General features: G+C 38.9%; 3 protein-coding genes across 4 annotated transcripts; 1 reads left to right on the top strand and 2 right to left on the bottom strand.

The window, feature by feature from the left end:
- Nucleotides 1-9,970: 9,970 nt before the first annotated feature.
- RIPPLY1 (ripply transcriptional repressor 1) lies at nt 9,971-13,795 on the bottom strand. 2 transcript variants are annotated; one of them, XM_081277921.1, is made up of 5 exons: nt 13,331-13,795; nt 12,713-12,853; nt 11,973-12,048; nt 11,300-11,364; nt 9,971-10,740 (listed from the first exon to the last, which is right to left on the bottom strand). In XM_081277921.1, the coding sequence occupies exons 2-5, from the start codon at nt 12,850-12,852 to the stop codon at nt 10,389-10,391; spliced, it is 633 nt and encodes a 210-aa protein (XP_081134047.1). In that variant the 5' UTR covers nt 12,853; nt 13,331-13,795; the 3' UTR covers nt 9,971-10,388. The 2 variants fall into 2 exon arrangements, with proteins under 2 accessions (XP_081134047.1, XP_081134048.1); XM_081277922.1 differs by having other exon boundaries at nt 11,994-12,048; nt 13,331-13,793.
- Nucleotides 13,796-37,603: 23,808 nt separating this feature from the next.
- CLDN2 (claudin 2) lies at nt 37,604-38,296 on the top strand (the record flags this gene model as incomplete). The annotated part of the gene is made up of 1 exon (XM_081277955.1): nt 37,604-38,296. The coding sequence occupies one exon, from the start codon at nt 37,604-37,606 to the stop codon at nt 38,294-38,296; it is 693 nt and encodes a 230-aa protein (XP_081134081.1).
- A 10,460-nt stretch (nt 38,297-48,756) lies between these two features.
- Nucleotides 48,757-110,281, bottom strand: MORC4 (MORC family CW-type zinc finger 4). The gene is made up of 17 exons (XM_081277856.1): nt 109,877-110,281; nt 109,686-109,758; nt 102,819-102,951; nt 90,526-90,744; nt 89,495-89,641; nt 86,888-87,014; nt 86,445-86,573; nt 82,934-83,047; nt 81,721-81,821; nt 72,761-72,850; nt 69,473-69,601; nt 67,907-67,975; nt 67,353-67,404; nt 65,804-65,979; nt 53,065-53,761; nt 52,471-52,754; nt 48,757-52,160 (listed from the first exon to the last, which is right to left on the bottom strand). Exons 1-17 carry the CDS (start codon nt 109,976-109,978, stop codon nt 52,007-52,009), a joined length of 2,796 nt encoding a protein of 931 aa, XP_081133982.1. The 5' UTR covers nt 109,979-110,281; the 3' UTR covers nt 48,757-52,006.
- Between the last annotated feature and the right edge of the window lie 33,898 nt (nt 110,282-144,179).

The following is a 144,179-nucleotide window of genomic DNA, read 5'->3' on the forward strand; positions in this document are numbered from 1 at the left end:
TCTCTCTCTCTCTCTCTCTCTCTCTCTCTTGTTCTGTTATTGTTGTTGGTAGGGGGATTAAACCCCTAAAGTTCCTTTCATAGTCCCTATTAAAATACAACTTTATATAACCTTTTACAGTTTTCAGATTGGTTTCATCATATAAGCGGCAACACAAACCTCATTCCCAAGGAACTTATGAGGTTGGTAGATTAAAGATTATCCCCATTTTAGAGATGAGTATACTAGATCACTTATCTAAGATATTATATAGATAATAAATGACAACTTGAAAAAGTTCCTAAGTCTTGTCTCCTGATAATCTGGCCTCTTTCCTTCCCACCACATAGCCCTCAACTCATAAAATATTAAATATCCATTAGTAAAACCTACTAAATTTACAAAGAATAACTTTTAATTTTAAGCCTTTCTTACATATGGAAATTGTCAACGGTTTTCCAAGAATGTTTTAGTAATGAAGAAGGTTTCCATGGTTATGTTTGAGCTGGGGGAATTTTCACTGTCAGCCCATGGCAAAGACTCTAATCCCAGCCTAATAATTTCCCAACATGGGTGTGTCAATGCAAGTGCTACACACAACTGGAAGTGAAATATAGCAGTTGAATTTAATAATAAGTCAGGCATAGGAAGGCAAATACCACATATTCTCACCTAACTGTGGAAGCTAAAAAGTTGATCTCATAGACATATTGAAAGTAATTGTAGTTACTATAGGCTGATGAGGATGTGTATGGGCAAGGGAGTGCAGCTGGATAAGAGGAATCATTTCTAACAGCAGGGGGGTAACTGTAATTGACAACAATTAATTGATTCTTTTAACATAGCAATCAGGATTTTGAATATTCCTAGCACAAGGATATATGTCTGAGGCTACAGAAATGCCAATTACACCGATCTGATTGTTACACATTGTATACATGTATTGCAGTGTCACTCTGTACCCCATACATGGATAATTACTTTGTGTCAATTTTTAAAATATTATTTTTTTACGTTTGAATTTAAATTGAATGTACTCCCCAGGTCCTCAGAAGTCAGTGGATGATGAGGACATTGAGCATGTGTCCCCTTTCTGTGCAGTGTAGACAGGCTGGGATGAAACTCTGAATCTGGGCAAATCTTCCTAGGTATTGTGGGTTCAAGATGGAATTTTCATACTGGAATCACATCACTCACTCTTCTTCCCTAGGTTTCCCACTAAAGAAGCTAAATTCAAAAGGAACCATAGGAGATCAGTGAGCAAAATATTTATAAAGATTGATCTGAGAATTCAGCATAGACCTGGTAACCTTGTGCCTCCTCTTTCTTTCTGTTAGAAAGTCCTCTGGTTTTTTAAAAAAGGGGGTTGTGAAATGCAGTTTAAGAGTACTACCTTCCTTTGAATCTGAGAAGCTGAAGTTTTCAGAACAAATTTCACCTGACCTAATAATCCAACAGCAAGTGGGACAGACTGTAGAGTCACAGATATGTATTATTTTTCACTGTTATGATCCTAGGGACATGTGGCCCAATGACTGATCTCAGACCAGTCAGATTAGTAACTCCCATGTAGAAAGATTGAAGAAAGGGGCACATTAACTGCCTGAAATTACAGGTGAAAAGTATTAACTTTCTGTAGTGAACAAGGTTGAAGCACACAGAGTGGGTTAAAAATGTTCAGCTCACCTAATATTAGAGAGGACCTACACTTGCTGTTCCACAAATACTTGTTGGGGAGGGGTTGGTTTCAATGCTGGCTTCCACTCCTGGGTTGCTATGGTGATGACAGAGCAAAGAACAAGTGACAGCAGAAAGAGAAATTTTGTGCCACCCAGAGTTCCAGCACTCCAGGAGGAAGTAATAAGATTTCCCTCTTGAGCAGAGCCAAGCTTGCCAGTGCTTTGGTGTCACCTAGGAGATAGGTAGGGGGTCTTTGGACTCAATGATTTGTTATCTCTGCAGTGCTTGTGTTGTTGCTAGTGTGTTAGGATGAAAGCAGACAGTCCCTGGTACTGGCAGTTAAGCCTGCATTCTCTGCCCCCAGAGTCATGTCAAGTGACACTGAGAGCTTTGAGTTATTATCATACTGCTTCCCTCACTGCCTGAAAACAGCTGCTACCATTAGGACCCATGCTGATGACACACATCATCACTTCCCAGTCTTTGTAGTGACTAGAGACGGAGTTGCCCTTCAGAGACCCTGACGGTTATGTCCATCATGAGATGAGTGGCTAAATCAAGCTGGCTGTGAAGGCAGCTAATTTCTTAGCAGTACACATGGCTTGGCTGAAGAGATAATGTTCACATCTCCCCAAACCTGTCATCTAATCTTTGATTGTATTCTTAGCAAGTTTTGGAGATGTAGCTATTTGGGGTCACCAGTCTTACCAACATGCTGCCATTTCTTTTATGTGAAGAATCATAATTTGATAATGTACTGGGGATATTTAGGAGAAGCAGGAAATGGGTCGTCAGAGTGCAGTGAGATGGTCTTCAAGAATAAGCCATGTCTAGGGTTACAGATGCTTCTCGTTTAGCCAGAGCATTGGGCTTTGTGTGATTACAAGGGCTGGTGGAAAGCACTAGATTCAACATTAAGATTTTGGGATCCAACTTAAGAACCAGAGGCAGGAGGGTTGCAAGTTGCAGGCCAGCCTGAGCAATTCAGTGACGCCCTTTGCAAAACAAACAAACAAACAAAAAAAAAACATGAAAAGAACTGGGGGTATAGCTCAGCAACCTAGGTTTAATCCCCAGTACAAAAGCAAATTCTGGGCTCTAACCTTGATTCCTGTACTGACTTGCTGTGCAACCTTGAGGAAATCAGTTCCCTTCTCATCATACTTGATTTCCTCACTAAGTATTAAGAAAATCATGGCTGGACACAGTAGCTTGTGTTTGTAATCCCATCAAGTCAAGAGGCTGAGACAGAAAGATCACAAATTTTAGGTCAGTCCCAGCAACTTGGCAAGGCCCTAAACAACTTAGTGAGACCATCTCAAAAAAAAAAAAAAGAAAAGGAAAAAGAAAAAGAAAGAAAGAAAAAGGACTGGGATGTGGATCAGTAGTTAAGCACTCCTGTATTAGATTCCTGTACAAAAAAATTATGGATCATTAATGAGAACATGGATATGGATGTAAAGTTGCTCTAAAACGTAGAAAGAACCCAACACCTGTATAAAGCAGACATATTAATATTCACAGGATATTGAAGACAAAGATGTGCGGTCTAAGTTTTTTAAAGTATACATGAAAAAAGCAAATATCTTAGCCTATGTCTGGTTTACAAGTCTTAAGAAAAGTGTTGGCATTGCATTCCCTGAGGTGGGACAGTGGGTTTGAGGTTCACTAGAGATTGAGTTGCCCTTCTGAGATCCTGATGGTTTTGTCCCACGTGAGATGAGTGGCTAAATCAAGATCACCTAATAGAGCTAAATGGGGAAGGCAAAGGAAGTAAAAGATGTGACTATTAATATGATAGCATGTGTAAAAAAACAGAACAATTATTTTATATATGTGCTTATATTGCATATATTTATATATGAAAATGTGCATATAATGTGTGTATATATATGCCATATATAGATATTACAATCATAATGTGTAATCTGCTAAGCCTTTACATGTATTATCTAACATAATCCTTACAATAACTCTATTGAATTGGTATTATTATCCTTCCTAAGGCTAAGAGTCTAATGTTTTCATGATCACTTAGATATAAAGGAGTAAAACCAGTATTTCAACCGAGATTTAGTTTGATTCCAGAGCCTTTTTCTGCAACTACCAAGGACTAAAAATTGTTGGCCATAGAATCCTCTGGGTGAATGGGCCTCTTGCTCCAGTGCATAGTGCTGTAAATTGACATTTTGGTCACTAGAGGGCGCAGCCTCTCCAGTTGTTAATATACACGTTACAGTTGTTAATATACACCGTGGAGCTTGTTCTCAAGTGGAAGACATCTGGAAGAACCCAGAGCCTGATTCCAGCTGATTCCTGTGTTGCCTCTCAACCTCAAAATTTGCACTTGACCTCAAGCCTCAGGTATCACTCATGATGGGTATAGAAGTGCCTTTGTGTGACATTTTACACTCTTCTTTTTCCTGTATATTGTAGGAGGCCAGAGACAGCTGCTAGCCTTCAAGGCTCACAAGGTTTGTCTGGGGACATGAGGAGAAGAAGAGAAGGAAACTAGTAATTAAAAGCTAGGACTTTGTAGTTACACTGTCCCAGTTCTGCCTAGACTGTCCCACTGTGTAATTGCTGACAAGTCACTTTACCTGGGTCCCTATCGTATAAGCATGAGGATAATCTTACACACCCTGCTGAGGTTTGGTGAGGCTAATTCTGGATGAAGTGTATGGGGCACCAAGCACAGTGTCTGGCACACCACAGGAGAGCTCAGCTGTTGATAGTTCTTCTAGGCCTGGACTTTTCAACCAGAACGAGGCATGGGCAGCAAAGTCCTGTTCCACTCTGAGGCAGAACAGCACTGAGAGGCAGGAACAAAATTCCCTCATCAACCCCTTGCCTCTGGTAACCCTGTACTCAAAGCCCAGGTTCCATGAGAGCCTGCCATTGCCTAGCAGGAGGCTGCCAAACATCCCTCCTCAGTGACACCTTTCACTGGCCTTCAGCTTTTCCTGGCCCCTGGCCCAAAGTTCTTCATATCCTCTGACTCACTTCCCTCCAGGCAGAACTGAAACCTTTTTTTTTCTTTTCCCTCCCACAGATTTAATCCTTCACCTAACCCTGTTGATTCCATCTCCTGAAGGCTTGGGGCTCTAGTCAGAGGAATGTAAATCCTACTTCTGCATCATCAGTGTACTTATAGGCAAGTGCTGCCATCTCTCAAATTTTGGCTCAATCATTAACTACGTGAACTTGAGCAGATTCCTTAACCTCTTTGTACCCAAGTTTCCTCATCTATTATATCAGGACAATAATAGTACTTACTTTTTAGGGTTGTTGTAAGGTAATACATGTCAAGAATCTGGCACTTAGAAAATGCCACAGATTACCAACTGTGTGATTTGGAATAATTCTTTTTTTAAAAAAAGTTTTTAGTTATATTGGACACAATATCTTTATTTTATTTATTGTTATGTGGTGCTGAGGATCAAACTCAGCACCTTGCACAGGCTAGACAAATGCTCTACCACTCAGCCACAACCCCAGTCCCTGGAATAATTCTTTTTTAAAAACCACTCTATGCCTCAGTTTCCCTAACTTTACCTACCCCTTGGGGATATTGTATTAAAGGAGTTAATCCATGTAAAGTTCCTAGAAGAGTTCAAAATCAGCTGTTGTCTTATCCTCCTGTTCACCCTGTTACCTGCTCTCTGGACAGGAAAGCCCCTCTTCCACCTGAGTGGGTGTTACTACCTCCTGCTCACCCACCCCAATTGTGTCTTTGGGGCTATCTAGTGGACAGACAGTTCGCCTGCTTACCTCCCTAGTCCCCTGTTGTAAAATAGTGGCCTTCATTCTTTTGATCTGTCGGGGTCCTGGTTGGTTACTGGGTTTGGATTTACCCCCAGCTGGTAAGCCCCATGCAAGCCATAACCCCATGCAATCTCCATGCAAGCACAAACTCAGGAGAAAAAAAAAGAAAAGAAAGAATTATTCATAAATGAAGGTTACTGATTATGCCTGTCACCTGATTGTTGTGATTATAGTATCATACAAGATTAAGGGCATACCATCTATGGTAAATGCCTGGCAGAGTGAGTGCTATAACTCTCACTCACTGAGCATTTATTTACTCTTTGCTTAAGTTTTTGTTAGGGTGTGTGTGTGTGTGTGTGTGTGTGTGTGTGTGTGTGTGTGTTTGGCAGTACTTGGGATTGAACCCAGGATTTCATGCCTGCCAGGCAAGAGCTTTACCACTGAGCCGTACTCCCAGCCTTCCTTATTGGATATTTTTGTACCTGGGTTTGCACATTTGCATGGAGGCTGCTACAAGCCATGCCAACTGGGGGTAAAACAAAAACACAGTAACCAACACCAGGCTCCTAACAGGTCAAAACAGTCAACTCAAGCCACATAACAACCTGTTTGGGAAAAAGATCGGCCACCATTTTACAACATAGGACTGGCAAAGAAAGGAGATAACATATCTACCTGATACACAACCACACAGGTACAGTTGTGGGGAAGGGGTGAGAAGCGGAGTTGGTAACAGAAGTATGAGTAGGGGACATTCTGTGCACAGAGGCAGAGAATAGGCAACTATTTTAATGAACTTGTGTGGGGTGAGGTGGCGGTAGATATAATAAAGAACTACAGAGATTGCAGTGAGATTAAGAGCAGAAAGCTGAACTTAACACTCCAGGGGCATAGGCTAATGATTAGAATCAACGGGTAAGAAATATGGAATTTGAAACCAGGTACATCTGCTTCCAAAGATCATGCTCTTAATCACTACAGTATTAACACTGGGCATATAGTAGTGCTTAGTAAATGAAGAGGTACTCCTTTTCCTGGAAAGTTTTCTCTCTCCATCTATATCCATGTCCATCCTTCAAGGTCCGGTTCAAATGCAACTTCACTCTCAACAGATATGCCCTCTCTGTTGCTATGTGGTTGGGGAAAGGAGGCAATCAGTGGTTGGGTGGAAAGGTATTGTGTGGCACTGGGATGGGACAGCTGAGCAGAGTTGGAGGAAGGACTCTGGGACTCTGGGTTTTGAACAAGATTTTTTTTCCCTACAGTTGTGCATGGGAGTTGAATACACTGATACCAAAGTGACTCACACTGGGCTCTGATTAGTCCAAATGGTGAGTTCCAATCACTTAGCAACCATGTGGAGGGGAGGAGGATTGGAAGCCATTTCAGAACATGGTACTGGAAGGAAAGTGAGACAAAATGTCTACTCAGTAAACAACAGCACGTGCACAGTAAGAGGGAGGTGTGGGGGAATGAGAATAGCTCATTCTGAGTTAAGAATTACTGTTCCAAGGGTTTTAGGGTCTTTAAACCTCTGGGGATTTTGGGATTTGTAATTCTATGCTATATAATACTTTAAAACCAAGGATATTGGGATTCCAAGGATTTTAAATCCCTATAACCTATGGTATAAGGACTCAAGCAATTTTTGAGATATGAAAATAGAACCCAAAACAAAGGATTTTAACAAAATAGGACCTAAAAAATAGGACCCAAAACAAGGATTTTAAACGGAACACTGGTCATGTTAAAATACTAATTAATCCCCCCTCAGCTTCATATCATTCTTGATTTTAACCCTTATGACAGTGGTTTCATGACACTGTCTTCCCCACAATCTGGGGATTCCTAATAGTGCTTCACAAAAGAGGGTGGAGATTCCAGTGAATCTGGAGGCTAAGGCAGGATGATGGCAAGTTTCAGGTCAGCCTCAGGAATTTTGTGAGACTATCAGCAACTTAGCCAAGACCCTGTCTTAAAATTAAAACATAAAATGTACTTGCAAGTATAGGTAGTATGCTACATGAGGGGCAAGGTTTTTGCTAATACTCCATTCTGACCCAATGAGTGGAGTTTGATAGTAATCCTTGCTACAAGTAAAATGTAAAAAAAAAAAAAAATTAAAACAAAAAACATTAAAGGACTGGAAATGCAGCTTAGTGGTAGAGTGTCCCTGGGTTCAATCCCTAGTACTACAAAAATAAATAAATAAGTGGGAGTAGAGAGAGTTTAAAGGAGAGTGGAGGACACTAGGGCAGGGATTCTGGCTTCCCCAGGGCAGCTCCATTTTATCTGACTTATATATTAGGCTTCTGCACTTGATTCAAAACACAATTCCAAAGAAAGGTTTTCCTGTGAAAGCATGAAAATAGGTTTGAAAACCGCTGTCTTAGGACAGGATCCCAAAACCTGTGGGCTGCCATTTGAATGTCAAGAGTGGTCCAGGAAACAGTACTTGACCTCTGTCATTTAACTTTTGGGGTTTTTTTTGTTTGTTTGTTTTTAATGGAGATGAACACTGCAGAGATGTTTTGACTGGTTAGACAATCAAATGGTACTTAATAAATCAGTCATTAGTTGACTCAACCCTATAATCTCATTTCTTTTATAAAATTAATAATATCAGCTACCACAACTACTATTATTATGACTAGTATCACCTACTGGATGGTTTTCCTATGTGCCAGGACCCAGACTAAATACTTTTTACATACTATCTTGTTGAATCCTCACAATGACTCTGAGAGGAAGTAACATTATTTTCCTCATTATACTGATGAAGAGAGGGCTCAGAGTGGATAAGTAACTTGCCCAAGGTCATACAACAAGCACATGGTAGTTTCTATTTTACTTAAAAGCAGAAACAGAATGGAATAAAAGGATTAAAGTGGTCAAAGATCAACTAGCAGCTTTAATTAAAGAACAAGGTTAAATTTTGACCAATAGATGGCACCAGTGTGTGAGTTTGTTGGCCGGCTCAAGGCTCTATCTGAATTTGCAAAGTCCCAACTGTAGCTCAGAACTGAAGCTGATTATCTCAGTTTGAAAAAGGAGGGGAAAGAAAAGTAGCCATCGTTCTGCCTCTCAATAAGATGTTATCCTGTCCTCTTTGTAGCTAAGATATAGGGAAACAGGCAAGTAAATGGAAGTTGGTTCTACCAAGAGCTGCTTTAAGAAGACTTGAGAATTTTGACTTTCAGCATTTCCTAAGCAACTCCTTTGTGCCTGTCACTTGCTGTGCTATGAAGCCATATGGGGATATCAAACCCTGCTATATCTTACGCATAGGATAGGAAAGGAGGCAGGTGCTATGGTAGGAGAGGCACTGAGTGGCAGAGGTCAGTCTGCTTGGAGTGGCTTCTCATAGGAGTGGTCGGTGGACTAGTCATATAGCAGGGATGGGAGTACAAGATATGCAAAAGTGAAAAGGCATTGCAGACAGAAGTTTAAAGCCATAGAGATGTTAGAAAGTATGCCATATTCAAGGACACAGTATAAATTGCAAGAGTTGAGGGATGAATCTAAAGAGACAGAAATCTGGGCTTGGGATATAGTTCAGTGGTAGAACATTTTCCTAGCATATGTGAAGCCCCGAGTTCAATCCCCAGTTCTGAAAAACAAGTAAATAAGCAAGAGAGGCAAATCCAGATAATTGAAAACCTTAGAATATTACATTAAGGACTTGATTTGGAAATACATAGCATTGTATGTGTGTATACACATGTATTTTTTTCTAGGTAGGGAAGCCCTAGATTTCCAAGGGATTCTGTGGTCAAAAACAAACAGAAAACCTAAACCAAACAGAACAACCATAAGCCTAGCTATTGGTGAAGTAAGGACATGACCTAGCCTGGTTCGATAGCCAGTTCAGAAAACAAATTGCAAAGGACATGCTAGAGGCAACAAAATTAGCTGAAGAGGAACTGGGGCAAGGTCAACAACAAGGCCTGAGCTGTGGGGGACACAAAGGGAACTAAGGACAGAAAATTGACAGGATAGGCTAGGCATGGTGACACACACCTGTAATCCCAGTGGCTTGGGAGGCTGAAGCAGGAGAATTGTGAGTTCAAAACCAACCTCAGAAATTTAGCGAGGCCCTAAGCAACTCAGTGAGACCCTGTCTCTAAATGAAATAGAAAAAGGACTGGGGTTGTCATTCAGTGGTTAGTGCCTCTGGGTTCAATCCTTGGTGCCAAAAAAATTGACAGGACTTAGTAGCACCCCAAATACCCCTCCTCACACATGCACAGCCATTTCCAACACTCCCTCCTTCCCCTGAAGCCCATCCCCTACTCCCAACTTTCAAGCTACCCTTTGAGGGCTTTCTAAACTATCCTAGAAATTTAAACAAGCCTGATTTCACAAATTGAGAAGCCTTGGCACCATGCTGGGTCCCTAGCCCTACATCCCAAAGGAGAAAAATCTGTCAACTGACCTCAGGCACAACAATGAATTGGCCTTGAGCTGGTCTCTGACCCTCCACTCATGGCTTCACAACATGGGCAGAGTTCAGTTAAGAAATCAGCACGGTTCCAAGAAAAAGGCAAACATCATGTAGTTTATTTTTCTCCTGATTCATCTCATGCCAACACTCAGATTTCAATGGAGAGCAAGCAAAATGGGGGAAGGAGTCCCCAGAGCAAGCTGATTCTCTAGATGCCTCCTTGTCTTCCTACAAGACTCATCAGAAAGGTGCCCCAAATTTGCTTGGATTTGGTATTGGTGTCCCTGGAGGTAAAGTCAGAAGTCAGGCTTCCCATGGGAGAGACTGGACTTATGTGGCCACCTGGGAAGGCTTGGTTGTCAAAGGCCCTGAGAAGTGGCTGTTCTCCTCCACAAGGGCATGCCCCGCCCTGCTCTGTTTCCTGGGGGCTTCAGAAACAGGTTTTCCTTTCCCTAGAGCTCCTAGGAATCCTGTCAGAAGCCCAGACAATGAGATGCCAGGGGCCTGAGTTCACCAGCTAGTTGGGTAAGCCAGGATGAGCTGGGCAGCTTGAGGACCCAGTTTTTAGTCCAGAAAGCTGTCCCTTGGAAAGGCCCTTGGAAACTTGCCAATCAGTGACTGCTTCAGTTTGGACAGGAGGAGCTGTGGCCCTGTGTGGTACAGGCCCTGGTACTCTCACACACCCTTCTGGCCCCTTTTTATCAGCCTCCTCTTTCTCCTCTTCATACTCTTCCTCCTCCTCTTCTTCTTCATCTTCACTGTTAGAATCCTCATAAAGGTTGATAGTGGCCTGGACAGGGAAATTCTGCAGTAAAATTTCCCCAGCACTATACAGGTAGTCAAAGGAGCGTGATTTCGGCCAGAAGAGCCTGTGGGCAGAGAAGAAACACGGCCTCAAATGTAGACTAGTTGAGTATACAGAGGCACCAGTAGGGCCAAGAAGGAAGCCAGCCCCTAAACCCCTTCTCTTAACTGGATTAATGGGGTGAGAGGGAAAGGTTGAAAGAGAGCTTTGTAATAGAAGTTTTTGAACTGTTACAAAATGACCCTGGCAAGAAGGTCACCTTTGGTGGACCTACAGCTGTGGGAGGACCTAGCCCCAAATCTATCAGTTCTAGCCCTTACCCTACTCCCCTTCCCAGGAGATTTCTAGCCAAGAAATCTCTATTGCTGGGCTTCCCATCTTTTTTATTATAGATTCCTTCACTGCTGTGTGTACAGGGGCTCATCCTTAGGGAAGAGTGACAATGCCTTCTGGGAAAGCAACCTTGGCCAAGAAAGTCCCTTAACCTCTCTGGGCTTAGTTTCCTTGACTGTGAAACAATGATCATACAAATGCCTCCTTCCTCCTGCTTCTCAGGACTTTTGTGAGGATTTAGACAGCTAATGTATCTATATAAAGTTCTAAGCTTGGTGCCAGAAGCTTACCTGACGGGGTGATGGAATTCAGAGTCAGCCTTGGTGGCCTCAGCGGCCGTTACCCCACCAGCAGCCTGTCCAAAGTAAAAGCTAGCATGTGGCTCAAAGTGCATGGCCAGATAACTGCCTCCCCCACATCAGAGGTCAGAAATCTGCAGGTAGGACGATCTGGAAGAGATCTTAAGATGTTTCCAGGGTCTACTTCCCCAGCCCCCTGTCCTACAACAAGTGGGTCTGTCCTGGTTCTGGTTGAAAAACAAATGGACAGAGTCCTGGGGTTGTTTGCTTTCCCGCCCCTGTTCTAACACCTGTTTGGAGGCTGTCCAGGGGACAGAGTTCTACTGGAGCAGCCAAGATTCAGGGAGGTAGGGTGGGAGAATACAAAGGCATTGTGCCAAGGGACTGGAATTTGGGCACCAGCTCTGCTGAACACTGGCTATGGGGCCTTCCCAAACATTTTTCCCACTCTGAGCCTAAGTCTCTTCATTTTTCCATTGGACATGGAAATCTTGGGCCTCCCAGAGCTTCTGTGGAATTCAAATGTTATCAAAGCCATAAGGATGAGCTCTCAGATTTGCAGCCTTGGACTGAGGTCAGGAGCTCTCTGGGAAGGGACTTGGCCAGTGTGAATGAATGTGGCTGCATGTGCCTATAAAGGTATATCACAAGGACCCAAACTCACCCAATCCACCAACTTCCTCACCTGCCTTGGGGGGTCATTTGTGGAGGACAGCCAGGGCCTCCAAAGACAAGCTCCTCTAGGAGAAAAAAAGAGATCAGTTGATGCTGAGTTTCTTAGGCTCAATGAGATGTTTGATCATATCTAAATTCTCAACACCTAGCACAATGCCTGGGACATAACAGGTGCTTTAGTAAATGTTTGTTGAATGTGAAATATTTGGAGGAGTAAATGAGGGTTGGGAGGAAACTATTTTGCCTCCTACCTTCTGCTCCAAGAAGTAGAGCTCAGAACCCTACCATCTTCCTGGGCTGGGGGAAGGAACCAGAAATATTCCCAGGCCCATTGTTTCCCCACTGGACTTACAGAGGTAGGAAAAAAAGCAGATGAGAGTCATTTGGTATGAAGTCAAAGGCTTCTTTAGATGTTAGCTCTTTCCCTACATCCTCAGCCACAGTCTAGGCATGTTAGGCCCAGTGCCACTCAGTGGACTCTACACCTGGCCTACAAGGACCTGGCTGCTTGACAATGCCCACTGTCCCCCAATCCCCTCCTGCCACCTGGAAGCATTAGTGAAGTGAAAAGCCAAATGAAATATTCCAGGCCAGAGATGTGAAGCAGGGGTTGTGAGGCCATTGCCTCTCCCCTTTACAGAGCAGAGGTGCTCCAATAGCTCATCTCCCCTCTCTCCTAGAAACCCCCTAAGCCTGAGTTCAGGTTGCCAAATGCCAAGTTCCACTTACCTTTCACTCCCAGGTATTTCTTGTCCAGAAGAGAGAAGGGATGATGGGTGTAATAGGCCAGGGAGTTCCTGGGAAACTGGTGGTAGGGCCAAAGCCAGGTCTGGGACAGGCACCAAAGCAGCAGGAGCAGCAGGGTCCATCCTTAGGACACCAAGGTCAGGCAGACAGTGGGCTCTCCTACTTCTCAAAACTTTCTACACACTATTGGTCTTTCTCTAGAGACCCTTTTATAAGCCCTGCCTAGACTTATAAATTATTCAGGGAGTGCAGGGCTGGGGGCTTGGGAGGGGGATAAAGATTTGGGAAAGGAGCTCAGAGAGGGGAGCTGGGTTCCTGGGTGTTAAATCTCTCCCAGTTGAATAAACAAGATGTCAGTGGGGGTTGAGGGGTTTGCTTTAGCTCCAAGTCAGAAAGGAAAACCCAGAAGGGACAAATTGCACACCATTTGTGTGAATTCCCCAGCCCATAGCAAGGCCCAAGCAGGGAGGGAGGAGAGCTCATTAGCACCCAAAACCACAGAGAGCTGTTGGGGACAGAGGGCAGGATAGACAGGCCTTGTTAGCAAAGCTGGTTCCCAGTATAAACAGCTGACCCCTTTAAAGAAAGGGAGGGACTCACCTGCTATTTCAGCTTAAACCCCAAATAGATTTGCCAGATGGACCTTACATAGGATGACTGCCACTAAGCCTATCACCTGGGTTAGGGAAAAAAAGTGGGGATTCTGGGTGGAGCAGGCCCAGTTGCCTGTGGGGTAGCCCTCCAATCTTCTTTCAACACCCTCCACCCCCTTGCTGCTCAGTTCATTTGCAAAAGTGCCTGAGTCCTCTCTCTCCAGCCTTAGCAGTAAATGGTCCAGTGAAGGACAGCAGGCAGGAGTTCCTGGGGCCTCTGGGGCGGATTCCAAATCTGAAAGCAGATCCCAGCTTTCTATTCAGGAGCCAGAGGCTGGGGTGAAGCAGAGTTCTGCCCAGTGCTAAGCTGTCGAAGGACCAGCCCAGGCCTCCGTTCTCTCACGTGTGAGATAAGGCTGCCAGCCCAGTGGTCCCCAAGGTCCCTGCCAACATGAACACTATGTGATGGGAGCTGGGTAATGGGTACTGACCTCAGGCAAGCCCAGAGGCTTGACCATAGTCCTTGGCCTTAGCCAGCCTTCTGGGTCTTTGCCAAAAAGCTTCCAGTTACAACTACTGGCAGGCACCTTATTCTTTAGAGGTCTTGAAAATATCCCTACTGACCTCAGTGTCCAGCACCAGCACAGATTTAGCTTCTTGGATATTCATCACAGCCTGGTTTGTAATTATCAAAAATTAGAAACTGTCTCAGTGTCCAATAATAGGAAACCAGTTATATTAATTTGGGTAAACCTTTGCAACCAAATACTAAGCAGGCATTCATGGTCGTGTTCTAGGAAGTATAATTATAAACATTGAAAACGGAAAAAAATCAGATGCTAAAGTCATATGACTAATTGATTCAAGGGCTCGTCTTTCTGCATTCACCTACTCCCTACCCCATCCCACTTCAAATTCCAGTGTTCTTTGTAGTAAAGAAAAATTGAAAACAACCTAAGTGTCTTGCCTGACAAAGTAAGTTAAATCAATTATTAAACAGTTAAAGAATTTCATATGAAAATTAGCCTAGTAGAAGAATGAGGGAAAAGTTAATACCTTCAAGAGTGAAAAATATAATCTTCTAAAATATTATGTAGAAAAGGATTCCATTTTGGTTGGAAAACAGTGTAGAATGCACAGTATGCAGAGGAAAAAAGACTGGTTACAAGAAAGAATGTTACAGTTGTTGGTTCTGAGAGGAAGAATATGGCAGATTGCTACTTCCTTCTATATGAATTCCTGGATTTTCAAGAAAGATACACAACCAAACTGCTGTTAAAAGTAAAGACAGATGGGCACAGTAGTGTATACCTATAATCCCAGTAGCTCAGAAAGCCTAGGCAGGAGGATTGCAAGTTCAAAGCCACCCTCAGCCTAAGCAACTTAGGGAGACCCTGTCTCAAAATTAAAAAAAAAAAAAGGAAGGGGGGATGTGGCTCAGTGGTTAGGCTTCCCTGGGTTCAGTCCCTGGTATCAAAAAAATAATGACAAAAAAACAATTGAAAGAAAAAAATGCTTATCTGTGGCAGAAAGAATATTCTTAGGGGAAACAACAGCCATTTTCAAATATTTGAATGAGTTTACACGTGTTCTATGTGAATTAAAAGGACAAGGCTGAGGCCCAAGGATAGAAGCTACAGGGAGACACATTTTGGCTCAATTGAAGGGAAACTTTCTAACAGCTCAGTCACTACATAACCCAAGGCCCTGGCACTGTACCAGCCCTCAACAGTTTTATTCTATGAGATGAAATGAGTGCGCTGCCTAGGGCTGGGGGGAGAGCTCTCTATTCCTGAAAGTGTATGCTAGACCCTGGATTCTGAAGAGGGGAATCCTGGAGGGGAAGGAAGGGTTACTGGGGAGCTCCAGCTTCTACCAGTCTCTGAAAATTCTGTTTGAATTACCTTCCAAGAGATAGAAATTTGCTTGTACTGCATCACTGGCTGAAACGAGAAGTGAGGCCAAGAGAAGTGACGCTAAAGAGACTGGGCGCCGTGCAGATAGCATGTGCAGGAGAAAGAAGCTCAAGAAATATTGTAACACCCTGGAATTTTTTTGACCTCTAGGTGGCCTCTGACAACAGGCGGGAGGAACACATAAACATTTCTCCTGAGCCCTGTAATACTGATGAACTAGACTTAGTTGTGCAACACATGCCACCTTCCACCTTGAACTTGTGCTCCTTCGGCCACTCCTTTCACTTCCCTGAGCAGGAGGCCTCAGGGTTCCCCTTCCGTCTTACTCCCAGCATGCTCTCCCAGAGTCCAGGGAACCTTCAGTCCTGTTTTCATGGCTGTTTATTCTCCTTACACAACCGCTATGTCTCGCTGCCTCCTAAGAATTGCCATAGTCTCATTCAGGTGTGGGACATGAAGCCACTGAACCCTCTTATTGGCTTCTCCCCAGCCTGTAGGATTAAAGGTCTGTTGCTAGTCAAAAATGGGAGCCAGGCCATTCTCTTTCACATTTAGCAGAGAACAAAATTAAGGTGGTCAGCAGGGTAGCAGAAAATGCCTAGATCAACTAAAATGGAGAACTTCCTATCAGGGCAATTAAGATCTTGCTTCTTGTTTTCTCTAACAGCCTTATAGTTATTCTGGGCTTTGTCAGACCTTTCTGAGAGGACTGGGTGCCTCCTTGGGGCCACTTTGCTGGATATTGCTTAACAAGGGGATAGACTAGAAAGAGGAAGGTGCTGTGGACCCTGCCTCACAGCCTAGAGAGGTAGACCAATGCTGCTTGGGGAAGACAAAACTTGGCCTGCCTATGCATGGCTGATATCTCTCAGCCAATCCTCAAGCATGTTCCCTTGTCAACTCCCCTGCTCCACCCTCCATGTTTCCCTGTGCCACATTCCAAACTTTTTCAGTTCCCTACCATGTTCTTACCCCACACCTCTCCCTGCTAGGAACAACCTCTGCTCATACTTCCCTGAGAAAACAGAGCCCTTCAAGCATGAATTACCTCAGTGCCCTGCCCCCCGCCACCTGCAATTGGCCTGTCTCTCCAACTTCCTTCCCCTCCAGCCCTCTCTTCTTAGAGGACAAGGTGCCCCTTTCGTTAAAGGCTAATCCCTTCACCTGGGCCTTGGCTCATCCACCCTCCTTTTCTGGGCCCTTCCTCAGACATTATGCTCTTTCCCTTCAGGAAAGTTCAGCTGCCCTATAACACCACTTTCTCTTCTGAGTATAAAATACCTGACTCTCTTACCTCCAAAATCAAGCGCCCTCCCCTCCCCACATGTGTTCTCTTGCTTCCCTAAATTTCTTTTTCTCTCAAACGTTTTTTTCTCTCCCTCCTGCCTTCTCTCTCTTACCTTTCCTTCACCCTCAAGTTTGTTTAAAGTAGACTCTACAGCCTAGACTTCAACATTCTCCAGCTTCCCATTCACACTTCAACCAGTTTGGCCCCAGTCCCATCATCCCAGTGAAAGAGCACTGCCAAAGGTCACCAATAACCTCCTAATTGCCAAATCCAATGACCTTTTTGAACTCTGGATAGCAAAGGACATTGTTGGTCGAGCACTCTCATTTCTGAAACTCTCCTTCCTCTTTTGACTTCCATGATCACACTCTGCTTGTTTTCCTCCTATCTCTGGAACCATTCCTTGAACTAAATATTCTTTCATTCTCAGTCATATTCTCTCTCTCTCCCTGTCTCTCTCCTCTCTTCTCTCTCTCTCTCTCTCTCTCTCTCTCTCTCTCTCTCTCTCTTTCTCTCTCTCTCTCCCTCCCTCCCTCCCCCTCCTCCTCCCCTCCTCCTCTCTCTCCCCCTTTCTCTCCCTCCCACCCCTCTTCCCCCTTCCCTCCCCTGCTTTTGGTGCTGGAGATTGAACCTTACAGTCTTGACCTCTCTTTCTCTGCTCATTTCTCAAATCAGTGGTTCTGAAATGGCTGTTTCCAGATCAGATTGAAACACAGTGACACTTTAAATGGGTCATAGTGAAATGAGAAAAGCTTGCCTAAGAGGGTGTTTCAACAATCTAAATCTATTCAATTATAAACAACTGTCCTTCATTCTGAGATTATGCCCTTCCTATTTTTCTTTCATCCATCTCTCTCTCTCTCTCTCTCTCTCTCTCTCTCTCTCTCTCTCTCTCTCTCTCTCTGTTTTTGGTACTGGGGGTTGAACCCAGGCGTGTTCTGCCACTGAGCTATATCCCTAACCACCACCCTCACTTTTTGGTAATGAGGATTAAACCCAAGCATGCTTAACCAGTGAGCCACATCCCCAGCCCTTTTTATATTTCAATTAGAGACAGGGTTTCCCTAAGTTGCTTAGGGCCTCACTAAATTGCCCCCTACACCATCCCCAATACTTGTTATTTGTTTTTAAATTTTAAAACAGGGCCTTGCTGAGTTGCCCAGGCTAGTCTCAAACTTGCCATCCTCTTGCCTCAGACTCCTGAGTAACTGGGATTACAGGCATGCACCACTACACCTAGCTGCCCTTTCAACTTTTGGTGATAAAATTTATCTTTTTCAAAATTTTGGTGATAGTGAATGTTAGTTTATTTCTCTAATGTTTCCATTTGGTGAAATGTTTCTCTATGTCAGTCTCACAAATATTTATTGAATAAATGAAAGAATGATAGTTACATTTCCAGCCTGAAATTTTCCACATAGCCATCTCAAATTCATTCCAAAGGTGAACAATTTTTCCCCAACAAACCTCTTCTGTACTTACCTCGGTAAGCAGCATCATATTGACCTAGTCACTTGAGCTAACAACCTGAGCCTGTGAGTCCTATTGATTTATTCTTCAATGTTCCTTGTGTTTGTCTTCTCTATGCCTCCTACTCTCCTGGTTATTTCTTTAATGATGGCTTCCTTTATCGTCTCTCACCCAGTATGCCCCAAACAGCTTCCTGATTCTCCCTAACTTAGCGTTGTTGCCTATGTATTCTCACTGGTGCCCCAGATATCTTTATAAAACACCACTGAGTGTGCTCTTCCTCATCTTAAAAACATCCAGTGAGCTGGGTGAGGTGATACACACCTATAATCCAAGACTCAGAAGGCTGAGGCAAGAGGATTTCAAGTTTGAGGTCATCCTCAGCAACTTAGCAAGACTTTGTCTCAAAATTAAAAATAAAAGGGCTGTGGTTGTAGCTCAGTGATAAGGTGCCCCTGGGTTCAATTCCCTTGCCCAAACACACACAAAAAAACCACATTCCAGTGATTCTGGATGCCTATAAGAATAATCCAACTCCTCTGTGTGGCAGCCCTCCATCATTTCAACCCATCCTGCTTCTCCAGGCTTCTGCTTCCCCTGGTCCTTCACACACTGTCCACAGCAGCTTCCTATTGACTCTATTTCCATTCTGTAAGCAGGCCATTTATCTGTTATCTTTTCAGGGTTTAAGGTCTCTGAACATCTTAATCCCACCCTGAATAGAGTTTATCACAGAGGAGGGGAGATTCAGGGTCAATATTGAGGCAGTGTTTTACAAACTGTGTCACAATCAATCTAGTGGTTGAAACCAGAATTTAACAAAATGAATAGAAAATATAAGAGTGAATCACATGTGGTAATGGTATATATTATTCTGTGAAACTTTTGTTTCGCTCCTGAATATATCTCTATGTATAGATATGCCAATACACTGGATCTTGCTGTAAAATATATTTCTTAACTCTGGGTCATAGTAAAAAAAAAACCGACAGCACTAAAGGGCTTCATGTGATTATTATTCTGTGATTCATTTGTTGGTGGCTTTCATGTCATAGTCTTTCACTTCCATAAAGGTCCTGGTCTCCTTGGGAAGTATAACAGACTTCAGGAGAATGGATGAGGGAGAAATTGAGTTGAGCTGGGTTTAAGGAGGCAGAAAGAAGGGAGAAATGTAATCTTGGCAGAGAGAACTGGCACAGAAGCAGATAGTAAGAGTAGAGAACATTTGTTAAACATTTATGTGCAGGCATTGTTCTCAGCACTTTGCATGGGTTAATTTTAGCCACACAAACAACCTTATGAGAAAGATACTACTAAAATCTTCATTCTACAGATTAGATTAAGGAACTTGCCCAAGGTCACCGAACTTAACTGACAAAACTGGGATTTGGGTTGAGCTAGTGGCTGTGCTCTTAATCACTGCACCACACTGCTGTCACTGGAGATCACTGAGGAGAGTGAACTGCCCGGGGAACAGGGAGAGCTTAGGCCCGCGGACACTGGTGAAGTAGAATCTTGCAGGCTGGGCAGAAAGTACCAGAAACAGGCTCTTTTCTCCCTTCAGAAGATCTTTCTCTTTCCCTCTAACCTCTGCCTTTTGAGCCAGGGCCCTGGGTTGGTGGCAGAAGGCCTAAACACCAATGAGGGTGCCAACTGGAGACAAGGCATGAGGCAGCAGCTGCTCAGAGCAAGAAGGAAAGGAGAAAGTCCTCTCTCCCAAACCAAAAATAGCAAATGGTGCCTGGGGCCTCTGTCCTCAAGTCCAAATGTCCCAAATGTGCCAAGTTTTGAAACCAGCCTCTCGGGTCCTGGGATAGGCAGTCCCCTCTGGAGAGCAGTTTGTTGCTAGATCAGCTCTCTGTCTGCACCCTCTGCCTCTTGTCCCGCCATTTGAGTCTAGGGCTGGGCCATGTGGTGTGGGCTCTCTTGGCAGAGTCTCTCGCAGCTCCCCATTTGCTCCTCATTTGGAGTGCAGAGGCTTAGAAAAACAAAATTCTGAGGAAGGAGGAGGGAGGGAGGGAGGGTGCTCAGAAAGGTCACTCCCAACTTAGCTCTTTCCCTTCACCATTCAGTCACCCAGAGCCAGCCCTGGGTCCTCCCACCAACCTCTCCAACCCCTCTTCTCTGAGACTGCCTCCTTTCCCAGTCTCACATTAGCTTTGAGAAGATAGAGAAATACTGAATTCTCAGCAGTGTAGTCCTTTGTCTTTACTGTTGGTGTCTTTATAATCTTGGCTAAAAGCAAAAGGTGGCAGATACTTTCCTGGGAGGTAGACCCTGACTAGCAATAATGACAACAATAACATTAAAATAGCTAACAATTATTGGGCACTTACTATGTGCCAGGTACTGTGTTGAGTACTTTATTGCTTTACTTCATTTATTCCTTACAAAAATCCTATAAGGTGTTATTTCTTCCATTTAAAGATGAACAGAATCCGGGCACGGTGGCTCACACCTATATTCCCAGCAGCTTGGGAGGCTGAGGCAGGAGAATCACAAGTTCAAACCCAGCCTCACCAAAAGTGAGGCACTAAACAACTCAGTGAGACCATGTCTCTAAATAAAATAAAACATAAAGCTGGGGATGTGGCTCAGTGGTCAAGTGCCTCTGGGTTCAATTCCCAGTACCCCTCCCCAAGAAAAAAGATGAGCAGAAAAGTGAGACACAGAGAGATTATATGGTTTAGGAAGAATCAAATTGCTATAAAGTGGTATGGCTGCCACTCTACCTCAAGCCCTTATTATCTAATGCCTGTGTTTCTGCAGAAGCCCTTAAAGTTGAAAATCCTGGACTCTAGACTGGACTTTGTGGAATAATAATGGGTTTTACCTAAGAGGGTTGTAGTGAAGATTGGAATGAAATAGTTTTTAGATTTTGATTAAAGCCTAACATATATTTAGCACTCAGTATATGTTGGCTTTTATCATTATTATAGTTATCCCCCTGACTATTGAGTATATTGTGCTTATTCAGGGCATAAACTTTGGAAGCAGGCCTAAGTTGAAATCCCTCCTCAGTAGTCATCTACCATCCAGGTGAACTTGAGTATAAGTTCATATAAGTCTCAAATACTTCAGAATGAAAATAATAGTACCTATCGTGCAGGGCTGAAGTGAGGATGAAATAAAACTTTGAAGGTAAATTGGTGTTAGTCCTTTTGTCATCTATAGTAATGGGTTTAAATTTTTTTAGTTGTAGTTGGACAGAATACCTTTTTTTATTTATTTTCATGTGGTGCTGAGGATCAAACCCAGTGCCTCACACATGCTAGGCAAGTGCTCTACCACTGAGCCACATCCCCAGCCTCCTAATGGGTATTTTCTGCATATTGGACCAGATTCGGCTTCCTAAACAGTTTCCATCCTTCTCAAATCCCTGCATTGGCAACCCATGATTGATGGAAATCAATCAGACATTCACCTATTTTCCTTATATTTTCAGCCTCACCTCCAACTCCACCCAGTTCTCCTGTCACTTGCAGCAGGCTTGTTACTACACTATGCCTACATGTGACTGTCTTCACCCGCTGCTCTAGATTGCTTTCTGTCTCTCTTATAGAACACGAATTCTACCCCTCCTTTTATGTCCTCTTTGAACCCAAACTAATTCCACGGAACCTCCAAACAGTGCTAACATTTGCCTCCTACTGAACTCCCCTTCCATGAAGAGATGCTAGCCTTTTTTTTTTTTACAGTTACCTTTTCAGATGCCAAACAAGCCTCACCATTGAAGTGATCCAGGAAGGGGTTGTGGTTTTGTCATGTCTCCTTCCTCCCATTAGCACCTGGCACAGGACTGGGTACACAGCAGGTGTTCATTTCATGAATAGAATGAATAGAATTTGACAATTTGACATAGGGTGCTAGGAAGAAGACAAAGAGATTTAGTCTAGCAGGGTAGGGTGTGGGTCTCCAGTGTAGAGTGACAAACAGCCATGACAGGTACCTGGGCCAGGAGGGGATTGTTGATATTTTGGCCTTTTAAGAAAAAAACATCCTCCAAGATCTCAGAATGAGGGCAGTTTCAGAGGGTAGCTCAGTGACAAGGCAGATCAGGAGCCAGATGGGGCATAGCACAGGTCCTTGGGAAAGAATCCTCCACCTTCTCTCCCTTTCTTCATTCCCAGCTGCCACCACTGCTGACAGGACGTATCTAAGCACGATTAAAATTTCATCTCCAGCAGGGCGCGGTGGTCCACACCTGTAATCCCAGGGCCTCAGGAGGCTGAGGCAGGAGGATTGCAAGTTCAAAACCAGCCTCAGAACTTAGCAAGGCCTTAAGCAATATAATGAGACAATGTCTGAAAGTAAAATATAAAACGGGCTGGGGATAGAGCTCAGTGGGTTCCGTCCCTGATACCAAAAAAAATAAAAATAAATAAATAAATAAATAAAATTAAAAAATCTACACCCTCTTTAAGCCTCTTTCCTACCCTTCCTTAAAAGTGTGGCCCAGAGAATTCAGGAGGCCTCTAAGATTCAGGGGGGTTCTATCTATTTTCATAATTTTTTTTGAAAACTTTATTTGCCACTGTGAGCTTTAGAGATTCCCAAACACTTAATGGCCTTCTGATAAGATTAGTAATGGTATAAATGAACATGATTTTTAAATATTGTATAATCAGGAAATGAGTCAATAATTGGAAGATCTGCATAACTGGATGGATTGATATTTTACACATGACTAATTCATGATGTTTCAAAATCATTTATGGATAATGGATCTATTCAAAGTGCAAGGTAAACTGATGGATTTTAATATAACAGAGTACAAAAGGTTCATTGATATGGTGTACTTTCAACACTGCAAATAAATATTAAGAAACTACCACTGTTGAGTTTAGGTGTAGTTATCAAGAAGAGTCACACAGTTTATTAGTCTTCTATTGCTGCCATAACAAATTACTGCAAACTTAACAACTTAATCCAATACTCACTATCTTACACTTGTGTAGGTCAGAAGTCCAGGTGGGTTCACCTGTGTTCTTTGTGTAGGGGCCCACAAGGGTGAAGTAAAGTTGTCAGCTGGGCTGGGTTGTTATCTGGAGGCTCTGAGGAAAAATCCCTTTCTGAGCCTACTCAAGTTATTAGCAGAATCTAGTTCCTTCTGGTTCTGGGTCCGAGGTCCCCGTTTTCTTTCTTCCTCTCTGCTCTGAGGGACTGACCATATTCCTTCTCACATGGTATCCTCAATTTCCAAACCATTAGTAGCATATCAAGTATTTCTCACTGGGGGGAAAAAAGTATTTCTCCCATCCGATTCTGACTTCTACCACTAGAAACCTTCTTTTGAAAGGCTCATGATTATATTAGGCCCACCTGGATAATTTCTAAATAACATAATCATATCTCATTATAAACACTCATTCTCAAAGGGTGGATTTATATACAAGTGAGACTTACTTGGGGGTCAATCTTAGATTTCTGTCCACAAAGGCTATTAAATGCCCCTTTTCTCCAACTATCTTTGTGAGGCTGCAGTTTCTTTATATACTTCAAAATAACATATAGCAACAGCTTACATGCAAGAGTTAATATAAGAATCCAGCTGCCTTTTATTCAGCCAGATATTAAAGATATTTTTTTTAAATGCAGCAATGCCACTTTTCTCGTCATTTTTTCTTTGTTTTGGAAACTTTAGTCATTTTAAAAATACATATTATTTATTTTTATTATGTAATAGATTTATGATTATGATTTCAAATTAATAAGGTATTAGTTTTATATGCATTTATTTTAATTTCTACTATGTGAAGTATGATATATGCCATACAAATGAAAGCCCTTTGGAGTCATCAATAATTTTTTACTAATGTCTTTTATTTTTTTCTTTGTAAATGTACATATGTTTTTATATTTGTGTGACAAAATATAGAAAGGTGAGGGATGAGGTTGTAGCTCAGTGGTAGAGTGCTTGCCTAGCATGTATGAGGCCCTGGGTTCAATCCTTAAAACTGCATAAAAATAAATAAAATAAAGGTAAACATAAAGGTAACATAGGAGGTTATCTCTTCCTCTGGAGATAGCCTGCATTCTAAAAACCAAAAGAACTGTGCAAGAATTTCACTCTTTTTGTTGTGCAGCTCTATGAAGTTGGACAAATGCATAATGATTGACCAATGCTAAAAATAATCATTATGGGCAACCACTTCCCCTACTCCAGCCCCATGCAACCACTAATCTAGTCTCCTTCCTTACAGTTTGTCATTTTGACAATGTCATATAAATGCAATCATATTATAAGTAGCCTTTTAAGTCTGGCTTCTTTTGGCTTCTTTCACCCAGCATAATACATTCATTTCACTCATATAGTTTTGAATATGGTTAGTACTTTCCTTTCCATTGCCAACCAGTATTCCATTGTACAGATGTAGCACAGCTTGTTTACCCATTCGGGAGCTGAAAAGAGATTTGGGTCATTTCCTAATTTTGTTTTGTTTGTTTGTTTTTGGTACTAGGAATTTATTTCAGAGGCACTTTACCATTGCGCTATATCCCCAGATTTTTTTTTTTAATTTTAATTTTGAGCAGGGTCTCACTAAAGTTGCCCAGGCCAGCCTCAAACTTGCTCTCCTCCTGCCTCAGCCTCTTGAGTCACTGGGATACAGGCATTTGTCATAATGCCTGGCCATTTTCTAAATGACTTTTTCTTTTGGTACTGGGAATTGAACTCAGGGGGCACTTAACCACTGAGCCACATCCCGAGTCCTGTTATATTTTGAGACAGGACCTTGCTGAATTGCTTAGGGCCTCACTAAGTTGCTGAGGCTGGCTTTGAACTCTTGATCCTCCTGCCTCAGCCTTCTGAGTCAATGGGATTACAGGCATATACTATTGCACCTGGCCTAAATGATTTTAAGATTGCACAGTGGTCCTGAGACCAAAAATTTTGAGACCCATTGACAGAATGTTTTCCTCCCAGAATTTTCCCCTCTTTGGGATTTCATGGATAGGTACAATCTCAAAATTTTAGAAATGAGGGGGAATTAACAGGTAGTTGCCAACATTCTGATTTTCTAGTTGGGGGCATTATAAAATACTACTACTACTTTGGGGCTGGGGATGTGGCTCAAGCGGTAGCGCGCTCGCCTGGCATGCGTGTGGCCCGGGTTCGATCCTCAGCACCACATACAAAGATGTTGTGTCCGCCAAAAGCTAAAAAAATAAATAAATGGATATTGAAGAAATTCTCTCTCTCTCTCTCTCTCTCTCTCTCTCTCTCTCTCTCTCTCTCTCCTTAAAATAAAGTGCTACTACTAACTACTTTTTAATTTCAAAAGAAACTTTTAAAATGCCAGCTATTCGAAGAATAAGCATGGAATTACAACTAGTTTTTTAAATTGAATAAGCTTTATATAATTTAAAATCTCTCTGCACTGGCCTTTGTTTTCACCTATTGGTGATTCCTTCACTGCTCTCCTCCTTATTTTTTTTTTTTTTATTTAACCCAATGGGCTTTTTTTTTTTAAACCACTCAGCCACATTCCCAGCCCTTTTAAAATATTTTATTTAGAGACAGGGTCTTGCTGAGTTGCTTAGGGCCTTTAAGTTACTGAGTCTGGCTGTGAACTTGTGATCTTCCTGCCTCAGTCTCCCGAATCACTGGGATTACAGGGGCACACCACCATGCCCAGCTCTTCCTTAGTTCTTAAAAAGTCTGTGCATCAGGGCTTAGGAACCACTTACTCTTTACCTTTCCTCCTACTAGATCTTTGCATGTATTTATTTTCTCTTTCTTTCTTTCTTTCTTTCTTTCTTTCTTTCTTTCTTTCTTTCTTTCTTTCTTTCTTTCTTTTTTTTCTTGGTACCAGGGATTGAACTCAGGGACACTTGACCACTGAACCACATCCCTAGCCCTATAGTGAATTTTATTTAAACAGGGCCTCTCTGAACTGCTTAGCATCTCGCTTTTGCTGAGTCTGGCCTTGAACTTGCAAGCCTTCCCAGCTGCTGGGATTTACAGGCATAAGCCATTGCACCCCGCTTGTATCCATTTCTTCTCAAACCATTAGTCTCTGTCCTCATAGTCTTCATCTTCGAGGTTTCTTCTCTGACCTTCCCTACCAGAACTCCTCTTCTTCACCTACCTTTCCCATATAGAACTATTTTGACTCTCCTTTCTATTCCCCCAGAATCTTCCCTTCTCTAGCTGATCTACTATTTCTCTTCTCATCACATGCTCTTCTCAGTCCATTTCCATCAATCCTCTGGCGCACCTACCATATGCTAATCACTGTAGTTGCCTAGAATAGAGTGATGGAAATGACAAATGAAAACCAAGCTCTCCAGGCATTCACAGTACAGTGGGGGAAAAGAAACATCAATGACAATCCAGGAGGATTGGTGAGGGGGGGCATAACAAAGATAACAAGGTGTTTGGAGATCACAGAGGAGAGATATTCATCTAAGGCTTATCAGGAATCAAGGAAGCAATGCTTAAGCAGAGAGCTGAGTGATAAGGAGGTTTCTAGCAGAAGGTGGGGCCTTGATGCATAAAGAGTTCAAGGCAAAATGAATCTGACATGTAAAGGTCCAAGGGTGAAGGGATGCATGACAAGGTTAAGAAACAGGAAGCCAATGAGGAGTGTGGATGAGGAGGAGAGTAGTATAAAATCAGTTTGGAAGGGTATGTAGGGGTCAGATCATACATGGCTACTATGTGGAGAATAAACTACAGAAACCAAGAATAAATGGAAGCAGAGAAATCAGAAGGCAGTTAACGGTGTCTAAGAGATGATGGTAATGGAGGTAGAAGTTGAAACCAGTGGAGGGATGAGAAAGCTTTATTTTGGAGGTAGAATTGGATAGACTTATAGGTCAGAGAAAGTGGGATATAGAGGGTCATAGAATGAGGAAAGGGTGGAATTGAGATTTCTGGCTCACACAATTGGTTTTTGCAAAAAGAGAAAACTGATGGAGGGTTGGTTTGGGTTCAAAATGAAGATCAAAGAGACAATTTTGGACATGTTGCATTTGAGATACCTTTGAGCTATCTAATTGGAGATGTCCAGTACATACAGCCCTGAAGCTCAGAGAAGTCTAGGCTGAAAATGACATCTGGAAAGTGATCAGATTATAGGTAGCAATTGAAACCATGTTGCATACAGGTAAGCAAAGTTAAGGACTGGAGAGTGGCCATTGAATTTGGTGATATGGGGTCATTAGTGACCAAGACAAGAACTTCTTTTTTTAAAAAAAAAATTGTGGTTGTAGATGGACAGAATGCCTTTATTTTATTTATTTTTATGTGGTGCTAAGAATCTAACCCAGTGCCTCACACATGCTAGGCAAGTGCTCTGCCACTGAGCTACAGCCACAACCCCAAGAACTTCTTCATTTGGTAGAATAGTCAGGCTGAAATCTCCCTCTATCCTAGACCCTAACTCCTTCTTCCAGAGTCCTTTCATCTCTACTCTTTTTTCCCTTCAAATTGCTCTTGTTTCTCTATCTAGACTTTTTTCATAGCACCAACTTATCTCTATCCTTCAAAACTTTACTTCATACAGACCCCTTAGATTTTCTTCCTTAAAGAACCCTCTTCCCATCTCTTCTGCTCTATTCCTTAAACTGTCAGTTCCCAGACCCTTATCCCCCTTTTCTCTCCCACTATTCACTTCTTTTTTTAACCAGATACTGCTTTTCTGAGACTACTATCCTTTCCCCTCTTCTTCCAGATCCCTCTCCATCCTCCACCTTTCTAGGCTCCCTCCATCTCAGCAGGGGGTCTTAGTAGAATGATTACCCAGGCTCCACACTAAGGACTCATATACTTTGGCATGATTCCACAAGGATCTGACAGTGCCGACCTGTATAAAACAGTGTTAGAACCTAGTCCTTGAGTGCTTGCCAATATGATAACCACATCCTGCCAGCACTGTGCCCTCATCCGCCCTGGCACCTGACCCTGAGATTCTGCATTTTCCTAACCTCAATTACATAGAATCACTGCAGACCAATAAAGAGCCCCTCAACTACAAATTCTAATATTTTGCATTTAACCATCAATTTCTACTGTCAAAATACTTTCAGATTCATTATTCCAAACCTCAGGAAGTCTCCTGGGCAAACACTGGATAAAGAAGATGGAAAGACTTGCCTAAGGTCACAAAGCTGGTTACAGGATTAGCCTGGTATTCCTCTAGCCCCTTCAGCCTAGCTTGTTTTCATGCCCAGACACTCCCTGTGCCTAAGTTCAGTCCTGGCTGTCCTTTAGGCTGTTCCAGACTGCCAAGGGGGAACATGCCAGAGAGACCCCTGTTCTGGAGCACTGCCGAGGGATCAGTGCCCTATTCATACCTGCAAGACAGGGATGGGCCACCTTAGGAAGGAAAATGATTTCTGATTTGCTTCACTGAATTCACCCTAGGCAACAAATCTGTTTGTTTTAATATTACTTGAGGAAGGGAAATTCAGCATAATGATTCAAACTTCAGAGTTGGCCAGGTTTAGTGCTCATGTCTGCCTCTGCTCTGCCCTAGCTCAGTGAGACGATATATGTGAAACTCTCCACACAGTGCTTGGCACCACAAAGTGTTCAATGATTAGCGTCCACTAGCCTTATGATTTTTACATGAGATCCTGTGAAAAGATTCATTGTGGTTCACTGGAAAGTTTACTGACCTAGACATGTGGATTCCAGGTCTAAATATTTTTTGGGGGGATACCGGGGATTAAACTCAGGAGCACTCAACCATTGACCAGCCCTATTTTATATTTTATTTAGAGACAGGGTCTCACTGAGTTGCTTAGGGCCTCACTTTTGCTGAGGTTGGATTTGAACTTGCTATCTTCCTGCCTCAGCCTCCCAAGCTGCTGGGATTACAAGCATGTGCCACCTCTCCTGGCCAGATCTAAATATTAATGCTCAACTTGAGATGTTTGGTAATGTATTCTTTCATCTAATTGGGATTTAGATTTCTCACCTGGGAATACTAAAAACTGCCTAATTTTTATAATGTATTGTATTAACCTTTAAAGAATGCATACTTTCAGACCTAGCAATTGTATGCCTAGGAATTTGGCAGTATTATGTGTAAAGATGTGAGGTTTTAATGGTAAAAAATGGAAATAACAAAAATGTCTGTTGATGGTTAAAGAAATCATGTTTTTATATAAAATGCAATGAAGCCATAAAAGAATGATGTAGCTCTATTTTTTATTGGCATGGGAACAGGTCCATGATACAAGTTTTAGAAACTATAGAAAGTTACAGAATTGTAGTTACAGCATGACAAAATTTCGTAAAAAGTAATTCTATTAATATTTTGTATAGTACATCAAAATGTTAGCAATGATGATCTCTGGCTCATGGCATTATGAGGACCTCTATTTCTTCTTTCTCTTCTGAATTCCTTTCAATACCATCTAGTAATTTCCTATTCAGAAAAAAAAGGAAAACATTTTTTCCACTTGGAAAAGAAACCCAATGTGCACTACGCAGAACTTTTGAGTAGCTTAAATGGCATAGTGTATGGTATTGGTGTGAGTGGTGAAAAATGGTAAGCCTGCCATTATGATAGCCACCTCAGTCCTCACTTGGTAGGTCCTGCTCTTTAAACTTGCAGAGACTGAATCTACAGCACATGTTTGACCTTGAGCCTTGGGGTCAACCTTAGGGGTAGAGTAGAGCTGGGGGCTTGCTGAAGAACCAAAATGGGTAGAAGAATCCATGGAGCTATAGGCAACACAGGGCCACAGTGCAGGGCTGCCTGGGCACTAGCTCTCCAGGGCTGTGTTTATGAGGCTTACTTCCTGCTGGGCCTCAGGGCTGCTAGCCAGGGACACCTAATGGGCAACAGAGCCCCCTTTTCTCCCCCCAAAGCTGGAATGTTCTAAATTCTTCCTTGGGCCAAACCCCCCTCCCCACAAGGTTTCTTCTGGGCTCACAGAGGTCACCACACAAAGGCCCAGCTGGAGTTTTTGACAGAAAAAACACAAAACCCACCAAACCTTTTTTTTTTTTTTAAGTACCTCAATCCTTCCCAGTCTCCAGGGGTTTAATTCTCATCTGTAATAAGGCTCAGATTTGCAGATGGATTTTGAAAAGCTGTGGTTAACAATTAGAAATCCTTTATCACCTCAGCCTGTGGCCCCTTGGACCTTGTTCCCCTTTCTCAGGACCCCTTCCTTCCTCTCCTGGGGTATCTCCTCCTCTGTGGCTCTACAAAAGAATTGTTCTGTAAGTATCTCAATCCTGATTTAGTCACTGCCTTTGCTAATCACCTAAGTGCGTGTTTTTCCTTCCTGGTTGTTGTTAGTTTAGCTCCTGGTAGAGTCAGGCTGGGCTACCTTGACTTTCTGAATGAAGGATATGGGAGGAAAAATTCCTCTGGTACTTGGGTTGGTGGGTTTTTTTTCTTCAAAGATGTCTCAAAGGTTCCAGTCTTTAACGGTACAGAACCAGAAGAAGAACTCTACAAATCAGATAATTTCTAACTGGAGCTTTGGGGATAAAAGGAGCATGGTAAATACAAGAGGAGAGGAGCTGCGTTTAACCTCTCTGCCTATTTGTGGGGGTGCTGAGGAGGGTTGGAATCTCGGGAGTCCTCCTTAGCATAAAGGCTCAGGGAGGCAGCAGAAGGTAGATTCCTGAGAGAAGTCATAAAGCCTTCCCCTTAAGCCCTTAAATAACTCTCCTAGTGGTCTGCATGTCTACCATTAGAAATTCCTTATTTAGAATGAAGCATTATTCTTTTCAAGTATCTTCCATGAAAATGAAGTTGTAGCCAAAACATTCACAGCACTTCTAGTTAGGGGATTTTAGGTAGTTTTTGTTTTCTAAATTCTGCCTTTCTGTGTTTTCCAGCATGCTTTGCTTCAATAATAAGGACAAAACTGAGCTTATTTTTAAAGCAATTAGAAAGTTTCTCAATCTGTTTGCAGTTCCTTCCTGAACTGTCATCAATCAACTGATGCAGAAGGAAAGATTAACTGATCCAAGGACAAACTTTCCAAAAATATGGCCTTAAGGAATGGCTTTAACACCTACTAGAGCCATTGGAAGCTAGAAGTGAGGTGCAGAGGAGGGAGCAAGTGTCTGCAATTCCTCCGAGGGGCTGTGTGATTAATGGATAGAAAAGTGAGGCTGATTTACAGATGAAGGTGGTGGTGGCTTCTGTCAGATACCAAAGGCTGCTTCAGATCATTTCTTAAGCCCAAGGACACCATGTCACACTCAGTCTTTTGAAAGCACCTTAAAAAGAGGAGTACTGTGCACTAGATGCTTGGAGCAAAAGATGGGAAAAATATCAGGGCAAGTACCCAGGTGAGAAAGGGTTAAGGCAGGAGCTGCTGTCAGTCTTGACCCTCCTAATCCTCTCCTGCAGTTCCAATCCCTCCCCTAAGGAAGATTAGGTAAGGATCCTAAGTGAAACTTTCTTCCACAGCCCTTGGGCCATGGAGTATGTTGGCCTCCTGCCCAGAAGACAAATTCTGCTGGCAGGGCCTATATTTCTCTGTACCTCCAGAGTAGATGGTGCTTGGCCTCTAGGAGGATCGCTCAAAGGGAGGTATCTTTTAAAGGTACTTGCTTCTAATAGCAGCTCTTCAGTCTTTTGTATTTGTTAAAATGGACTCCCTGTCCCCATTACCTTATTTGAGATGCAAAACCTTAGAGATGAGCAAATAGGGCCTAGAGAAGATAGGGAACTTCCTGGACAGGTTTCAGGCAGAACTGAGGAAAAAAAAAAACAACTAGATCTTTTGACACTCAGGTCAAGACCCTTTATCTAAATCCTATCTGCCCTCACTTTCTACTGCTCATCAAACAAATAAAAGCAGACTGTAGCCTGGATCACCGCCCAACCATTTGTAATTTTTCTACCTTGTCTTCCTGACCCTGACCGAAAAGTGAATCCCCATGGGGCCATTGTGGAATAAGCTCTAATGACTTGTTCTTCCTCTTGCCCAGCTATGCCAAATGGACTCTTTGGAGATTCTAAACCTCAGTGATGACATTTTCTTTACTTTTCCCCCCAAATACTTTCTTACTTTAACTGAGTCAGGCAGGACTGGCTCTGATGAAAAGCACTCCTCATGGGAAATGCTGTCGATTCTCATGGGAAACCCAAGCATGGCTGCTCTTCTGGTGCCATCTCAGGAAGGCTGAGGTGAAAACTACTTCTCTGGGAGGTAGAAGGTCTTCTCCAGCAAAGCATCAAGTTTGTTCACTAACTTTGACTGAAAGCACAGATGTAGATAGAAGGAAGGGGGGAAAAGGATTTAACTCATCCTAGGTGGGAAAGGGAAGAGGAGCCAGGGACAGTTTCAAGGAGAGGATGAGTCCTGGAGGTTGACTAGCAACTAGCCATACAAGTAGTAGAAGGTAGAACAGCAGGCTTAAGGGTTTGGAGACAAAATAAATGTAAATTATGAGAAATATAAGTGTTCAAGCATGATTGGCTCATGTGTGTGTGTGCGCATGTGCATGCATGGGAGCATAAACCATGGTATTGGAGGTTAATGGTGAGATATGAAGTTGGGAAGAAAAGCAGGGGCCAGACAATGAAGGTGTTTTCTGATTTCCTGCAATAAGGAGACTGAACTTCATCCTGAATGGAATTAAAGACTTCTGGAGTTTTTTTTTTGTTGTTGTTGTTGTTGTTTTTTGTTTTTGTTTTTTTTTTAAACATGGCAAAGGGTGAGGTGACAGTCCTTATTTCATTTCCACTTCAGAAAGGTTTTGACTACTGGATAGATAATTGATTGCAGGGGCAGTTGAGAGTGGAATTAGACCAATTTGAGGTACCTGTGTGATTTCCAAATGAATAAAAGATGATGGTTGCAAGGCCTAAACTAAGGTTTCAGTAGTAGAGATGGAGAGAAGAGAATGGATTCATGATTTATTTGGAAGTAGATCTGATAGGACTTCATAATGATTATATATCAAGGAAAGGTGAGGAAACAAGAGTGACTGGCTTGGATTATTTGATGGCCGATGACTCCATTGAGATAGGAACTGAGATAGGAAAAACTCTATGAGGAATAGTTTGAGGGTATGGAGAGAAAAGGGCAAATGATTTCAGATTTGCAGAAGTTGAATCTGAGGTACTGTTAACACATTCAGGTGGGGCCATTCCAAATGCAGTTGACAACACAAAGAACTCAAGAGAGAGATCTAGGGATGGGGTTGTAGCTCAGTGGGTAGAATGCTTGGCTAGCACATGTGAGGCACTGGGTTTGATCCTCAGCATCACATAAAAATATATAAAATAAATAAAATAAAGGTATTGTGTCCATCAGCAACTGATAAAAAAAATAGTGTAACTACAGAAACTACAACCTAAGAGAGAGAGAGAGAGAGAGAGAGAGAGAGAGATGGTAGTTAGTCATTGGCACAGAGAGAGAGAGTAAATGAGATCACCCGTGGAGAATGTGAAGAATAAACAGACCATAGGAAATCTAGGGGAATAGTTAGATTTAAATAGTGGGCAACGGAAGAGGAATTTTTTGTTATACTTGGGATTGAACCCAGGCCCTCATGCATGACAGTCAAGTGTTCTACCACTGAGTACATCCCCAGCCACAAAGAAGAACTTATGAAGAAGACATAGGAGAATCTTTCTTCCTCTTCTCCATACTAGAGATCAAACCTAGGAGTGATTTACCACAGAGCTGTATCCTCAGCCTTTTTATTTTTTATTTTTTTGTTTGTTTTGAGACAGAGTCTCACTAAATTGCCCAGGTTGGCCTCAAACTTGGAAGACTCCCACTTTGGCCTCTTCAGTAGCCAGGATATAGGTATTTACTACCATGCCTAGAAGAATCATTTTGAGGGGTGGGGAGATCTGGGAATGGTGCTATAGATGACAAGGGAGAAGGCATTTTATGAAGGAGATGGAGAAGGAAAGATGATAGAAAGAACCATTGGATATTGGAACAAGGAAGTAATTGTTAACCTTGGTGAGAACATAGTCAGTGGATGACTAATGGCAAAAAATCAGACTGCAGAGAACTGAGAAGTGATTGGGAGGGTGAAGAAGTAGAGACATCAGTATTAAATGGCTTGTTCAGGGATCTGGACTGCAAAGAGATTGATCAAGAAAGAAGGTAATAGCTTCATGGGGAGAAGGCAGAGTAGGGAGCTTTAAAAAGAGTGGTAAATATTTGAAGTAGAATGCATACCAGGGAAAATTAGGATCACCAAGCAGCACTGAAAGCCTCACTGTTATGCTCATCATGATTGGGATAAATGCAACTCAATGCAAGTTAACAATAACCATGCCAGAGCGCTGGGGATATAGTTCAGTGGTAGAGTACTTGTCCAGCAAGTACAAGGTCCTGGGTTCAATCCCCAGTACAACAAAACAAAACAAAACAAAAACCACTAATGTCTTCAAGAAAATAAGTGCCAGGAAAGAAATTGCTCAGTGTCACAACCGAAAGTGACAAAGTTCATCAAATTATTGGTTCCTGTTCTGCACTGCTTTGTATCAACACTGGCAACATCATATCGGACACTGATGAATTGTATTGACTATCAACTATGTGGCCAATGCTGCAGAGGCACAAGAGAAGTTTTTTTTTCACCCTCAAATTGTTTATAATTTAATTTAAATGTTTTTGAGAGAGAGAGAGAGAGAGAGAGAGAGAGAGAGAGAGAGAATTTTTTAATATTTATTTTTTAGTTCTCGGCGGACACAACATCTTTGTTGGTATGTGGTGCTGAGGATCGAACCCGGGCCACATGCATGCCAGGCGAGCGCGCTACCGCTTGAGCCACATCCCCAGCCCCTGTTTATAATTGAATTTAAAAGATAAGATATTCAACAAATGAGTCTGCACATATACATACATTCATGCATATGTATATAGGTGTGTGTGCATGTGTATATGAAACTGTTTTTTGCCCGTTTCCCCATCTCCCCCTATTGTATTTACTCCTTTCTTCCTTTGATATCCTTCATCTAAATCTTTTTTCCCAACATTGGGGAGCACTTTGTAACCATTATAGTTCAATGTCATTGACTCATTTTGAAAATCTGTCTTTTATAGTCATATGGACCTCCTCAAACCTCTTTACCACTCTTATTCTTTCATTAAGAAGATATTTTTGGGCCTGGGCTTGTAGCTTAGTGGTAGAGCATTTGCCTAGCATGCATGAGGCTGTGGATTTGATTCTCAGCACCACATATAACTAAATAAATAAAATAAAGGTCTATCAACAACTAAAACAAAATTAAAAAGAAGATATTTTTGAATATCTGCATTAAGTTAAGCACTGTGTAAGATATTTGAGATAGAGATACATCAAATGTAGTCTCTGCTGTCAAGTTGCTTGCAGACTAACAAAGAGAATAAGAGTTTAAATACGAAATTACAATATAGTGTGCAAAGTACTATCCTTATTTTGGTTTCCTCAGTAGGTATTATTGGTACCTACCACAAAAAGATTGTGATGATTAAGTGAGCTAACACATGTAAAATGTTTATTAATCATTACATGAGAAACACTAAAGTATTATTATTATTGCTATGAGGATGGTGATAATTGAAGTAAAGAAATACAGGATAATATAAGAATATAGAGAAGGAGTACTTGACCAAGCATAGAATAAGAGACATCTGAGCTAATTCCTAAAGGATGAGAAAGTACTAAACAGAGAAGGAAAATGCATAACATTCTACATACAACAGCCTGTACTAAAACTTTTAAGCTAAAGATCATTTGACATGATTGAGGAGCTGAGAAAAAATTAGTTTAACAAGGTAATGGCAAGAGGTGAAGTTTGGGAGGTCATGGAATACAAACGACTTTGGACTTCATCTTTTAACCAGTAGGGAGCCATTGGAATGTCTTATATAGAGTAGTGAGTTGATCATATTAATGTGTTGAAAGATCACCTTGGCAACAATGTGGGGAATGAATTGGAAGAGGCAAGATTGTAAGTAAGACCAGTTAGGAAGCTGTTGCTTCCAGGTGAGATAGAATGATGAAACCCTATACTAGGAAGTAGCAGTGAAAATGAAAATAAAGGTGGTGGGGGGAGTCATGGATTCAAGAGATATTCAAGAGATAGAATTGGTGGACATAGTAACTATTAGATGCAGAGGATAAGAATAAGAAAGGTATCAAGGATCACTTCTAGGATTTTGTTCTGGTATAAGGAGATGGAAAGAGGTATTATTCAATGACCACAGGAGATCCAGATAACTGTTTGAAGAAACATGCAACAGGGGAAGTAATGCGTTTTCTTTTGGACATGCCAGATTTGAGGTGCCTATGAAATTCTCCTGTGGAAATTTTGAATAGAGGATTCCTCTGCTAGTTTTGCAGGTCAAGAGTGTCTGTATTAGAAAATCAGATTTGGGAGTCCCAATGGATAGGTAATAGATTGTCATAGGGGTAGATGTGTTTGCTCAGTGGTAGAATGTTGACTGAGAAAAGAATGAACTTCGCAGAAATACACTTAAGAAATGAGTAGGGAAGGAGAAAATTTGAAGAAGGCTAAAATGGAATAGCCAGATTGTAGTGAGTTGAAGAATTAGTGCGCTGAAGGATCTTGTAGAGGATAGAAAAGGATGTACCCTTCATCCTTAGTGTCCTGAACCTTGGAAAGAGTGGAGACTCCCTGAACACTGCAAAATCCTGTGCAGCTCTGAGGGTCCAAAGGATTGGTTCAGATGCCTGCCTCTTATAAAGCCCTCTATTTTAAAGCAGCTTCCCTTTCCTCTATCCTATAGCCCCTAACAGATAGTTCATGGAACTTTAGGGATCCACCTAGGATCTGGAACAATCTTTCTCTAGAGTCCTCCCACATCATCTGAGAGACTGATGATGGGGGCATCTAATAGGAGAACAGACAGGCTATATCTGGTGTGTTATACTTGCAGGAGCTTAAGGCCAGCCTCACAGACAGGACTTTGGGAAAAGCTGGGAAGACCTGAACTCTCAGAGTATAGGCAAAAGTTCTGTTTCCTGTCCCAATCTGCCCTGGAGTAGATTTTTGCTGTGGGCAGGATGATTCAGGCCACTACTCTCTAAGTCTTTAGAGATTCAAGCAACCTCTAACAAGCTGGAGTCCAAGGCTACATTTCTAGGACCTCTTCGTCCTGATCCAGTCCCCTGGAATTTGGCCTCAGTCTGCAATTGTGGGGCCCTTTGGCACTGTTGCTTGGCAATGCATTAAACAGCAGTCCTTGGAGACTAGCAGTGGAGTTAATGCAACCACCATAACCGCCACTGCCATCACTACCTTCTCGGAAATAGCCACCTGTCTGGCCCCTGCCTTTGTCCAACTGCCAACCTAAGGCATGTGCCTACGCAGGAGGTGATGACATTTTGGCTCCAGTTTCAAAGTTTTTTTTTTTCCTTTCTCATGTGTTATTTCTAAAGATAACAAAGGTCAAAAGGCATTCAGCATTTTCTGGTTTCTCATAAGCTTCTGGTCAATATTTAATCTGGTTTATGGATTTTTTTTTAGGTTTTCTAGATGCCTTCTTGAGCCTGCTTGTGGCCGCCCACAGACACTTGTAAGGAGGAGAGAAGTCAGCCTGAGAAAGACACCTTGAAATGAAGGATTAGAGGCCAGGATTCAAGGATCGAGTTCTGCAGCCAGAAGACAAAGGAATAGGCCCTGAAGACATTTCTGCTGAGAGGTCTGCCATGCCCTCTCTTAGCGTCCAACTTGTGGGCTACGTCCTAGGCCTTCTGGGGCTGCTGGGCACATTGATTGCCATGCTGCTTCCTAGCTGGCGAACAAGTTCTTATGTTGGTGCCAGCATTGTGACAGCAGTCGGCTTCTCCAAGGGTCTCTGGATGGAGTGTGCCACACACAGCACAGGCATTACCCAGTGTGACATCTACAGCACTCTTCTAGGCCTGCCCGCTGACATCCAGGCTGCCCAGGCCATGATGGTGACATCTAGTGCAATCTCTTCACTGGCCTGCATTATCTCTGTGGTGGGCATGAGATGCACAGTCTTCTGCCAGGAATCCCGAGCTAAAGACAGAGTGGCAGTAGTGGGTGGAGTCTTCTTCATTCTTGGAGGCCTCCTGGGCTTCATCCCTGTTGCCTGGAATCTTCATGGGATCCTGCGGGACTTCTACTCACCACTGGTGCCTGACAGCATGAAATTTGAGATTGGAGAGGCTCTTTACTTGGGCATTATTTCCTCCCTGTTCTCCCTGATAGCTGGAATCATCCTCTGCTTTTCCTGCTCATCCCAGGGAAATCATGCCAACTACTATGATGGCTACCAGGCCCAGCCTCTTGCCACAAGGAGCTCTCCAAGGCCTAATCAACCGCCCAAAGCCAAGAGTGAGTTCAACTCCTACAGCCTGACAGGGTATGTCTGAAGAACCTGGGGCCAGGGGGTGGCTGGGTCTGTGAAACCAGGGGACAGTGCCCCCAGGGGCACAGGAGAGGGACATTGCCACTGGATCATGTGAGAAGGTGCTGCTGAGGATAGACTGACTTTGGCTATTCGATGGAGCAAAAGGCAGACATGGGAGCTGGTATGGCAGCATGCAGGTTGAATTGCCAAGTATACTCGCCAAGCCAGCCTATATCCTTCACCTTTTCCCCCACCCCAAGTCCTCAACCTCAAACTCCAAATCCCACTCCCTACCTTTGACCAGGCCCCAGAGGCTCCTTCCTATATTTTGGTTTATGTGGAAATCCATCCCCAAACCTACTAATCACATCCCACTGACTGACCCTCTCTGTGATCAAAGATGTCTCTCTGGCTGGCTTTTAGCTCATTGCTGGGGGATAGAGGGAAGAAGGAATGGTGGCTTATATGGGCATCGCTCTAACCTCCTTCTCAAACCACCTTCCAAAGAAACTGATTGGTCAGCAATGAGCCCTGGAGCCTCCAACCCACTCCTGTTATAACTCCAGAGTGTCCAGGCTGGTTTGTGCATGAACTGAAAGAAGGCCATCCTATGGTGTCCAGGGAATGGAAAGCAACTGGGTGCAGGATGGGAGGAAAGGAAAGCAGCCTGGAACCAAAAGCCAGAACCATTTTCCCAGGGCACTTCCCAGAATTCCTTCACATATGTGTGTTAAGGATCAAGCCCATAGCTAGAGGGAAGGACAAGGAAAAAAGATATGGTGGAAAGTTCAAGGCAGCTGCTAACTTTGACTCCACTGAGGAACTGCTTCAGAAACTGCAGTTTCAAATTTCACCAAAGACTCTGCCTCCCTCTGGGGCACCTGACCTGGCTTCCTGTCTAAACCACAAGGCTAAGGGCCATAGACAATGGTTTCCTGAGGAACAATAAACCAGTTTTTCAAGAACTGGTCCTTGGCTGGGAGATGACAACAGGAAAGCTGTGGGAGACTGAGCAAGACACTACTTCTTGACCCTGGCCAAAAAAGAATAAGAATTTTGGTATCTAAGAAATTGGTTGGACATGTGTGGTAACTCCACTGGGTATTTCTACTGTGCCAAAAAGAGGCAGCCTCCCAGAAAGTCTTCAGACCTAACAGAAAATCAGCCCAAAGGGCTGAGACCAGCCCCCTGCATGGGGTCTGCTCACAGAGCACTATAGAGCCTCTGAAAGAACCCAACACCAGGTGGGTCCTTTGTCACCCTTCCTATCCTCCTCACCATCCATCAGAAGATAATCCCAAAGAAACTCAAATGCTGCAGTGTGGAACATATATGCCCAAGGTGTTGTGACCATGATCTGAATGAGAACTGGGATTGCAGTTGAGGCACAAGTGTATAAAATGGTTCCCAGGCAGACAGTTCCACATCCAAGCTTCTGAGAATGCTCCAATTCTCCTGGAGTTGGAGTTGGTGGGGGGTCATAAACTGGAGACATTTTTCCTCACCAGTTTGCTATGACCACCTTTGGAAGAAATCCAGTACACCTCCCCAAATCTCAGTGCCAGCAAAAGGAGCCCATTAATGGTCTGTAACATGCTTTCATGTTTTCACCTTCTTACTATGTTCAAGTTGTTCACTGACCTGGAAGTCCTCTTCTGATAGCCAAGTCCTCCCCATGCTTGGAGAACTTGCTCAGCACCACCTCTTTCATTGAGCCTTCTCTGACCACTCCATCCCTCTCTTTCCCCTCCTTCCTTCAACCCCCAATGTACAAATTGCTTCTTGATGCTCATCATTCACAATTTCTGGTTGTTAGTTTTGTGTGTGTGTGTGTGTGTGTGTGTGTGTTTGTGTGTTTATGTGTGTGTGTATCTGATCTCAAAAGCACATTGTAAACACTTGTAGCTATATCTTAGACCTCTTTGTACACCCCAGACTATGTGTAACAGTGCTGGGCACACAATAGGTGATCAATAAACACTTTTTGATTGAGTAACTGTTTTATTGATTAAAAGGGATCCAAACTGGGTACATGTGACTAGAAGAAATTGGGGCAAGGGGTGGGGAGGGTGGAAGCTGGACTTTGTCCCTGAGGTTAGATAGAAAATTCCATATTTTTACTGGAAATAATTAGAAAATATGACAATGCCCCTCACCAAGGAAACTAACCATCTTGGCCAGAGCTGCTGCCTTTTTGGAACAGTTATTTCATTTAAGTTATCTACTAAATGGCTATGTACTTATTCCTTTCATTCTTTTAAAAAATATTTATTTAGTTTTTTTTGTTGTTTTTAAAGAGAGAGAGAGGAGAGAGAGAGAGAGAGAGAGAGAGAGAGAGAGAGAGAGAGAGAGAGAGAGAGAATTTTTTAATATTTATTTTTTTAGTTTTCGGCAGACACAACATCTTTGTTTGTATGTGGTGCTGAGGATTGAACCCGGGCCACACGCATGCCAGGTGAGCACGCTACCACTTGAGCCACATCCCCAGCCCTATTTATTTAGTTTTTGATGGACTTTTATCTTATTCATTTATTTATATGCAGTGTTGAGAATCGAACCCAGTGTGTCACACACGTGAGGCACGCACTCTACCATTGAGCCATAACCCCAGCCCCTTCCTTTCATTCTTTTAACCACCATTATGAAGAGGATGAAATAGATCTCACAATCTCCATTTGGCAGAGGGGAAAAATAAGGCCGACACAGGTATAAAAATTTTCCCAGGTCCACACAGCTAGTGTTAGTGCCCCAGTCTCCTAATTCCCAAAATAAGACCCTGCTGATCCAACAGTATTCAGGGCCAATAGAAAGAGCCTAACAACTGTCTCCAAGGAGCCTGAAGAAAATAACTTAAAGCTAGCAAGGTAACAATGGGGGTATGAATACTCTCTTAGTCTCCCATGAGGGTGATCTTGAAAAGCAGGACTTCATCAGGTATGGAAATTCCCCTCCTGCCATGCTGGCCAACTGGCCAAGCTGGGCTCAACTAATTGTCCCACCAAGGAAATGCCAGATTTATGTTTCAATAAGACACAGCATCTCAGTTCCAATTACCCTAAATATGGGAAGTATGGGAATCTAGGAGGCCATTCAGCCTCTTTGGGAATTAACCAAGCCTAATTCATAAGGGTGTTGTTAACTAGGACAGCATTGATAATAATGGGGCTCTTGAGATTTAGCTTAACTAGACCCTGAACCTAGGGGTCCTCAGCTCATAGGAGCCTATTATGGCACTACCCTTGCACTTCTTAAGTGGGACTTTTTGTTGCAAAGGCTAGAACCACAACATTCAAGCCTATTTAGAGGGAATGGAAGCAGGTGGGAATACGGGGAGAGGGAGAGATCTTTGGAGAAAAGCTTAAGAAGTCATGTTTTTGGTCTGGCACCAGGAATCCCAAAGTACATGATTAGGGTTCATAAGAGGTTGAAAGAAGGGGTTGCCTTATTGACTCTGCTGAGCTGTGTGGGCAGCAGTCTGGTAAGGGGCTCTAATGACCCTTCACTGGCAACCAAAGCACCTTCAGAGCTACCAACTTCACTGCATCCTTCAAATACCTCAGCAAAGTAGATCTCTCACAGGAGACAAAATGGAGGTCTAGAGAGTGAATAAAATCGCTCAAGCTACAGAATGGTGTTAGTGCCCCATCTGAATATAAGCTTGGAAACTCCTTCCATGGCATTAGGATCTGAGATTCCAGTCTCAGAAGGTGTTTGAGAGCCTTTTGCTCTTCAAATTCTTGCAGATTCCCTATACCTGTCCACTTCTGGAATAGAAGGGTTTGTGAGGGAAAAAGGGCATAGAGCTTCCCTTTGTCTTAGTGTGGGGTTGGACTGGGGGTTCCTGCGACCTTTCTTAATCTGGGAAATTTTGGGCTGGGGATGTGGCTCAAGTGGTAGCGCGCTCGCCTGGCATGCATGCGGCCCGGGTTCGATCCTCAGCACCACATACCAACAAAGATGTTGTGTCCGCCGAGAACTAAAAAACAAATATTAAAAAAAAAAATCTCTCTCTCAAAAAAAAGATCACATTCTTAAAAAAAAAATCTGGGAAATTTCAATAGAAGAAAATAGAATTTCATCATCAACTAGAAAAACCAGGGCAGACCTGACAGAGCCACTGATCCCCTTGGCTGGTTGAATAAGAAAAGCCTTGCTCTAAATAGTTTCCTAGAAATCTTCCCAAGTCTGGGCCCAAGTTGACCAGCTATCAGCTAACACCATTACCTTCCATTATAAAGTAATTTAGATAAACCATAGACCTGGAGGTATAGTGAAGGTCATTGTGTTTATTCCCCTACCTCATGGCTCAACCCTTGCACAAGGACAGATGTTTCTGACTTCCATTCTTCTGATAATAGTGTGACTCATTTTTTCTCTCCCTTGGGGCCCTAGTGACCCATGGCTACGTGATCATTAATGGAGCTCGGGAGACTGAAACTGGATTCCTAGTGGAAAGGCAAGCTCCAACTTTTTGAGAGACCTTCGGCCGGCCAAATAGCCACTCAGTCAGCCCTTTAGCCAGACAGTCAGCCAGCCCACACAAACTGAACTCTTCCTTTGTGTTAGGCAATGTGCTAAGAGCTGTGAGGGTGATAAACGATGTAAATTCTGCCTTCTGTACATGTACAAACATATAACAAAAAATCTCACCATTATGTATAATTATAGTGCACCAATACATAATATGGTAAAAAAAAAAAGTCTGCCTTAGATGATTTGACAGCTGATCTAGGGGAGAAAAGTCATGCACATCTGACTACTAAAGGCAGAATTAACATACCAATCTGATTTTTGTTGGTGTGTGTGTGTGTGTGTGTGTGTGTGTGTGTGTGTGTATTTTGTGGTGTTGGAGATTGAACCCAGGGCCTCAAGCTTGCTAGGCAAGTGTTGTACCACTGAGTTACATCCCCAGTACTACAAGGCTGGATATAGATGCTCTTAGGAGAGATAGGAACAAAGTGATTCAAAATAGAGGTGTCAGGGGCTAAGAAAAATATTTACGTATGTTTCCTTAAATTCCAATCCATATGAAATGAGTGCCTGGCATTAATTGAGGTTTGGGGGGAAGGCTGATTAGAAGAAACTGCTTCCTGCAGCTGAAGAACTATGGGAAATTGACAAATAGGGTGAATAGGAGTGCTAAGGAGCTAACAGGGATATATCACACAAATAAGCTGTTAATTGCCCTTTGGGAGTTATAAGACCCCTAAAGGACTTTAAGAAAGGGAGTGATTCTGAGGCTCAGCTTCACCTTCCTCATATCCTTTCCTTGGGAAGTTCTGTGAAAATTGGTGGGGCAGCAGAAGCAGTGCCCAACCAAGTAGCTTGGGGCCTTTTGGCTCTGAACCAGAGGAGAAACATGGGTATAGGAGGAGGAGAGGAGAGAGTAGGGGCCCAGTGCTAAAGGCAGGCTAACGAGGTCTAACAGGGTCAAATGTTCCCTCCCACTCAGCCCTGGGCCTATGCACAGGGGAGTCTTTCATGCCTGTAGCTGCCCACTCCAGGACACAGAGGCCCCAGGCTGGGAAGTACATGTGCTCCTCCTCAGGTGGCTGAAGCCTGGCCTTGGCCCAGCCTGATCTCCCTGCCTAAGCGGCTACTGGCTTTGATGAGACATTCTGTTATCTCAACAGCGAAAGGAACCACAAACAGGAAATCCAGCAGTTATCACTCTCTTCTTCCCTATGTTGAGGCTCACTGTATGTGATATGATCAGTGATAAAAGATTAACAAGCTGTTATCAGGTACGGTGATATAGAGACTGTAATCCGACTACCCACCTCCTACCCACAACCCACCACTTTCCTGGGAATTGTACTTAGGAATTCCTAGCTAACTCTCACCTATAATTCTATTCTATAGACTTCATTGCTCCAGAAGACAAGCAACAGTGTCTTAGGGCTTGACAAAACTGGAGGTCAACATGTAAGGGCACATCATAAGGTCCCTTTTAGGAGAAAGCTACTGATTTCCTGTCATTCCTTAAGTCTCATTCCTCCAGAAAGACACCCATTTCACAAGTCATGTCCTAGGAGGGCTTTGAAAACTTTCAGTTTGCAAACACTCATGACTGTGTGGAGATAACACTGAGAATACTCACATGCTTTAAAAAAGATAATAAGGAGTATGATGTGATGTGAAATTAGATGTCAGATGAGTACTGGTATTATGGTAAGCAATCCAGCATTTCAGTGGTAGCTCCTGTTGTCCAATAGCACTTTCAGACTTTTTCCAGACTTTTTGGTGGTTGTTTGGGAGAAAGGATAGTCACACAAAAAGAACAAAGAGAAGATGCTCATTGCAGCTTCCTCTAAGCCTGTTTATTCTGGAATTACCCAGTGGGATGCAAGAGAATTGATCTGTATCCCCCACATGGGATGATACTGTGAAGACTTCCTTGGTTTAAAAGCAGTAAAGGACTCAGTTTAAAACTCAAGTGTATTTACTGGGAAAAGAAAAACCTTCAGCCACATACCTGAATTTATATTAGTTTATCATTTTAGCCTTAAAAGAAATCAGAAAAGATGAGTCTAGTGAGTTTAAAAACTAGAACAGCAATTCAGCTACAACACACACTGGAATTTGGAGAAGGAGGGGATTTTTCTAAGTTACATATGCATCCTTCAACTAAATAATTCAACAGTTTCAAAGATGGGGAAGTAAAAATCAAGAAAAAGTCAGACAGGATGAGAAGATGGTGACATCCTCCTATTTGCAATTCTAGAGGCATCTCATGGTTAATTTTACTCCTCTGTGTGTAATAATAAACCAATATGTTCTCAAGTGTCACTTTCTCACTCCCCAAGAGACTTGCCCAACTCAGCACTGTCTGGGGAGGGGGGTTCAAAGGAGCCAGTGAGAACACCCACGGGCAGAGGCCAACAAGTCCAAGACCTCCTGGAGTGTAAGAATAGGATCTTGATGACTGTTTTGATATCAGGAAAGCTGCCAAGCAACAGCCCAGAGTGAAAAACCCAGTCAAGAGGAAATGAATTTCCACGTTGTTGTTTGGAGGGATATTCGTTACATAAGTGAACAATTTCCTGATCATGAGGGCAGTTAAACATTGTGTGGGATTATGGAATGCTCTTCCTTGGAAATTCCTATCAGTGTGGGCTGGCTTTAGCATTTTCCTATCAAAAAGAATACTCATTGTATGGTGTAATTGGCAAAGAGCTTGGACTCTGGAATCAGACAAACCTGGATTTTACCTTAACACTATAGGAAAGCTACTTCAATTCTCTACACTTCAGTTTCCTCATCTGTAAAATAGGAATAATACCTGCCTCTTGATATGGTAATGGGAAATGGTTAACTGTTTTTATCTAAGCATACTGGGAACCTAAAGGGGATGGTGCCAATCATATCAAATTGTGTTTATCTTGGATGTGGGGGCAGATGGTAAAGTGTATTTTTTACCATGGTTCTGAATCTACATTTAGTATGGAAAGTCTTTCCCAGGCCAAAATGTCTCAAGATTCTTCTCTGAAGTCTGAATACCCTAAAGACCTTGGATAGGCTTCTACTGTTAAGATTCTATTAACAGAAGCCAGGGGGAAAAGCAGACTTGAGAAGTTGGAGGGAAAACAGCCTGTGATGGCTCTTTTACCCTCATCAAAATCTATTAAGAATCTGGGGTGGAACAGAATCATGATTCACCATACCCCAGAGCTAGAGAAAACTTCAGTTCAAAGGAACTGCAGAGTGGGGTTAATTTTCTAAACTTAAGGACAACTGGAGAGATTCCAACAGTCACTTTCTTAATTTTTAGCCTCCAAAACATCCATTGTTAGGCAGATTCAGCCTACCCTACCTCTTGCCAGCATTTCCAAGTCCTTGGTTCATTCCGTTACTTATCCTCTAAATTGGATAATTCACTTTCTCAACTACTTATGAGTGCTCCCTGTGTTTATCTGTCATCTCGTGACTTTGTTTATACTTTTCTTATTCCTTATGGGGATAACTGGGAAACCCTCACCCAACGCCACTACCTTCCCAATTCTTCTGGATTTTCTGGGCCCATCTTGAAGACCAAACCTTTAGAGAACACTTTCCTCAGTTCCTGCCTAAAGTTATCTTGTCTGCCCCCAAGAACACAATGGGCAGATGTATGGAAGGCATTTGGCATGTAGAAAGCATCCAAAATATGTCCTATTTTATCTTAAAGTAGTTTGGGAATTTCTGGTGATTCACATAAAAACTTTGGGTTTATGGATGGAGGCAAGGAACAAAACAAATTTCATCTGCAGATTTTATTTTCCATTATAAAATGGGGTTGGGGTCAGGCACGGTGGTGCATGCCTGTAATCCCAGTGACTCAGGAGGCTGATACAGGAGGATTGCAAATTCAAGGCCAGTCTCAGCAACTTAGTGAGGCCCTGAGCAACTTAGTGAGACCCTTTCTCAAAATAAAAAATAAAAGGTGCTAGGGATGTAGCTTGGTGGCAATGCACCCTTGGGTTCAATCACCAGTGCCAAAAAAAAAAAAAAAAAATGGGGCTGGAGGCATAGCTCAGTGGTACCACATGTATTTAGCATTTACAAGGCCTGTTCAATCTCTGGCACTGAAAAAGAAAATGAATAATATTTATGTCTTACTTAATGACTGAAGTTTTCCTATGCCTAAGACTATCTCAGTTCTTCTTTCAATTACTTTGTTTATTATCCAAGCATGTGCTCTCACTTTTGATTCAGAATGTATGGTTCTCAAGTATCCTGTCAGCCTAATATAAATCATGATTTAGGGATGTCCTTTGTCATGAAACATAAGTCGTTTTTTGAGGCAATCACTTTTGGCTTAGCCTGAGCTCATATCCAGCATTCCTGAGCAGATCTCCATGCTTCACTCCTAATAGAGTATTACAGAAAGGGGTTTTAATTCATAGTATGGAATCCTGAAAGACATTTTGTCTTGAGATTGCCCTTGGGACTAAGAACCTGCCAATTATGCCTCAGCCTCTAAATTGTTAGCCCAGATAATTTACAATTACTGACCACAGGCAGCAAATCTTGCTGCCTCCTTGTGCCACAAAGTCTCTGGTCTAGGTCCCTTTCATCCAACCAATATATACTGACCTCTTAACATGTCCCTGGAACTTGTTTCCTTGAGACCTCTTCTGTCTGTTCTTTGCTTTTGTATAGCTCTTCTTTCTTCACTTGAAATAAACTAAGACAACTCTTGAAAATACTGAAGCCTCAGAATTTTTTTTCTCCTTTTAGTTCTTAGTCTCAAGATCTGGTCTCTATAGCCTTCTCCAGGGTTTATTCTATAGTCCTTAGCATTTAAAAATTGCCCAATAGAGAACGTCTTTTAGATAATATTCAGAAATGTTTGTAGTAAAGAACACCCATATTCCTTTCCTCCTTTGGCAGCCTTTCTAATTATTCACATCATAGATTAGCTAAAGAGAAACACTAGGCCACTCTGATCACTGCCCGCCCCCAATAACCTGAGCAATGCATTGTCTCAGTCTTTCAGAGTTTATTGCCCAGGATTGTTATCTACCTCACTCATGCTGTATTTATCCAACCCTGTCTATGAATGGGACACTGTTTTACATCCTTGGGGGACAGGGAGATATGAACAAAACACAGTTCCAATCAAACACTCATTTGTTAGCAATCATTTATTGATTACTATATCCCAGGTACTAAGATAAGAAGTAGAATACAGTGGTTGACAAAAACAGGCATAGCCCTGCCCATCATGCAACTTATCATTGAGGGAGTCATACAGGGATCATGTGTGTTGTGTTCACCACTGCATATCTTGCAGCACACAGTAGGTACTCAATAAATATTTGTTGAATCAAGGTATGTGACCAGATATATAATTATAAATTGCGAGCAATGATATGAGTTTGGGGAAAAAACAGGAAAAAATGAGAGAATAATAGAGAAAAAGAAAGGCCTGTCTGAGGAAGTGACATATCAAGACCCGAAGGATAAGGAATAGATAGCCTTGCCATGAATGGAGATACAAGTATTCTAGAAGGAACTGTTGGGGTAAAACATGTCTCAGGAGATGGAACAGTAAAGGTACAAGCTCTGAGGTATGCAAGAGCTTGACGTGCTTCAGTGGAAAGACCACAGTGAGCCAGGGTAAAAGTGGTGTAGGATAAAAGGATTCATGAAACAAAGTAAAAGAAGTAGACAGTGGTCTTAAAGGATGTTGTAAGGGGTTTGGATTTTATTCTAAGTGCAATGAGAAGTTGTTTAATGGCTTTAAACAGAGAAGTCATAAGATTTAATTTGCATTTTTTTAAAAGAGAGAGTGAGAGAGGAGAGAGAGAGAGAGAGAGAGAGAGAGAGAGAGAGAGAGAGAGAGCAAGCGAGCATTTTTTAATATTTATTTTTTAGTTCTCGGCGGACACAACATCTTTGTTGGTATGTGGTGCTGAGGATCGAACCCGGGCCGCACGCATGCCAGGCGAGTGCGCTACCGCTTGAGCCACATCCCCAGCCCTTAATTTGCATTTTTTAAAATCACATCTCTAGTGAAAATACAATTGTGGGAATAAGAGTGGACATAAGAACTCCTGTTATGAGCTGTTATAATCCATTGGAGATGGACTAAGTTAGCTATGATAAAATGAACAGTCAATATATACTTTGGAATAGAACTGACAGACTTGACAGACTGGATGTAGAGGATGAGAGAAGAAGAAAACTAAGGATGACTTCCAGTTTTCCAGTTTAAGCAACTGGGTGGGAGGAGGTGCCATTTTCTAAGACAAGGAAAACTGTGGAGGAAAGAACAGTCCTGGGGTATATCACTGTTCATTTTTAACATGTTTTATTTGAAGTATCTATGAGATATGTAAGTGTAAATGTCAAATAGGCAGTTTAATATTTGAATCTGGAGCTATCTAATATGAAGACTAGACAAGGAAATTTGAGGTAAGAGCCTAATAAGTGACATAAAACTTAAATATTCAAAGGGAAATGTCATGTCTAACTTGGTTAATCAAAGCAATTTTTAGAAAAAAAAATGGCATTTGAGCCAAAATAAAGATGATGAGGAAGAACACTCTAGGTAAAAGGGAATGGAATAGCAAAGGTAGAACAGGAGAGAATCTTAAGGCATGTTTAGAAACTGAAAGAGTTCACTTTGGATGGAATATATTGTGTGTTCGGAATGTTGGAAAATAAGTCTAGAGAGAGTGGTTGAAGCCAGGTCACAAATGGTTTTGAGCACCATGCTAAGGAACTGGTATTGCATTCAGTGGGCAACTGTCAGCACTAGCAAATCTTTGAACAGAGGCATGACATGATAAAATTGTTAAAAGCCATTTAATATATTGAATAGGGTGGACTAAGTGAGAACAGGAAGCAAGGTAGGCCAGTTAAGAATCTATTTAAATTATCAAGGCATGAGATAATAAAGGCCTAAATGTTAACATGGAAATGGAAAGTTCAAAGGCAAATGTGAGAGATATTTGAAAGAAAGATTATGATCATGTTAACCTAACCTTTTCAATGTCTTTGCTTCCACACTAGATAACGGACTCTAGAGTAAGGTTGTAAAACAAGTTCCAATTTCTCCACGGTGGTATTTAGAACTCATACTGGTATGGTTTCATAGTAAACAGGTAACACTTCATATTGTTGAAGTGAATGGACTCACACAGATAACTGTTGCCAGGGGGGGGAAAAAAAACAACGTGGTGGGGTCAAGACCATGGGCTTTCAGGGAATGGGCCAGGGAGTAAACTGAAAGCAAGTACTAGTAAAGATGAGTTAAATTTTCCATCATTTTCCTTTTAAAGTTCAATTGCCGGTCCTCCTTCCTACTCGGCCCCTCACTTGTACAATGAACACAAAGTTTGAACCTTCAACAATCTGAACTTTTCCTTCTACCAGATTCCCATTCATATTATTCATAACTGTACGAAGTCTTATGCCCTCTCAGCCCCCAAATGACAAGCAAATATCACTGAAAAAATGGCTTAATATGCTCCCTATCCCTCAGTAATATTTACACTTAGATAAAATGAGACCTTGACTATCATGATCCAAATATCCAACATAAAAACTAATCATGTGGCAAGCTAAGGTGAGGTGAGGTGATATGGCAGTGGCCAGGGATATCTTTAAGTACTTGTTCTAATGGTGAAGCCTGGTTCTGGCCTCCTCCTTTCTCCTGCAATCTCGCAGGACTATCTTTAATGGGCTTCCTTTCAAATGAGGTAAAATATGTTTGTAAGTCTTCTGAAGTAACTCTGCAGAAGAGAAACAGAAAGAGTATCCAAAGTATTTTGTCTAGCTAATACTTTTTGCCACTGCTTGAGCCTACCTTGCTTTTATATTTCTATACGTCCTATTTTTCACTGTTGATATATATTTTTTGATGCTGGGGATCAAACCCAGGGCCTCATGCATGCTAGGCAAGCACTCTACCACTGAGCCACAACCCTACTCCTTGATGTTTTTATATGTTCTTTGTTCAATGTCTTTTGATGAGCACCTGGAACTCTTTGGAGACTATGCACTATATAAATATAATAAAGCAATGAATGAATAAAACATTTCAATTTACATGAGTATAAGCTTTACTATTTCTAATACTATGAGGTCTATCCCTCACTCAGGATACCCTGAAGGATATATAGGTATATTCTGAGAGACATCAGATAGATCTCCCTACTGTAAAATACTTCTCCCTATAACTGAAAATCTTCAAGTTGGTGATTTATACATTTAAAATTGATGAATGTTGAAGATCTGTTTTTTAATATTCCTAATTAAAAAGCAAATACCATAGTGGATGGGAAAGTGGGTAGGTAGATGGGTCATGATTTAATCTCAGTTCCCTTTACATTAACCTACCACTCCTACCTAAAACAATTTTCCCATTCTGAATTTTCTGTGTCTTTGTTCATGCGTGCTGTTCTTCCAGAGGTAATGCTAAATTTAACCTAAGTAATAAATGGAATATTACATATAGCTTCACAGTCTCTCATTTGATACCCAAATCCAAGTCTAATTGTTCTTTAAAAAATAATTCATTTTTTCAAATGTAAGAATATCAAGTTTATTATAGAAAATTTGAAAAAGGCAGGAAGATAGGAAGAAGAAAAAATTATCAACCATAATCCTACCACCTAAAGAACAACACATGTTAACAGTATGGCCATGCTCATTCTTTAAACCTTAGTTTAGGTCCCATTTCTGGTGTGATGCTTTTCTTGAGCTCCCTTCCCCTATTTCTATGTTGTGTTTTTACCACTAACTTGTATAAACCATATAATTCTGTGGATAATTAGGTAACTTGGTGTCTTGTTAGAACCTTAGTAGGCTGAAACCATGAGTACTTCATAATTCATCAAGAAGCACCAGGTATGTCGGACCTAGTATTTACTGACTGACCAAAACAAGTATGAACCATTTCAGAAAGGATATAAAATAGGCCAAGTAAAAAAGCTTTCTGATCACCTAGCTTGGTGACTCTTGCTTTTCTGTTCCTGGAACCTTGAAAGTCTATTTAATTGGTTTCTCTGTCTACACCATAACTGAGTAAGCAGCAGACTGATTAAGATCCAGGATTTACTCAAAGATTCTCTACATATGGCATAAAGGAGACAGAGAGAGAGAGAAAGAAGTTTTTTTGTGTGTGTGTTTGGGAGGAAGGGAAAAAGAGGAGAGAGGGAAGGCAAGAGAAGAATAGAGAAGTATAGGAAAGAGTATATATAGTACACAGGCTGAAAAGAAAAGAATATATATAGTCTGGTGCTCAATCCAGTATGTGATTTGCCTCCAGCACTGTGTACAGGATCCCATCCACTTGTTCTGAGTCATACCCGATCTCACGAAGCTCCAAGTGAGGGAGGACAGAAGTAAGAAGATAGCTGACGTGGATACGCAGTCGCGTAAGCTTTGCCAAAGCCCTGTATGATAGAGTGAGGGGGCAGGAGAAGAGATGACATGAAGTCATTAGCCAACATAATAAAATGAAGTCCCTTCAAAATGGGCCTACATTCTCAACAATTATGTTTCCATTAGCTAAAAAGAAAGAAGAAAGCACAATGCCACCAAACACATGGAAATTGGAGCTGAGGCTTTCTAAGAAGTAATTATCCAATCCTTGGTGGCCTATGAATTAAGGCTTCCTCCCTTGTCTATGACCATTAACTGGGGGTCCTAAGAGATGCTTCCCATTAGCACTCACAAGCTCATAACTAAACCCTAGTAATTAACCTTTCTAGGTCATCTCCCTCTGGGGTCCGGTAGGAGACCTGAGCCTTCCGTAGCACTTCCAGGTGTGTCTCTGTCTCCTTCAATTTCTCTTGTAATTCTTGCTTTTCCTCTTTGGTTCTTTCCAGTTCAGCTTTCAGAATCTGGAATTCAGCTTGGCGATAACCCATGTGTTTCTTGCTCCAGTATAATCCTTCTGTCTCCTGGGTACTATAGGTCACCAATTCATGTTGAACTTTCTTGAATTCAGAATGCCAGTGATTCCTCTCCTGTTCCAGCTCCTCCACCTGAAGTCCAAGAAAAAAATTCAATGAGCCCACATACTACTGAAACCTTAATAGAGTGCCCAAAATTGTTCTTACTATCTTTACCCTGTGATTCCATTATACATATTCCTCTAATTATAGAAATTTCTTTTCAACCCTAAAATATGGAAGGGAAGCCCATTAGGGCTCACTTAATCTGAAACATACCACAGAATGGTTCATTGACATATTTTGTTTAAAGGCCTCAGAACGTGAAACCATCAGAGCACCAACACCCCATACCCTTGATTACAGTGAGCTCTAATTCCTAGTGGTAAGATGTTGCCCAAACCTTTTGCTGGAACAAATTTCTTTCAGCCAAAACACGTTCCAATTTTTCTGTGGTTCTTTTCAATTCTTCCAGTTCTCTCTGGTTCTTCATCTTTGGTGTGTTACGACCTCCACTCTCCTCATAGCCCCTTCCCTTCTCCCCAATGGCTGCAGCAGAGGCCACAGAAGAATAAGGCACTGGGTTCCAGGATTCAACAGTTTTTCTTCTCTCAGCAAGCTCCTCTCTGTTAAAAGGGATTAGCTGAATGGGGGCCCCTGAATCTCTAACACCTTTTGCAACACCAACAACAGCTACAAAAGGTCCCTTGTTCACTTCTTCTTTGTTTATGTTTGTGCTACCTCTATTGGATTCTCCTCTATTGGATTCTTCTGCTACCAATCTTGGCATCTGATCTTCTAATTCTTCAGGAAGCAGGGACCCTTGGCGTTGGTCTTGGGCCCCTGGATATAGAACTGATGCTTCCCTATTCTGTCCTGTATTCTTGTTTGCTTCTGGGTATTCTGGGAAAAGGCATGGTGGTGTACTTCTCTCAGAACTTGATTTATCATGGCTGTTCTCCCCTTCTGCGTAGGCAACAGCTGCCTCTACCCTCCTATAAGATCCAGGCATGGAATAATCCAGAGGCGATGTTGGCATCTCATTCTGGAGCCTTCTTCGTTTTTCCACAGGTTCCTCACCTAGAATCCATTTGTACTTACTGCAAGAAGAGAAAATTTAATTGTAAGTGGTCACAATATATGTTAAGTATATTCTTATGCTATGGAGCCCCTCCTCAAATTTTCCATATTAAAACTGCCTTTAGATGTCACTCACCGATTCTTTCATAAGAGAAATATATCTGGTAAACTACGGTTAAATCATTAAACTATGGGTTAGCAGTTATATTCCCCTTTTCTTTATAAAATCACCCAGCCTCATGTATGTCATTAGAGTAACAACAACCAAAAAAAAAAAAAAAAAAAAAACCAGACCAGTATAGCAACTTTACCTATAAGCCTCAATCCCTTCATTCATGCAACCAGCTGAGTTAGTAACTGGTTTTAAGGGAGAGGTGAAGTTGAAAGGTTTAAAAGGTTAACATCTGAATAAAACAGGACTAGGATTAACTTGGTAAAAATTCTAAAAATTGATTTGAAACCAGCCTGACTTAGAAGTTCCCTAAATGCAAGTAAAGGAAGACAAACAAAAAATATACACACAAAATACCCTAACAGAAGAATGGACTTAAAAGGTCATAAAAATCTACTGGTATATGCAGAGAATAAAACAAGCTTGTTAATTTTAAAGTGCCACAAAACCTTCCAGTATCAAAGACTTATGCACATTTTTTATATTGCAATAGAACACTATACGATTGTTTTGCTAGCCAAGGGAATTATGGCTATTGCCCATTATTCACTTGTAAAAGTTAATTAAAACACAAGGCACTAGTCAGAAACAAAGAAAGTGAATTATCCAGTTCTAGTCATTTCCCCATTGTGACAAAAAACTCCCCTTGGTCAGGCACAAATAGGCACTCCCTTAGTTTTTCAGAGAAGCCCAGGATGACAGCCTCAAATCGCCTTTCATTTTTGGCTTCCATAAGCACTATTGGTTAAAGCAAAACAACTGGTGCTAGAGAAATCCACAGGCAATTTTATATCATTCAGCAGGATGGGAACCCCACTGTCGTCCTTATAATTATCCTCTTTCCAATAAACAAAAAAATTCAAGGTAAAATCAACTTTTAATTTTTTGGTACCAGGAATTGAACTCAGGGGCACTCAACCACTGAGTCATCCCCAGCCCTATTTTGTATTTTATTTAGAGACAGGGTCTCACTGAGTTGCTTAGCACCTCACTGTTGCTGAGGCTGGCTTTAAACTTGCGATCCTCCTGTCTCAGCCTCCCAAGCCACTGGGATTACAGGAGTGTGCCAATGCACCTGGCCTTCAACTTTCAAACTTCTAATGAGAAAGAATCAGGCATATTATTTGCCACATCATAGTACTTCAAGGTTGCCCACATATCTGTAATTTCTTAGAACATCTGTAAGACATCCTAAACCTTAGCTTCTTTTGATGCCCTGTATGTTCTTCAGATAAAAACTGGCTTGCCATCTCAATAGGCCTGTGTTGGCCTTAAAGGAAGAGCAAAAGAATTTAGGGGCTATGTAAGAACAAATGCACCCATATTTAAATACGTATAAGGGCTACTAGAGATGGTCCATTTAGCTCTGGTACTGAGTAAGACAATAAAACAATCAGTTGGCATGAAAGAAGGAAATGCATATGTAATAGCAGATAGCATTAACTAAGTTTTATGAAAGGCAATAAAAGTCATATTATTTGCCTTATCTTCATTTTTCCACCTTTAAGGGTTCTGTCCTTAACTATTGTTTCTTCTGACCCTGCATTCCTTCTTGGTAACCCCATACAACCTCTGGGCAATAACTTCCACCTTCTCTCAAGTTTTGAGATCTAGTATTGGATTTTCAACTGCCCATCCCATGTTTTTTTTTTTCCCCTGGATGTTCCATAGGTATCTTAGTATATATAAATTTGACTTTTCATGTTTACCTTCAAATCTGCTCCTTCTCCTGTTTCCTATTTGTGTTACCACCATCAGATCGTAATTTTTACAGAATTTTATAGTTATTTATTTATTTATTTATTTTAAAGAGAGGGAGAGAGAAAGAGAGAGAGAAAGAGAGAGAGAGAGAGAGAGAGAGAGAGAGAGAGCGAGAGAGAGAGAGAGAATTTTTCAACATTTATTTTTTAGTTTTCGGTGGACACAACATCTTTGTTTGTATGTGGTTCTGAGGATCGAACCCGGGCCGCATGCATGCCAGGCCAGTGCACCACCACTTGAGCCACATCCCCAGCCCCTTTATAGTCATTTATAAACTATCAAACTCTTATTGTTTCTCCTGGTCTATTGCAATAACTTCTTCTGGTCTCTGGTTTCCCTTTCTTTCACTTCTAGATCACCTACTGCCATGTTAATCTTCCTAAAGCATTGCTCTGATTATGTCACCTCCCTATTTAAAACCCTTATTTTTGGCTTTCTACAACATAAATGCTCTAATGTCTTAGCTTGGCATTGGCCTCTGTGACAAAAAATAGGAAACATTATTCAGCACTTTGTGCCAGAATATACATGTTCAACATGTATATTCTCATCTAAATCATCTCCCAATAACCTTGAGGTAAATGGTATTACTATCTCAATTGTTTTTTTTTTTTTAAGCAAATGCATTGGAAGAGGTCAAATAATTTTCTGAAGTTAGCTAGTAAGTAATAGAGCTAGAACACAATTTGGCCCTAACTTCATCTCCCATTACCCGCTTTACAAACACCAGCCAAAATGAAAGCCCATGGTTTTTCTTATGCTGCTCCTTTTTTTTTTTAAAGGGAGAGTGAGAGAGAGAGAGAGAATTTTTTAATATTTATTTTTTAGTTATTGGCAGACACAACATCTTTGTTTGTATGTGGCGCTGAGGATCGAACCCGCGCATGCCAGGTGAGCACACTACCGCTTGAGCCACATCCCCAGCCCATGCTGCTCCTTTTGATAAGAATGCCTTTGTCCTTCCTAACACTGCATATCTAAAAGCAGTTTAAATGCTACTTCTGAATTCCTATAAAACTTTTTAGTGCTCTCTTATAATATGTATTGATCACTGTATAATGTGTATGTGTGCATGTATGTATGTCTTAGGTACCCTACTAAAATATCAAGGCATAACACCCTTGACTAAGGGAAATTAACAAAGTATGCCAGACACAGACAAGGGGGAAAAAAAACATTTCATGTAAGTGGCCAACAAGAAAGAACTGTTACATAAATGAAAGAAAAATAATTGGATTTTATTTATTGCTTCTATACTTGTCTGGAAAGTCTGGCTCTTCCCTCTAAGAATTGATTCTCATTCTAGACTTATATTCACTCATTTAGGAAAGATTAATTAGGGATTTTATATGCTAGGAATTCTTCTCCAACTGTGTGGTTTCTTCTCATTTTATTTCTTATTTTTGTCATATTCAACAATGTCACTTTATATATACATTTTAGTAATTTACTCTTTGAAGTATTTTACATTTTTTGACAAAATATACATATACTATGCTTCTATTCCTTTAAAATGTTTTCTGAGAGGTTTCTATATTTGACCACTATCATTTTAGAATTTCACTAACCAAGGGAGAGATGCTAAATTCAAATTAGGATATTTTATTTTTAAAATTCACTCATTCCACATTTTCTACTATGCTTAAGGCACAATGATAGTTAAGAATAAGGACCAAAAACCTGTCTTCTTTATAGTGCATATACTTATACTCAAGATTAAACATTTTAACCTCTTTATTGAGATATAAAGGCCATAAATCCACCCATTTAAAGTGTACAATTCAATGGCTTTAGTATATTCAGAGTTGTGTAATCTAAGTTTAGAAAATTTATATCATCCCAAGAGAAACCTCCATGCATTAGTAGTCACTCTCCATACTTCCACCTACTTCTCAGCAACCACTAATCTAATTTCAGTCTCTATATATCTGGAATAGCAAACTGATTCTAGGCACTTCATATAAATATTGTTTTGAGATTGGGTATTACTATATTGCCCAGGTTGGCCTTGAAATTGTGAGCTCAACTGATCCTACTATATCAGCTTCCCAAGTAGGAGACTACGAGTATGCATCACCATACCCAGCTTCTTGTGGTCTTTGGTTCATTTTTATTTTCAGTTTTTTTTTTTTTTTTAATAATGCTGGGATTCAAACCTAGGGCCTTGCATGTTAGGCAAACACTCATACTGAGCTACATCTCCAGCCCCTTTTATGGTTTTTGCAATTGTCTTCTTTCACTCAGTGTTTTCAAGGTTCATATATGTTACAGCTAGTATCAATATTTCATTGCTGCTATGTTGTGGATAACGTTTGAGTGGGTCTTCTAAAGGTACACATGCTGAAATTTAATCTCCACTGTGAGATATTTAGAGGATGAAAACATAATTCAACTATAGTATTTAGAGGTAGAGTTTTAGGGAGCTGATTAGGATTAGAAAAGATAATTAGGGCCAAGCCCCCAGGATTAAATACAAGTGGCTACTCAAGAGAGAGATATCAGAGGATACAGATGTAGACAGACATGGGCACTAACCTGTCTCTTGCCATGTGAGGGCTTATAACACCTCAGGACTCTGTCAGAAAGATGGCCTTTACTAGAGCTGGTGTCATACTATTTCAATTTACAGCCTCTAGAACTGAGTTAAATAAATCAATTTTCTTTATAAAGTTACCCAGCCTCAGGTGTTTCATTCATTATAATAACCAAAAAACTATTATAATTCTTTTTATGGCTGAGTGATATTCTATTGTTTGGATATTAATCAATTCATCAGTTGACAGACATTTAAGTGGCTTCCTTTTTTTTTTTTTTTTTTTGGTACTGGGGACTGAACCCAGGTGAGGGTCTCATGGTAGAAAGTGGAAGAGCAAGCAGGCAAGGGCAAAGAGATTACATGGGTAAGAGCTATATCCCCAGTCCTATTTAAAAAATATATTTATTTTTTAGTTATAGGTGGGGACAATATTTTATTTTATTTTTCTATGTAGTGCTGAGGATTGAATCCAGTGCCTCACACATGCTAGGTGAATGCTCTACCACTGAGCCACAGCCCCAGCCCACATGCCCAGTCCTTTTTATTATTCTTTTTTTATTTTGAGACATGGTCTCACCAAATTTCCCAGGTTGGCCTTGAACTTCTGATCTTTCTGGCTCAACTTCCAACAGGGTCTCACTGAGTTTCACAGTGCCTCACTTCTGCTGAGGCTGGTTTTGAACTCATGATCCTCCTGCCTCAGCCTCCCAAGCCATTCAGATTATAGGCGTGAGCCACTATATCCAGCTTAGCTTTTTGTTTTCTATGTGTCATGTCTTCTTTGTTCTTCTGATCCTCCTTTATTGGTTCTCTTTTTATATTTTATGGATATTTTCTACTATAATATTTATAAATCCAACAATAGTATATTATTATTATTTTAGACAATGCTATATTTTTTGGAGAAAACCCAAAGAAGTAAGCAGAGAAAGTATATATTTATAGATTTTTTTTTTGTATTAGCCGTTTTTTTTAGGTTCTAGGAATTAAATCCAGGAATGTCCTACCATGAGCTATATTCCAGCCATTTTTATTTCATTTCATTTTTATTTTCAGACAAGGTCTTGCTAAATTGCTGTGCTGGGCTTTAACTTATAATCCTCTTGCCTCGGTCTCCCATGTTGCTGAGATTACAGGCATGTGTCCCCACACCTGGCTGTACCAGCATTTTTATTTATCACTTTTTTTGTTCTTTGATTTCTGACTATGGATCTGAATCAATATTTCATATTATTTTCTTATTCCAGTACAGCTTTGTTCCCATCCAACTCCTACATATTGTCATGGTCAAATATATTAATTTGTATGCCTTATAAGCCCAATGACAAAATGATACCTGCAATTATATAAAAATATGTATTGTTTAATGTAGTTATTCTTTAAACTAGTTAAGAATAGAAAGAGGAGAAATATGCCATTATAATGCCCTTTATAATTAATAATTTATAAATAACTTTTTAAAAAAAGTTACCTTTACCAGTACTCTTTGCTTTTTCACATGAATTCAGATTACAGTCTGGCATAAGTTTGCTTTCACCTTGGATAACTTCCTTTAGTATTTCTTATAAGAAAAGTCTTCTAGCAACAAATTACTTTCAGTTTTTGTTTACCTTGGACTACATTTATTTTATCTTCATTTCCTAATGCAAATTTTACTGGAATAAAAATTCTTGGTTGACAAGTCTTTATTTTTTTAGTTCTTGAATATGTCATCTTTCTTAGTCTGTTTTTTGTTGTTATAACAGAACACCTGAGATTGGATGACTTATAAATAAAAGGTTTATTTTTGTTCACAGTTCTGAAGGTTGCCAAGTGGTGGCCACATTTGGCTAGTTTCTGGGGAGGGTCTCATGATAAAAAGTGGAAGAGCAAGTAGGCAACAGCAAAGAGATTACATGGGTAAGATAGAAAGCAAGAAAAAACTTGAGGAAGCTGAACTCACTTTATAAATATCTACTTTGGTGACAACCAAACCATTCTCAAAAGAACTACATTAGGGCTGGGGCTGTAGCTCAATCTTGCCTAGCATCTGTGAGGCACTGGGTTCAATCTTTTAGCACCACATAAAAATAAACAAATAAAATAAAGGTATTCTGTCCATCTACAACTACAAAAAATATTTTAAAAAACCCATTAAGTTGTAAGAATTATATATTTTAAAAAAGAGAACTACATTAATCCCTTCATGAGTGCATTAACCCCATGACCACAAACATCTCTTAAAGGCTCCCAACCTCTCAATACCGTTACATTGGCAATTAAATATCAACATGAGTTTAGATGGGGATGAACAATTTCCAAACTATAGCAGCAACTCACTGCTTTCTCTCCATTGTTTCTGATGAGAAGTCAGCTCTTATTAAGGTTCTCTTGTATATGATGAATCATTTCATCTTTCTACTTTAGAGATTGTTTTTGCCTTTGCCTTTCAATATACTCACTATGATGTGTCTACCTGTTAATCTCTTTGCACTTATCCTATTTCAAATTTGTTGACCTTATATGTTATAGGTTAATGCTATTCATAAAATTTAGGGAGTTTTCAGCACTTTTGAAATGTTTTTCTACTTCTTTCCTTTTCTCTTTGTACTATTATGCACCTTTGATGCACATTTCTCTGAGGCTTTCTTCATTTTTTTCCTCTGTGTTCTTTAGATTGCATAGTTTATAACTGATCTCTTTAAACATATTGATTCTGTCTTCTTCCTACTCTAATGTACTTTGGAGAATTTTTCATTTCAGTTATTGTACTTTCCATTTCCATGTCCAGATTTTCATTTGGTTCTTTAAAAATAATTTCTGTCCCTTTACTGATATTATTTGATGAGACACTGCCATTATACCCTCATTGTTTAGATACTGTCTCCCTTAGTTCTTTGAACATATTTTAATGGCTGCTTTGAAGTGTTTGTCTGCTAAATTCAACATCTGGGTCTCTTCAAGAGCAGTTTTTATTGCCTGCTTTTCTTCCTATGTTCAGGTTATACTTTCCTGTTTCTTTGCATGTTTCATAAGTTTTGTTGATAATGGGACATTTTAGATAATATGTCATAGCAATTGTGGACTCTGATTCCTCCCTCCCACGGGGATTTCCATTGTTGCTGTTTGCCTGGTTTTTAATTTGGTAACTTGGTAGAACTGACTCCAAGAATTCTATCCCTTCAGTATAAAACCTCTGATATCCTTGATTTTATTCTTTAAAAAATACATTTATTTATTTCTATGTGGTGCTGAGGATCGAACCCAGCACCTCATATATGCTAGGCAAGTGCTCTACCACTGAGCCCCAGTCCCAGCACCTTGGTTTTATTCTTTTATCTGGAAATCTAGGGTTCATCCCTGGTCCTGCATAGGCTACTTATTGATCAAATGCTGTGTTTTTGTCCCCTTAACCAGTTAGATTTTTACCCCTTGCTATTGAATATGTGTGTGACTTGGAAGCTGCTATCAAAGTTCAATGAGTTCATGTTTCTGCACCACATTCACACAGATCCTTGTTCAGTCACACCTGAGAGAATATCGCCTTGAGCACATATAGTCTTTCAGGTTACCAGGGATGTATGTGATTTTATTTTTAAGCTTGGCTTCCTAGAAGTTGCCTCTGGGTCAGAGTTATTATTTTAATCATTGGTTGGTCCCAGGTAGTACTTAAGCCCCTATGCCAGTGAGGTTGTTTGATCTGTACACAGCTTGGGGACTAGTTTCAAGTCCACCTTATGTCCTGCTCTGATTGCTATCTTAGTGGATGCCAACTTGTGCTTATGAACAGCTTTCCTGACATATAGGATTGACTATGATCCCAGGAGAGCTCTTCTTGACTATCTTTCCCTGATTTTCTGTTACCTATTTTCTGATTATTTGGCCACTTTTTGGTTTTAATTTGTATCATGGACTTACGTGTGCCTACTTAATTGTTCTGAACCATGGTTTTTCAGTTTTGACAATGCCCTTAGGCACTGTCATAAAATTACAAAGTCAAATCCTTCAGGTAGAATTGTGGAGTTCATCCTGAAGGCCTGTCTCTCTTTAAGCAGAACCCCTGCAACACTATATAAAAGCTTGAGGCAGGCAGTGGCTTTTCCAGAGTGAAATTCCTTCTTTATGAATGGGCATTGGGTGGTGTTTTTGCTAGCTCTTAACAGTTTGAACCTCTGATCAAAGAGCAAGCTTGTGCTTGAGCTGTGAGGGGCCTAATATTATCATCCTTTTGTTCCCCTGTGACTGTCTCCACCCTACCAATGGGGACTGAGTGAGGAAGAAAAAGCTGAGTGGGAAAAGAAAGGTTAGTACTTCTGGGTCTACTTGTAATAGAGATTTTATAATACAGAACTGAGGAAGATGAAAAAAGTAAGAGGCCTGCCCCTCCCAGTTTAAACCATAGATTTAAACAGGGAGCTAAGGGAAGAGGGAGTCCCCATCTTTTATATCACACCCACCTGGATTAAAGCTCCCTTGAGTAGTTTCCATAAAGCTGGACTTGAAGGGGTTGGGGATGGGAGCAGGTCGTGGTTCAAATGCCATTGAATCTTGCTGTTCTTCCTGAGATTTAGTAGATTTTCTTGAATTAACATTTCTCTATTTGCTGTGTACCCCTGAACAATTTCCAGGAACTCTGAATTTTTGAAATAATTTTTACAAGTTAAAAAACTATTTGTTGGTGAGAGGATTCATTGTGCTCCTTACATCTCCATTCTAGAAGTTGTTCTCCCAGATTATATTTTATATGGCCTTTGAATCTTATTCATTTGACAAATTGTTCTTCTATTTATTTTTACGTTATTTTTTCAAATGTTTCTTTAAACATATTAGAATGCCTTTCCTCCTCTCCCTCCACCATTAATTGCAGTATAACTGAGATACTTTTTGGTTATCCTTTAAAAATAAGAGCTAAATTTTGGTTATCCTTTAAAAATATAAACTAAATTAGCTTTTGACATAGTTTACCCAAAATGACTACATAAGTTACAGCCATTAATTCTTATCCTGTATATAAATGTAGGGACAAAAACTATTTTAGACATCAGTTTTCACCACTCATAATGAAACTAGCATGTATTAGGAATATTTACATATAAAACTTACTACTGTAAGCTCCTTCATCTTGGATCCCATCATTATCCTAGAACAATTCCTTTCATATAGATAACACTCAAATATATGAAGAATGAATAAACAGGAAGGGATTACTTCTTTTAACAGAAATAAACTGTCATCCACCAAGATTATGCTGGCTGGCATACTAGCTGAACCTATTCCTTATTGCAGATCCTCTCCTTCTTTTGTTAGATTTTTGAGACTCATGAAGTTATTTGCAATTATACCTCTAGAGACCCTACTAACATATCCCATTACAACTTCTTAAAGTTCTCTTGGACAGTGTAGGCTTTATTTTTATCTACAGTGAGTAAGCTAAACTACATGACTCAAGAATTCATCAATTTTAGGTTTTGATAACAAAGATGACCTTTGTAACTCTTGATTAAATCTATTATCCCCTGGACACTGTTATATCAGAAACCCTGTGTATTTTATTAAACTTGTGAGAGCTTCCATTTCCCCCCTAAAATGGCAGACTCTCCCTCAATTTTTTGAGACAGGGTCTCCCTATATTGTCTAGGCATCTCGAACTCCTGGCTCAAGAAATCCTCCTACCTCAGTCTGCCAAGCAGCTGAGACTATTAGAGCATGTCCCTGTGCCTGGCTTCCCAGTCAATTTAAATCTCCCTACACACGTAGCTTGAAATGGCACAATTATCATTAACTAACCTTATATAACACCTATATTAGGGGAATCAGGTATCACGTATCTCTTTCTTACAGCACACACACACACACACACACACACACGATATATATATATATATATATATATATATATCATTCTATAAAAATTCATACAAAAATCCCAATAAAAACTGATTAAGTATGCCACCCAATGGATGTACTATAGTACTACACTCATAAAATATATAATACAGTGCATACTTTGCATTTGTAATCTCTTGAAGTTACAAAAACTGCTATAGTTACAAAAGAGATAATGAGAAAAAAAGAAGTGACCATAGTAGGGAAAGAATTCAAAAGCAATGATGGGTATCTCCAGAAGACCAAGATGGGAATGTAAAAATGTGCTTCAAAAACACATAGTACTTTTGTACATCCCTCCAAACCTACAATGGGAGTTGAGAAGTATAGAGGGGAAGAGGGAATAATTATGTTCTAAAACTAAAGCTGGATTGTATTATTTACTTCCTTGCTACAAAATTCAGTCTTAGAAATTGTTCCTCCAGTATCACTCAGATTTAACCATTACTTATTGAGAACCTACTTATAGTAGGTTCCAAGGCACTGTTTAGATTTTTATTCATACAGATTCTCATCTAAATTTTTTAAAAGAGTTTTATTATTATCATTGTTTTGTTATTATTTTGTTTTTGTGGTTCTGGGTATCAAATCCAGGGCCTTGAACATGCTACGCACTTGCCACACCATCAGCCCAGGTGTTTTATTATTTTTAAATACTGATGTCCATAAATTACTCCAAAATAAGGTACATACTCAATAAATGAAATAAAAAGTGTTTTATTAGTTTTGCTCCTAAAAGTTTATTTTCTCTTGAAACTGTTTTCCCCTGTTCAGGGGATCTTGAGTTTCCTCCATTATCTATAGGGTTGAGTTTGGAAGAATCACTGATAGGGGACTTGCACACCTGTATACTTGTACAAATTTTTATCTAGATGAGAGACTGAAAAGACCTACCCAAGAAGCAATGAATAGGGAAAGAATCAGTAACATTGGTGGAAAAAAAAACACAAACCAGAATTCATCACACCCTTTGATATATTCTATTGTCTCTATTCCAATATGTTAAAAAGATACCTGAACTGAAAAGGAACAATAACAAGTAAACATCCATTATATAAAAGTCATATTACTGATGACTATAGAAGAGTCTACCATCAGCAACTTGGTGTCTGCCCTATGACTTGGCTCTATGAGAGTGAGAAGCACAGTAGAGAGGAGAAAGCAAGGAGTCATAATTAGGAGTACGAGTTCATTCTTGCAGCAATATGGGGACATTCATATCCTTTAGTGCTTCAAATATTCCTAATATTTAAGAAAATTAATAGTTATGCTCCTTCCTATTATAAGAACTAATAAAATAACTTGAAGATGAACAAGGCCCAAGACGTAACTTTTACTAATGAACACCCAAAGGACTTCAGTATCCAAAAACATAAGGAAAGGAACAATGTTTATGTGATATTATCCTATTTTTATAGCACTTAATGCTTTTGAAAGATTTATGTCCATATTTTTCACTTGCATGATCCCCAACATAATATGAACACATAATACATAAAAAAGCATCAGCAAATGATCACCTTGAAAGTATGTAGAGTTGATCTGGCAGTTGTAAGGTGGAAAAATTGGGGGTGTATGAAAGACATTTCTATCAACCCAAAATTGTGTTTCTTCTTATTAATTCTATACAAGGATTTATGAAAAACATTGATACAGTAAGACATACCAACTTATAGGAAAACAGACCCTGAGGATTACTATTGACAATACAGTATGTGTATTAGTCACCTGGAAAACTGAAAGACACTGGAATCCAGAGGTTTAAGTTGAAGAGAAGGTGATCTGCTTTCTTCTCCAACAGACGGAAGCAGGGTAGGACTATCAATTCTCTCATATCCGATTGTCTTGTCATTCAGTCCAGCCATATCTTGAACAGAAGGAATCTTAGGTGGATTACTGAATGCCTAGCAAAGAAAGAAATGATTCATAAAAATCCCAAATTAAAACCAAACTTTAAAGATGAGTCAATCCTTCTGATGCTAGGAAAGAACGCTTGGCCAAATAAAAAGAAACTGTTTCCTACACAAAATAAACAGCGCGCAGAAATGTACACTAGAACAATGAACCCAGGCACATTCAGTTATTAACCTTATCAGCTAGACACCAACAGACCTCCCCCAAATTACTTACTGGCTCCTAGAATTATCCTACCCACAACATAAATCAAGGCCCCTAATCACTGTCTATTTCTATCTTGTGACCCAGTTGAAGGCTGGGTTTTCATTCTTCTGATATCTGTGATGAGAGTAGGAGTGGAGGGAAAAAGCATTGCAGCAAGTGTCTGTGCTGGTTTGGGAGAAATGCATGCAGGAGATGACACATGTTCACAGTGCACACACACAGAGACATGCATTTGGGATATTGTGGGAGAGCCAGCTTATGAAAATAGTATGAATGATTAAGGTAAAGGAATATAAAGGGGAGGTAAACTGAATGAGGACAGAGCAGTCCTAGGAAATCTCCTGATCTCTATATCAGACTATTAATTCAAGACATTAGTATACAAAAACCTGATTACTCATATGCCTGTGTTTTGGAAGGATATCAGAAGAAGAATTCATATTAAATTGTCTCTATCCTCACCAGTCTGACCTACCCTGATCGAGTGGGTGAAAGGTGAATCTAACATGCGACTAACAGGTCTCTCTGGGAAATAGGGTCAAGAGGGAAATCATGCAGAATGGCAAGGTTGGGTGGGGAAGATATATGGGTGCTATGGTGGCTGTCAGGAGAGGAGTGTCCCTGAAAGGACGGCCAACCTTATTGCACCCTTCAGCGTCCGGAGCTGGGCAACCATGTCCGAGAGACAGTGCTCCTGAAAATTCAAAACAGCAGAGTCTTTATAAAGCCAGCCAGCCTGAAAGCAGGGATTGGGGAGAGGCACAAAGAACCACCCTTTCTTCCCAAGAGGAAGGAGGAAGGAATCATCCCTGAATCCTGGAAGAAAGGAGACAGGAAAACCAGACACTCAACAGGAGCAGCCTGTAAGAAGATGGGACACAACCCTGAATATTCTGTGACGCCAAAAGTGACAGTATTGTCCACAATCAGTACTGAACCCAAATCTGGGAAATAAATTATTTGACTCTTCTATTTTAGGTGGTCTGAGCATCAGTAACAGCAGATCAGCACAAAACCCAAAGTTCCAATAAAAAAAAGACCACAAGAAGTAATGGTTATTTTTATGTAGATTTCAAGATTGCTGCTTTCTTCAACCTATATTTTCTGTTGGGGAAAATTGTGTGTGAGAAAAGGAATAGAGTGGACTATCTCTCACCTGGAGGTTCTCATTTTCCATAGATATCTTCTTCTTCTCAACAGATTGATCTCTAGAAGATAAAAGTGCTATTTAGTTCACTCATGAAATGTCTCAAGTATAAATGGATTACCAATTACAGATTTAGGTTATAATGTTCATTTGAAGTTAGAAATAGTGTGTCATTGAGTAACTAAAGGTGCCTTCCTGAACTATACTACTGAAGGAAGTTTTCAAATGCTATCTCTCTCTGAGAGATGGGCTGGGGGAGAGGGAGAGAGGGAGATGGAGGGAGGGAGGGAGGGAGGGAGGGAGGGAGGGAGAGAGAGAGAGAGAGAGAGAGAGAGAGAGAGAGAAAGAAAGAAATGGGGTGGGGAGAGACAGACTCTAAAGATAATCAAAGTTGAGACATTCAGGAGATGGTAAGAAGGAATAAAGAACTGGCAGAACAGAGAGCTAAGGAGGAAAACCTTAAGAACACCAAAAATTATCCTTCTTCTCAAAACTCTGGGTTAATACAAAGGGCCAGGATCCTCTACTTTATGATGCAGAACACCACCTCATGCATACTCAACTGTTTCTTAGTTTTGCTCAAATATAAGTCTTCATCAATGAGTTCTTGTTCCTCTGGAACAGAGCATCTCCTGCAAAACAGACAGTAAATCATCTTTTGGAAGCAAAATGTATTCTTCACTTTTACCATGTACTTTCCTTAGCACTATTACTGGGCAGTTTGGCAATCCTCTAATATTATAGAGTTCAGATCTCACAGTAAAAACAAACAAAAAAAATTCACTAATACGTAAAGCATGAGGAAGAATATTTTATGAGTAAAAATTGAAAGAGTGCTGAAAATTTATTCAATGGTCAAAAACTATCCTAAAAACAAATAAAACCTAATAATTAGAAACTGTTATATCCATTTTATAAGAGAGCGAAGTACCCTGGAAGCCTGTCTCCTGGACTAAGTGTCAACAGATAAAAAATAAAGTATTAAAAACGAAGCTTCTAAGAACTCAGTCCCGAATTCTAATCACATGATCTCATTATTCACCATGAAAAGGTACTTAGGCACATCTGAAGACTATTAGATTTCATTTAATTAATTTTCTCCATTTTAGACATTTTCCCCTAAAAAGCAGACTCTGTTGTAGAATATTTTTTTTTCTATTAGCATTTATCCTGCAAAAAAGAATCTTAAGAAATTCACAACTGGATTGAAGCAAACTGACTTATTACAGACATATGTGACTACTGAATCAAATAAAAAGTTGTTAAATTAAAGTTAACACAAATGGATGTGCCAGGCAATATTTAGAGGTTGAATACTGAAAGGAACACATGGTATATTAGGAAGACAAACATTTAAACAAATAGCACTGAATGTACAATAGGTACTGTTTACATTGATTCTCAATAAGAAACATAAAAATCAATTTAACCTGGAATGTAACGACTTTATTCTTTAAGAATTTAAAATTAAGGGAAGGGGCATAGGGTCAGAAATGATGGTGGAATGTGATGATCATTATTATCCAAAGTACATGTATGAAGACACAAATTGGTGTGAATGTACTTTGTATACAACCAGAGATATGAAAAACTGTGCTCTATATGTTTAATAAGAATTGTAATGCATTCTGCTGTCATATATAAGTTAAAAAAATAAAAGTCAATACATGTAAAGTGAACAAAAAAGAATTTAAAATCTCTTGAGGAGCAAAAGCATATACATATAAAAAACACCCCACAACACAAAACAGTATTTGAACAAATGTCATGAATCAAAACATGTAGGAAGTCACTGTAAACTACTGTCAATGGGAAAAGTGTCCCACAAGATATGGATAAGATTTGGATAGGCAGATGGAATGCAGAAGATCACTGCAAGCAACAGAAAGATGATCATGGAGGAAAAAGTAAGCATGGCACATGTAGGGAACAGTGAAGTCACAAATCTGGCCAAAGTACAAGGTTTGTGTTAAGATATAATGAAAAATAAGACTGGATAAGTAAGGTGGGGCAAGTCAGCATCGGGATTTGAATGTTAGCTGAAGAGTGTATAATTGAGATGAAGTATTTAGAATATAAAGACACATCAAGAGTTGTCTCAGGTACAATACTGAGACCTGGAACCTTACCTGTATTTTGGATGGGAATTATAGTAACAAAACCATCTTGCAGGTAATGTAGATGGATCCACCTTGCCAGGAAGTTTCCTCCATTTAAGACATTCATCACACTGTACCCATGTCTGGTCAGGAATCTTCCTGAATGAGGGAAAATAGAAGTGTGACTGTGTATATCCTAGCTCTGTGCTCTGCCTTACATTATAAAGGCACAAAAAGTGAAAATAATTAATTTTATATATGAGTTATGTTGGAAATGTTATAGATATATGAAATGTGTTTATTTTGAATTTCATAGGTAACACTAACATTATTTATGGAGGTCAATAGTATTTATCTTGGCAAATTTTATTCTAAGCTAATAACAGGATAATTTTAACTCAAAAAGTTTATTAGGAAAAGGCATCGTGTGTGTGTGTGTGTGTGTGTGTGTGTGTGTGTATCTGTGTTACATTATTACCAAGAAATAAAACCATTGAATCATTTTATTTACTTCTGTCCAACTACATAACAGATTTAAAATACACTTAAGGGAATCACTGAAGCACAGTCATCAAACCATCTTGCTCATTTCCCTGCAGATATTCCCCATCCCTTTTTTGTTTTTTTTCAAAAAACCCTTTGTTTATAATGCTTCAATCCAAAATTTTTAGGTTGATATTCCCAAAATTATTCTTTAAAAGTGCTATGAATTTTGCTTAAATATCCTGCCCAGAAATGGTGGCTTTAGACCAACAACTGAATTAAATTAAGATGAAGTCTTCCAGAGTTCAACTCTTGAAATACACACCCATTCCCATCCACTATTAGAAATAGAATCCAGTAACCAATGCCCCAAAGACAATTTGTTTCTCTGTGAAAAGAGACGGCCCATATATGATAGTACTCAGTACCTAGGGTGTGAAGAGTGGAATGGAGCTAAAAGAGGGAAGACTAGAGAAAAGACAGAAAGAGGGGAGAGGGGCACCTTGGGCCAATTTAACCACTAGGGTGAGTTTTGCATATTTTATATTTACACTGCTATAATACTAAATATTTTATTAGAGTGGTGTGTTTCTTTTAAGCCTAGGTTTAGTATTTTTCTTTATTGCTTCAAACATGCTTCTTTTTTAGTTATATAAGTAATATAATAAACTCCTTAGGAAGAACTAGAAGATACAGAAAGATATAAAGAAGAAAATAAAAAGCACTCATAATTCTACCATTCAAATACAATGTCTCTTCTTTTTTAAAACTCTGTTTTAACACAGTGTATACACATTTTTGGACCTAGAGCTTCCTATCTCTTAGCTGCAGGATGTTCCAGACTTATAACCTTTAAGCTCTAAGCTCAGGCCTGACCTCTGGTGTCTATATATTTCTACACAGACACTGATTCATTTAAAGCCAGACCTTGCAAAAGGTTTCAGCAGTAGTGTTGAGGTGAGGGAGGAAAGAAAAAGGTCATATTAGCCTATACACATATATACAGAATAGTCTGTTATAGAAAGATGACAGTATAATTCTTTCAGGCACACTTAGAGGCAGTAACTCTCTGTTTTGGGTTATATGCAATCACGGTGGATCTTTCAATCCAGGCAGGTAGGAGAGGCCTTTAGCTCATGCTTGCATTAAACAGGAAGTTAAGGAAGTTGTAGTATATTCCCTCGCTTTGTAGTGGCTAAAAACTTAGGTTGAGAGACTTAGTTGCCTATATTTGAATCTTGGCTCTAACATTTTCTACTTGTCTTACCTTGGTCACTCTAACCTGTGTGTGGGGGGAGCTTCCACTGCACCCAGGGTAGAGGGGGACTCTCCACTCTGGGGGGGAAGGTCCCTCTAACCTGGGTGTCAGGGGGAGCTCCCACCGCACCCAGGGTAGAGGGGGACTCCCCATTTTTGGAGGAGAAGGTCCCTCTAACCTGTAGGCTTTCAGTCTATCAGTCTCTACATCTATAAATAATGTCTGTCTATTTCAGAGTTACAGTGATTAAATTACTGCATGTAAAAACTTAGAAATGCTGGTAACAGTGGCCCAACCTATAATTCTAGTGACTTGGGAGGCTGAGACAGGAGCAGGAGGATCATAAGTTTGAAGCCAGCCTTACAACTTAGAGAGACCCTGTCACAAAATAAAAAATAAAAATGGCTGGAGGTGTAGCTCAGTGGTAGATTGCCCCTGGGTTCAAAAGTCAGTTTAAAAAAACATTAGGGTCTGAGGTTGTGGCTCAGTGATAGAGCGCTTGCCTACCATGTATGAGGTATTAGGTTCGATTCTCAGCACCACATAAAAATAAATAAAAGTATTTTGACCATCTACAACTAAAAAAATATACAAAAAATTAGAACTATGTGAGGCTTATATGTAATCAATAAACAATTAGCATTATTACAATTCTGCTTCTAGCACATACACTCTCTAGCAGTATATGAATATCTGTGTTTCACTGCATTAATCATTGCTAATTTGAAAGGTAAAAAGGCATCTCATCTTAACATGCATTTCTTCGAAAAAATATAGAAGATGGACATGAACTGATATCTTTAGAATAAGGTGGAAACATACATATGCCATAGTTGCATATGAAACACATTTTTAAACATACATTTGTGTGGTAGCTTCCATTTAAAAAAAGGGAACATCCCCAAATGAAGTTTTAACATGTTAATCTTTGTCTTAATGGTAGTATAACTGTGTTATTATACAGTCTATCCTCTATATTATGCTCCTTTCCTGACTTTCAAAAGCATTTCAACCTCTTCATTGTGTGATTTCCTGACTTAGATCCAATAAACTCTCTCTTATTTCTATTCTACTTTTTCTCTAATGCTGGGTTTCCAGTATTTCAATACTAGTTTAGTGTCAATAATATTGACTAGGAATAAAGAGAAAGCGAAGTGTGCTAAAATGAATGAATACCTACTCTATGCCAGGTACTGTGCTAAAAACGTTATGCCACTTAATTCAATACATTCAGAGAAATGAAATAACCATCCCAAGCCCACCCAAATATTAAGAAGCAAATCCAGACATTTAGCCCAAAAATGTCTAATTAAATGGCCATCATTTTCCACTATATTACACTGCCTCTATGAAACAAGAAATACTAAACTCCTGACGTATTTATGACTGAAACCACCTAAATGTTAAACCAGACTGAAGAAGTTTAAAAAATGATACAATTAGTAACTGTGCTTTCTCAATTTGAGAATTAAACTTCCTGATGTGAAAAACATTTTACCCTTGTTCCTTCAATTTGATCTATGAACATTACCCATAATCCTTCCCATATTCTTTATTTTATTACTCATGTTACTGGCCTGGCTGTAGCGGAGATCTCAAAATTCTCTTGAGATATCTTTTCCTTCCAATAAGCATTAAGCTTCTGGGCAAGGGCATTTATTGTCAATCTGAAAGAAAATGCAAAAAGTATGTAAAGGTTTAGCACTTGTTAAACAATCCATAATGACTAATCATGTTCAATAGTCACGTTGTGTAAAATAGACATAAGACCTAAAAAGTAGAGATCTATAAAATTTTCAGGGTTTGTAGAATCATGGAGAAGGCAAGTTGACCCTGGAGACTATGACAGAGGACCAAACTGCAAAGCTAGGACAGAGCCAAATACTGGTAATTTGATAGGAAGTTATTTAATTGTCAGATAATGACAAGTAATTGAGAATTAAGTTGAAAGTCAGAGGATCAAACACTATACCCTATCTCTTATGAATTAATCAAATATTAACTTAAAAATGTCTATATAGTTCTCTGCATCAAAATGCTGATCATATTAGTAAAGCCCTAATAGATAAAAACCACTTTGACATTCTACTATATAGCTGTTATTGGAGGCTGTGTGTGAGTTCTGGTTTGTGCTCTTTTTTTCTTTTCTCTCTCTTCCCATGTAAACAAGGGTAGATTTAGGGTCACCAAAAATGTGATTTTTAGAAGTCAGAGACATAAACATTTGCTCTATATGTGTACTATGAATTGAAATGCATTCTGCTGTCTTATATAACAAATTAGAATAAATAAATACATTTTAAATAAAAAAGTCAGAGCATGCATTTTAATTGCAAAAACTTGTAACTTCCTGGGCTTGGGTTGTGGCTCAGTAGTAAAGTGCTTGTCTCACATGTGTAAGATACTGGGTTTGATCCTCAGCACCACATAAAAATAAATAAAATAAAGGTATTGTGTCCATCTACAACTAAAAATATATTTAAAAACTTGTAACTTCCTAATGAATAAATCCTACTCAATTATACAGCCCAAGAATACAACTCAATGCAGACCTATACAGAACACTACAGTCCAAGAATACAACCCAATACAGACCTATACACACCTAGAACACCACAAATTTAGAATTTTTAAGAATGTCTGGGCCCTGGCTGGGGTTGTAGCTCAGTAATAGAGCACTTGCCTAGCACATGTGAGGCACTGGGTTCCATCCTTAGCACCACATGAAAATAAATAAAATAAAATAAAATAAAGGTATTGTGTCCATATACAATGAAAAATATACTTTTAAAAAATGTCTGGGCCCTGTGGACCACTCCTCAAGGTTTCTGCAGACTTTTTCTCTTCTTAAGAAAAAAATCAATCTTACGTCCAATTACTCATATTAAATTAGATTCTCACTATGGAGAAGAATAAAATAATCATGAGACCCCCTATAACTCTTATTCCCCTCTAACCTACTAGTGTTCCTACCTCCATATTTATATCTTTCCCTCAACACAGGACATAAAACTATACATTGTGTTCCCCTAAAAATCTACTAAAATCTGCTTTTAAAAGAAGTATAGCAGCATGTGATGGTGTGTGCATATAATTCCAATGACTTAGAAGGCTGAGGCAGGAGGATCACAAGTCTGAGGCAACCCTGGGAAACTTACTGAGACCTGTCTTAATATCAGAAATAAAAAGGGCTGGGAATGAAGCTCAGTGGTAGTGTGCTTCTGAAAAGAAATATATCAGATGGGCTTCTGGGAAGATGGAAGAGTAGTATGCATGGAATCTATCTCATCTAGATAATAACCGCATTAGCTGAATTTGTCTGATGTAAGTATTTTTGAACTCAGGAATCTGTTGAAGGCTTGTAACTTCTAGAAGAGAGCTTGGATGGTAAATTGTAGTTAATTTTGGTTAATTTCATTTTTTAGGACAGTAGCAGCTACACACCCCCCACCTTCAACTCCATGGCTGACAATCCTGTATGTATTCTAAGAGCAATTTGTAGAAAACAGCACAGGCAAAAAGGATGATTTCCTCCAAATACTGGGGATCTCTGCTTCCATCCCTGATAGCTCTTTCTGAACACATAAGTACAGACAAAAAAGACAGGTAGCCATTTCTGTTGTACCTTTTACTGGTATGAAACCTTTACCCTCTAGCTAAAGAGGGGACTCCCTTCATTTTTCTCTTTTTCTGTTTTGGGAGCCAGACATTAAAAGGTAAGATATTCAAAAGCAAATACATATATGAGGAAAATAAGAAAGTCACTGTGAATTCCCAGGAAAAGGCAGGATTAGAAAACAAGTAAGAAGACCTTAAGTTTATATTTCAGGCTGATCCTTAGAACAGAGACAACATACTACAATAAAAACAAAAACTACAGCAAATCCTGGGAAAGGGGGAGAATGTGATTTCCAGAGTTACTAGGTAATTAGATTCAAATGTCCAGTTTTCAATAATAACAACAAAAATCACAAGGCATACAAAAAAAAAAACCAGGAAAACATGACCCATTCAAAGGAAAAATAAAACCAACAGAAACCATCCATGAAAAGATATGATGATGAATCTACCAAAAGCTTTAAAACAACTCTCATAAAGATATAAAGATGTCCAAAGAACCAACGGAAGATGAGGAGAAATTCATGAATAAAATGGAAATTGCAATAAAGAGACAGAAAACCTAAAAAGAATCCAAAAAGGAAAGCCTGGCATCGAAAAGTACAAAAATTGCAAACAATAATTCACTAGAGGGATTCAAAGGCAGGTTTGAGCAGACAGAAGAAGAATCTGTAAACTCCAAGATAAGATATTACCCAAGCCCAAGGATCAGAAAGAATAAAAAGTGAATAAAAGTGACCACAACCTATGACACCAGTGGAACACCATTAGTAATCTAACATACACATTGTGGAGTTCAAGAAAGAGAAGAGAGAAAGGGACAGAGAATATCTGAAGAAATAATGGCTGAAACTTCCCAAATTTGAAGAAAGACATGACTATATGCATCTAAGAAACCCAACAAATTCCAAATAGAATGAACTCAGAGTGGCTCACACTAAGGCACAACTATAATCAAGCCACTGAAAGACAAAAACAAAGAGAACCTTGAAAGTAGCAAGAGAGTAGTAACTTGTCATATTCAAGAAATACTTGGAATATTTAACTCTACATTTTTTCTACAGGATTTAAGAGAATACATTTAAAATAAAAAAAAATTTAAAAGATACATTTAAAAGAAAAGAGTCTAAAAGATAGTATTATCATGACTTTGGTTTGTAAGTCCAAATTTTGTAATTAAATTGCATTATGTAATTTAAGAAACTAATACATTAAATCTATTTGCTTATGGTTTTGGACACATGATGAACAAAGATGTAATTTAGTGAGATCAATAACTGAAAGTGGTAGTAGCAGAGTTAAAGGAGAACTTTTATACATAATTGAAGTTAAATTGGCATAAATTCAAATTAATGTCATAACTTAAGGATGTTAAATGTAATCCCCATGATAACCACAAGGTAAAAAGCTATGGAGCATACAGAAAAGTATCAGCTAAACAAAAAAGAAGACAGTAGGCTTGGGTTGTGGCTCAGTGGTAGAGCACTTGTCTCGCATGTGTAAGGCAGTGGGTTCAATCCTCAGCACCACATAAAGATAAATAAAATAAAGATAATGTGTCCATCTACAACTTAAAATTTTTTAAATAAGACAGTAATAGAGAAAATGAGGAACAAAAGCATATAAGGCATATTAAAAATATATAGCAAAATGATAGAATTAACTCTCTTCTTACCAGTGATTACTTTGAAAATAAGTAGATGAAATTCAAATTCATAAAGATATGATAGAACAAAAAGAATACAACAGATTTGGGTATCTAGAAATGGGGCAATACTGTTGATAAATACCTAAAAATGTAGGACTAAGTTTCAGAATTGAGAATTGGCAGAGGTTAGAAGAATTTTAAGGAGCATGACAGAAAAAATTAAATTTCCTTGAACAGATTATTAATAGAAATATAGATTTTAAACACTTCACTGGTGAGGGCTCAGAGGAAGTGGAGAAGCATGGTAGATAAAATATAAAGTGCCTTAGAGAATACTTAAATCATTTTAAACAGACTGTTAATAGACATGTGGATGTTAAAGGCATTACTAAAGAACACTCAGAAGGAAATGAGGAGCACCTTACTGGAAAACTTGAGGGTGGTGCTTGTTAAATAGTGGTAGAAAACTTAGCAGAACAGTGTCCCCCAGTTATGTGGAAAGCACAACTTGTAAATGATGGAATTGGACATTTAGTTGAGGAGATCTCCATGAAAAGTGCTGAAAGTATAGCTTGTGGCCTTTGGTTGCTCATGTAAAATGCAAGGGCAAAGAGAAAAATTGAGGGAAGAACTGTTAAGTTAAAAGGAGCCATAATTTGATGATTTGGAAAACTCTCAGTCTATCCAAATTGCAGAAGACATTGAAACTTAGAGATTCCCCATCAGGAAAGTGTGCTTAGAGAAAAAAAAAAAAACCTAAAGGTAGGGCTGGATAACTTTTTGGTAATATTGCAATAAGATCAAAAGGTCACAGTCTTCAGTCAGTCACACAAAAGGCTCTTTAAAATGATTAGGCACATGACTCAGTTCTCTCCAGCAATCTCAGCTGAAGACAGAAAAGAAATAGGATTATCTAGGAAAGACCTGTCAAGGGACTATTGTTGAATAGAGTGAATATCCATGATATTCATGGGAGATTCACAAGGTTCTTTTTTTTCCACAAGGTTCTTGAGAATGCCACAAGCACAAAAATTTTTAGCTTGGACTGAAAGGGATAGACAGAGTGTAAAATGAATGTAGTCTGTTGTACCTTAAAACTTCAAATTTCTACCACCAGGAAACTAGCTGATGAAACTATTCAGCTGCAAACACATGCTACCCTTCATCAACAAGGAAAGATGATTTCAAGGGTGGAACCATAAAACCAGAGGCACCAAACTCAAAGACTAGAGGGTAGAGATGCAAGCCCTAGAAAACTATTCCCAGTCTTTTAAATTTAATAAAATTTGTTTAGCTGGATTTCAGATATTACCTGGTATTTGTGATTCTTTTTTTTCCTTCCATTTTCTCTCCCACATGGCCCAGATTATTTAAAACTAGTGTCCCGTGACTGCCCTACTATGGTATTTTAGGTGTAAAATTCAAGGTGAGGAGAGGGAGAGGAAAAAGGGGAGGGAGAGGAGAAAGGAATAAAGGAAGAAGGGAAGAAGAGAGGAAGAGACAAAGACATGCAATGATGGAGAGGAATTTTGTCCCAAGATGCATCATACTCAGAGTTATCATCCATATGTGATTTAAACCATGAGATTTGAGACTCTTGAGCTGATTTTTTTTTGTGGGGGGTACTAGGACTTGAACCCAGGGGTGCTTAACCACTGATCCATATCCCAGCCCTTTCTATTTTTTATTTTGGGACAGGGTCTCACTAAGTTGCTTGGGTCTTGCCAAGTTGCTGAGGCTGGCTTTGAACATGTGACCTTCCTGCCTCATCCTTCTAAGCCTCTGGGATAACAGACATGTACCATGTGCCTGGCTGAACTGATGATATTTAACTGAGATTTTATTTTTGGGAATTCCAGGAGGGAGTTGTAGCATGAGTGAAATGTGTTGGGATGAACACATTTTGCATGTGAGAAATAAGTGAATTTCAGAAGATCAAGGGACAGACTCCTGTAAATAAAATAATGGTTCTCCAAAGATGCCTATGTCCTAATTCCCACAACCTATGAACACACTAGATTACATAGCAAGAGGGAATTAAAATTGCAGATGAAATTAAGGTCATTCATCAACTGACCTCAAGACAGGATTATTAGTCTTTAAAAACAGAAGAATGAGGGAGATGAGTCAGAATCAGAGGAGTAGATGTGATGACAGAAACAAGGCCACTGGAATGATGCAACATGAGGAGGACTCAACCCATCACTGCTGACTCTAAAGTTGGAGGAAGACGGCCTTGGGCCAAGGAATGCTGGCAGTCTCTAGATGTTGGAAAAGGCAAGGAAATGGATTTTCCCCTAGAGCCTCAAGAAAGGAATGCAGTATGAGTTTAAATCCTTGATTTTAATCTAACAAGATCTTGGTCAGATTTTTAACTTATAGAATTCTAAGATAGTTAAATTAGTATTGTTTTAAGCCACCAAGTTTCTGGTAGCTTCTTACAACAATTAAAGACACTTTCTATTGTTTATAGACAGATATCAAGTACTGTTATTTCCCTTAAAATTTAAAATATTTCATGGCTCTCCTATGAGTTCATTATGTGTAATTTGGTACACATAGTTCAGGAATGGTGGTTCTAGTACAGGGGTCAGCAAACTGTAGCCCAGAAGGCAAACCCCACCCACTGCCTATTTTTGTGAACAAACTTGTACTGAACACAGCCAGGCTTGTTTCTTTGCTTAATGTCTATATATGCTTTCATACTATGGTAGAAGTAAGTAGTTGTAAAAGAAGACAATATGGCCATCAAAGCCCCAAATAATTACTTTCTGGACCTTCTCAGAATATATTTGCCAATCCCTGTCTAGGACCTGACCCTACTGTATCCATCTAACTTGATTTCCCTTCACTCCACTTACAATCTTATATCCGCACCCTCTACACTTACCATTCTGAATTCCTGTCGCTACATTAGTTCATAATACAACTTCCTCTTGGAATTCTATTCCTTTTCCCCCTAAATCTTGTATCCTTTAAGGCATACCTCAAGTCATACTCTCTACCTAGAATTTTCCCTATTTACTTTATCAGGCATTTTTCCTATACCGTACTAATTAGATTTTGATTAATCAAATAGCCATGTTACCGCTGTCCAATTTATTTCATACATGTGACAATCTATTATTACAAATAGACTGTAAGGTTCTTTAAAAAAGCAACTATGTCTTGAATTTCTCTGGAAACTTCCAAAAAACCTACCCACTATGTTTATGTACCAGTGGAGTGCTCAGTGCATTGATTGCATCTTTTAAAGTGAAGTTCACTCTAAAAATGTTTTAAGTTTGATCCCTGATAATTGCAGATGAAATCTGATATCCACAACTGTTAAGTGATATTACAGGTGATTTATTTGTAGACATTCCAGCAATATGATTGCCGGTATCTCTTTTATCATTTACAGTTTTGATATCTCTAATACACAGAGGACAAGTTTATGCTAGCATATAACCTTCTCTAATCCCTTTCTCAAATTCCTGAATTTTTACCTAAATGCTACTCTACAGTGCATGCTCAGCCATGTGCAACACCATGGATTCAACTCTCAGGCTCAAAAAGGATGGGGCAATAATGCCAGAATTGGATATAATTATGGAAATTTACTATCATCAGAAGCCTGTATGCAGGATAATGTACTAGTTTTCTGCTTTTAATAAAATATAGAGTACATATTAAGCTACTTAAGCCAGAAATCCTATATGTTTAACTGAATTAATCTGCTATTTACAGAATATCTCTATTTAGATCTTCTGTAATCATCTCAAACTCATCCTACCAAAATTAGACATCAAAAATGAAAAGTCTAATGTGTCCAAAATCCAAAACATAGATTTTGGTGGGAAGATGGCAAAGGTGACATAGAAAGGTATTAAGTAATTTTTAATATCTAATATTTGCATTCCACATATTTTAATTAGTTAGATAATCATTGGAAGTCATTTATTCCTTTGGCTCAAGAGAACCCAAATGACTTAGCTCTGAGACTTTTGTTAAACCAATGTCATTTATAGATTTTCACTCTTAAGAGTCAAGTGCTGGTCAAAGATCTCCATTATGTGTCAGACTTATATTTAAATTATCAATTTATTTTGATTGAGGGAACATAACCACTGAGTAGCCTGAGTGACCCAAATCCAACTATGCTGAAATTAACTTGGGACTGCCATTCAAACAGCTTTCTCTTTGTGAAACACTAAACCTGAAGTTTTTATGGTTCCAGGTAAATTAAGGTAAATTTTTAATTAACTATAATGTTTTGAACACAATAAGAGATATGGGGAATTATTTTTCTTTCACTCTTAAGAAAAATTGCTATAAGAACTTCAGGAGAAATGATACCAAATGTCCTCTTGCTTTGTCTTTCTTCATACTTGCAGAACACTCATTTCCTTTCTGTGCCCTTACATATACTTCCCTCTGCTTAGAATGTCTACCTATGTCTATCTAGAAAACTTCAAGTTTTCCTTCAAGTTTAATCTAAAATATAAACTGCTTTACAAAGCCATCCTTGATTCCTTCAGGCATATTTAAAGGTTCTTCTCATTTTTATATGTACCCCCATTAAAACAATTATTTTATATGTATTTAAGTTTCTTATTTGCATATGTCTTATCACAATTGTTCATAGGCATCGAGGACTCTAATTTTTCATTCTTATGCCCTGTGTACATGACACATAGAAGGCATTTGAAAGAAGGAATAGAAGACTTCTCTTTTCCCAAAAGTTAAAAAAATCTTCTCATCTGGCTTTACCAACTTCTTTCCTCATCTCCTAAAAATGTACCTACTGCTTCAGACTCAGTGTCAAGATCCTTTCTGTTTCTTATGTGTTTGTCTTTACTAGCAAGTCTAGATGCTTCTATGAAAGCACACATCTTCTTGTCATTCAACATTTTCTTCTAAGACTATTTACTGGCTTCAAGAAAATATTTTGGAACAAATTTCAAATTCCACCCCTTCCAAAGTATTCAACAACTTTATATGGACTCATATTTTCAAAGATCAATAACAAGGCTTTTCATTTCATAAAAATATTTTACTAAATAACTCCTATGTTCTTTTCATAGTTTTTTAAAGGTAAGAATATCTCTGAACTCCATATAAAGTATACCAGTAAGCTTTGTTTTAAAATAAAATCATTTTATCTTTAATCACAGAAAACAGATTTGAAGTAATTTTAAGTTAACTCATCTGGCTGGTTTTTACAGACTGCAGAGAATACAATTGTATCTGAACAAATTATCAGAAGCACCTCAGGTTGGGGCGACTCACCGGTATTCCTTGGTGTACTCAAAGTCTTGTTTGTTATAGGCAGGTTTTAGGAAATTGCACTCAATGACTCCAATTACTCCCACACCTTCTCCATGAGTTGGCTTAAAAGAAAAATATTAATTTCAATACTTGCATTACTGTTGACTTCCTAGGAGCATTTCCTTTTGATTCTAGAAAGATTATATAATGTTCATGGGCAAGGAAAGACCATTAACCTATAGAGAAACACTTAGAATGTACTTCAATATACTGCAAGTATATTGAAACTTGCAATATATAGGGAACTGTAATCTGAAAAATTTTAGAACAGAGATTTTCAATGATTCATAGATCCATAGGATTTTTCAAGGAATAATAACTCTTCTTTACTTACAAACCTACAATTTTATCAGTTTCACATTCCAGCATTGCCATAAGGTTTCATTTGAATAAAAAAGTACACTGCTGGGGCTGGGGTTGTGGCTCAGTGGTGGAGCACCTGCCTAGCATGTGTGGGGCACTGAGTTTGATTCTCAGCACTGCATATAAATAAATTATAAAATAAAGGCTCATCAACATCTAAAAAAATATTTTTTATTAAGTACACTGCTAAAAAAGCAAGATTATATACTACTATTTGAGGGAACTGAAAGGAAACTTCATCACTACCCCCAAATTTTAGGGATGTTATGTGATAGTTACACCTTATCTATTCAAGTAAGTATTTTCCCCACATATATAGACTACCAAATAACTACCAAAGAAAGTCAGACTGGCTGTGTTTATTAATTATAAGTTGATGTAAAATGTTTTGTGAATTAAAATAGTTCTTTGTTATTTTTAGTGGAAGAAACTAAGTCAAAGTGTAATTAGACCAGCAAATAAACATAAGTTGTCTAAAAATGACATAACAAGAACAAATATGATTGGCTGAAAATAGCTATCCTGGGCCCTATGTAATTGTGTACTGCATAATATAAAGCAGTCTATAATTCACTGTGCTTTAACCATCTAATTTATAAATTAAGAAATTAAGAGGATACTCATGGGGATTACTACTTTAAATTATCCTTAAAACATTATGGCAAACCAACATAAGAATGCTCACTGATAACACAGAATTCCAGTATGGGAATAGAACCATTAATCAATCTATGCCCTTTGCAAATTTTAAATTCTCTCCCTACTCTTTTCAGTCTTCTATGCCAAAGAAACATTAACCACTCAACTTTACCTGGCATCCCACCTTCTCAAAGAACTTTATGAGCCGGTTGTTATGATACATCATTACTCCAAACTGGTTAGTTTTCTTGCAGGAGAATCCAAAAGTGATTCTCACCTGCTTATTCTGAGAAGAAAATTATTAAGGAGACAAACACCAGGGGATTTGGCAAACAAAATTTTGCACCATATTATAGATTACACCATTGGATGTAGATTGATATCTTTTTAGAGGGCATTTAAAAATCTATAGCAATAATTTAACTATATTTTTAAGCTATGACCAAGGAATTGTCTTCTTAGAAGTTTATCCAAAAGAATTCGTTGAGGAAGCCCACAAAAGTTGATGAGTTAAGAGATTTTTTTCAATTAATCACAACAGCAGAAAAACAGATAATTTAAATATCCAACAATAAAGTAATATTGGATAATTATGGTCTATTATACAGCTCTGAAAATTGTGTTCCTGAATAATATTTTGGAATATTAGGAAATATTCAGAATAATAACAAGCATTGTTATATAACACATATATGTATAATAGTAATATGTGATGTAATAATACATCACATATAACAAAATATAATATATATACATGCATAGAAAAGACTAAAAAAATACCAAAATTCTACCAGTGATTAAATAATTCATGAATAATAAAAAAGAATTCTTAACCCTTCCTAGTTGCTCATTTTGCTGCTAAGGTTCACAGGTTCTGATAAGAGTTATAAATGGTACAATACAAATACATTCAATTACAGACAATATTTGTAAGTCCAGTTAACCCATATAAAATACAATGGAAGCAAAACCAATAAGAACAAAACAACTTTGAAAGGTAAAAGACAATGAATAGTCTTGTAGTAATATTTCATAGGAAGAGGTTAGCAAATTTGGGTAGATCAAATTATGAGAATCGTTATATGTAAAACATATGTAATGATGAATTTTTTTATATCAGGGATTGAACTCAGGGGCACTCAACCACTAAGCCACATCCCCAGCCCTATTTTGTATTTTATTTAGAGATAGGGTCTCACTAGTTGTTTAGTGCCTCCCTACTGCTGAGGCTGGCTTTGAACTCATGATTCTCCTATCTCAGCCTCCAAAGGCACTGAGAAGTAAATTTTTAAAAATTTCTACTTGATTTAAAAACCAAGTTAAGCTAGTTACAGTTGTGCATGCCTGTAATCACAGCTCCTCTGGATACTGAGGTGGGAAGACTGAGGCTAACCTCAGTAACTTAGCAAGACCTTGTCTCAAAATAAAAACTAAAAGGGGCTGATGTAACTCAGTAGTAAAGTACTTCTGAGTTCAATCCCCAGGACAACAAAATAAATAACATACATATATACATAAAATAAAATAAATAAAACAAAAAGCAGTCCAATGTAAGAGAATGACAATGATAAAGAGGAGATAGAGAAACTGATATTTTCATTAAAACAAATAGTGAGAATTCTTAATATTCAAATGGATTGAATGAAAATTTATTTTTTTAAATGATCTTTTGCCCCCTCTAAATGACAAACTACATGCATAAAAACCATATAAAAATGTCTCTGTCAGGTATGATACAAACACAAGTGGGTATTCAACAGTAATGTTTAACTCAGAACACAATTTTCTGAGCTCAAGTGGAACCTCAAGTAAGGCCTTATTACAATGCAAAAATGAAACAAGATAAAACTCCCCCAAACAAACCAAAACTCCCACATTATAAAACTAACATCTTAAAGATTACCAAATATTTTCTTTCTCTTGTACACTTAAAATTTTTATTGGTGTATTATGATTATACATAATAGTGAGGCTCACTAGGGGCTGGAGTTGTAGCTCAGTAGTAGAGTGCTTGCTTAGCATGTGTGAGGCACTGGGTTCAATCCTCAGCACCACATATAAATAAGTAAATTAAATAAAGGCCCATAATAATGGGATTCATTATGCCATATTTGTACATGCACATAACATACTTTGATCAATCTCATTCCTCAGTACCTTCCCTTTCCCTCTTTTCCTCCCTTCCCCTCATCTGCTTGCTCTACTCTATTGACCTTTTATTATTATTTTAATTAGTGCATTATAATTATATATGTAAGTGGGATTCATTGTGCAGTATATTGGTACATAGGCATAGCACAATTTGGTAAATTATGCTCCCCAGTATTTCCCTATGCTCTCCCTCCCTCTTGATCCCCTTTCTCTGTTGTATATTTTTAAAATTCTAAATTATGAAATGGGGTTACAATGGGGTAGAAAGCTCCCCAAATTAGTATGCCAAGAAAGAAAAAAGAAAAGAGGCCTTTGAAAACTGAGGAGGAAGCCAAATAAGCCAGCATTAATGATCTTGTTCCTTAGTAACCTTGGGGAAATTCTATTAGCAGTATCATTTTACTGATGCCTATAGTGAATCCATTTAACCCAAATTCTAATATAAGAAGGTAACTGGTTTAATGGGAAGGGAGGGTGAGAAGAACTTGGGTACATATAAAATGCATGCATAGAAGTTGGCCTGATTATAGAAACCTATGAAAAAAAAAGAACCTAAAGGGGCTGGGGTTGTGGCTCAGTGGTAGAGCACTTGTCTAGCACGTGCGAGGTGCTGGGTTCGATCCTCAGCACCACATAACAATAAATAAAATAAAGGCACTGTGTCCAACTACAACTAAAAAAATATTTTAAAAAAAAGAACCTACAGACAGAAATGTGGTATATTCTAATATAGTAATTGGGAAAGCACTTCTTTATATCAGCTCTGTTGAACCTATAGCACTAAGATCCTAGCTCATATAAGGTGCTATTATAACTAATATGCTTAGAGTTCTGGCTTTGTTCAGTTTCTTTAGGGCTTTAAAAAAAGTTTCCTAGTGGAGAAGGTATGTGTTCCCCAAAAGGATAAAATCAATGTGCTTATGAATAAAAACTACATGGACTTTTATAAAAAGGAAAAACAATTTCTAATTTTTGATCAGGTGAAGAAAGAGAAAGAGTATATCTTTGATAAATCAAATATGGATCAAGAATTACGCATGGTTACTAGAAAATAAATTAAAAGATCAATTCTTCCTGTTTATGAGTTCTCAGCCTTTCAAAGACTTCCCTTTTTTTGCTAAAAAAAGCCATCAATGAAGTTTGACCTCATTTCCATAGTTTATTTTAACATTTTTCTCTAGAATCTAAAATCTATTCCAAAGGAATATAGAAGTGAAAATGAGTAACTGCTCCTCTGTTAAAAGCTAAGTATCTTAAAATATACAAGTATTTCTTATTAAAAAAAGATTTCAGAATCTACTGAACCAGAATCTAAAATCTCAAGATTCTTATTTAAGAGTTTCCCTATGAGTTCTGATAAAACTGGTGTATAGTCTGACATATAAGAAATACTTCCTAAGAGTATAGTGTAACAGGATTTGTGTGTATGACACAATTTTGATCTGGGAAAGACAAGTTTTTGTTTTTCTGTGCCAACCTAGAAAACTTAATCCCAAAATCCAGAGGTTAACTACATGTAGCTGAAAGGATACTGTAAAGGTAGGTTTATATATATCATATCCTACATTGGCCAGACTTTTGGCAATCATCTGGGTGGTCACCTTCTTTTGACGCAGAAAAATTTTCATCCGTGGCTTCATATATAGAATACTACAATATGCCTATGGAACAGTAAAGGGAAAGTTTATATGCAATACTGACAATTCTACTGAAATACCCATTAACCACTTTTAGCCAAGTGAGTCTATTTTAGGCAAATATCTACCTTACTTTCTATACCTTGTAGCACATCAACCACAACATTAAAATGCTGCTATTTTAGCTAAATTGTTTTAGTAGACATGGTGAAAAGAATCCTAGTACAGAGCTAAAAGGTTGTCATCTTTACATAAGTAAACTTTGGTCTTATTCTATAATATTTTCATATTATAGGAAATCTTACCTCTTAATGTTGAAGAAAACCACTCTTACTCACCCGTAAAGAATACTCTGTTTCTGGCAACTCAGAACCACTAATCTCTTTTTCTTCTGCATCAAAATCTGACACCAGGATATCATATTGATCTGTATCAAAGTCCAACTCAGACTTCCCATCTTTGTTTCTGGGTAAAAGAGACAAGTACCAATCTAACAAAAACTGGCTCCAAAGGACAAAATTGTACTAGGAACCAAAAGAAACAATGTGAACAACACTCAGGTACCTGGTTCTTATACTGACCACCAATCCAAGGGAACTGCAAACTACTAACTTGAAATCACACAATATTTGAGGGTATTTCTAGTCTATAGAAATCTATGTTTCACACTGGTGGTGATACCAAGTTCATAAGTAAAGAAAAGGAATATTGAATGTCTGTGATCTGATAAATCAAATGAGTATCAGCTATCCTCAAAGAGGAATCCTAAAATAGATCCCACTTTTCTGGTGTTGCTGGATAAGTCACCCAATATCACTTTACCCTACTGAATAGATGAATCAAAATCTATTTCCACTAACTTCTGTAATCATATAAGTATTAATGAGATACTAAGATTTCCCCCAGATGCAACTCTATATCTTAGAAGGAAAAGATTATTATACAAACAACATATATTTACTAGTCCTCTAGAATACTATTTATGGAATTATCACTTAAATATAATAGTACTGATGTTCTTTTCATAAGAACCTTTCTTATTGCCATAATGTTTTCAGGTCACTTAACTTTGCTCCATTCTAAGACCCTTGGTTATATCATAGGGAAAAAAAGGTTAAGACCCATTTGTCCCCAGAAAAAAAAAAACTGAAAACAATTATGGGTTATATGGAAAATGTATAGTTCATTCAGAATGATCGTTCCCAAAATTTGTTTTGTGGAACAACAGTCCCTGGAAATATTAATTAATAAGAATTAACAAATAAAAGTAAAATTGAGGAACAATTCTCAGCAACATCAGATTCACATCAAGGTCTAGTGCTACTTGCTTTATAATTCAGGTTCTACAAGCTCAGAGCTACTATATGGAAAATTTAGCCCTATTCTTAGAACCAAATCAGGGCCACTGTGACATGCCACCTGTATAAAGTCCATGCCTCTGTAATAGTGTAATTCTGAATTTTTAAAGATACTTTTGATCCTCACTATCCCACCCAACTCTAACAAATACATCCTGAGAGTTGCCTGTCCTCCCTGCCTCTATCATCCCTACCCAAGAAAAAGAGGCTTGAAGAAACATTTTTAAAAATTGAGCAACATATTATATTGCTCCCTTCAGTATTTTCTTTTCTTTTTGCCTTTTGGTACCAGGGATTGAACCCAGGAGTGCTCAACCACTGAACCACATCCCCAAACCTTTTATGTTTTATTTTGAGACAGGGTCCTGCTGAAGCTGACTTTTAACTTGCATCCTCCTGCCTCAGCTTCCTAAGCCACTGGTATTACACACCTGCATCACCACACTGCAGTGTAAGTATTTTCAATGCGCATTAGCAAATGAATGCCTCTGAGAAGTCCTGGGCCAAAACAACAAAGTAAGCTTCATTTAATCCAGTTTTCCCCAAATTTATTTGACCATGCAATTCTTTACTTATATAACACTTTACATAAGTGTTTATATGTTTCTTTACTTACATAACATATAACTTGTGCAAAGAAATAAGTCTACTTAATATGTGTAAGTCATTGGATATTCCTCAGGAAAATGATCCTGAATAATACATATGATATTATTGAAGTTTTTCCCAGTAGGACAAATGGAAGGCCTGTGTGAGTCCTTATTTTTTCTTTTTAATTATTAAGTACTCTCTGTATATAAACCAGTATTGTTTTTAAATAAGTTTTACCCAGTTAAGAAATGAAACAAAACAGGTGATGTAAGTTGAAAAGAAAGAATGAATATAATTGATACTCTGTTCTATTAAACACACCAGTAATGCATCTGTTTTATATTAATATTTCTAGGTTTTTAATTTTTAGGTTTTAATATTTATTGCATTTTACATGCCATGATTAAACAAATAATGTATCATAAAGTATTTCTTTATTGTTTTATTAGTTCTAAAGACATGATCTTAAGCCACACATTATAGTTAAAATTGATCTGCTTCAAATAATTTTGTACTGCTGTGCTATTCTAAAAGCACTAATATAGAGGTTCTTATTTTTAAAAGATCATGTTGTGTTTTGTTACTCTAATTTCTCTTTCTTATGCTTCATTTTAATTGTCAAATATATAAAATAACTTTCTTTATCAATCTCAATAAAAGGTCCATGAAAATGAAATTGATATTTATAAAGGATTCTGAGGATGTTAGAATACTATTTGTGGCAACTGTCTCAGGATATGCATGGTTTTACTTTAAATACATAGCATATTAACAACAAGAACCACTACCTCAAGTGAAAGATATAGAAAGGTATGCAATAATATATATATATATATATATATATATATATATATATATATATATACATACATACACACAAACACATATATATATAAATGTATAAATTTATCAACTCTGCTTCTGTAGAAAGACTTATTAAAATGTGCTTCATAATACCTTTGCTTATTAGAATCTGTCACCTTCAAGATACTATACCTGCGGATGTTCCAAATGAGAACACGAGTGCCTTTTTTGCCTGGGATGGCATCAAACTGGGACAGCAGGTCATTTTCACTGTTGAAAATTGAATAGTTCAAGATGGCTTCCAGGCTGGGCAAGGAATCCTCAGTAATAATCATTTTTTGTAAAACCAAATATAGTCAAAGAAAAATTAATATCTTAAGAATATGCTATCAAGGGGCTGGGGTTGCAGCTTAGTGGTATAGTACTTGCCTTGCACATGTGAGGCACTGGGTTTGATCCTCAGCACTACATAAAAAAAATAAATTAAATAAAGGTACTGTGTCCATCTATAACTAAAAATATTTTTAAAAAGAATATGCTATCAACAAGGAAGAGTACCTTTTGGCTTGCATGTTTAGATAAAAAATAAAGACATAAAGCATGAGAATTACTGTTACAGAAGGAAGGAAAGAGGAAAGGTTGTGGAGATAAACACCAAATTCAGTTTCATCTGCAGGATATAGCCTCAAAGATGCAATGCAAACAAAGACATTATTATATTTATGGAGATAATCAAAGGCTAATTTTTAAACTATTTGGAAGCAGTAAGTTCAAATCTTACTGCTATATTACTCCCATGAAAACAACCTGGTATCTAACAGAAATAATAGCTTGTCCAGGTATTGGGAAATGCTATCAGATAAGCTAGAAAACAATTTGTTTCTAAAAGTATAAACACAAATGTAGCTAGCCTTAGGGAAAAAAAGCCCTGGGAACTATAGTGGTGGTGGTAGTTGGGAAAAGACATTCTATACAAATCAAACTGCATAATATAAAAATTTCAACATAGCAAAAATATCTTTATGCTTCTGTCAATGTTTCATTTATTTTAAAAATATTTAATAGAAATGGTAGTAAATTTAAGACATTTCAATACTTTAAAAACATGAACACTTTTTTGAAATATGAAAAAAATATGGATTTGACCTGAAGGAAAAAGTTTCTGTTAAAATAGTCAAATTAAACTAATTTTTAACCAACATTCTCCATTTGCAGAAAGGATATTGTTTTGCTGGCTGAATGGAACAATTGGTACAATAACTGCCTGGGCCTGGACACATTCCAGATAGGTCTGTGATAGGAGTCCAACAGTAAGAGTACCCCCATTCTTGGTGAAGACAAGAGCGTCCTTTCCTAGCCGCATGGAGCCTGACTTGAAACCATTACCAAAGACCCCGATGGGACACTGGCTCTTCTTTATTACTTTATCTGTAAAGCCAAAGCTGTAATTACACAAGAAAAAAAAGAAATTAGAAAGGTAAAAAGCATCCTAAGATAGGTGAGAGGCAGAATGTTTGGCTGACACATGAATAACACATATAAAAAGTCCCTCCTTTTTTTTTTTTTTACTTTTTTTGGTATTTCCAGGTAAAGCTATTAAGTTAAAAACATAGGACACTACTATGGGGTGATGGCACTGATATTCTTGTGTGGATGGTGTGTACTTAAATAGTACTACTGCGTAAGAGTCACACTTTGGAAATGCAAGGAAGGCCCCCTTTCACTGGTTAACAGAGAGAGCTGGAGAAGGCCTTGTGCTACTGCCTTTCTTATCTAGATAAAACAGCCCTGACTTCTAAAAGTTAGGATAATGTACAAAGGATAGTTGCCTAGAAAGGGCAACAAAAAGTCCCAAATAGTGGCCCTGATCAAAGGCACTAGACAAGGCATCTCCTAACTGTGTTATGTCATCCTTTAGAAATCTGAAAGTCAGAGATCATATATCTTGACAATTTCGACTCTCCACCCAAAGGATGACCATTCCAATTCTTACTCTCTGCTCCATCTGCTGGGACAGTCCACTGGAATATGGCCAAGAGATAAAAATAGGTAGTTCTGCCTCTGAATATCTGCAAACAGCTGCAGTATAAAGTCTGTCTTGTTCTATTAAGGGCTTTTCAATGAGTCACCTCAGCAAACTCTGTAGCCCTTCATGATCAGTTTGATCTGGGAACCAGAACCCTTCCCTCCAAGATATAAACCAAAATGATATAAATTCTAGAAAATTATGATCATCTTCTTATATTTTCCCTCACTACAAATAAAACTAATTTTAAGGATTATTTCTCTCCAGATTGACTAATTTTACTATGGTGTACACTAGCATTCATTCAACACATAATAATGGAGCACCTACTATGTGCTGTATATTATGCTAAGCACTGGAGATACAGTTGTTAATAAAACAGGTATGATTCTTGCTCTGATAGCTTGTAGTCTAAGAAAGGATTTCATATATTACAGATTAGACGCTACTTAGCAGCTTGGTCTTGGCTTTACTCCTTTGAGCACGGAGGGGTAAGGTGCCTGTTTTCCATTTCCTGAAGGTTGTGGTTTTGTGTTTATTCCCCAAGAAAGTAGACTACATTTCAATTTTCTATCTCAAAGTGTAATGCTAAAGTACCATATGTCCTTCTAGAATAGAGACATTTTAAAGCTTTCTATGAATAAATCTAGTGACATAGAAATGTAATCTCCAGGGAACTGGTCCTTTGGGAAAAAAAGAGAGCCGAGTTAATGCTGTTTGTGGGTATTCCAGGAAAACAGATGTATAAGTTGATAAAATTCAGACATTCTTATTCCTCTTATGGAAGAATTGGTTAGGAAAGATGGGGTCATTATAAGAATTAAATTATATACTAATTATAAATTATAATTTATAACTAGTATATAATTTATATATCCTAATTATAAAGTAGTACTCAAAAGTCAATTTTTTAAAAATTTTAAGCCAACTCTAGAAGTCATTCTAAGAATTGTTATATGCTATTCTATACCCTTACTTCTGGTCTAATATCACCTCTAAACTCAGACTTTTCATAAACAGAAATCTTATCTACCATGTGAAATGAATTTGTATGGTTATTTGGATTTAAAATTACTTTAATACCACAAAGTTTAAATTAGGTAGCCAAAGAAAGGGATAAAAATAGGGGGACTAGGGGCTGGTGATGTGGCTCAAGCGGTAGCGCGCTCGCCTGGCATGCGTGCGGCCCGGGTTCGATCCTCAGCACCACATACCAACAAAGATGTTGTGTCCGCCGAGAACTAAAAAATAAATATTAAAAAAAAATTCTCTCTCTCTCTCTCTCTCCTCTCTCACTCTATCTTTAAAAAAAAATAGGGGGACTATATTACTACATTAATTTCCTACTATCTTCTGCCACCTATCACCTCTTTTTCCCTTTGTATGTATAAATCCTCATGTTACTTATTTTGGGGAGGCCAGATGACTATATAAGCTTGAAAAGATAAGTAGTAGGGTGGGGCCAGAACCAGAATGGAAAAGGATAAAAGTGAGATGAGAGGAGCTACAAGTTCTAGATTTTATTTTGGCTGTTATGTTTCACTTAATGCTTCCCATGTGCTATTATTTCACCTAATTTTCCATGTTAGTTATTCTATTTGACAGCAAATTTGCAAAATGAATGCCTGATACCAATCAAATACTGATATAAATACTGATAATATTATAGGAATAAATTTTACATAGTTTGGTATAGCTCAGTAATTTTCTACAGAGCAATCCTGGCTTAGGCAGGTGGTTTCTCTTCTCTAAGTCAGTCCTATCCTCTCATGTAAGAGACAGCACTGTTTACACACCAACGGGGCTTAGATACTAGTTCATTGAATGGAATCCAATAATAAGCAACTTCCTCTTGAGTACCTTAATATGTTGAGAATCTAGACTCTAGAGAGAAAAATTTAAATTTGGAATGCTGATCACTGAAACAAACCTTAATAAAATCCATGAACATACAAAGGGATGCACTATTGTTTTCTAGATATATTGGTAATATAATATGTAATATAAATGAATGAAAGAATGATAAGTTTTCTGTTATTGTCTAGCTGGTGCTTTAGAATAGACCTATATGTACTTCTGTGCAGAGGTAACAAATACCTTGAATCTGTGGCTCTATGGCTGTTTTTAATTCTTGACCTTTGAAAGAGGTTTTCCACTTTGCTAAAAAAGGCAGCTGAATATATAAACTACTTGATTCACACACTATCCCTAGAAGCTAAAGAGAATAAAAAGTTAACCTTTAAGGAATTAATGATAGGATTTTCCTTTTTAATTTGATTTTCATGTTGATTCTGTGTTTATGGAAGAAACTACTGCTGTAGTTACCCACCTATTTTATCAGCCTGAAAATAGGAAGAGTTAGCATAAAGAGCTGGAAAATGTGGATAGGATAACCAATATTATAAGTCAACAGAATTTCTGTAGGCTTAATAATTTTTCAGAATTACTTTCATTATTTTTCCCAATACAAAAGCTACCTCTAAAATTCTATTATTTAAAAAGAAATTGTGGAAAGTGGACTTGTTCGTTATAATTTAGGATCTGATTAAAAATAATCTCTTTTAAATAAATGATATCTTCTGGCTGATTCAAGTTTGTTTTAAGACACAATAGCAAAATGAGTACACATAGTACATTGAGAATTCATTAAAATAGTCCTCCAAAATTAATTTTTAAATAAGTGGAACAATTTCCAGAGCAAACTATTGGGGAGTATATTTGGTATGCTATGGAAAATGTTATGGCTAAAGAAGTTTCTACCAACTTTCATCCCTGGGAAGGAAACAGATTTTTTAATGGATGACACTGATCCTCCATATTTCACTTCAAATGTCATTTCTTCAGGGTAGCCTTTTTTGATTCCCTAGGCTAGATTAGATCCTTGTGCTATATAATCTCGAAGAAATTGTACTCTTCTTTTATATAATTTACCACTGGTAGAATAGCCTATTTAGTCAAAAGTTGACTATTGTTAGTCAACTTTTATTTCTCACTAATTTAAGAGCAAGGATCATATCTGTCTAGTTCACCACTTTATTTCCAATACCATATGCACAGGTACTTAGTAAGAATTTGTTACTCAGCAATAAAAAAGAAAGATCATGGCATTTGCAGGGAAATGGATGGCATTAGAGAAGATTATGCTAAGTGAAGTTAGCCAATCCCAAAAAAACAAATGCCGAATGTCTTTTCTGATATAAGGGGGGTGACTCAAAATGGGGTTGGGAGGGAGAGCAAGGGAGGAAGATTACCTCTAGATAGGGAATAGGGGTGGAAGGGAAAGGGAGGGAGAAGGGGAATAGCATGGATGGTGAAAAGAGACCTTCATCATTATACAAAATACATGTATGAAGATGTGAATTTGGTGTCAACATACCTTATATATAATCAGAGATATGATAAATTATGGTATAATGGTGTATTAAGAATTGTAATGAAAAAATAAATAAATAAATTTTTAAAAATAAAACAACAAATATGGAGCAAAAATTGCTACAATTATTCTGAAATAATCCTCTTTTTCCCTCCTGTCTTATAATTATATCAACTTTCATATGTATTTCCATTGACAAATGGAAAGTGATCAGATTTGCTGGGCCTAATGTTTGACACCCATGTCACTGGATAAAGTGTGGTAGGGAGGAGTAATTAAGAAGATAAGTGGACTGGGGCTGGGGCTCAGTGGTAGTGTACTTTCCTGACATGAGTGAGATTCTGGATTCAAGTCTCAGCACCGCATTAAATAAATAATATAAAGGTCTATCAAAAACTAAAAAGAAATTTTAAAAAAAAGAAGATAAGGGACACTCCACTAAGGCAATCAGCAGCCACCATCTTGGAGAGCTGAAGTATCCACCGCCACTCTCCGGCAGATTGCAACAACAAAACAGGTGTGTGTCACTCAGCTCAGCCCCCATACATAGGGGGATTTCGCATAAAATCTCTCCTAGAATTTCCGAGGGAGGGAGTATCAGAGTGAGCCTGCATAAAGACTAAGGGAAAATTAGAGGCACCTGACCTTCAACCCCCCCTCCCATCAGCAGCCAAAACAAAACCTGTCTAGCCAGCGCTGGGGGAGGGGCAAGCAGAAAAAATCAAAACCATAGAGTGCCGGGGATCCCAAAAGCCAACTGTGTGACCCCGGAGATCCAGGCTGTCTGATTCGCGCGGCCTGCCCCGCGGCTACAGAAGGCGTGGCGCTGCAGAGAAGGGATTAACTAGCAAGCAGGGAGATAAGTGGCTGCGACACAGTGGAATCCCGCCAGCCAAGCCCGCACTGACCCCCAGGCTGAGTACGGGATTTCAGACGGGGAAGGAAGCGGTACAGTTCTATCCCCCACAAGGGAAACAAAACAATAGAGTGCCGGGGTTCCCAATAGCCACCCTCCACACCCAACAAACGGCAGTCCCAGAGTACAGTTTGAACTGCCGAGAACCATCACTCAGGGGAAATCTGGTCTAGCAGGAGAAACCAAGACTAGCAGGAGAAACTAGGGGACTAGAGACAAAGCCCTCGCGACTGGGCGGCTGTAAACTGCAGGCCCGCCGGTGACAGTTCACCCACTGCCCGCGTAACTGGGCGGTAGGAGAACGCCCGCCCGCTGGCGACTGATCACCTGCCCGCGGCCTGTGATACTGGGCGGCTGGAGACCGCCTGCCTGCCGCGACCGGGAGCTGAAACCAAACAGAGACAGTCCAGTCACACCCCCCCCATTAGGAAACCCCGGCAAGGAGACTGGGGCCCGTCATAGCAGAGTAGTGTCGTCACTGGAGCTCGGACGTGGGAATTCCTTCCCAGCGGAATCCACGTTAGCAGGCATAGTTTAACAACACAAAGGAGAGACATCAGAGTAATACAGAAACAAAACAAATCTATAGAAGAGAGCAGAAACACGACAATCAAATAGAGCTGGAAAGTAACGTGGACAACATGAGAAAACAAGGGAAAAAAGGATTACAAACAATGCAAGACAACTCAATTCTACAGGAGGACATAGAAACATCAGAAACAGGGATAGGGAAAGAACTCAAGGCATACCTAACTCGAATGGAAAGGAATATTAGAGAAGACATGAGACAGCAAGTCCAAGAAATAAAAGTATATTTTGAAAATGAATTAAACAAATTCAAATGGCAAAGAACGAGCTCTACCAGGAGATAGAGATCTTAAAAAAAAATCAAACAATAATTATAGAATTGCAGGAAACTATAAACCAAATTAAAAACTCAAACAAGAATATTACAAATAGACTTGATCAAGTAGAAGTCAAACATCAGATAATGAAGACAAGGTTTATCAACTTGAAAAGAATTATAGTCAACACAGAAAAGATGCTTAAATCCCACGAGCAATCTATTCAAGAGATATGGGATGTAATAAAAAAACCAAATTTGAGAGTCATAGGGATAGAAGAAGGCACAGAGATTCAAACCAAAGGAATGGACAGCATATTAAATGAAATAATTCTAGAAAACTTCCCAGAGATGAAAGATGGAATGGATTGCCAAATCCTGGAAGCCTACAGGACCCCAAACATTCAAAACCATAACAGACCAACTCCAAGACATATAATTATGAAGATAGCCAACGTACAGAACAAGGAGAAAATATTAAAAGCTACGAGAGAAAAGAGGCAGATTACATTCAGGGGTAAACCAATTAGGTTAACGACCGATTTCTCATCACAGACTTTGAAAGCGAGAAGATCCTGGAACAATGTATTTCAAACGCTGAAAAATAATGGATTCCAACCAAGAATACTGTATCCAGCAAAATTGAGCTTCAAATTTGACAATGAAATTAAAATCTTTCACGATAAACAAAAGCTAAAAGAAATCGCAGCAAGAAAACCAGCTCTGCAAAGCATTTTGAGCAAAACACTACAAGAAGAAGAATTGAAAAATAGTGCCCAAAACTAACAGCAGGAGGTATCTCAGTAAAGGGGGAGGAAAGTAACCAAAAAGTAAAACTAGCCAAACTAAAATAAATAAATAAAGAAGCATGACTGGAAGTACAAATCATATCTCAATTGTAACCTTAAATGTTAATGGCCTAAACTCACCAATCAAGAGACATAGGCTAGTAACCTGGATCAAAAAATAAATCCAACAATATGCTGCCTTCAGGAGACTCATATGATAGGAAAAGACATACACAGGCTGAAGGTAAAAGGTTGGGAAAAATCATACCACTCACATGGCCCTCGGAAGCAAGCAGGAGTGGCCATATTCATATCGAATAAAATCAACTTCAAACCTAAGTTAATCAAGAAGGATAAAGAAGGACACTATATACTATTAAAAGGAACCATCCACCAACAAGACATAACAATCATCAATTTGTATGCACCAAACAATGGAGCTGCAACGTTCATAAAACAAACTCTCCTCAAGTTCAAGAGTCAAATAGACCACAACACAATAATTATGGGTGACTTCAACACACCGCTCTCGCCATTAGACAGATCCTCTAGACAAAAACTGAATAAAGAAACTATAGAACTCAACAGCACAATCAATAACCTAGACTTAACCGACATATATAGAATATATCAACCATCATCAAGTGGATACACGTTCTTCTCAGCAGCACATGGATCCTACTCAAAGATAGACCATATATTATGCCATAAGGCAACTCTTAGTAAATATAAAGGCGTGGAGATTATACCATGCACCATATCTGATCATAATGGAATGAAATTGGAAATCAATGATAAAAGAAGGAAGGAAAAATCCTACATCACATGGAAAATGAACAATATGTTATTGAATGATCAATGGGTTATAGAAGACATAAAGGAGGAGACGAAAAAATTCTTAGAGTCAAAGGATAATACAGACACAACATACCGGAATCTATGGGACACAATGAAAGCAGTTTTAAGAGGGAAATTCATTTCTTGGAGTTCTTACCTCAAAAAAAGAAAAAAAAACAACAAATAAATGAACTCACACAACACCTCAAAAACCTAGAAAAGGAAGAGCAAAACAACAGCAAATGTAGTAGAAGACAAGAAATAATTAAAATTAGAGGAGAAATCAACGAAATTGAAACAAAAGAAACCATTGAAAAAATTGATAAAACTAAAAGTTGGTTCTTTGAAAAAATAAATAAGATAGACAAGCCCTTAGCCATGCTAACGAAAAGAAGAAGAGAGAGAACTCAAATTACTAACATACGGGATGAAAAAGGCAATATCACAACAGACACTACAGAAATACAGAAGATAATTAGAAAGTATTTTGAAACCCTATATTCCAATAAAATAGAAGATAGTGAAGATATCGATAAATTTCTTAAGGCATATGATTTGCCCAGATTGAGACAGGAAGACACACACAATTTAAACAGACCAATAACAAAGGAAGAAATAGAAGAAGCCATCAAAAGACTACCAACCAAGAAAAGCCCTGGACCGGATGGGTATACAGCGGAGTTCTACAAAACCTTCAAAGAAGAATTAATACCAATACTTTTCAAGCTATTTCAAGAAATAGAAAAAGAAGGAGCTCTTCCAAATTCATTCTATGAGGCCAACATCACTTTGATCCCAAAACCAGACAAAGACACTTCAAAGAAAGAAAACTACAGACCAATATCTCTAATGAACTTGGATGCAAAAATTCTCAATAAAATTCTGGCAAATCGAATACAAAAACATATCAGAAAACTTGTGCACCATGATCAAGTAGGATTCATTCCTGGGATGCAAGGCTGGTTCAATATATGGAAATCAATAAATGCTATTCACCACATCAATAGACTTAAAGACAAGAACCATATGATCATCTCGATGGATGCAGAAAAAGCATTTGACAAAGTACAGCATCCCTTTATGTTCAAAACACTAGAAAAACTAGGGATAACAGGAACTTACCTCAACATTGTAAAAGCTATATATGCTAAACCTCAGGCTAGCAGCATCCGAAAAGGAGAAAAACTGAAGGCATTCCCTCTAAAATCTGGAACAAGACAGGGATGCCCTCTATCACCACTTCTATTCAATTTAGTTCTTGAAGTACTAGCCAGAGCAATTAGACAGACAAAAGAAATTAAAGGCATAAAAATAGGAAAAGAAGAAATTAAATTATCGCTATTTGCGGATGACATGATAATATACTTGACAGACCCAAAAGAGTCTACAAAGAAGCTGCTAGAGTTAATAAATGAATTCAGCAAAGTGGCAGGTTATAAAATCAACACGCATAAATCAAAGGCATTCCTGTATATCAGCAACAAAACCTCTGAAATGGAAATAAGGAAAACCACTCCATTCACAATAAGATACTTGGGAATCAACCTAACAAAAGAGGTGAAAGATTTATACAATGAAAACTACAGAACCCTAAAGAGAGAGATAGAAGATCTCAGAAGATGGAAAAATGTACCCTGTTCATGGATAGGCAGAACTAACATCATCAAAATGGCGATATTACCCAAAGTTCTCTACAGGTTTAATGCGATGCCAATCAAAATCCCAATGGCATTTCTTGTAGAAATAGATAAAGCAATCATGAAATTCATATGGAAAAACAAAAGACCCAGAATAGCAAAAGCAATTCTAAGCAGGAAGTGTGAATCTGGAGGTATAGCGATACCAGAGGTCAAACTGTACTACAAAGCAATAGTAACAAAAACAGCATGGTCCTGGTACCAAAACAGGCAGGTGGACCAATGGTACAGAATAGAGGACACAGAGACTAATCCACAAAGTTACAACTATCTTATATTTGATAAAGGGGCTAAAAGCATGCAATGGAGGAAGGATAGCATCTTCAACAAATGGTGCTGGGAAAATTGGAAATCCATATGCAACAAAATGAAATTGAATCCCTTTCTCTCGCCATCCACAAAAATTAACTCAAAATGGATCAGGGAGCTAGATATCAAATCAGAGACACTGCGTCTGATAGAAGAAAAAGTTGGCTACGATCTACATATTGTGGGGTCGGGCTCCAAATTCCTTAATAGGAAACCCACAGCCCAAGAGTTAATAACAAGAATAAACAAATGGGACTTACTTAAACTAAAAAGTTTTTTCTCAGCAAGAGAAACAATAAAAGAGGTAAATAGAGAGCCTACATCCTGGGAACAAATTTTTACCCCCCACACCTCAGATAGAGCCCTAATATCCAGAATGTACAAAGAACTCAAAAAATTAAACAATAAGATAACAAATATCCCAATCAACAAATGGGCCAAGGACCTGAACAGACACTTCCCAGAGGAGGACATACAATCAATCAACAAGTACATGAAAAAATGCTCACCATCTCTAGCAATCAGAGAAATGCAAATCAAAACCACCCTAAGATACCATCTCACTCCAGTAAGATTGGCAGCCATTATGAAGTCAAACAACAATAAGTGTTGGCGGGGATGTGGGGAAAAGGGTACACTTGTACACTGCTGGTGGGGCTGCAAAATGGTGAGGCCAATTTGGAAAGCAGTATGGAGATTCCTGGGAAAGTTGGGAATGGATCCACCATTTGACCCAGCTATCGCACTTCTCGGACTATTCCCTGAGGACCTTAAAAGAGCGCACTATAGGGATACGGCTGCATCAATGATTATAGCGGCACAATTCACAATAGCTAGACTGTGGAACCAACCTAGATGCCCCTCAATAGATGAATGGATAAAAAAAAATGTGGCATCTATACACAATGGAGTATTATGCAGCACTAAGAAATGACAAAATCATAGAATTTGCAGGGAAATGGATGGCATTAGAGCAGATTATGCTAACCGAAGCTAGCCAAGCCCTAAAAAACAAATGCCAAATGTCTGCTTTGATATAAAGAGAGCAACTAAGAACAGAACAGGAAGGAAGAGCATGAGGAAAAGACTACAGTAAACAAAGACGAATGGGGGGAGAGAAACGGAGAGAGAAGGGAAAGCATATGGAAATGGTAGGAGACCTTCAATGATACATAAAATTATAAGAGGTCATGAGGGGCAAGGGGGAGGGAAAAAAAGGGAGAGAATTGAACAACAGCAGGGGAGGTAGAGAGGGAAGATGGGAGGGGAGGGGAGGGGAGGGGGGATAGTAGGGGATAGGAAAGGTAGCAGAATACAACAGTCACTAATATGGCATTATGTAAAAATGTGAATATGTAACAGATGTGATTCTGCAATCTGTATTTGGGGTGAAAATGGGAGTTCAAAACACAATTTGAGTCAAATGTATGAAAGATGATATATCATGAGCTATGTAATGCTTTAAATAATCAATAAAAAAAAAGAAGATAAGTGATTTTAGGGGGAAAACTAGTATGTACAGAATTCAACATATTTTGGTTCTCTCCCATCTAAAATTAAGTTTAGGAAATCAAACTGGTAGAATAAGTTAAAGGATACAGCCAACTCTCTACTTTCACAAATATACTAGTCATATTTTTGTATCATGTCTAGATATTTTCCTCAAATATTCTTCTATTTAGAAGGGTCTAATACACAAGGTATATAGACTACTGGATAGTAAATTATAACCACTTACTTACTTACTTTGACTAAATTTCATTTTTATTTATTTAATGGATCAAAGGGATTTCCTTACCAACAAGGTTATTGATTTAGAAAACATTCAAAGACAACTACAACCAAATGAATTTGTTTTTCATTTTTAGGGTCCTGAGCCCTTTCCCTCCTCCTCAGCACCCCTCCATTGTTGCTCATGCTTCACACACTCTAGTTCAGGGAGACACATAGAAGAATAATCAATCTCATCTGCTAAGAAAGAAGAGAGGAGAAAGAAGTTAAGGAAACATTCATCTTGAACTAAGTGATGTGTGAAGGTAATGAAGAACAAACATTTTCTTAACCATCAACCAGTGACCTGAGAGTTGCAACAGAAATTTATCACCAGTTTTAATATTTTAAAAAGAGAATTTTATAACTTTGCAATTCTACTGCAAAATCTCCAGATTATATGTGTGGTTGCCTTCTATTTATTTTAATGGGGCTTGTTTATGTCCAGATACCTTTAGGGTTCTAATCCACAAATTATTCCAACTCTAATACTTCTGATTTAAAAGTGATTTTAGGTTAATTAGGAATTGGAGGTCTTAGATCAGGGAAAGCCTCCAGGTCCTTATACTTGCTGTTCTCTTTGCTTGAACTCGCATTCCTTACTTTCTGCACCTTTTCACCTAGTTAAATTCTACCCACCGTTAGATCTCGGCTTAAATATAACTTCATCTAGGAGGCTTTTCCTAACCTCTGGTATCAGATTGGGTTACCCTGTTGACTCATCCCATGTATCCTGTGTTTTCCTACCATTATGCTTATTGCATTTTCTTGTGATTATTTGCTTAACTGAGTTGCCAGCTAGACTGTATGCTCTGTGACAGCAGGAACAGTGTCTATTTCATAACCAGCTTAATAAATATTTGTTGAATGAATAAAGTAAAAATAAAATATTAAAGAAAATTATAAAAACTTAAATAGAGCTTGTGAACTCAAGAGGAGAATAAAAGCATTTTTACCTGAGCATTCGGTGGAGTTTGTGAGGTGTCATTCCACATCCATCATCAGTAAAGGTCAAACAAGATTTATTCTTGACCTCCTCAACATCTATAAAGACCGTCCTGGCAGATACATCTGGATCTACAGCATTATCTGAAAAAGGTAGAAATCTGTGATCTTAGATCCCCTTTTCCAATAGTGTATCAAAATTTCTAATTTAGTGTCCCCACTACATGGAAAACTGTCCTACAGTACCCTCATATGGATGTCTCAGAAGTTAAACAGGGGACATTAATATAATATACCTGAGTTATAGATAAAAACACATGTGATGCCAGTTTGAGTTATAAAGCTGATCCCCTCCCCCTCCCCCTCCCCCTCCTCCTCCTCCTTCTTCTTCTTCTTGCACTAGGGACTTAACCTAGGGGTGCTTAACCACCAAGACAGGATCTTGCTAAATTGCTCATGTCTCAGCCTCTTGAGTTGCTGGAATTACAGGCATGTGCCACATGCCCAGCTGATTTCTAGATTTCATGGTTGATCTGTAGTCTGCCTTTCTCCCTATTAACTTCAGGGTATAAAAGAAAAGTAACTACTCCAATTTTATTCTGATTTCACTGTATTATTTCCTGTCTTTTAGCTACTTTACTGCTTATGAATGCATACAGTAAAGGTTGGCTACAGGGAAAAACTGAACCAACAATTTGGTAAAAATAAATACATATCACACATACTACAGTTTATATATGACAATTTTATTTTCTACTTTTTAAAATATTACTTCATGTGTTAAAGAATATAGATATTATCACCATCCCTGTTTATAGTACAAGTGCTACTGAAAGAATTACAGGTTAAAATCCTGCCTAAATCCCAGTGATGGTAGCAAGCATGCTTAGAGCAAAAAAGCAATTTGGCTGCCTTTCTCTATACTAGTCTTCAAGGTGAGGCTGTCTATTCTCTCATGAAAGGGAGAGCACCAAAAAAAAATTGGAAAAACAGGGCTAGGGTTGTAGCTCGGTTGGTAGAGTGTTTGCCTTGCATGTGTGAGGCACTGGGTTCGATACTCGGCACCACATAAAAATAAATAAAATAAAGGTGTTGTGTCCAACTACAACTAAAAAAAGTGGAAAATGTACATATAAAGTTCAACAATTTGTCCTGAGTTACATCTTTATGATGAGTTAATTATTTAAAACTCCAAAGACATCAAATTTATCCATATTCTAAAATATGCACCATGTCCCCACTCCAGAGGGTGCTATTGTCTAGTTGCCACATTTATTTTTCTTTTCTTTACTTTTCTTTTTTTTGTCACAAGTACCAGTCCAGTTTCTACTATTGTCAGCTTGGGGATATAGCTCATTTGGAAGAGTGCTTGCCTTGCATGCATAAGGCCCTGGATTCAATCTCCAGCACCATCAAAAAAAAAAAATAGTATCTACTATTGTCAATCACTGATATAAGTGGCTCAATACAAGGACAGTCTGTAAAATCTGTTGGATAGTGCTATTGTTTAGATATAGTTCGTCTCCCAAAATTTCATATGCTGGAAGCTTGGTCCCCATTGTGGTGGTGTTAAAGTGGTGGAACCTTTAAGAGGAGGGGCCTAGTGCAAGGTAATTGTGTCATTGGGGATGCTATCCTTGGAAGGGATTCATGCTGTCAGGTCTGACAGAACTGGATTAGCTCCTGCTAGTGTAGGTTGTTTTAAAGTGAGGTTACCCCACATGCTTGGCCTCTTCTGCACATGGCTAGTTCCCTTTTGGCTTCTCCACCATGTTGTGATGTAGCCTGAGGACCCTTGCCAGGATGCCAACACCATGCCATTTGAACCTTTTAGCCAGTGGAATTATGAATCAAATAAACATCTTTATTGACAAACACCCAGCCTTGGGTATTTTGTTATAGCAACATGAAATGGACTAGTACAGATAAAGCCCTTAATCATTCCTATCTCTACTAGCTCTTCTTTAAGCAAGATAAAGATCTTTCCTTCAAACCACTTCCTTTGCCCTGACATCTTATATTGCTTTACTGATGATACAAGGCTGCACTCAGAGAGTCAGATAGGGTCTTGGTTGTATACTTTCCCATTATCACTGATAAATCATATTTCTCCACTGGGAGCATCTCTTATAATCAAGAAAATTATTCCACATATTCCAAATTTTATAATACTATTGAAAGTATCAGTTACAATCACTTTGATTATGGAATGTCCTCCAAATAAAAGAAGACATAGATTAATTTCAAAAACTACAATAGTATTTCCAGAGTCACTGATAAAATTTTCACTGACTGAAAACATCTGAACAGCAGTAAGTCATCATCAATAATCCCAAAAGTTGGTTAAGAGGTCTGATACAGTCGATTTTTAAAGCCCAGGTAGCACCTAAATTCCATATAATGTGGCTAACATCAAGCAAGAGTTACAAGTTGGCATGCAATGGAACCTTTCTCAGAAATATTGTTCTTTACTTTTAAGAGGCAGCAGTATTTTTTTCTTTAACTGACAGAAGGATTCAGCCCTGCATAGTTGCATAGCTGCCTACATTCTTTAAAGAAATTTTACTTGGCATGCAGGCTCTTATCAGTCACTCCTATTGATGGATAGCCAAAGACACTGAGACTGATAACTTGTTGACCAACCAGATGTCATTTACACATAGAAAACTTCAGACATTGTGAAATTATTTTCTAACAGTTTATATTTACAATTCAAACCTATAGCATATGGATCCAATTACACATTTTTACAACAGTGTATTGAATAAACAGGGTCTCTAGAAAAATCATGTCAGCCTCTTTTTTCCCCTCTACTGTAAGTTTTTTTGTTTTGTTTTGTTTTGGTTTTTCTACTGGAAATTGAACCCAAGGGCACTTTACCACTGAGTTACATACCCATCCCTTTTTATATTTTGTTTTGAAACAGGGTCTCACTAAATTCTTGAGGCTAGCCTCAAACTTGCCATCCTCCTGCCTCGGCCTCCCAAGTTGCTGCGATTACGGGCATGCAGAACCACGCCTAGCTCTCTACTGTAAAATTTTCCCAAATTTTACTAGGTTTTTCAATAGGAATATACCAAAGAATTTTAACATAGGCACTTAAAGAGTTCACGGTAGCTGCTAAGTGCAGGTAGACATTTTACCTCCTTAGTTGGAAACTTGTGGAATATGGGGGGGGGGGAGGGAGAACATGAGAGGCCAGGGTCAGTTGGAGCAACAGGGAAAGTGTGATCAATGGGTGGCCACCCACAAGCACAGTTTTGCACTTACTTTCCATTTTATGTGGCCTTTTGCTTGGCTTCAACAAATAAAATTATAATAACAAGGCTGGGCTCAACAGATGAACTTATACTAATAAGGCACAAGCTAGCAACTGGTTTCAATTCTATTTCTTGCTGCTTAACCTTCTAAAAACTGTTCAACATGTAGCATATGCTATCAAATTCCAGGAGAGCTATCTTCTCCCACGGCCCAGCCCACTTAGCCTATGAACAGGTAGGATAATGAGAGATCCCTTACTTCTTTTTCCTCAACTAATACTTAGGTAAAAAGAGATGCACTATCAGATCCTGGAGTGTCTTTATCCCCTATCCTGGCTGCACAACCCTATCTGCTTCCAGATTCCATGGAGTCTCACCTGGCCTGTGTTATCTCTTATAAGGAAAATCCTATTGACATTCCCCCTTCATGCACCCCTTCGGCAATAGCATGAGGATCATGAGGAATCTATCTTACACCCTAATGTGGTCCACTCAATCATTTGTCTTCTAAAAAGGCATTGCAACTGAAGCCTCATGACTCACCAGAACCTGGAAGGCAATGAAAAACTGTTCAATGATAGTCCCTCAGGAGAGAGAAGATGGTGGGTAAGAGATAGCTTTAAGGTAGCACTTCACATGCCTGCTATCCTTTCCTGTTCAGGTACATGTAAGGTCACCAGGGCAGGGTTGTTGCTCTACAGACATTCTGCAAATAGGTAAAATTTTCTTGCCTGAAAGTAACATCATTACCTTCTGTCACAAGCCTATTCTTTATCTCTCTCTCTCTCTCTCTCTCTCTCTCTCTCTCTCTCTCTCTCTCTCACACACACACACACACACACAAACACACACACACAGAGAGAGAGAGAGAGAGAGATGGAGGGAAGAAAGGAGGGGAGAGAGAAAGAAAGAGACAGAGAGATTAAGAGAGAGGGAATATCGGCATTCAAATGACCACAAATTTGAAACTCAAAAGTAATTTTTTTGGGCTGGGGCAGTAGCTCATGCCAGGCAGTGGTAAAACATTCCCTATCATGCTCAAGACCCTTAGTTCAATTCCTAGCATAGCAAAAACAAAAATCATTTTTAAAATCTCTCCCTCTTGATGCTCAACACAACCCTAGATTCTCTTATATCTTGCTTTTTCTATTCCCATTGTCCTTTTATTTGCAGAGTTTGATCCCTCTCATCTGAATTATTGAAACAGCTTCCCGACTTGTCTTTCAAATCCATCTCTCTCTTCTTTAATACATCTTATATGCTGCTGCAACGTTAACTTTCTTGAAGCACAACTCTGATCATGACATTATTCTGGTCAAAAAACTTCAGATGAACAGGCCAAATACCAGAGCCTTCAGGTCTGAATCCTGGTCCCAGTTCACATTTCTATCCTCACTTGCTACTTGGTACTTGGAGTAAAAAGACCTGTGTTTGAGTCCTGGATTTGCCACTTACTAGACATGAAACCTTTGAAAAGTAAATTAATTCTCTGATTTTCTGTTTCTTCACCTGCAGGATGAAAAAAATTAATATTGCTTACCTCAAAGGGTGAAGTTAAGAAGGTATTTGTGAAAGCTCTTTGTAAACACTCTAGGGACCTATAGTTTTTACTATACATGAACTCCATGCTCTAATTAAATGCAACAACTCAATATTCTTCATGCTTTTGTTCATCCAGTTGTTTATTTTGCCTGGAATGCCCTCCATGTTACCATTTCCATATGTCCCAATCCTTCAAATCTCAGCTCAAATGTCACCTCCTCCACAAAGCCTTTCCTAACTCTCCTCTTCCTGATAAGCTGGAAGTCATTTCTCCTTCCTCTGAACTCCCACAGCACTTGTGCGTATCTTTGTTGATATATTATTTTCTATGTTGTTGTACAAAGATTAAGCCTGCAGTATATTTCTTATCTTCCCTATTTGAAGGGTGAATCTGTATTGTTCATTTCTGTACCTATCACAGTGGTCTTATACACAATAGATGCTTATACACAATATATGATTCACTAGCAAATTAATGCATAATAGAATTAACTACTGAAGGAAAACCGAAAATGAAAACTTTAGACAAGCCATTAATATTTTGATCTCCCTATTCTCTATTTTCAAAAACATTTGTTACTTACTTTTAAAATATGTTTTTATATATCTGGAAGCATGCATATATGTGTGTATAATATTCATACATATCCACACCCATGTTAGACATCTTAGGCCAAGATATGGTTCTTTAGGTTAATGCTTAAGACAATAATTGAAAACTCATTAAGTCACCTTTAAAATACAGTACACACAATACAACACAGGTACAACACGGTGCAACTGTGAAAGAACATGACATTTCTCACATTTCTCCCACCTCCCACTATGTTAATTGTTAATTTTACCTTTTTTGTTTTGTTTTAGTAAGTTACATGCATACAAATCTTATTCCATGCTACAGCCATTCACTGGAGGCATAGTGTAAAACCTAAAGGATACAGGCCCTGTTATCTAGGATTCCAAATGTGTCAATGCCACTTTTTTCCTCTGAATATTCTAATAAAGTCATATTTTATACACACACACACACACACACACATATATATATATATATATATATATATATATGGAGATAGAGAACGTGCATGTAAGTATTCAGTGTTGTAGTCAAATTAATCATAAAAATTTTCCATCATCTTCCAAATAACTCTCCTGACACTTCTCCTGCGGCCCACCAACTTCTAGATCAAGACATCTTTCATGGCATAGCCACAGTAAGAGCTTAAATGAGGACTAGTGCTCATTCACAGAGCTTTGAAATCATGTTTGATTTTGTCCTGTGTTACCTAGCCCCATAAATTTCTCAAACTTCTTTCAGTTTTTGAAGTGTTTATAATGTACTCTGTATGCAGTTGCATTTTATGCAGGACTGCTTTTCTTCTTTGCCTTCCACACAGTATTTAGCATACTACTGCAAAAGCTGATGTACTTGGCTTCAAGGGATCAACTGAAAACGCTTTAAAAGCAAACACCGGTGGAGCGAGAGGTTAAGTCCTCAATATTCATTCCAGCGGTGTGAGGGCGCTCGTGGACCATGGACCCAGCCCTCTTGCAGCCTCAGGGAGCCAAATGCACTCGTGTCATCTCTTAAGAGATGTCCCATCATTCCTAGACTTTCTAAGCCCAAAAGTTAAAGAATTCTGTTTTCCAGACCTTTCCTAATGACCCTACCAACTCCTGTACCAGGCCCCTTTGCTAACTTGGAGCCCTCCGTGGGTCGCCAGGCGCTGTTGAGCCCAGCTGCCTTGGGGCCCGATATTTTTATGTATCTCCTTTTGATTATTAACTAAGCTACCCTAAAGTGCCTGGAACATCACGAACCAAAGAGAAAAACCACACGTGAGTCCTGACTCTTTGGATACACCTCGTTTCCTCGGCTTTTGCTTTATTCACGCAACCTCGTCCCCGGTGAGGGAGCCACCCTCCTCCGCCAGCGGAGCCGGGGCCGTCCAGAGGCCCCCACCCCAGCCCCGGCCCACCCCGTGCAGCTCCGCGCATTCCTCTCGAGTCCGCAGCACCACGCTGGCACCACTGCCTCCTCGGGCTATCGCGGCCAGGCCCGCCCTCGCCACTCACCTAGCAGCTCCGCGATGGCACTGAAGGGTCGCGTGTGGCTGCTGGAGTTGCTCTGTAGGTAGCGGGGGCTCATCTGGGGGCGAGAGAAGGTCCCGTCCCGCGTGAGGCCTCGGCCCGCCAGGCCCTCCCCGCGCGCCCCCCTCAGCCCTGGGGCCCGCGCACGCGTCCGCCCCCTCGGGCCCCTGACCTACCGTGCTCAGGCGGATCCCGAAGGCCTGCGGGCCACTGCCCTGCCGGGCCAGCCCGCCGACTGGCGCGCCAGGGCCCGCGGGGGCCCCTCGGTACAGGAGCATTTTTTTGGCCGCCACGATATTCGTTTGCTGCCGCCGGACTCCTCGCCCCGGCCGTCCCGGACTAGCCCTCACTCACTCCCAGTCGCAGCTGGCGGCGGCCGTCCGGGACTGGCTCTCCTCCGCTCCCAACTCGCAGCTGGCGGAGGCGGGGCGCACTCCAGCCACCTGTCCCCAGCGGGAGGGGTGAGGCCGGCTGAGCCGAGCCACGGCCCCGCCCTGTCAGCACCTCTACCGATCCACGGACTGCCAGAGCTGCCTCAGGGCCGTACAGAAATATGGCGACCTCCTGACAGCCGCTCCTTGATCCCCGCCCCTAATTAATTCTTGGCGTTTGCCATAGGCCAGGCAGCCGAGCGGGAAAGCGCGAGGTGGGGGTGGGGGTGGGGGGGGGATGGCGCGTGAGGAGGGGCGGGAATGAGTCTAGAGGAGGGAAGAGCGTGCATGGGATTTCTGGAACCGAGTCCCTCTAAGGCTGAATGACTAACGGGCAGGATAAGACAAGTTTTTCAAGTTCTAAAGAGTACAGTTTTGCTATAACTGGGAAGATAGGAGGCTTGCGTGAAGGGAAAGCATTTGGACTAGCTACCTCAAATGCCTCTGGAAGTGCCCAGAACTTTCTAGAATATGATTGGCAAACTGTCTAGAGAGACTGTAGGCCTGTAGGGAGGCTGTTTATGAAAGGAGAAATTGGACTTACTTAAATATGTTCCTGCCAAACAGTGGATTGGTTAAGTTATGGAGTATCCATGAAATAAAATGGTAGCAATTTTTAAAGCCATGTTTGTAGATTAATCTTTATTTTATTGACACTTATAATTTTATGTATTTATGGGGCACATTTTTAAAAAATATTTTTTTTAGTTATAGTTTGGCACAATATCCTTACTCCATTTGTTTATTTTTATGTGGTGCCCAGGATCAAACCCAGCACCTCACATGTGTTAGGTGAGCGCTCTAAGATGAGCCACAACCCTAGCCCCTATGGGGCACATTTTGATATTTGCATACTATAAAGTATTGATTAATATTCAGGCAGCCATCTTAAATGTTAACCACCTTTTTATGAGATAAGTTTCCCTTTCCTGTACTTCTTGTTACTGAACTCCCCCAACCCCCATTAGTGACCTACCCCATGGTACTATAACCCTAAGCCAATCCCAGAAGGACAGGACCCCTTGGCTCTGGAAAACACCATGGTACCATGACCTAACTCAATCCCATGCTATTCCACACTCGCCTAGCTCTGACACAAACACCACCCCACCTCCAGCCTATCCCATAGCACCACAACTGCAACTCCAAACCCCTACCCCACAAAAGCTGAACACCCAAACATATTAGGGCTTCTATCCTCTCTATAGAGACATGGCCTTTATTTGTCAGCTTTGACAAGTAAACTTTCGTGTGGGTCTCATCCCGGTCTCTGACCTTCATTTCTCATTTGCCTCTCTCTTTTTCACTTTCCCTTCACATACATGTATGCATTGTATATTGATGAAGTGACAATAGTTAGCGTACCCATCACCTCGTGTATTTATCTTTCTTTGAAATGAAAATGTTCAAAAACCTCTCTTATAGCTATTTCAAAATGTGCAGGACCATCCAGTAGTACTTAACTCTGTATCCATTGATCACCTGCTCCTGACCCTTAGCTTTCCAAAGCTCTTCTCACCTCTGGTAACCACTGTTCTACTCTCTACTTCTATCAGATAACTCTTAGTGTAGACTACAAATATGAGTAGAATCATATGGTTTTTTTTTCTGCATCTGCCTTATTTCACTCAACATAATGTCCTTCAGTTTCATCCATGTCATGTCTCAAATAATGGAATTTCATTACTTTTTTATGGCTGAATAGTATTCCCGTTCTTTATGTAGTCATCCATTGTTGGATGTTTAGGTTGATTTAAAGATTGTGAATTGTGCTGGGATAAACATGGGAATGCAGATGTCTCTTCATTGTACTGATTTGATTTCCTTTGGATATAAACCCCATACTAGAATTACTGGATCATATGATCGTTCTATTTTTAACTTTTTGGGGAACCTCCAACTGTTTTCCATAATGGCCGTACTAATTCACATCCCCACCAACAATGTGTGGTGGGTGTTCCTTTCCTCCACATCCACACCAGTACTGGTTTTCTTTGTCTTTTTTATAATCATCATTCTAACAGGAATGAGGGGATATTTCATTGTGGTTTTGATTTGCATTCCCCTGATAACAAATGATTTTGAGCATTTTCATATACTTGTTGGTATTTTGTAGGTCTTCTTTTGAGAAATGTCTAAGGTCTTTTGCCCATTTTAATTTGGTTATTTTATGTATTAACTTTTTGCTGTTGCTTTACATGTCTCATGTATTTTGAATGTTAGTTCTAGGTGACTGTTTATTGATGTAAAATGAATTTATGAGGGAGTTAAGAAAACAAAAGGTTGCAACATACATTGTAATGTGTCATGCATGGTGGCACTCATCCATAATCCCAGTGACTCAGGAGGCTGAAGCATGAAAATGGCAAGTTCAAAGCCAGCCTCAGAACTTAGTGAGGCCCTGAACAACTTAGAAATATCCTGTCTCAAAATAAAAAAATAAAAGGGGTGAGGATGTGGCTCAGTGATTAAGAGGTCCTAGATTCAATCCCTGGTACCAAAACAAAATAAAACAAATGACATGATGTGTAATGTGATATATTTTTATTGGAAGACCAAATATATGTATGCATATGTTACGGTGTTTCTGGAATGTCCCCTAAAAGCTCACATGTTGAAGTCTTGTTCTGCAGTGCAACAATATCCAGACATAGGACTTTGGGGAAGTGATTGGATTATGAGGCTTTGGCCTTATCCATGACTTGATAGCTGAATGGACTATTGGAGATGATGGAAACTATAGGCTAGGTGGGGTTTGGTTGGAGGAAATAAGCCGCTGGTGATGTACCCTTTGGGATTATGTTGTCCTTGGCCACTTCCTCCCTGTCTCCGCTCCTCCCCATTGTCTACTTTCTGGCTAACATAAGCTGATTGGCTTTCTTCTGCCACACCATTCCATCTTGATGTTCAGCCTCATTCAGGCCCAAACAAATGGAGCCAGCCAACCATGGACCTCTAAAACTGTGAGCCAAAATAAACTTTTCCTCTTCCAAGTTGTTTGTGCTAGATGGTCCCAGCACTAGATGGTCTCAGTATTTTGATCACAGTGATGAAAACCTAACACAGTGTGTGTGTGTGTGTGTGTGTGTATACATACACACGTATTTATACACACATACAAATATATTCATACAGATACAGTCATCATTCAGTATCCATAGGAGATTGGTTTTATCACCCTTGAAGATATCAAATTCTATGGATGCTTCATTCCATAAAATGTTGTAGTATTTGAATATAACCTACCCACATCTTTCCATATATTTAAATTGTCTCTAGATTACTTATAATACCTAATAAATGTAAATGCTGTATAAATCATTGTTATATTATATCGTTTAGGGAATAATGACTAGAAGGTTGCACATATTTAGTATAGACACAGTTTTTTTCTGAATACTTTCAACCTGCAGTTGATTGAATGTGTGGATGCAGAATTCACAGATACAGAAAGCCAACTATATACACACACAATGAAAAACATTTAATATAAATCAAGTTGATATCTCTGAGTCTAGAATTATGCATTTTCCCATTTTATCTGTATTTTGTACTATTATTCATGTATTTTGTTTTTTTCTAAATATTTATTTGTAGTTGGACACAATACCTTTATTTTATTTATTTATCTTTATGTGGTGCTGAGGATAGAACCCAGGGCCTTGCATGTGCTAGGCACTCTACCACTGAGCCACAACCCCAGCCCCTATTATTCATGTATTTTGTAAAAATATAATATTCCATGGCATGAGTGGATCATAAATTTGTTTGACCATCCCTCTATAACAATTTAGGTTGTCTTCAACTTTTTTTTGGTTTTGACAGTTCAAAAAGTGCTGCCTCAAATACTCTCATGCACAGGTCACTAATTTCTGGTACTATTATTTCTTCAGAATAAATTCCAGAAAGTGAGATGGGTGCTTCTAAAAATATGCATGTGGTTTAATCTTTATAAATACTGTAAGGTGGAGGCAATTGCCTTCCCAGCAACAGCCAGCTGTTTGGCTATGTTCATGGAACTAATCTTTTAACTTTTTGTCAGTCTTTTGGATAGAAAATAGTATCGTCTTATTGTTTTAATTTGCATTTTCCTGATTAACAGTGAGGCTGAATATCTTTTCAAATTTTATTGCCTGTTTATATCTCTTTTTTTTGTGGTGCTGGGCATAAGAACCCAGGGCCTTATGCATGTGAGCTATATCCCCAGCCCACCTATTTGTATCTTTTGAGCACCATTTTCCCACTACGGGGTCGTTTAAATTTTGTGTGTGTGTGTGTGTGTGTGTGTGTGTGTGTGTGTGTACTGGGTATTGAACCCAGAGACACTTTGCCACAGAGCTATATCCCAAGCCCTTTTTATTTTTTTTATTTTGAGTCAAGTTCTCACTAAGCTGCTTAGGGCCTCAACTTAGTTGCAGAGGCTGGCCTTAAACTTGCAATCCTTCTGCCTCAGTCTCCTGAGTCACTGGGAATATGTGTAGACCATCACACCTGGCTGCATTTATCTTTTTAAGTTACCTTTTCTTTAATTTTCAAAATATACAAAAGTACATAGAACAACATAATAAATCTTATATACTTATTGCTCTGATGCAGAAATTATCAAGACTGCCATGCTTGATGCAATATATTGAACATTTTCATTCCTACAAAATTCATATGTTGAAATCCCAACCCCAATGTGATGATATTAGCAGGTGGAGCCTTTGAGAGGTAATTAGATCATAAGGGAAGTGGCTAATGAATGAGATTAGTGCCTTTATAAATAGGACTGCAGAGAGCTCTCGAACCCTCTTTCCTCCACATGAAGACACAAGGAGAAGTCTTCCATCTATGCCTCATCAGAACCCAGCCATGTTAGTACTCTGATGTTGACTCCCAGCCTCCAGAACTGTTAGAAATAAATTTCTATTTTCTAGAAGCCACCTAGTCTATGGCACTTTGTTACAGCAGCCTGAACTACAGACACCTGCTTTATATATTAATTTTATTTCATTTCTGTAAGCATTATAGGGCAAATCTCAAACAGCATGCCATTTTACCCTATATATGTTAATTTCTGTTCTATAAAAACCAGACATTTTCTGACAAATGTAACTATCACTCCACTTTCATACTAAACAAAGTTTATGATAATCCTCTAATACCTAGATCATATTCTGATTTCCCCAATTGTATCAAAAAATGTCCTCTATATTTAGTTTGCTTAAATCCAGTTTCAAACAACATGCAGACATTGTATTTGGTTATGTATCTTAAATCTGTTTTAATCTAAAACATCCCCGCTTTTCTTCATGCTATTGAGTTGTTGAAGAAACCAAGTCAGTTGTATGGATGAATGCCCTATATTCCCATTTTTTGTTTTTGTTTATTTATGTTGTCACTTATGTTGTTCTCCTCTGGTTAGAGAGTAAGTGTAACTTAACTATAAATTATAAATTGGCTCTAAAGGTCTAAATAGATTCCAGAACAATGACTTTTTAAGCAGGGATTTTCATAGATGATGTTGTACATGTCTTATTGCATAACATCAGGAGGTACATACAATACTTAGAAATGTTCAGGTTCAACAATGGGTTCAGATGGGGACAACCCATCCCATTCCACTACCATTCCACTATAAATTTCCACATAACCTTTTATCTTATGATTCCATCAATTGATACTCATTCTTTAAACATTTATTCTCTAGTTGTAGGTAGACACAATACCTTTATTTAATTTTTATGTGGTGCTGGGGATCAAACTCAGTGTCTCACACATGCTAGGTGAGCGCTTTTCCTCTGAGCCACAACCCCAGCCCAGATACTCATTGTTTGAAAAAAAAAATGTGTTAGGCTCACAAAATTGATAGTCTAATCTCACATTTTTTCTAATTTATTAGCTGGATTCTCTGTATAGAATCTAAACCCATAAACCATGACTATTTAGTTTCTCTGTAATACAGTTCAAATAGGACCCCCTTTTTTGGTGCTGGGAATGGGTCTTAGGGCCTCATATTTGCTAGGTAAACATTCTACCACTGCTCTACACCTCCAGCCCAACTCTTTACTCAGGAGATCACTACCACTGAGCTACATCTCCAACCCATTTAAAATTTTTATTTTGAGACAGAGTCCAACTCCATTGTTGAGGCTGGCCTTGTGATTCTCTTGTGTCAGCCACCCAAGTTGCTGGGATTACAGGTACCCAGCTAACTCTTTATTATTAATCAACAATGTTTAGAGGAAAGAGTATATGTGATAGATATTGTGATATCTATCATATCACCTCTCCCATTTCAATAAAGGACTTGTTGGCTAAGCTCCTTAGAAACCTGACAACAAGCTACCTTCAGCTATTAGTTCCTTCAGGTCTCTCTGTCTCATCCAAGTTTGTAAATTTTTCTGCAATAGCTCAACAGTGACTGACCAAAGCAGGAATATAAAGGCCAGGCCATCTCAGCCCAACCTAGGACAATTCAAAAGGGTCATATCCCTCTGTGAGGTTGGTAGAGACTGTTGTTGGGTCTATATTGCAGCTGAACTTCCCCCTATGACCATACCTGCTTCTTTCCACAGCTGTTAATCCCAATAATATCTCTGCACACTATGTTTTAGAGTTTGCCTCCTGGGAAACTCAAACTATGCCACTTGAAATTGATAGCAATCCAAGAAATCTGGCATGAAGGTGATTATTTGGGAGCTAGATCACTCACTGCCCAATTGACAGGAACACATCACAGGGCAGTAGGTGAGGCATTGGTTGTCCCCTGCCCTGAGATGTCAGTTCTTTTATTGTTAAGATTTCTACCAGGGGGTAAATTGAAATTGTATACTGGTACAAGGGAATATATTATCTGGTGTACAAGGGAATATATTATCTGGAAGTAGTAGTATATATCTACTACTTCCTCCATATATTCTCTGTTTGAGAAATATGGAGGAAGTAGTAGATATAAGATCCATGAAATGCGGTAGTTAAAAAAGGTCAATCTTGGGGCTGGGGTTGTGACTCAGAGGAAGAGTGCTCACCTAGCATTTGTGAGGTACTGGGTTCAATCCTCAGCACCACATAAAAATAAATAAATTAAGGTATTGTGTCCACCTACAACTAAAAAATATTTTTCTTTTTTTTAAAAAAAACTCATCTCCCAATGAAAAAGAGGTGGAAAAAAACCCTCCCAGTTGAAGAGAGTTTTGCTATGTTAAAAATTGAATGCTGCTTGGGAAAGAATAGGACACTATTACATTGTTTGGGAGTATCTAAATTGATGCCACCAAAAATCTTTGAATCCTCAGATTTCTCTGAGCCTGTAAAATTGGCTGAACTACCCTGTTGATAGTCTCTGATCCACCCCCCTTGCTTAGAGACACAGAGAGTTTCTCCCTCAAAAGAACACATGCACTCCTCTCCCCTCCTGGAACTAGGCCTGTAACAAGAGCTGAGGTACAGCATGGACATGATAGGCTGGATAAGGGAGGGGAGTGATTATTCTCCAAGGAACTACAAATGTAACCACCATGGATTGATAGAAGCTAGAATGGTTCACGTGTAACTGGATTCTGAGTGTGCTTCATTAAGGGAGCTAGAGTATAGGATTGGATAATGGAGAGTTTATTTTTTTATTGTTATTTTATTTATTTATTTTTTGTATATGGTGCTGAGGATCAAACCCAGGGCCTCACACATGCTAGGCAAGTGCTATACTGCTGAGCCACAACCCCAGGCCAAGGAGAGTTTATTAATGTGGGAGTACTCTCCTGGAATATATAATACCCTGACAAGGCCCACAGGAGATGGTGTGAACTCATACTAGATGGCTCCTATAAGTATTGAAAAAGTGATGTTCTGTGCTAAGTGAGGTTGAAAGGACAACATTGTTGTGGAAATAGCAGAATAAGGTATGGAAAGACTCAAAAGTGTGCATACTGAAGTGGATATATCAAACAAGCCTGGAAAACTCAAAGAGAGGTTCACAAAGATATCCTCTGTAGTTTAGGCATGATGGTGGAAGATACACAACTAGGTTCACTACAGCAGTGGGGTTTGCAGAACTCTGCAGTGATAGAGACATCATGGCTGAGTTAAAGTCAAGTAGGTTTAATTATCAAAATGAGTAGCAAGATTGAAAGAGCAGCCAGAGAGACTAGAAAACACTTGTGGAAATAGTAAATAGAACATGGCTTCCCTAGGGAAAATCTATATAGGCAGAGATGATAAATGCCTATTTTAGAGACATTTTAACCAGAACCCTTATGCCTAGATGGAACATTCAGTCTTATTTGCAGAGTGACCCACTGCTATTTCTTCCTCCTGAGCACAAAGCAGCATTTTGAAATCCTTGCTTGGCTCTTGATCTTGAGGCTCAAAACTTGGGAACTTTAAAAGGACCATTTACTACCTTCGTCTAAGATGTGCTTGTGTGGTCCATCTGTCTTGCTTGCTGCTGGGCACTGTGAATGCCACTCTAAATATTGGCCTGTTTACTACTTGTGGGATTTGATGTTTAAACAAAAGCTTGGTGCTTTTCCAAGCAATTTAGTCTTCTGATTGGCAGCTGGGGTCAGAGGCCCCCTCTCAGCCCCTTTCCAGCTCCCCACAACACAGGCAATCCTGAGCAGCCAAAGGAGATGTTTAAAGTCTAGAGCTTGGCCTTCTCTATCCTTACCGCCACTGGGCAGCAATAAACAAAAGCAGTAAATGAATCCATACAAATCCCATCACTGTGGCTCCCTGAGGCTATATAAAGGCCATAACGTGAGGTTTCACATTCTTCACCACCAAGCAGGCTCCTACAGTGGCTGGCATGTTTGTGAAGGAGGATTTCAGTGAACATATCCTGTCAGTTGGTGCTCCATGGGTGCCAGTCGTAAAACCTTGGGTTTTGCTGCAAAATGAGGAGCAGGAAGTACTTCAACAGGGTGTGGTGAAACACCAGAGGATTCTTACTGCAGAGCTTTAGATCTCAAAACCAGCCTTGGTCCAGGGCCTTAGGTCTGAATCTCTGAAGTGTCTACATTATCTTAAAAAAAAAAAAAAATATATATATATATATATTTAGTTGTAGCTGGACACAATACCTTTATTTTATTTTTATGTGGTGCTGAGGACCAAACCCAGTGCCTCACGCATGCTAGGTGTGTTAGACAGTTCAGAATTTGCAGTAAGTTATAGTAAAGCCAAAATTAGCTTTTCATGTCTTTGTGATGAGATGGCTCCCAATTTTAAGAGGGAATCATAGTGGGTCTATCAGGTGAGTGCTCTACCACTAAGCCACAATCCCAGCCCCTATGTAATCTTTTTTATGTAGAGTCTTCCCTTCTCCTGGTCCATGCTGTTTCCTGCCCTGGAAAAGTCAGAGAGGTACTTGGCATTTCCTCCTGGTAAATTGACCTGTAATAGAGATATCTAATTGTTTGCCACAAGCATGTAACCATTAATATGCCAGGCAACCAGGGTGTGTGTATATCTCTCTGTGTGTCTTTCTCCTAGCATGTTCTGACCCATTCTCTAAGGTCACATGTCTTTAGTTTCTGGATGAATATGATGAACCCTAGAGATATCAGGGTGGGAGGTCAGCCAGGTATGTTAGAAAGTTAGAAAGGCCCAGGATCCTTTCCAAACTCCTTCTCTCAATTGGCCTATAACCTTGGAGCAGCATCACAGGGCATGTTCCCAGGGAAGCAGACTGAGCCAGAGTTTTGTAGGCAGAAGGATTTGGGAGCACTCTCAGGATCAACACCTGCAGTGGTGTGATAAACTAAGACTGGGCAGAGTAGGAAGTGGAACTTTGATGCAGCCACAGGTAAGACCTCAGCTGATCCCATGGAGCTCAGAGAGGTCCTGAATTGCAGCAAAGTGCCAGATATTTATGCTCTTGCATGGAGCAGTCATGGGACACAGACCATTACCTGGGAAGTGTTCAAGGCAAGGCCTTAGGTATGGTGGCTCTCTTCAGCCAAGGCCATTCCTAGAGAGGGACTTCATTGTATGCCATCAGCCACCAGCACTCCCTACAGCTGGGAAAATTAGTGCTTTGGTATTAAAGGGGAGGGGCAGGGCCCAGGGGAACCCTCCAGTATCCAATTCAAAAAATTACTTCCCCTGGGTCTCTGTTTTCTCACCTATAAGATGAATAACTAGGATGAACTCTAGGGGCCCTTCAGACCTCAGGGCTTTTGACTCCAACAGCCATTCCCTCTGCTATCACTCCCCTTCCTCTTAAGCTACACTGGATTTAACATCCCAGCTCTTCCTATTTGCAGTGACTCTTCATTGGCTGTGGCACAGTACACATTCCATAGGTAACTTTCACAGCCCTTTACAATCTACCACCAAACTATTCCTTCAGCCTCCTTCCTCATTATGTACTCTCCATGTTGAACATTTTGTTTCTATCATGTTTTCCTGAAAACACTCTCTTCTCTTTCTTCTGTTCTTTTAATAATAATGCATCTTTTATGCATTCCCGAGCAAGGTGTAGCAGAATCCAGGTGCAGCTCTCATAAGATGTGTGACGTTAGGCAGGTCACTTAAGCTGTCTGAAGTTGCTTTTTTATCTACAAAAAAAGGATTATTGATGCTTTCTTTGTCTGGTTGTTATGAGAAGCAAATGAGATAACAGGTAGTTTCTAGTTCAAAGCTTAATAGAGCTCAGTAAATGTTAGTTTTCTCCCTTTGTGAAAATAAATGAATGTAAATAATATCATCCAATGATGTGTTTCAAAAATATTTTAGAATTACTAAATGCTGTATATAATTTGGTAACTTTGTTGCTAATCTTTAATTTAAGAAAAATCAAGTCACTTAGGATTTTGTCTAGGGCCAAATAAATTCCCAAGGTATGTTCAAGCTGTTTCCTGGTCTGTTCTTTCTCTTGCCAAGACCCTTCTGCCTCAGTCATGAGAACACAGAAACCTTTTTATTCCCTTTGGCAAGAAGCATCAGTCAGCATCACCTGGAACCTTTTTAGAAATGTGCATTCTCAGCTACGGCAAATCAGGCCTCTATCCAGAAACTCCTGGGTGGGGCCTGTGGACTATGTGTTACCCCAGGGAATTCTTAACTGCCACTACTCTAGGGCTCAGGGCTCATCTTGGGCCATCTGATCCAGGGTTTACTGGTGTCTGAGTTTCCTTCACTATCCTCTCTTCACCCAAGAAGATGGAGGCATGACAGCAGGAGTTAGACAATGCCAAAGGAAATTGAACTTTGGCCAGGAGGCCTGGGTTTAACCTGTGCTCTTCTGGTGACTGTAGGAGGCCCAGGGGCAGATTGTTGAGCTCTTCCCACTGCTTGCCTCACAGAACTTGTCCAGGTCATCTGGTACAGCCCCTGCTTCTGCACATGTCCTCCCAGGACCAAAGACCCATAAGCTTCAAGCCTACTCAGCACAACCCCTAAAGCTGTGATTCTCTTGTGGTCCCCAGACCAACAGCACCAGCACCACCTGGGAACATGTTTGAAACACAAATTCTCAGGCCCCACCCCAGACTTCCCAGGTGATTCTGACACAGGCTTAAGTTTGAGAAATGTCACTGGCTGTACTGTGCAAACTAGATTAAAAATATAGGGTGAACATCATTTGCTTTTTCAGACTCTGTATTCTCTGGCTACTTCTTCCATGTTACACAGAAGATATAAAGGAAGACGAAACATTGATGGAGAGGATATCTAAAGCCATGTTTAGTAACTAGAGGAACTCCCTTTCACTATTTTCTGGATTTATCTGCCTTAATTGGTGATTTTGAATGGTGCCTGTGGCTGGTCTAACTTGATTGCACTTAATACTTATTTTCTTCAGTAGGTTTTTGCTACTGGTAAAAGCTTTGGCACCAAAACAGAACATTTGGGATATAATGTAAATAAGCAATTTGAACAGATTTCAATCAGTTTCATTACAACCACTGGCATGGTGTGTTTTACAGCTGATTTTAGTTGCAGTCATGACCACTCAGGGAGGGCAAACAGATCTCAGAAAATAAAGAGAAAATAAAGTGCAGAGGTGAAGGAAATATACTCCCCAAATGACAGATCAATTACAGATCTAAATAGATCTAGGGAACTACATTAGCCAGACTGTTTTATAGTAAGAGGAGCAGGGGACTGCCTCACTTGGGCATGATTAAGCTATGGATCCTTCCCTGGGGAAGGAGTGGGGGCTGGAGTGCAGCAGGGCTGGCTGAGAGCCTGGGAAGGAAACACCAAGGACTCAAGGGAGCTCTGTGGGAGAAGCTCAGTAGAGCATATCAGGGCCTGGAAGGGAGCTCAGCTTAAAGGCTGGGGGTGTGAACTGAAAGAACTTCCCTTCCCAGCTTGAGTGATGGCTGTGGGGGAGGTGCACAAAGGCCTGCCCCAAAAAAGAGAGGCAAAAGGCTTGTGGTGGGGGAGTGCACACTCACATGCACCTGCCTGTCAGAAGCAGACAACAGAACCAAGTATTAAATGAGCCTCCTCTTTCTCCCTCCCAGTTCCCCCAAAACCCAAACAGGCCCAGGAGGGGCTTCTTGCCTTTTCCCAGTTGGCAAGAAACTCTAGCAGGGCCAGGCCGAGCACCAGGAGCACTACACCACTCTCCCCCAGCTCAGTGCCAAACACAGGCCTTCTTCTGCCTGGGTTGTGTTTGTTTTTAATTGAATTCTTTCTTTCTCTTCCTGGGGTCTTCTTAGGCCGTAGTGAACCTGTCCTAGGACTTGGGCCTTGGCTTAACTGAGAACACCTTCTCAGTGGTTTTGTTTTCCTATCCTGATACATCTGAGGAGCCTGTCCTCCTGGGTCCTACAGGACGGGGATCTCAGAGCATCTTGGGGGAAGGAAAGAGAATCTCTAGCTACCTGAGGAACATAGGAATGGGTACCTATGGTGAGGAGGTGTGTTCCAGGCCCGGAAAAAATTGTACTGTTAGCACACCAAAAGTTGACCTCCCTGCGGGTTTTCCCTCTTGGTGCCAGCTGGCCATGGGCACCACTCTTCAGTGGTGAGTCAAGGATATGTGTTCCCTGAGCATGTGGTGGCCAGAGAAAAGAAGGTACTAGTCTAACCTATGCATAAAGTACCAAATGAGTAACTTGTTGGCTCACATAGGTGGAACCTACCATGTGTTTTTGTATGTTTGGGGAGGAGTGCTTAAATGGTATGGTACATGGACTATATGTATTTGTCAAAGTCATCAAATGGTATGGTTAAGATTTCATTCTTGAAGATTTCACCTAAAAAGGAATTATAGACAAACACTGATCCCTAAAGATATGCATGCTATAGTATTTCAAGGGAAGTGTCCTGATATCTGCAACTTACTTTGAAATACATACAAAAGTTAGATGGGTTGATGGGTGGATAGAAGAATGGAAAAATGTATGATAAAGAAAATATAATAAAATGTAAATTTTAGAATCTATTTGGTGTCTATATGGGTGTTTGTAGTATGGTACTTCCAACTTTTGGTTAAGTCTGAAAATTTTCCAAAATGAAGTATTTGGAAAATTAATATTGTATTTGGCAGGGAGATGTGGAATTTAGTGTCATTCTTAAACATCTAACTATGTGAGGGTGTTAGAACTTGTCATATCTATATTTAATGCACAAATCTAAGGGGAAAAGATCTTGGAAAATGACAGACCAGACCACTATAAGCGCAACAGAGTGGTACCCTAATTTCTACACTGTTACATGAAATATATTTATACAGCAGATTAACACAGCCTCGTGTTTATGCTATGCAGCTATTAACTCAGTGAATGTGATCTTTTCCATACTGTTCAGAAAAGAAGATCAGAAAAAATTAAAACTACACTGATATTTTATCTCACTCCAGTCAGAATGGCAATTGTCACGAATACAAACAACAATAAATGTTGGTGAGGATGTGGGCGGGGGAGGCACACTCATACATTGCTGGTGAGACTGCAAATTGGTGCAACTGTTCTGGAAAGCAATATGGAGATTCCTCAGAAAACTTGAAATGGAACCACCATTTGACCCAGTTATCCCATTCCTTGGCATATACCCCAAAGACTTAAAATCAGCATACTATAATGATACACAATGTTTATATCAGCTCACTTCACAATTACTAAGCTATGGAACCAACCTAGGCACCCCTCAACAGATGAATAGATAAAGAAAATGTGGTACATATACATAATTGAGTATTATTCAGCCATAAAGAAGAATGAAATTATGGCATTTGCCAACAAATGGATGGAACTGGAGACTATCATGCTAAGTGAAATAAGCCAATCCCCCCCAAACAAAGGCCATATGTTCTCTCTGATATACAGAGCTAATTCACAATAGGTATTGGGATGAGATTCACTGAGTTGAGCAGCGGGGTGTGGGGAGATGGGGGGGATGGGAATGGGAAAGATAGTAGAATGAATTGGTTATAACTTTCCTGCGTTCATATATGAATATACAACCAGTAGAACTCCACATCATTTACAACCACAAAAATGGGAAGTTATACTTCATGTTTGTATGATATGTCAAAATACATTCTACTGTCATGTATAGCTAAAAAGAACATATAAAAATTTAAAAAGAAAACAAATTCAGATTCATATAAGACAGTCAAGAATATACACTTGTGGAATTTTTATTTATTAACAATATTTTGCAGTTCTGGGAATCAAACTCAGGGCTTTGCATGTTCTAGCCAATCATTTTACCAGTGAATTATACCAGCCCAAGAATATACATTTGTAATTTTGCTCAATGTCTATGATAACTCTCTTGCCCTCTACCATGCTAAAGAGTCTATAATCTGAAGAGATCTTGATATTCCACAGAACATCAAATTGACCCACTTTATCAAAGAAATCATGCTCTTTGGACCTGATGTACATAAAATGGTCTGCATATTGATGCCTTTGCCAATACACAGCCATTCGCACCATAGGAGATAAACCCTAAGAAAATTAAGGGAACTATAATATAAACATTTTTAAGGTGTCCGTTGGTTAGAGATAGACCAAGTAATTGCCATCCCAGGTAAAAGACAAAATTATTGCACCTTGCACCTCTCTCCACGAAGATGGAAATTGCAACATCCGGTAGACCATCTCAAATTATTGAGGCAGTACCTTCCTCATTGGAAATATTGCCTTGATCTATGTACTAGATGATGCAAACTACTGAAAACATTGAGTGGGGCTCAAAGCAGAAAGCACTATATATACGGTATGTTATTACTACTGTGTCCTGAGGAGTGGACAAAGCAAATCATTCATTTTCTGTCGTAGAATTTTGTATTTTTCTCTATATCTACCAAAAGATAATGACTTTTATGTTTAGGCTTTAACCTGAAAGGAAACATGATATATTATTAAGAAGTGAAAGCCAGGTATGTAGAGCAGAACTTATCCAACTCTACTGATTATAGGACTCACTTAACTTCTTTGAAAACTCAGATCCAAAAAGCCTATGATGGGGGCCATGGTTGTGGCTCAGTGGTAGAGTGCTTGCCTAGCATGCATGAGGCACTGAGTTCCATCTCTGGCATCACATAAAAATAAACAAATAAAATAAAGGTATTGTGTCCATCTACAACTAAAAAAAATTTTTTTAAAAACAATGATGGCCAAGCTGGAGCTACCACCCTGGGAGATATGATATGTGTTTTTTGAGTCTTTGATGAAATCCAGCATTATGCCAATAGGGAGTAATATGAACCAAACATTGACCAGTATAGCATAACAGTGGATTTTCAGACAGCCCAAGAGGGCGCTGCATTAGCAGTTTCCAGTGAAATATTCCACTGTTTAGGAGGATATGATAGCGTGAATATCTTAAGTTCTGTTGAGAACTATGACCCCCTATAGGACACTGAACTAATGTTAGAAAAAATGGCTACCAAGTGTTCTGGTGCTGGAGTAACCCAACTGAATGAACATATTTATGTGGTGGGGGTTTTGAATGGTATAGGCCACATTTCCTCTATGGAAACATACAACATTTACACTGATTCCTGGACAACTTCACTAGTGTGAGGATTCCACAATGCTATGTAGGGGCCACAGTACCTCAGGGGAGACACTATGCAATTGCAGAACATGATGGGAAAATCCTTGCTGAGTAGCATTAGATGCTATGAACCTACATCAACAGCTGAGGAGTTTTGATACCTATGGGAACCCAGCATTTTGATGTTGGTGTGTGTTCTCCAAGAGAAATGACCATTGTTGGAGTGCCATCCAAAGCTAGTGAACAGAATGTTGGAGAATTAAGGATATTTTCCAGAATGTCTATTTCTCACTGTGTGTGCAAGTTAATTACAAGCACCAGTGCAGTGGGGAGGGGGGTGGCTTATGATACAGCTCAAGAATTTATATTTTAACAAATACTCAAGGCAATGCTATGAGCAGATAATCTTGGGTGTAAAATATTACTCTAAGACAAGTGTGGTGACATGTAACTGTAATCCAGTGACTTGGTAGGCTGAGGCAAGCAGATCACAAGTTCAAGGCCAACCTTGCCAATTTAGAGAGACCCTCTCTCCAAATAAATAAAAAATAAAAAGGGCTGGGAGTGTAACTCAGTGGTAGAGCAATCCAGGTTCAATACCTGGTAGCATAAAATAAAGTAAAACAAAATAAAACAACTACATTTTTGTAAAGAAAATAATGTGAAGAGGAACTCTCTATTGGTTGTGTGTGTGTGCTTGTACATACTATATGATCATCTACAAAAAAACATTGGTTCCTCCAAATTAATGAAACCAGAAGAAATGAGACTGTCTTTGTCTGTATATACTTTTGTTCTCATGACATTTCAAATTGCCTTTTTTCTTTACAAGAATAAGATAAAGAATTAAAAAACCACTCAGGAAAACTGTCTTAATTCTTGGCTAAGACTTCCTTGTCTGTTCCACCATAGCATCAGGCATTTCCCCATATTAAGGCAGCTAAACCTGACCAGTGATTGATGAGGTTTATACCTATGGGAACATGAAATAGTTAACAGAGTTTCTATGTTGTTAAAATTTTGGTTCACACCAAAAATAGTTTATACAGGTTGTGTAACAGCTGCTGCTGAAATTATGTCTAATGGAAGGTTTTGATTCACACCAAAAACACTTACATGTGTTTTGAGTGGCTAAAACTTCTGGTTTCCTAGGAACTAACTACACAAGTCTCCCCTGGGGACTCTGAAATCATCCTTCTTACTTTTGCCTGGTTCACTGCCTTGGAAACATTCAAAACAGATTGCTGATCTGGTTCTAGGCATTGGGATTATGAGACTTGCTTGTCCCTTTTATTTAGAAAAAAATGTTTTTCTGATTATACAAGTAATTACATGCTCACTGTAGAAAATTTGAAAAAGACAGAAAAGTATAAAAAGAAACAGAAGTAGAATCACTTGTAATGCTACCACTTAGAAGCAACTCCTGTCAACATTTTGTCATATTACTTTCTGATTTTTCTTTCCATACCCTTCCTTCATAGTTAGACATGTAATTTTGTATATTGCTTTTACTTGAAATGTGATAAAATAAATAATTACCAGCAAATCATGCTTTTATAACATTTCAACTTATTTAGATGAACTCTGATTTATTTTACTATTTTCTTTTTATTTGCATTTAAGTTGTTTCTTTTTAAAAGTAATTTTGAAGCATATATCCTTGGGAGAAAGAAATCTGTATTTGAAACCCTTGCACATTTCTAATGCTAGTGATGATGTTGCCTAATAGCTATACTCTAGTAAGTTATTTATAACTTTTTGCCTTGTAATCACAGTGAATTTTATGATATCTTAAGCCTTCAACTAAGAGGCAGCTTTCCTGAAAATAGAGGACAAGGAAACAAATGAAATCATAGTTCCAATGACAGAAAGGACAAATGTGTTATCCTAAAACCCAGATACACAGAACTCCCAGAACAGTAACAACAATGATATCTTTATATTTAGCCCCAACTCTTATGTATCTATTTCTGCATTGTGCATTGTTCTTATATGAAGTGTTCAGTCAAAAAAACTTTTCCATCTTGTTTGTCTTGGCAAAAGTCTTTTAAAAGAAGAGCCAAAAACACCTTGTTCAGCTGAGCTATGTGCTGCTAGATGATCTAATGCCATAAGAGAGATTTCACTAAAACTAAAGTAGGATTATTTTTTTAAATTATGCTGGCAATTTAATTAGGGTTAAAGACTCCTGCGGTTTGGAAGGACATGCACTTTCTTATTCTACTTTCACACTCCTTCAAGTCATTCTCAAAACTTAAGATTGCTATTGCTTTAAAATGCTCCAGAAGAAAAGGGTGGCTATATAAAGAAATAGATGAAACAAGGTTAGTAAAATGTCAATAACTATTAAAAGTAGATACTAGACGTAGACTATAGTATTCTTTCTACTCTTGGTATGTTTGAAATTTTCAATAATAATGAGAGAAAGCTACAAATTACAAGTAAGAAGCAAAACAAAACATAAGATCCTCATAGAAAAGATAACATTTAATCTTGTTTTGGGCTGGAATTTTCTCACCCATAATGCATTTTCTAAAATAGCTATAGAACTAAACTTCATAACCAATTTAAAGATACACACTCAATTATGTGATTTCTTGCCTATAATAATTTCATTGTCTGTGACAAACAGAAATCCTATTTGTTTTAAAAGATTGATGAAATCATACTTCATTGGCTTAGAAACTATATTTCAGCCAGGTACAGGGGTACACACCTCTAATCCCAGCAGCCTGGGAGGCTATGACAGGAGGATTGCAAGTTTGAGGCCAGCCTCAGCAATTTAGTGAGGCCTAAGCAACTTAGTGAGACCCTCTCTCAAAATAAAACAAGAAAAAGAAAAAGAACTGGGGATGTAGCTCAGTTGTAAAGTGCTCCTAGATTAAACTCCCATTATTGAAGAAAGAAAGAAACTGTATTTCAACTAATGACTACTATTTTCACATCTTGCAGAAGGAAAAGGTAGATGAACATGACTAACTTTATAGTTTTTCAGAGGTCAAACAGCCTCACTACCATCTATTGAACATGGAAAGCAGCTAATCCAGCAGCCTGGCCTGCATTTGCTACTGTCTCTCTCAGCAGAACCAGTTATTCTACCCAGTTCTTCCAAGCCTCTGTCCTGGCATCTGACATGTGATATTATGCTGTCATTCTCTATTGTTCTTTTCTACCTTGAAGTCAAGGCTGTGTCTTATTCAGTTTTTTAAAATTATTTTTTGTAGTTGTAAGTAGACAGAATGCCTTTAATTTTTTTATGTGGTGTTAAGGATCAAACTCAATGACTTATACATGCTAGGCAAGGGCTCTGCCACTGAGCTATAGCCTTCAGCCCTCAGTTTTTGTTTGTATGATATCTGAGATAGTCTCTAGAAAGTTGAAGGAAACAGAAATGTGTGATAAATGAACAAATAAATATCCACATCCAACAAAATAAATATCCATTCATTATGTCTAAATAACATCAGACCTACAGACAGACTCGCTCTGATGAGTATGTATATGGATGGTTAAGATCTGGATTATATTTTTTAGTTGTCAGAGCATTAAGACATTTCCTTAACCTACATACATTTCTGATGCAAAATGGGAATGACAGCTCCAAACTTTCCAATTCCATAGGGTTATTTTGAGACTCAAAATCAACTTGAAGTAGTGCATACGAAAGTATTTTGTTAACCAAAAGGAAGGAAGGCCACCTGTGGTGTGTTAAGGAGAGAGGCAGCATACCATGGTGTTCATGGCCCTTCTAATTGTGTTTTGTGAGAATAAAACAAGGTGATATATGTAAAATTCTTGGCAAGTTAGTAGGGACAAAGTAAAATTTCCATAAATGGTAGAAGACCTGATTATTCTTTTTGTTTTAAAAGGATCCAAGATGGTAGAAGTATATGGGAGCTGGCACCATGGACAAGATGCCCACTCTGTGATATCATGGTGTAAAATCTGTGTGTGTGTGTGTGTATGCATAGATGTATGTATGCATATGTTTGTGCCTGTACATGGGTGGATGAATGGATGGATAGATGGGTAGATAGATAAAATCTAACTTTAGTTGAAAGGTGAGAAAAGTTTGTGGCAAGGCACCCTCTAAAGATCTTGTTTAAATTTTTATAATCTCTACTCCTAGATAATTTGTATTGAAAGAAAGTAATTCATATACAAGGTTAGAAAGATAAAAGAATTGAAATTAGGTTATGATAAGTGAAAGTATTACCTACCCTTCCTCCATCCCCTCTTCCTGAGGATAGCTGCTTTTTATTATGTTTTTTATGGTTCTTACCAGAAAAGAAATAGGAATAATTTTATTTTTTTCAAGTTTATTATTATTAATAATATGTATTAAGTATACAAATTAATAGTCTCCTGTGGTATTCCTATACATGCATATGTCAAACTTTGATCATGTCCATACTCCCTGACTCCTTTTCCAGACCCAGATAGTCTCTCTTCTACTTTCAGATTGCCTTTAGTTTTGTTTGTTAGTTTCCACATATGAAAGAGAAAAGGGTAATATTTGTCTTTCTGTGTCTAGCTTATTTCTCTTAATATGATATCCTATATTTCTATCCCTTTTCCTGAAAATCACAGGATTTCATTCTTCTTTATGGGTAAATAACACTTGAGTGTATGTGTGTATGTGTGTGTGTGTGTGCATGCGCGTGTGCACGTGCGTGCACAGGTATGCAGGTATCACTTTTGTATGCTGAATTCATTTCCTATGGAAACATACCTGAAAGTGGTATAGCTGAATCATATGGTGATTCCATTTTCTTGGTGTTTTTTGTTTTGTTTTGTTTTGTTTTAAGCTCAATACTTTTTCCTATATTGGCTGTACTAATATACATTCCTATCAACAGTATACAAGATTTTCTTTTTCTCCAGAACTTCACCAGTATTTGTTTGTTTGTTTTATAATAACCATTCTAATTGGGGTGAAATAAAATCTCAATGAAGTTTTGATATGCCTGATGGCTAAAGCTATTAGTTTTTTCTCATATATTTAATGGTCATTTATATTTCATTTTTTGATGATGTATGCAGATCATTTGCCCATTTATTAATTGGGTTATTTGTTTTTTCATTATTAAGTGTTTTTGAGTTTTTTTATATATTTTGTTTATTAATCTTCTGGCAAATGAACAGCTGGTAAAGATTTTCTCCCATTCTCTAGGCTGTCTCTTCACTGTTGATTATTTCCTTTGCTGTGCAGAAGCTTTTCAATTTAATGTAATCTCATTTGTCAATTCTTGCTTTGGTTTCCTTGATTTTGTTTCCAGTAGAAGTCCTACCCAGGAAATCATTGTCCAAGCCAATATCCTGAAGTGTTTTGAATATGTTTTCTTTTAATAATTTCAAAGATTCAGGTCTTTGATCCATCAAGGCATTTGATCCATTTGGAGATGATTTTTGTACAGGGTGAGAGATAGAGGTCTACTTTTATTCTTCTACATGTGAATATCCAGTTTTCCTAGCACCATTTGTTGAAAAGGCTGTCATTTCTCCCATGTGTTTTTGGCATCTTCCTTAAGAATCAATTGGCTGAAGATATGTGGATTTATTTCTGGGTCTATTAAATAAATGGGTCTTTTTTTATGCCATTACCATGCTGGTTTTGTTACTATGGCTCTGTAGTTTTGAAATCAGGTATTAGGAAGCTTCCAGCATTTCTTTTTGCCCATGATTGGTTTGATTATCTTGGGTCTTTTGGTTTCCACATGAGTTTTATGATTTTTTTCTAGTTCTGTGAAGAATGTTGTTTACATTTTGAGGGATACTGAATTGACTTTATAGACCACTTTGGATACTAAGGCCATTTTAACAGTATTAATTCTCCTAACCCCTTAGCATGAGTGTTATTTACACTTTCTAGTGTCTTCCTCAATTTCTTTCTTTACTCTTTTAGTAATCTTCATTGTAGATGTCATTCTAATCATTAGTTAAGTTTATTCCTAGGCATTTATTTATTTTTATGCCTATTGTGGATGGGATGGTTTTCCTAATTTATTTCTCACTGAGTAATCTCTCCTAATTTTTGTATGTTGATTTTGTATCATCCTATTTTACTGAAATTTTTTTATCAGTTCTAAAAGTTTTCAGTGGAATTTTTAGAATTTTCCACTTATAGAACCATATCATCTGCAAACAAGGACAAGTTGACTTCCTCCTTTCCTGTTTGTTTGCCTTTTATTTCTTTTTGTGTCTAATTGTTCTGGCTAGAATTTCCAGTGCTATATTGAATATGAGTGATGGGAGTGGATAACCTTGTCTTGATCCTAATCTTAGAGGAAATGTTTTCAGTTTTTCCCCATTCAGTATGGTGTTGGCTATGGGTTTGTCACATGTAGCTTTTATTATGCTGGGGTATGATCATTCTCTACATAATTTATACAGGACTTTTTTCATAAAGTCATATTTAATTTTGTCAAAGGCTTTTTCTGCATGTATTGGGATGATTGTGTGGTTTTATCCTTAAATCTACTTATGTGCTGTATTTTTTATTGATTTATATATGGTGAACATCCTTGCTTCCCTGGAATGAAACCAATTTGATCATGGTGTATGATATTTTTAATGTGCTGCTGAATTTAGTTTTCAAATATTTTGTTGAGTATTTTTGCACCTATGTTCTTTAGGGATATTTTTCTCTAGTTTTCTTTTTTGTTTTGTCCTTCTCGGGTTTTAGTTGTGGGGTAATTTAGCTTTATAATATGAGTTCATAAGGTTTCCCTTTCTATTTTATGGAAGAGTTTGAGGAGCTTTGGTGTTTGTTCTTCTTTGAAAGTCTGGTAAATTTCAACAATGAATCTATTTAGCACTGAGTTTTCTTTGTTGGGAGACTTTTAATTGCTGCTTCAATCTCATTACTTGTTATTGATCTGTTTAGGTTTTTTAATGTCCCTCTTGGTTCAGTTTTTCTAGGCTATAGGTTTTCATATATTTGTGCATGTCCTCCAGACTTTCCAATGTATTGGCATAGTTTTTCAAAATATACCCTGATGATCCTTTGAATTTCAGTGGTATCTGTGCTCTTCATTTACTTCTAGGTTTAGTTATTTGGATCTTCTTCTCTTTCTTTTGGTGAGTTTAGCCAAAAGTTTGTTAATTTAATTTATACTTTCAAAGAGCTGACTCTTACTTTCAATGATTCTTGCATTATTATTTTAGGCTTTATTTCATTTACTTCTGTTCTAATTTTTTATTATATCTTTCCTTCTATTGATTTTGGACTTGGCTTGTTCTTGTTTTTCTAAGTTCTTGAGGGTACCTCATTAGGTAATTTATTTGACATTTCTCTATTTTTATGGAGGTACTCATTACTATAAATTTTCCTCTTAGTACCACTTTTTCTATAGCCCACATATTTTGATATGCTTTTTCCATTTTCATTTGGCTTAAGGAATTTTTAAAATTTCCCCAATGATTTATTCAGATCCACTCTTCATCCAACAGTGTATGTTCAATCTCTATATGTTTGTAAAATTTCTGCAATTTCTCTTGTTGATTTCTAGTTTCATTCCATTGAGATCAGATAAAATGCAAGAAATTATTTCAATTTTTGAATTTGTTAAGACTTGCTTTGTAGCCTAATATAATGTCTATTTTGGACAAAGTTCCATGAGCCAATGAAAATAATGTGTATTCTGTAGCTGTTGGATGGAGTATTCTGGAGATGTCTGTTAAATCCACTTGATCTATTTTATAATTTAACTGCTATTTCATTGTTGATTATTTTGGACTGAATGATTTATCTATGGGTGAGAGTGAGGTATTGAAATCATCTACTATTATTTTACTGAGGCTTATCTCACCCTTTTCCCAGAGTATTTGTTTATGAAATTGAGTGCTCTGACATTTGATGCATATATATTCATAAGTGTTTTAACTTTTTGAAGTGTTGTTTCCTTGATCAACATATAGTGACTTTCTTTGTCTCTTCTAATTAATTTTGTCTTAAAATCTGGTTTGTTGGATATAAGTAGAGTCACTCCTGCTCTATTTATTCACACACCATTTCATTGGAATATCTTTTTCCACCATTTCACTTTCAGTCTGATTGTGTCTTTGCAGGTGATTTGAACTTCTTGTATGTAGCATATGTTTGGGTATTGTTTTTGAATCTACTGAGCCAACCTGGGTCTTTTAATTAGAGAATTAAGATGATTTACACTCAAAATTATTATTAAAAGGTATTTCTGTTCCTGTCATTTTATTGATTTTCTTCTTGTTTTGAATATTCTATACTCACTTCTTTCTCTCTTGTTCATCTTAGGAATTTGATGGCTTATCATATTGATAATGTTTGGTTATTTCCTATTTTTTCTTTTGCATGTCTACTCTTGTAGTGAGATTCATTCTTTTATGTGCTCTCATGATTGTGTTTGACTTTCTTCCTCTTATGGATATAGAATTCCCTTAAGTGTCTTCTGTTTGTTTTTTTTTTTTAATATTTACTTTTTGGTTGTCATTGGACACAATACCTTTATTTATTTATTTATTTATTTATTTATTTTTATGTGGTGCTGAGGATTGAACCCAGAGCCCCACACATACTGGGTGAGCACTCTACTGCTGAGCCACAACCCAGCCCCTCTTCTGGTTTTGTTGTTGTTGATGGTGGTGGTGCTGGGGATTGAACCCAAGGTCTTATGCATGCTAGGCAAGCACTCTACCAACTGAGCTATATCCCCAGTTCCTTAAGTGTCTTCTGTAATGCTGGTATAGTGATTATTAATTCCCTTAGTTTGTGATTATCTTGGAAGATATTTCTTTCTCTTTTGATATTGAAGGGTAATCTTGTTGGGTATAGTAATCTTTGCTGGAAATTATTTTCTTTCAGAACTTGAAATACATATGCCATGCCCTCTTGGACTTCAGAATTTCTGCTGTTATTCTTATGGGTTTGTCTTTTAATGTGATTTGGCACTACTCTCTTACAGCTTTTAAAATTTTACCTTTATCCTGTATTTTTGGCAATATAACTATAATATGTTGTGGAGCAGTTCTTTTCTGGCCATATCGATTTGGTTTTCTAAAGGCTTCCTCTACCTGGATGTCCATGTCTTTCCTAAGATTTGTGAAGCTTTATAGTCATATTTCCCTAAATGTGTTCTATGCCCTCCACATGATTTTCTCCTTCCAGTATACCAATTATTCAGATATTTGATATGTTAATGTTGTCCCGGAGATTTTTGTATGCTCTTTGCATTCCTTCTTATTTTTTACTGTATTGCTCTCTGAGTGTAATATTTTGACAGAGTCATCTTTCTTCAACTTGATCTACTTTGCTGACAAGGTTTTCAATTTAGTTTTTTTAAAAAATCTGATTTATAGAGCCTTTCAATTCCAAGTTTCTGTATGGTTCTTTTTCAAAATATCTACCTCTTTATTGAATTGCTCATTCATATTCTGCATTGTTTTCCTTAACCCACTTAATGTTTTATTTGTATTCACTGGGTTTTCTAAAATTATTCTTTTAAATTTTTTGCCCAGCATTTCATCAAATGTTGAACAAAAAATTCAAAAGAATGATGAAATCTTTGGAATCTGTTGCTATGGGGTTACAAACTTTAGAAGCTAATATATTACCTTGTTTTTTCATATTTCTTTTGTTTTTATGTTGAGGTTTGTGCCTCTGTTGGGGATGGATAATTCTTCCACTTTTGTGTGGTGGTCTTCATGGTATGCAGATTTTTCTGCCAAAGTGATTTGGAATATTGGTTTGTTGTGCAATATTGAGTTCGTTTCCAACTGGACTCTGTAATGTATGTTACATGTAGCTTCTTTGGTTATAACTCAATGATTTGTGCAAAGAGCATGCCATACTGGGGTTGGAGATACCCATTGTCTCTGAAAGATTTCTAATGGTGCTAATATTCTGGTACTTCAGGTAGATGTGGTATAGGCAGCAGAATATGTGGAATGATCCCTTTTTGGTTATTCCTATTATGGGAATGGTAACTCCATCCAGAAGTTGGAGATTTCCACAAGTATGTTCAATAATGTCTGTATTACTTCAAAGTGATTCTGATGCTGGTTGCTTTAGTCATGTTGAAGGGTCTGAAGCTCTTGTCCTTATTGGAGACTTGTGCAAATCTAGGTCCTTCACAGGGAGGGGCAGGGTATAGAATCATAGCTCCTCCTCTCTGGGACTCAACTTCAGACTTATCAGCCCTATGTGATCTGACCTGGTGTGGTTGGGATTGATGTAGAGGGCCTACATGGAATGTGATATCATCAACCATTGTTTTTTTCCTCTCTGATGCTAATGTGTAGGTATCTGCCCAGAAGCGAGACCTCAACCTTCCCCAACCTATGCCCACCTAGGGATAGGCTGACAGCTGGAAAATTATGTCCCCTCTTTAAAGAAATATCTGCCCAGGTTCAAGTGAGACTGGGTTATGGATGGAGCTGGGCTTAATTCCTCCCAGCTGAGCTGGGAGTAAATTTGCCCTATGATCCATCTCTTGCATTGGGGGGGGGGAATAAAGAAAGACAGAAAATCATAAAAAATATAAAGAATAAAAATAGATAAAGAAAAAAAGACCAAAAAAACATTAAAAAGAGGTAAAATGAGAAAAATAAAATTAAAAAATAAAATAAAAGTAAGAATTAAAAAAAATACATAATTAAGGGCTGGGGATGTGGCTCAAGCGGTAGCGTGCTTGCCTGGCATGCGTGCAGCCCAGGTTCGATCCTCAGCACCACATACCAACAAAGATGTTGTGTCCGCCGAGAACTAGAAAATAAATATTAAAAATTCTCTCTCTCTCTCCTCTCTCACTCTCTCTTAAAAAAAAACATAATTAAATAGAGAAAAACCAAACAATCAAACAAACAAAAACCAACAAAAAATTCCTCCTAGCTGAGGCACTTAGAAAAACTTCTTTCTGGGGCTTCTAAGGTTGGAATCTGCCAAGTATTAGGGGAAGAGGTAGTGGGTTGTGACTGCAGCTTTTTGTAATTCTTCTCATCTCTCACCAAACGAGTTAGGGCAGTAGGCAGGCTACACCTCGTGTTTCTTGCTCAACAGGTTAAGGTGGAATGTTGACAGCACCAGGGATATATTCTCTCTGGAGGTTTTTAATCTGTGCACCCCCAGGCATGGTAAATGTCATAGCCACAGTGAGCCCTTCTTCCCAACTGCTTTGGCGGAACATGTACAGGTGCTGGGTGTTTATTCATTCCAGAAGATTTTAGTCTGTACACCCAGGAGTGTGGCAAATGTTAAAGCTGCAGTGGTTCCCCAGAAAGCTTCTGAGGTGGAGGGTCTAACTGAACCACTGAATTCTGTGCTGCAAGGGGGAACACAGGAACTGAACCATCAGCTAGCCTCAATCCCAGCATCTTCAGACCTGCCCCCCTGTGAAATCACATGTGATTCATGATGTTCCATGTCACAGAGTGAAGGATCATTGAACCACTGTGTTGTCTACTCTCTTTCTTATTGCAGCCTATGCTCTTTGCAGCATAAATCCCTCAGTACTTTTCTAAGCTATGATTGTCTCATGTGGCCACTGCCTATCTAGTTAATGCAGCAGGGTTGTCCAACGGGACATGAGATATGATTATGCCAAGTTTTCTGACCATCCCTGTCACTCAGCTTTGTCTCAGACAATAGAACTCATCTCAAGATGACTCCTAGCTGTAGAACACAGAGTTTTCTGAGAGATGTAGTGAATTTCTACTCTTAAGCTAACTTGTTGTACAGAGTCCAGGTCACCTATTTATTCAAACTGTTTATCTGCAGGGTACAGCCTTCTGTGCTGTGCTCTCACACTTTCTCTTTCACCTTTACTTCCCTGGAAGGGACAGTCCCCCTTCTTTGACCAGGTGCCAGGGGCTAGATGATTCAGTATTTTGATTTTCTTGCCTTGTTATTCTCCCAAGTCTTTGGAATTCACCAAGTATCATTTTCTGTGCTGTCAGTTTCCAATGTTCATCCATAGGCTCTCATCTCCAGAAGCAATTATGCACCATTTGCTTTGTTTCTATCCTGTGGAGGAATAAACTAGTGATAGATCACAATTTGTATCTCTATTCCACCATCTGAAACCTCCCAGAAATCATTTTATTCAACTCCTTACCAATGTTTTACTCATAGTTGATCACTCCTCCTTAAAACATGTGTTCACTTAGCTTCCAGGCCCCTGTACTCCTGTGGTTCTCTTCTACTCCGCTGGGAGCCACCTTCTCAGTGCCTTCATCTCTGCTGTGTATCCTTGCCCAAAACAAAATTGGTGATGTTTCTCATATTCATATTTTGGACTCGCATGTGGAGATACAGCCAAATCCAGCTCTAACAGATACAAATGGGCTCTGGGTCCAAAGGTTTGCAATATATTTATGATGTATTGTTTACAAAGATGATTATAACAATCTTTCCCATCCTGCAGGCCTATTTACAATGCAATTTTTTTTGGTGGTGCTTGGGATTGAAACCAGTGCATGCTAGGCAAGCACTCTATCAACTGAGCTATACCCCAGCCCCAACAATGCAACTTTTCTCTTCCTCTCATTAAGCACAAAGGTGTGTTTTCCTTGTCTTTGAATCTGGACTGGCTCTGGGATTGGCTTTGACAAATAGTATGTAACAGAAGTAGTATAATTTCTGAAACTTGGCCTGACAGGTCTCACTAGCTTCTAATTTTGCTCTTTGGGTAATGTTTCTGCTGGAAAGAAGCTACATGGAGGAGAACCAAGACATGTCACTCAAGTACCAGAAGCAAGAACCAGAAGCAGACATGTGAGTGGGGCCATCTTGGATTCTCTTCTCTCAGTTGAGCTGCTACAGATAATATCATGTGAAGCAGAGAGGCTCCTGAGTCCTGCCTGAATTTCTGAGCCACAACATGCTGAGGAAATAAATGGTTACTTTTGTCAGCATGTTCTGGGGATATTTGTTATGCAGCAATTGATAAATGAAACAAAAGTGTAAAGAATTTGCATTCAGTTAATGTTATTCCCATTTTACAGACAAGGGAAACCAAGATTTAGGTTAATTAAATTGTGTTAAGTCACATAGCTGGGAAGAAGACAAGTTTCCAATTTCCAGACATTCTACACTTTTAACCAGCATGCACATTATCTATTATACATTAAGAAGTGGCTAATCCTGGTCCTCAAATTGTCAAGACTGCACTATAGTAAATAGTGGGGCAGAGCAAAGGGAATGGAAGTGTCCTAGCAACCTCACCTTCTATCCTGTTGTTCTCCTATCTCAATCCATCATCCCAGGTGCCAAATAGAAAATTCCCTCTTGTACCTTCTGAATGTGTTATGGTTTGGATATGAGGTGTCCCCCAAAATCTCATGTGTGAGACAATGCAAGAAAGTTTGGAGGAGAAATGATTGGGTTTTGAGAGACTTAACCCAATCACTGAATTAATCTCCCTGATAGGATTAATTGAGTGATAACTGAAGGTGGGTAGGGTATGGCTAGAGAAATTGGGTCATTGGGGATGTGCCTTTGGGGCATATATTTTGTATATGGTGAATGGTCTGCTTTCTGATCATCATGTGAGATGCTTCTCTCCACCACACTCTTCTGCCATGATGTTCTGCCTCACCTTGAGCCCTAAGGAGTGGAGCCGGCTTTCTATAGACTGAGACCTCTGAAATCATGGGCCTCTAAATAAACTTTTCCTCCCCTAAAATTTTTCTGGACATGTCTTTTAGTCACAGTAGTGAAAAAGCTGACTAAAACAGAAAGTTTGCAGTCCCACCAGCAATGTATGAGTATATGAATGTACGTTTTCCCCACATCCTCACCAATATTTATTGTTACTTGTATTCTTGATAATTACCATTCTGACTGGATTGAGGTAGGATCTCAGTGTAATTTTAATTTGCATTTGTCTAATTGCTAGAGATGTTGAACATTTTTTTTCATATATTTGTTGACCATATTTCTTCTGTAAAGTGCCTGTTCAGTTCTTTTGTTCATTTATTATTAAAATTTTAACATGAATATTTTTTGCAGATTTTAGCCAAATTTATTGATAACTAGGAGCAGAGCCATGCAGAAAAATTTGAAAAACTTAGGACTTGAAAGGTGAGACTGAAACTAGGATTAAGAAAGTTGCAGTGGTTAAAGACATTACTGCCTCTAAAGAAATGTTAAAACTTTGCTCAGAGACAATAAGAAAAATGGCTTGAGGACATCTCAGGAGTTGGCAAGATCATATCCATCTCAGATTCAAGGAAGTAAAAGTAAAAATTCTCTTGAGACCAGTGCAGCACCCTTCTTGCACAAGGGGACCTAGGAATTTTTTTTCAACTTGCTCAGCTACCCAGGCACTCAGAGGCTGCTGCAGCCAGGGTCCCTGGAGGCTTGGCTACTACTCAGATGGCAGCAGACCTTGGCATCAACTATGTGGTGCTGGTTCTGCAGGAATGTGGGATGCTAAAGTTAGGCGGTCATGGAGGTTTCCACCAAGATTTCAAAGGAAAGTGTAGCAAAGTGTAGCAGGATTGGAGTCCCTGTGGGAAACCCCTGAGAAGGTGATGCATGGAAATATGAGGAAGAAGCCAAAGGTGCAGTGGAGACCCCAAAGATTTTGAAATGCCAGTACCGTGCATTGTCCACTAAGAAAGGTTGCAGGTCTCGAGCTAGGACAAGCCAATAGGGTTGCAACCTAAAAGGCCACAGGGATGGAGCTACACAAGCCCTTTGGATAGAAAATCACCATGCCATCTGCCCCAGGTGTTAGATGTGGAGCTACAGGACTTGTTTGCCCAGCTGGATTTCAGTATGATTTGGTCCCATCCCTTTTTTTCTATGCCTCTATTTTTGTGAATGGAAATGTTTACTCCATACATTTATATATTGGATACTTGTAAATCACTTTGGATTTTTATATGAGCTCATGATGTGAGCTTTCCCTGAGTCTCAGAGAAAACTTTGGACTTGAACTTTTGGGCAGTCTTGGAACTGTTGAGACCATGGGGACTCTTGGAAATGAACTAAATGAATTTTACATTGTGAAATGGTCATGAGTTTTACAGGGCCAGGGGCAGAATATTATGGTTTGACTGTGAGGTGTCCCCCAAAATCTCATGTGTGAGACAATGCAAGAAGGTTTAGAGGAGAAATGATTGGGTTATGAAATTCTTAACCTAATCAGTGAATTAATTTCCCTGATGGAATTAACTGAGTGGTAACTGAAGGTGGGTAGGGTGTGGCTGAAGGTAGGTACCTGGGAGCATGACTTTGGGGTATATATTTTGTATCTGGTGAGTGGAGTCTCCCTCTGCTTTCTGATCATCATCTGAGCTGCTTCTCTCCACCATATTCTTCCATCAGGATGTTCTGCCTGATCTTGAGCCTTGAGGAATGGAATCAGCTATCTATGTACTAAGACCTTCAAAACTGTGAGCCCTCAAATAAACTTTACTCCTCTACAATTGTTCTGGTCAATTCTTGTAGTCACAGCAGCGAAAAAGCTGACTGAAACAGAATATAAAGTTCATAGTTATATCTGCCTCCAGAAAACTGTTGACCTACCATCAATTCAGTCAGAAAACTTTAAGTGCTTATATACACTAGAAGAGATGTACAAGAATATTCATGGTATCACTGTTTTATAACTGTCAAACACTAGACACAGATTGTCCATTAAATGTCCATCAAATGAATATCCATAAATGGACACATGGTGGTATATTCATATAATGGAATACCACACAGCAATACACTTTTATTTTTGGCAATAGGGATTGAGCACTTAACCACTGAGCCACATCCCCAGCCCTTTTTAATATTTTGTTTAGAGACAGGGTCTTGCTAAATTGCTTAGGGACTCACTAATTTGCTGAAGCTAGCTTTGAACCTGCAATCCTCCTACCTCAGCCTCCCTAGATGCTGGGATTATAGGCATGCACCACCATGCCTGGCATACTGCATATCAATACAAATGAACTAACTACAGCTGTCTACAAGGATGTGAATAAATCTCTCAAGAAACATGGAATGAAAGAAGATAATCACAATATAAAACACACAGACAATTACAGGTATATGAAGTTCAAATATCTGTAAGACATACTTTGTGTTTTAGAGATGCTTATATGGAAAATAAGCCTATAAAGAAAGATAAATAATTGATAATCATAATAGTCAGGAGAGGAGTTACCCCTACATTGGGGGAATGAATGTCATCAATAGGGCAGAGGAATGAGTGGGTGTGGATTATTATGTTGTTTTATTACTTGTCTGAGGTGGTCATTACATAGGGTATAGTTTTATAAATGTTCTTTTAACTGGTTGCTAAGGTTTAGATAAAAGGTGTCCCCCAAAAGCCCTGTGTTAATGCAGAAGGTGAAATAATTGGATTGTGAGAGCTAATTAATATAGCCTTGTTTGAATGGGCTAATTGGGTGGTAACTGTAAGCAAGTGTGGTGTGGCTGGAGGGGGTGGGGGGGTCACTGGGGGTATGCCCTAAAATAAGTCAGCTTCTCTGTAGCCCCTTCCCTTTTCTTCTCTCTCTCTCTCTCTCTCTCTCTCTCTCTCTCTCTCTCTCTCTCTGTCTCTCTCCTTCTTTGTTGACATGAAGTGAGCAGCTGTCCTCCACCTTGTCCTTTGGCCATGATGCTCTTTCTGCCTCACCTTGGCCCAGAGTGATGGGATTGGACCACCATGAACTAAATCTCTGAAACTGTGAACTCAAAATAAACTTTTCCTCCTCTAGGTTATTCTTGTCAGGTATTTTGGTCACAGCAATGAAAAGCTGACTAACACACTGAGAGCTGTCTTCTGAATGTTTGTTTTCTTAATGAAATAGAAAGCAAAGTCAGTAGCTGGGATTGAAGATAATGGGATAAGGTAATGAAGATTTGATGGGGAAAAAGATGGTATGAAAGAAACAAAGAGAACTGATTATGAATCAAATAGGGGAAAATAGTATTATTTTTCTTATCTTTTTGAGAAAGCTTTTCAATTTTCCTGATTTATTGTGCTTTTTCTTTCATCTACAACATTTTATTAACTTTAATATTCTACACTGTATGTAGACTTTCCTAACACTTAAATGTTAATGTTATTTAATATAAAATAATATATTTTAAAATTATAGATACTAGTCATAGTCACAATATATTAGTTATTTATTATTTTATCTGGAGCTTTAGAAAAGCTGATGTAGTTTACATTTAGATGAAAATATGTAGAGTCCACACAAGGATTATCCTTTTCTTCAACTTTTTATACCAGGCATCTTTATTTTAAATACTAAATTTCATAGTTGTTTAAACATATATGGGCATTCATTACATTCTTATTTTATTCCAAGTCCTAAAATCATTTTTGGATTATTGTAATGTCATAGTGTCAATATTTTTAAACAAAAACAATGACATTACAACATAAAATATTAATATATAAAAGCACTAGAGAACAATTACAATCTTTATCTTAACTTAGAAGATAAGTTAAGATACATGGTAAAAGTTCATAGGTCTATATAATTCTACAATGTTGTCTACTTCTTATAGGAATTAATTTACAAAATACCCAATTATTTCAATTACAACCTATTTTACTTGTAAACCAATGTTTCTAATTATATAATTTCAAGTACCAACCTGTATAGATTAAATTTAAAGTTTATATATAGGCAAATATAGCAAATTTGAACAATTACCAGGAACTCCAGCTCAGCTTGTGCTGTCTGCCATACCACTAGTGGGCTTGCTGCTGAGTTTTAAACTGAGTGGTGATCTCAGTGGGAATGGCAGAGTAAGTAAGATATTGTGTACATCTACAACTAAATTTTTTTTAAAGTACTAGAGAAAATTATAAGAATGATGTTTCATTTGATAGAGAATGTCAATAAAGAAATTATAGAAGAACCAAATAAACATTGCAGAGTTGAAAATTTTTGCTGAAATTTTAGAAATCAACAGAAGAACTTGAAGTGGATTTGAGCAAACAGAAGAAAGAATTAGTGAACTTAAATATAGATCAATTGTTTATCCTGTGTGAGGATAAGGAATAAAAAGAAAAAAAAATGACCAAAGCCTCAAGGAAATGTGGGTGATCATTAAGCACATCAATACATGTACAATGCAAGTCCAAAAAAGAGGAGAGAGAGACAGGAAAAAAAAAAC

This window comes from Spermophilus citellus (assembly GCF_964194105.1).
Source record: "Spermophilus citellus genome assembly, chromosome: X".
Taxonomy (NCBI): Eukaryota; Metazoa; Chordata; class Mammalia; order Rodentia; family Sciuridae; genus Spermophilus; species Spermophilus citellus.

Excerpts from the sequence above, each read along its gene's own strand:
- RIPPLY1 (XM_081277921.1), bottom strand. The coding sequence starts at position 12,852 with ATGGACCCTGCTGCTCCTGCTGCTTTGGTGCCTGTCCCAGACCTGGCT. Across the intron at positions 12,049-12,712 it reads GAAATACCTGGGAGTGAAAG|AGGAGCTTGTCTTTGGAGGC; the intron begins GTAAGTGGAACT and ends TTTTTCTCCTAG. Across the intron at positions 11,365-11,972 it reads TGAGGAAGTTGGTGGATTGG|GCTGCTGGTGGGGTAACGGC; the intron begins GTGAGTTTGGGT and ends TACTTTGGACAG.
- MORC4 (XM_081277856.1), bottom strand. The coding sequence starts at position 109,978 with ATGCTCCTGTACCGAGGGGCCCCCGCGGGCCCTGGCGCGCCAGTCGGC. Across the intron at positions 87,015-89,494 it reads CTCATTTGGAACATCCGCAG|AAACAAAGATGGGAAGTCTG; the intron begins GTATAGTATCTT and ends TCTTTTACCCAG. Across the intron at positions 69,602-72,760 it reads GAGATCTCCGCTACAGCCAG|GAAGATTCCTGACCAGACAT; the intron begins GCCAGTAACATG and ends TCCCTCATTCAG.